The sequence below is a fragment of the Kogia breviceps genome, chromosome 19 (genome assembly GCF_026419965.1).
Source record: "Kogia breviceps isolate mKogBre1 chromosome 19, mKogBre1 haplotype 1, whole genome shotgun sequence".
In the NCBI taxonomy this organism is placed as follows: domain Eukaryota; kingdom Metazoa; phylum Chordata; class Mammalia; order Artiodactyla; family Physeteridae; genus Kogia; species Kogia breviceps.
In genome coordinates this window covers 24,629,080-24,771,355 of record NC_081328.1, presented here as the reverse complement: position 1 = coordinate 24,771,355, position 142,276 = coordinate 24,629,080, and the positions used below count along the sequence as shown (strand labels likewise).

General features: G+C 50.4%; 2 protein-coding genes across 7 annotated transcripts; both read right to left on the bottom strand.

Annotated features, from left to right (window-relative positions):
• Positions 1 to 27,667: 27,667 nt before the first annotated feature.
• Positions 27,668 to 47,393, bottom strand: MRPS23 (mitochondrial ribosomal protein S23). Of its 3 annotated transcripts, XR_010838287.1 has the most exons (7): positions 47,207 to 47,365; positions 46,037 to 46,207; positions 43,596 to 43,673; positions 43,176 to 43,302; positions 36,058 to 36,168; positions 32,708 to 32,901; positions 27,668 to 29,423 (listed from the first exon to the last, which is right to left on the bottom strand). XR_010838287.1 is itself a non-coding variant. In XM_059047782.2 (5 exons), exons 1-5 carry the CDS (start codon positions 47,248 to 47,250, stop codon positions 42,662 to 42,664), a joined length of 573 nt encoding a protein of 190 aa, XP_058903765.1. In that variant the 5' UTR covers positions 47,251 to 47,393; the 3' UTR covers positions 42,489 to 42,661. The 3 variants fall into 3 exon arrangements, 2 of the variants coding, with proteins under 2 accessions (XP_058903765.1, XP_066877967.1); XM_059047782.2 differs by lacking the exons at positions 27,668 to 29,423; positions 32,708 to 32,901; positions 36,058 to 36,168 and adding an exon at positions 42,489 to 42,814 and having other exon boundaries at positions 47,207 to 47,393; XM_067021866.1 differs by lacking the exons at positions 27,668 to 29,423; positions 32,708 to 32,901; positions 36,058 to 36,168 and adding an exon at positions 42,489 to 42,808.
• A 9,178-nt stretch (positions 47,394 to 56,571) lies between these two features.
• On the bottom strand, positions 56,572 to 132,845 carry CUEDC1 (CUE domain containing 1). Of its 4 annotated transcripts, XM_067020902.1 has the most exons (13): positions 132,771 to 132,842; positions 125,529 to 125,634; positions 76,644 to 77,210; positions 72,296 to 72,423; positions 67,012 to 67,138; positions 66,132 to 66,324; positions 65,140 to 65,223; positions 63,419 to 63,490; positions 62,471 to 62,564; positions 61,316 to 61,374; positions 60,572 to 60,717; positions 60,392 to 60,462; positions 56,572 to 58,172 (listed from the first exon to the last, which is right to left on the bottom strand). In XM_067020902.1, exons 2-12 carry the CDS (start codon positions 125,529 to 125,531, stop codon positions 60,409 to 60,411), a joined length of 1,527 nt encoding a protein of 508 aa, XP_066877003.1. In that variant the 5' UTR covers positions 125,532 to 125,634; positions 132,771 to 132,842; the 3' UTR covers positions 56,572 to 58,172; positions 60,392 to 60,408. The 4 variants fall into 4 exon arrangements, with proteins under 4 accessions (XP_066877003.1, XP_066877004.1, XP_058903722.1 ...); XM_067020903.1 differs by lacking the exon at positions 125,529 to 125,634 and having other exon boundaries at positions 132,771 to 132,845; XM_059047739.2 differs by lacking the exon at positions 60,572 to 60,717.
• Positions 132,846 to 142,276: the final 9,431 nt, after the last annotated feature.

Sequence of the window (142,276 nt, the reverse complement as noted above, 5' to 3'; positions counted from 1 at the left end):
CCATAACTATTATTATTGATTCAGCTGACACCTCTACAACGACGTGATAAGAGAATAATAGCTGACAAGATCCCATGGACAAAAGCCAGGGGATTTGAGGGGTTTTTTTTTGTTTTGTTTTTTTTCAAAGCATTTTCATCATTAAATGGATCTGATCTAGCTCCATGGGCATATTTGAGGGGAACAACTTTGCCTAAAGGGGAAATAAATGCCAGAGACATTCGCAGGAACATCAACCACAAACAATTACTAAACACATTGATCAAACCTCCAAGCTGTGCAATAAAGAAACAGGAAAAAAGTTATGTTTGGGGAGACTCTGGCCTGCATTGTCAATTTTTTCCTCCTGGCTGGATTATATCCACTAACTACAAACATGCTAAAACATTTCCCACGGAGAAAAAAAAACCTGACTCCACATCCCCCCCCGAAGCTAACGTCCCCCCCAAATTTTTCCATCCCGATATAGACAAATTTCTGGAAGTGTGCTCAGTGGCGCTACTTCCTCTCCTTCTGTTAGCTCTTGAACCCACTCAATCAGGTGTGGTGCCCACCACTCACTCCACTGTATCTGCCCTTGTCCTGGTCACCAGTGACCCTCATATGGCTCAACAAGTGGCCCATTCTCATCACTACGCCCACTAGTAACACTGCCATAGTTGATGGACCACTCCCTGCCCCTTGGAGCACTTCCTTCCTTCCACCACCCCTGGTTCTCCTACCTCCCTGGCCAGTCCTTCTCAGTTGTCTTTGGCTGGATGCTCATCTTCTCAGCCTCTAAATGCTGGGACTTCCTGGGCTCCGTGTCTTTATTTACACTTCCTCTCTAGGGGACAGCTACCAGCCCCTTGCGGTAACTACTATACACTGGTGACGCCCACCTTTAGGTTCCCTCTCCCTGAACTCCAGATCTGCACAGCCAGGGGTCTCTTCACCATCTCCACTTGGAGGTCCTGTAGTCACCTAACTTGCCATGTCCAAGTGGAACTCTTGATCGCCTCTTCTCCCTCTTCCCCATCTGAATAAATGGCAACTTCACGCTTTCAGTTGCTCAGGAGAAACACTGTGGCCATCCTTGTGGTCTCTCTTTCATCCATCAGCAAACACAGTCCGTTTCACCTCTGTATGTATCCAGATGTATCCAGAATCTGACCCCTTCTTGAATCCTCCCCTGCTACCTCCATTCCAGGCCACAATCTTCTCCTGGCTGGTCTCCCAGTCTCTACTCCAGATATTTCCACACAGCAGCGGACAGAGTCTTTTATAACAAAAGTTAAATCATGTCACTCCTTTGCTGGAAACTCTCCAAAGTTCTCCCTCCTCACTAAGAATAGAATACAATGGTCCACAGGGCTGCACGTGACCATGTCCCTGGCTTCTCTTCCGACGTCATCTCCTTCCCCGGGTCCACTTCACTTGGACCACACGGGCCTCTTGGCTGTTGCTGGGGTATGAGGAGTACGGTTCTGCCTCAAGGCCTTTACACTTACTGTTCGCTCTCCCTGGAAGGCTCTGACTCCAGGCCACCACAGAGCTCCTTCCCTCACTTCATTCAGCCCCTGCTCACCTTGGCAGAGAGGCCTTCCCCGATGACTCTGAACAAGACAGAAACCCCACCAACGCCTTCCTCCTTGCTTTGATATATTCATTGCCTTTATCACCACTTGACCTATAAATTTAATAGCTTTTTTCTGTTTCCTCCAACTAGATGCTAGCTCCATGGAGCAAGGACTTTGTTTAGTTCCCTGCTATATCCCCACTTCCTAGTTCAGTGGCTGGCACATAATAGCTGCTCATTAAATATGTGTTGACTGCAGAAATGAATTCGTCCACACCAGCTACCCCTCCCTGTGATTAGGAGGCAAAAGACCCAAGGTTAACCTCAGCCCTGATTCCGGACATAGATTCACGGCCCTGGGCTTTGTCTGTCACCAGTAACCTACTAGAGAGGCTTTTATCTAGAACGGGAGCAATAACACCTTGGTCTTCTCAGTCTCAAACATGTTGATTATGTAAGGCTCGAAGATTCTAAGACAATATGGCCTCTCTCACTTCTGGGTTGGTCAATTAGATTTCATTTTTTTCCCCTTTTTTCCATCCTAAGAACAGGGACAAACGTGTGAAATAATCCACCCCGGATTTTCTTCTGCTGTATCATGTCATCAGTCTCTGTCATTCATTGTCCCAATGATACACTCAAAGAAATGAACATTTTGGATAATGCCAACTGGCTTACCTTCTCCGGCTTCAAATCTCATTCCTCTCCTTGGCTTTGACCTTATTCTTACATTCAACAAATATGTGGCCGTATAGACAACTATATAAAAGACAATTACCATTAATGTGTGAAACACTAAATATAGAGCTTTACAAGGTGCAAGGAGGCCTAGAGGGAGATTACGGGGCGGGGGCTGGTGGGCTGGGGAAGGGGGTGATATAAAAGGTGGATCGGGATGGGGGCCGAAGTGGCTCATCAGTTGGGAAGCCAATGCAATAGTGCAGGCAAGCCATGGGCAGGGCAGGGGTGGGAGGTGGAGCTGCGGCTGCGGGATGGACCGGACGGAAGAGAGATCACAGGAGTCGCGGGAGGGGAGGCAGAGGTGCGAGTCCAGGGAGGCTTCCAGGTTTGGGGCCTGGATGACTGGACACCCAGGAAGATGGTTTGGCAGCCCTTCCTCCTTTCTCTCCCACACCTTCAGGCTCCATTTAATTGTCCTCAGCTTATGCACAGACCCAACCTATAAGCCTCATCACATACCCACTCGGTACCTCAGTTTCCTCATCCATAAATGGGGACAATAATAGTCCTTTCCACGTAAGTTTGTAGTGAGGAATAAACAGTTCATCCACGTAAAGGGTTTGGAAGCATCTGGGACATAATGAGCACAGGGAATGTTAGCGACAGTCACACCGTCGCTGGTTTCCCAACCTCGTACGCTGAACCACTGTGCTCTTTTCTATCTCAAGGAGCCCTCACTGTGTTCTTGGACCTTCTTCTCTAGACCGATGCACAGTCTAGCACCCTTTTCCAGCTTCATTTTTCTGACATTTTCAAGACGCCCAAATTTCTGTCCTGGAGAAACTTTTTGCCACAACTTTCACTCATTCTCAAAGTAAGTTGAATTAAAGTGAAGGATCCCTCCCTCAGCCCCACCGCATTCGCTTCATTCTGCAGTCACGGCCACTCTCCTTCTCCCTTGGGCAGAACGAAACAATATATAATCAGGACAGAAACTTCATACCCCGGACAGGCGGGCAGGCGGGTGCCGCCAACCACCTGACGGCTCCGGTTGAAACCTGCCTCTTTGTTTTTCTGCTGTCTAAATGCTCACAGATGTCTGTCTGCTTTCCTCTGTTATGTGCCTTCCAAAAGAGGGGGAAGGTGAGATACTTGTAAATATTTTAATCTCTCCTTTTGCTTTCTCTCTTCGTATCAAAAGAAGCAGGGGGTGGTGAGGGGACGTTTTTCTCCTTCCGGGTGGAGTTGAAGTTGGCAAAACCTGAAAACAACTTCACTTCCTATCCTTGTGGGATAGGAATGGTGAATTCGCTGACTGACGAATTAGAGTGAGCTCTTAACCCCTTCCTCCTCCTCCATAGACTCTGAGAAGCATTAGAAGAAACGCAGACTAGGGAATCACCAGCATGGACACAGACTGAAGTAAGGACCGGCCAGGGTCCAGCATGGGCAGGTGGTTTCTGAATTGCTGCAGGAACTTTAGATGAGGGAATTGCCCCCAGGAGGAAAGGGTAGAATGACCACTGGTGGCCTAAGGTGAGACTGGGAGAAGGACAAGGACGGACTACAAGCATACATGCAACACGAAGCTGCTTCACAGCATCTTTCAGAAAGAACCAGAAGGCTTAAAATAGGCAGGGATATTGTCACAGGTGTCAGAACCTTTAAAGTTTATATCTGAGCAGGAAAATATTTATTCTAGAAGGTGTGGTATATGGGACAAAGTCACTCCAGATTTAAAGACTCAAATCAGGACTCCTGTGGGAGTGTAAATTCATGCAAAAGCTTCTTGTTTTTCATGCAAAATCTTTGAAAAGCAAATTGGCTAAATGATTCAAGAGCCATAAAAATATTCAACATCTTTGACTCAGAAATCCCATTTCTGGGGTTGGATCCTAAGGAAATTGCTCCAAATACAGAAAAAAAAAAAGATGTTTGCTATGGTGTTATTTATAATAGCAAAAACAAAACAGCAGGAACAGAAGCATCCCGTCTGCCCATTTATAGGGGAGGAGTGAGAGAAATCTTCTGGAGGAACCATCTGGCAGCAGGCCTCTTATGAAAAGCACATGATAACATGGAAGCATTTTATACCAAGGTTGGAAATGACAGTTACATAGAAAATGGTGTAGACTAGACTTTCGACCATCATCACAAAATGATGGGGACTGTGGATTTAAAAAAAAAAATTAGTGGAATAAAATAGACAAAAATGTATTTATGCTTGTGATTTGGTTATGGGACCATGACTAGATTTTTTCTTTTTTTTTTTTTTGTCTGTTTTTTTTTAACCCAAGAGTTTTTAAAGGAGTGTTTCATTTTTAAAATGGAAAATAATTATTGGTCTTCAAGTGAGAAAACCCATCAAGAGTTTTTGCGCTACCATCTAAATGAAAAGCTTCACATGGAAGCCATCTTTCCAGAATTTTTTTTCATTCCATTGTTAGTGGTGTTAAATTCTGCCACTCCGGGCATATTAACGCATCTTTACTCCCTCAAAATGTCCACATTGCCTTACCTTCCACCTCCAAGCAGGGAGGATATTGGGTGGGGCAGAGCAATTATGGTGCACACAGTGAAATATAGACCTGCTTACAGAAAAAGACCCAGAAGAAGTTAAGATAAAATCTTGCACTGGGTGACCTGATTTGCCTGAAACACCTCATTCTCCTGGTCAGATCCTGCAGAAGTACCACCTTCTGTGTTTCAGGCTAGCAGCCTGCAGCTATGGGAGAAACGGCAGAAATGGAGAAGGAGGAGGGTCTGAGCATGAGAAATCATTCCCTTCAGGCCTGCGGAAACAGTCCAAGACCTGTGTACCCGGAGCAGCAGGGGGGAACCTGGGCTGGGCCCCCAACATGACTCAGAAGACCCCTCCCAGCAGCAGTTGCAGAAAAGAGAAACATAATCAGAAAAGTCTGGCACTCACCACCTTGAATCCTAAAGACACTGAGAGGCTGGCAGGGAATCACTAGGCCGTTATGAGACAGGGAGCCTCTGTCTCACGGTGCCACGTGAGCCCCTGCTCTGAGTTCCTGTTTGGAACAGGACCGAGGCTGATACCCTCGGTCAGAGAAGAATCATCAAGTCACCCAGGGACCCCGGGGTGAGTGGGCTCCTGGCAGGGGGGATTGTTGCTTAAAGGACATTTTTTTGCATCCTGCTTGAGACAGCCTGTAAGACTTGCCTCTTAATTATGACTGTCCTATTTGTGAAAGTGAAAGGAACTTGTTAATAAATGCATAAGGAAATAAACAAAAAGGGTGCCACCCTCAAAAGGCCCTCACTTTGACAGAATGACCCCTGGTTTGGCAGCTTCCACATGGCTTGGAGGGTCCTGGGTCTTTGAACCCTCTGACTTTCTTCTCCCTGCCTACATCCCTCCCATCCTGAACAACCATCCCACCTCTGTTCATGTACCTTTTGTTCAGCCAATCAAAGAGCTGGAATTTTTTAAAAAACAAACTTATAAGGAAACATTTCAGAGTATAATCAGCCTATGTACCCTTTTCCCAGATTCAATAGTTATCAACCCATGGCCAATCTTATTTCATCTGCACTCCCACCATTTCCTCCTTCTCTATCAATTATTTTGAAGCAAATTCGAAATGTGACATCATTTCATCCATAAAGAGTTCATCTCTAAAAGATAAAGTCTTTTCAAAACCATTGTCACTACACCGTGCTCAACCTAAAAATGTTAACAATAATTCCTCAAGATCATCAAATAGTCAAGGCAGTGTTTAATTTTTCCTGATTATATCATACTTTTTTTGTCTGTTTGAATCAGGATCCAAATAAGGTCCTTATAATTGTGACTGATTGTCATGTCTCAAGACAAGAGCTGAATTCTGAACTCTGAAACCACAAAATCCAAATTTGGGACAGGTGGCAGATGACGTTCTTAACGGGTGCCAGTCATCAAAGCCAAGCATTCATTCATTAACTCATTCAACAAATATTTATCAAGGACCTCAGGTGTACCAGGCCTGTGTACTCCACTAGGATATCATGGTGTCTATGATCATTTCTAGAATCTGCACCATAGAGGGAGTCTGGTGAGGAAGGCAGACCTTGGTCAAATGTGGTATTTTAAAGGTTGAGAAGTGCTATGAGGAAAGGTCCTACAGGCACCAGTAACCTGGAATTTAAATAATTCTAAAGCACAGAATTAAGATCAACAGATAAAGTGTTGGGAAACCAGATTTGGGCACAGTAGAGGGAAGAATTCAAAAATCACTGAGCATAAAAAGAAGCAAGAACATGCAATCCACAGTGAAGAGCAAAACCAAGTACCAGAAACAGATCCAGAAATGACACAGATGATAGAATTAATAGACAGGGTGCTAAAATAGCTATTACTCAATATGTTCAAGAAGGTAGATGAAAACATGATCATGATAAGGATGGACATGGAAAATTTTTTTTTTTAAAGACCCAGGTCAAACTTTGCTAACACTAAGCAAAAGAAAGCAGGAGTTGCTACAAAATATCAAAGTGTATTTCAGAGCAAGAATATTTACAGGGATAAGAGAAGCGTCATTTTATAATAATAAAGGAGTAAATTCATCAAGAGAACATAATATTCATAAAATATTGTATTGGCCAAAAAGTTCGTTCGGGCTTTTCTGGAACATGAAAAATCCGAACGAACTTTTTGACCAACCCAAGATTTATACACCAAATAACAGAGCTTCAAGACACATGAAGCATAATGTCATTATTCACAGGCAACATAATTGGGTACATAGAAAATCCAAAAATATATAGAGAAGAAGTATTAAAATTAATAAACAATTTACCAAAGTCACTGAATAAAGGATCAATATACAATCTTTTCTACTTTAGCCATTCTGATGGGTGTATAGTGGTATCCCATTGTAGTTTTAATTTGCATTTGCAGGGTGACATTTTAATATATTTATTGACTATTCAGAAATTTCCTGTACAAGTCCTGTGCCCATTTTTCTACTGGGCTGTCTGTCTTTTTTCTTTATTGATTTGTAGGAGTTCCTTATGTATATGAGTCCTTTGATAGATATACATATGGCAAATATTTTCTTCCACTCTCTGTGGTTTGCCTTTTCACTTTTGGTCCAGTTGTAAATTTACTACATCTTTTTGCTTTGCTTTGTGGTTCTGGAACTGAACTCTGAAGATGGTATTTCTCCTTTGACAGCTGGCTTGATGATATACTTTGTCAGTGGAAGAGACTGGAGGCTCATTGCAAGGCTGGAAGAAGAGGTACTTTATACCTTCTGTTCCTCTATTTTCACGTGGAGCTGCAAATGGAGCAGTGCACATGAATCCCGGCAGTTAGCCACAGCAGTGGGCTGCCCTTGTAGTTCAGGGACAAGTACTCTCCAGCCATTTCCTTTACTGCTGCTGTAGCAGACAGGGCATTCCCGTGACAGCCATGCCTCCTCCTCAGAGGTCTGGATCTCACCCTCTCAGGGCTCCCCTTCTAAGTTTTAAGCTCTTCTTTTTCACTTTTCCCTTGGACCCGGGTTAGTAGCTGCTTCCTGTAGTTACTACCTTTATTATATCTTAGCATTCTCCTTACCTTTTAAAATAGTGAACCACCCTTTTCCTTTTCTATGTATTATATTTTTATACTAAATTTTCCTGTTCATATTGTTGGTAAAATTTGTCTCCCAACTTACACTCTCTTGATAATAGCATTTGGTGAATAAAAGTTCTTAATCTTAATGTGCTTTGACAGCTTTGTTGACAATCAATTGATCCAACATGTGTTGGTCTAGTTCTGAACTTTCCATTATGTTGCATTGATCTACATAGCTGTCTTTATACCAGTACTACACTGCCTTGATTCTGGTGGCTACATACTAAGGTGTGAAATCAGATAGTATTAGTTTTACAACTTCATTCTTTTTCAGATTCGTTGTGGCTACATTAGGTCCTTTGAATTTTCATATAAATTTTAGAAACAGCTTGCCAATTTCTATGAAAATGTCTTCTGGGATTTTAATTGGGATTGTGTTGAATCTATCGATCATTCTGGGTTGAATTAACATTTTAACAATATTGAGTCTTCTGATCCATGAACTCGGGTGCCATAATAACAAAACACCATACACTGAGCGGCTTAAACAACAGAAATTTCTCACAGTTCTGGAGGCTGGGAAGCCCGAGATACCAATTAGGTAGTTTCATTCTGAGGCCTCTTCTCTTAGCTTATAGACAGCTGCCATCTGGCTATGTGCTTACATGACTTATTTCTGCATATACCAGAGAGAGAGAGAGAGAGAGAGAGAGAGAGAGTGCTCTGGTGTCTCTTCTCATATGGACACTAATCCTATCAGAACAGGGCTCTCTAAGCTTATGACCTCATTTAATCTTGACAACCTCCTAGGAGGTCCCATCTACAAATATAGTCACATTGGGGGTTAGAGCTTCAACATATGGATTTGGAGGGCGGGGGGCGGGAAACAATTTAGTCCATAGCAAACATCATATATCTTCCATTTATTTAATTCTTCTTTGATCTCTCTCAACAATTTAAAAAATTTTTCAGTGTCTGCACATCTTTCGTTAAATATATCCCTATGTATTTAATAGTTTTGATGCTATTATAGATTATGTTTTTAAAGATTTCAGTTTCCAATTGTTTGTTGCTAGTATATAAACATACAATTTGGGAATTCCCTGGCAGTCCAGTGGTTAGGACTTGACACTTTTACTGCCGTGGCCCTAGGTGCAATCCCTGGTTGGGGAACTAAAATCCTGCAAGTTGCGCACCACAGACAAAAAAAAACCCATACAATTTATAATATTTTTGTTATATAATAGACCTTGTATCCTGAAACCTTCCTAAACTCACTTATTAGTTCTCAGAGCTTTTCTTAGGATTTTCTATATAAAAAATCAGGTCGTCTGTGAGCAAAGATGGCTTTATTTCTACCTTTCCATCTGTATGCATGTTTTTCTTTTTGTTTGTTTGGTTTCCCTTATTGCACATGCTAGAACCTCCAGTACAATGTTGAACAGATGTGGTGAGAGAATTCATCCTTGCCTTTTTCCCTATATTAGGGAGAAAGTATTCAATATTTTACCATTAAGCATGATGTTAGCTATAGGTTTTTCTTAGGTGCCTTTTACCAGGTTGAGGAAGTTTCCTTCTGTTCATAGTTTTTTTTTTTCTTTCTTTTTCTTTTTAATGGTATCAATTGTTTATTGCTACAATAACGCTGTGTAACACGGAACCACAGAACCTCACTGATATACAACAATGCTCATTGCTCACATGTGTGGGGTCAGATGGAGGCCAGTTAGGCAACCCCGCTGGTCTTTAGTGAGGCTTATTCACACACTTGAGAGTAGGTGCCTGTTGGCTAATCTAGACTGGCCTTGGTTTGCTCCAGACTTTTTTTTTTTAATTGAAATATAGATGATTTACAATGTTGTGTTAGTTTCAGGTGTACAGCAAAGTGATTCACTTTTATATATAAATATATAAACTGTGTATGTGTGTGTGTATATTCTTTTTCAGTTTCTTTTCCATTATAGGTTATTACAAGATATTGAATATAGTTCCCTGTGCTATACAGTAGGTTCTTTTTGTTTATTTTATATATAGCAGTGTGTATTTGTTAATCCCAAACTCTAATTTATCCCTCCTGCCTATTCATAGTTTCTTAAGAATATCTATCATAAATGGGGAATTTCTGTCAAATGCATTTTTCTATTGAGATGATTGTATAGTTTTTCTCCTTTACTGTGTTAATAAGATTAATTAGATTAATTGATTTTAAAATATTAAACCAACCATGAGTCCCTGGTATAAACCCCAGTAGGTCATGATGTATTATCCTTTTTTTTTTTTTTTTTTTTTTTTTGTGGTATGCGGGCCTCTCACTGTTGTGGCCTCTCCCGTTGCGGGGCACAGGCTCCAGACGCGCAGGCCTAGCGGCCATGGCTCACGGACTTAGTTGCTCCGCGGCATGTGGGATCTTCCCGGACCAGGGCACGAACCCGTGTCTCCTGCATCGGCAGGCGGATTCTCAACCACTGCGCCACCAGGGAAGCCCTATCCTTTATATATGTTTCTGAATTTGATTTCTTAACGTTTTTGTTTTATTAAGAATTTTTGCATCGATATTCATGAGGGATACTGTTCTATAGTTTTCTTTCCTTGTAATGTCTTTGGTTTGGGTATCAGGTGCTATCTTTATGAGTTATGAAGTCTTCTCTATTTGGGGGGAAAATTGTATAACATTGGTATTATTTCTTCCCTACTGTTTGATATAATTCACCAATTAAGCCATGTGGGCCTTGAGTTTTCTTTATAGAAAGGCTTCTCAAATTATAACTTAGGCTTCCCTGGTGGTGCAGCGGTTGAGAATCCGCCTGCCGATGCAGGGGACACGGGTTCGTGCCCCGGTCCGGGAAGATCCCACATGCCGCTGAGCGGCTAGGCCCGTGAGCCATGGCCACTGAGCCTGCGCGTCCAGAGCCTGTGCCCCGCAACGGGAGAGGCCACACAGTGAGAGGCCTGCGTACCACAAAAAAAAAAAAAAAAAAAAAAAAAAAAATTATAACCTAAATTTCTTTAATAGAAATAAGGTTATTTGGATTTTCTATTTCTTTTTGAGTCAGTTTTGGTAATTTGTGACTTTAAAGAAGCTTGTAAATCTCTCTTTTGTTGTTGAATTTCTTGGTGTAAATCTGTTTATATTATTTCTTTTTTATCCTTTACTATCTCTAGGAGGCTGTTTAGTGATGTCCCCTCTTTCATTCTTGGTATCAGTAACTTGTGTCTTCTCAGTTTTTTTCTTGATCATTCTAGTTAGAGGTTTACCAGTTTTATTCATTATTTTTTGAAATAGCTTTTATTTCCATTCATTTTCTCTACCATTTATTTTCTATTGCATTTATTTCTTCACTCATCTTTATAATTTCTTCCTTCCACTTATTTTGAGTTTATTTTGTTTTTCTTTTTCTTTTTCTCCTTCTTAAAGTGGAGACTTAAATCATTCATTTTAAACCTTTCTTCTTTTCTAATTTAAGCCTTTAAAACTAAGTTTTTCTCTAAGCTTTGTTACAATTGCATTCCAGATATTCTATATTGCTTTCATTACCATTCACTTCAAAATATATGTGATTTCTTCTTTGATCTAAAAATTATCTAATTGTTGTTTAATTATCAAATATTGGGGTGATATTTTAGATATCTCCATATTATTGAAATCTGTTTTAATTCCACTGTGGTCGGAGAACACATTCTACATCATGTCAATCCCTTTAAGGTTATTGATTCTTATTTATGGCCCAGTATATGGTCTATCTTGGTGAAGATTCCTGTGCACCTGAAAAGATGATCCATTCTGCCATTGTTCAGGACAGTGTTCTATAAATATGAATTGACAGTGGTTGGCAGTGTTGCTCAAGTTTCTAGAGTGCTAGTGATTTTCTATTTTTTCTATCAACTACTGATCATTGCCAACTATTAGTTCTGTAAGGTTTTGGTTCATATATTTTGAAACTGTTATTAGATGCCTTCAGATTTAGAATTATTAATGTCTTCTGTTTTTAAACTATGTTTTCCCCATACAGCTAAAGAAAAAAACAAAAAACAATAACCAAAAATAGTTGTCACATTTTTTCATAAATTCCAATTTTTAAATAAATAGTCATAGAACTGAGTAAAAACAGAGAAGAATCAAAATCAAGCATAACCCCACATCTAGAGAGATAAAGCAACATGATCATTTTAGAACACCTTTCAATACATTTTCCATGAATATGATAATATCTTTTTGTGTGTGTGTGTGTGTGGTACACGGGCCTCTCACTGTTGTGGCCTCTCCCCTTGCGGAGCACAGGCTCCAGACGCGCAGGCTCAGCGGCCATGGCTCACGGGCCCAGCCGCTCCGCGGCATGTGGGATCTTCCCGGACCGGGGCATGAACCCGTGTCCCCTGCATCGGCAGGCGGATTCTCAACCACTGCACCACCAGGGAAGCCTGATAATATCTTTTTATAACCAAATAATCATGAACATTTTTCTATATCATTATTATTCTTCAATGTTATTTTTAGCAGCTGTATAATATTCCACATGGGTGACCATAATGAAATTTACTTCACATTACATTTACATTAATCTCTTTAATTTTAATCTTATAGCTATCCATTCATTGGAATCTTTCCAGCTTTTTCCCCTTTGTTCTCTTGCCTTTCCTCTTAGTTTAGGGTAATCCACAGATTTGCTTGGATGAGTTCACCATCTGCCTCTAAGATGTAGATATAAATGTTTCACAACACAGGCCCCAGGTGGAGCCCTGCGGTCTGCCCCTAGAGCTAGTCCTCCAACTAACAGCCATTCATTCCATACTCTTCTGAAATGTTTCTTCAACGAACACTGCATCCACCCAAGTGTACTATCACCTTGTTCCTCCAACACCATTCTAAATACCTTGTTGTGGGAAGCTAATTCATTTCACTGAATTTTTGTTAAGGTTGTGCCCTTAGAGAGCTGTTTGCATACCACACTTGTTGGCATCTGTTACAGACTCCATTGAAATCGATACCTTTCACCAGCTCTGCATGCCCACTGCCCCCTCTGTGTACTTTGCTGCAAACTGGCTTGCACTGATGAATTTCAGAAGATTGACCTTGGGCACTAAAGCAGCTTCATTCTGGGAATTTTACATTTTCCCCTGGGCAGCCTCTAGCCAATAGCTAACTGATCTGAGAACATAAAAGCCCAGCTCTTGGGCTTCCCTAATGGTACAGTGGTTAAGAATCCACCTGCCAATGCAGGGGACATGGGTTCAAGCCCTGGTCCAGGAAGATCCCACACACCACGGAGCAACTAAGCCAGTGCGCCACAACTACTGAGCCTGTGCTCTAGAGCCCACAAGCCACAACTACTGAACCCACGTGCCACAGCTACTGAAGCCTGTGGACCTAGAGCCTGTGCTCCGCAACAAGAGAAGCCACCGCAATGAGAAGCCTGTGCACTGCAACGAAGGGTAGCCCCCGCTCACCACAACTAGAGAAAGCCTGCACAGCAACGAAGACCCAATGCAGCCAAAAATAAATACATTTTTTTAAATTAAAAAAAAAAAAAAAAAGCCCAGCTCTTTTGATTCCAGGTGGTAAGCCCTGAGTTCCCCATGGGATCAGGCTGAGTTTGGGACCTGAAATCTGACTTTCACTTGGTTTCCTCCCCTTTCCCATTCTGCTTCTCCTGTTCCCCTAGTCTCCTGAGAGCAGTCCCTTCAAAACTCACTTGCACCCGAATCTGTGGCTCAGGGTCTTCTTTTAGTAGAACCCAACCGAAGACAGCATGCAAATGCCACCCAAAGCATTACTCAAAGTAAGTTCCCCCCAACCAGCTCTCACCCACACTACTAACCCCCACCTTACAAAACCCAAAAAACTGGTGTGCTGAACTTCAAAACAACTTGACATCTGACATCTATGCTTGTACTAAAAGAATCATAGGGGGTTTTATTCCCTTTATAGAAGGATTCACAGTGGAGTTCTAAATATAGGGAATTTCACTTGTGTGTTTAAAATAAAATTACAAAATTTTACCAAAAAAATTAACCTAGAGCAACTTTTACAGAAAAAATATATCCTATATAAAGCAGTGCCCCCGTGTAGCAACCCAATAATTGACACTGAAATCCCTCTCTGCGAAAGTGGCTTTCTCCTGGGGCCCCCTGGTAAGTTTCTGACTCTTTTTCTTAACCCTCTCCGTGGTACACTGAAGGGAGTTGCCATGGTGACCGTAGGCCAGCGACCTCCGGAGTAGCTCAGATTCACAAGAAAGGGCTTCTGCCGGCTTTCCTAAGAAGCAGGGAGCTGAGATGCAAATGGCATTCTCCTTGATCAATTGGGACAGAGATTTAACGAGTTTAGCCTCGGAGACCTGAGGAAAGTGCTCAAACAACTTCAGAGGTACCTGAGCTGACGCTGGGCTCACCCTGCTACCCAGGGGGAGAAGAGTTAGCAATACACATTGTCCAGAGCTCCGTTCAGACAGATGTGTGCGCTCAAAGGAAGGCATCCTCAGGGAAGCGGGGCTGGCACTGAATGGTTCTAATTAATTTATCATTGGAGTTCACTGGTACAAAAAGAGGGTCACCACATATGTAAATGATGCTGTTTTTAATCCCAGGATCTAAACGCACTTAACCAAGGAAATGAGAGCTATCTCACTTTTGTTAAATTAGCTCATTTGAATAGAAGAGAAGCCAAGGAGGGACAAATAGGCCCGCAGTCAGGAACCTGCCCGCATGAATCATTCCTCACCCCCTTAACAGAGACCCCGCTGAACTCTCTCCTCAGTTCTTTAAAAAAAAATGTTATTAATATTTGCAATTACAAAAAGGGTATGTGCTCATTGTAAGGAGGCTTCCATACCTTTTCTGGCGATGATTTAAACAGACACAGCCATTCCCCATTAAGTTTCCCCAACTCCCCCGCGGGCTGTAACACTGCTCCTGCCACTTAACCTTATATCAGGGTATCATGGGGATTCCTCCCGGTCAAATATATGGATCTAATTCATTCTTCAATACCTCCATAATATTCTATACTAGTCTGTCTTATAATTTTCTATAATACTATAATTTATTCAACATTCACCTATTGATGGACAATTCTGATTTTATCCAGCTTTTGTTACTATCAATACAGTAACAATCTTGTACATTTCCCCAACTACAAGTGGAGCATATTTTCAAATGTTTATCAGCCATTGGTGTTCTCTCATCTGTAAAATGCTTGCTCCTGTCCTTTGTCCATTTTTTTTTTTTTAAGTTTTGTCTTTTCCTTATCGGGTATGTATTAAGAATATTATTTATTGTCTGTCATAGGTATTATTATTAGCCTTTTGACTTAGTGAGACTTGATCATTTTTGTCCTTTCCTTGTCAGTTTCACTTGTGAATGTCAGCTTTTACCATTTTTTTCCAAGCTCATGGGCAAAGGTGTGGGACTAGGAAAAAGCATGTAATGGCTACAGACCAGAGAGGAGACTCAAGTGACCAGAGCAGTGAGCCTGTGCTGGGAGGCTGGGGAAACCAAGCTGGACAACATTTAGCATCTATAATACTCACATCTGGTAGAGACAGAGAGATGAGAAGTTCTTCCAGAATTCAATCAATTTCTGTCCTGCTTTTTTTGTTTGTTTGTTTTTTTTGGGGGGGGGGTTTGTGTGTGTGTGTGTGGTATGCGGGCCTCTCAGTGCTGTGGTCTCTCCCATTGTGGAGCACAGGCTCCGGACGCACAGGCTCAGCGGCCATGGCTCACGGGCCCAGCCGCTCCGCGGCACGTGGGATCTTCCCAGACCGGGACACGAACCCGTGTCCCCTGCATCGGCAGGCGGGCTCTCAACCACTGCACCACCAGGGAAGCCCAATTTCTGTTCTGCTTTAAATATTCCTTCTTCTCTTAGAATAGGATGCTTTCCCCAGATCCCTTTATCTAGCTCACTCCTACTCATCCTTCAAAACTCCACCCAGACATCACTTCCTCTGAAAAGCCTTCCTTGATCCACCCACAAGCTGACCCAGAAGCCCCTCCCATGTGTGATTCTGTTCCAGCTCTTGTCGGACCGCATCATAACCCGTCAATCTCCCCCTCTAGACTGAGTGCCCCTTTAGAGCAGGACTCCCTTTGGAGCTCATATCCATCCCCAGGGTCTGGTACCTTTGTGAGTGCCCCCATTTGTTCAAAGAATGGCTTGAACAAATTTAGCAAACTTTTCTTCACTACCACCATTCCAGGTGCTATGGGAGTGATAGAAGAATGATCCCTGATCTCAGAGTGACTGAAATCTAGCTGAGACATAAGAACGCACTAAAATTGAGAGAATAGCATGTGAAAGTGATCAAACTTAGGTGGAACATTGTGTAATTGAGACTATAAGTGTTTTAGAAGCCCTGGGCTGAGGTGAGAGGGTGCAGGGAAGAGTCAGGGAGGACCTGGCACTTGATCTGGATTTTGACGGGGTGGGGTGATTGGGGTACAGAATGGGAAGAAACAAGGGCAACCAGGTAGGGGCAGCAATGGGCAAAGGTGTAAACTGGGAAAGTGCCCTTGGTGATTATGAAACAGTGCAGACACTAAAGTGACCAGGGCAGAGAGTTTGTGCTGGGAGGAGGAGGAGAACAAGTAGGATAGTATCTAGCTTCCCAGAAAGGAATTTCTGGATTATTATGAATATGCATGCTGCCTCCCCCAGTCTTGCTGGCTGATTATGCCTCTCTGCCATGTACTCTAAAGATGTGGTCACGTGTCTCTCTCACTAAATGGTAAGCTCCTGGTTTCGACCGTGGTTTGCAGAATAATGGCCCCCCACCAAAAGATGTCCACGTCCTAGACCCCAAACCTGTGAATATGGTGCATTACCTGGCAAAGGCGAATTGAGGCAGCAGATGGAATTAACGTTGCTAATCAGCTGACCTTGAAACAGGGAGAATAGCCTGGATTATCACATGAGTCCTTAGAAGAGGTCCAGGGAGGCAGGAAAGGGAGGTCAGAAGGAGCTGGGACGACAGAAGGTCAGAGAGACACCAGGTGAGAAGGAGTCAGCCCACTGTTGCTGGCTTTGAAGATGGAGGAAGGAGGGCAGGCTCTCTAAGGTGGAAAAGGAAAGGAAACCAACTCTCCCTAGCACTTCCAGAAAGAAACACAACCCTACTGACATCTTGATTCTACTCAGTGAGATCCATTCCAGACTTCCGACTCCAGAACTGTAAGATTAAAAAATACGCCACTAATGATATCTGGCGTAAAAATACGCCAGATAATAAGCCACTAAGTTGGAGATAATTTGTTGCAGCAGCAATAGGAAACTAACTCGAGAGGGACCATGTCTTATCTGTATTTACATACACACATAACCTGGCTCTGTTTACTGTGACGCCCCAAAAATGCTTACTTAATGCAACTGCATAAAGAACTCCTCCTGACACCTGACTCCTGTCCCTCCCAGAAAACACAAAGCAAACTCTTATCAACAACACCCCTGGGCTCAGAGCCACTTGCTCTAAGTCCGCTTGTTCCTCAGCACAGATTTTGTTTTTGCTATTATAAATAACACCAGAGCAAACATCTTTCTTCTGTTTTGAAATAGTTTGCTTATCCTAAGCAGAATTCCTGAGTCAGATGATGGACATTTTTTATGGCTCTTGACCCATTTTTAACCAACTTACTCTCCAGAGAGTTCGAGCTAATTTACACGTCCACTTGTAATTAAACACCACCCTCTACCACAGCTGGACCCAGCGGGGCCCTCATGCACAGCCTCCTACCTGCACATTAAACTTGTTCCTGCTCTGATATCAACTGTATAAGTTCTTGCCCCAGAGACTCAAGGGGGCCTCCCGCACTGAGCAGAGATCCTGGCCATTTTGCTACGGTGGCAAGAGTGACTTCTCAGCAGCCATGAGAAACACTCCTTAGGGATAATGTTGGTCCAGGAGGGAGGAACTGGACACATCCTTAGCTTATTTTTAGTCAGCAATGACAACAAAAGATTTTTTTAAGAGTTACAAGAAATGATCTGCCTGTGTTTGGGAAGCTGGTAATTTTCCAATGTCCCCAAGTAGGTAGCCTGGGAATTGCAGCTGACTGACCCAGAGGGAGAAGCTAGTTGATTTAAAGGTCTGGTTCTCTTTTCCCCTTTGCAACTTACTGGGTGTTGTGTTTGGGGTTTGATTTTGTTTGGGGTTTGATTTTGTTTTTAACAAGCCATTGGTTGACTATGCTAATAAAAGCATCGCGGAAGCAAGGACAAGATTAGTCATTTTTCCACCCACTTCCATCCACAGGACAGGGACAGACCTGCAGGCTGCATCTTCCCTTAGGAATGACTATCTCCCAGCTTTAGGGAAGAAAAAAAAAAAATCCCGTAAACCAAACTTTGCTTGCCTCTGCTTCCTCACTCACAAAAGTCTTCCTGGGCTTGGGTGTGGGGATAAGCATTCAAGCCTGGGGAGGCCACCAGGGAGGGGCGGGGCCACCAGGAGGGGCGGGGCCACCAAGGCCTCCTAGAGAGTTTAGAATCAGAGGCTCCTGGGAAGGGGGCCATTCCTGTCTCAGGCTCTCTGAGGTGGGCAGCCCACCTCGTGGCTCTCCCCTCCCTTTTCCGTTCGCCCTCTGCTCTTTGCACCCCACTCGGCTGCTATCTCTGGTGTGTCCATGTGAAATAGGGCCCTTGAAGCCTGGCCTAGGAGGGCAGATGACTGTCCAGCTGCACCAGAGCCACAGCCTGGGACTGTGTCAGGCCCCAAAGTACCTTGGTTTTGCCTGCATGTGCTTGATCCAAAGAATGGGAAAGACCTTTGGAGTCCGGAGATCTCCGTTGTAGTCTCGGCCCCTCCCCAGACTCCCCTCGTGACTTTGGGCCTCAGGTTGCCTCTCTGTAAAATGGCCAGATAATCCTGCTTCCCAGTGAGCAAGCACATGCCCTGGGAGAAACGAGCAACAAATGTCTATAAATCCATCGCCGATGTGGCTGCTGAAACAGCTGACAGAGCAAAGCCCGGGGTCCCAGACCCTCCCCGGGGCCTCTCCCTCCTACTGCCCCCGACCTCCAGCCTCAGGTGGGCCCTAGGCCACTTCCCGGGCTGTGACTTTCCTCTGGCACTTTGAGGCTTCCCCAGGAGGATTCATGAGACCGCTGCAGGAAATGAGGAACATATTTTTAAATCAGAAGGGGAAGCAATGCCTTTGTGTCAGATAAGTGGCCTGGATCCAGGGCTGAGAGACAGTGGCGCATTTCCCCTTGCAGACAGCAGGTGCTCTTCTAGATGTGGTTATGGCAACAAAATAAATGATGGATAATTGCTTTTGTGACAACTTGCCAATTAAATTAGACTCAGCAGAATAACATAATGACAATTTGTTATGCTCCGGTGGGCACTAACATACCAATCATAATTAAATGCTATGACTGAAATAGAATATCGCTCGACGCAGGAATATATAACCCCAATTCCCTCTCGGAGAAACATTATATAGGTTGAGGCTTGATTTTAATTTCGGGAAGATAATGGCATTAGCGCATATCCGAGTGGGTGTGCGGAGAGGCCTGCGGTGAGGAGAGATGGGCCTCTCGGTGGGAAGACTGGGCCTGTGAGGAGATGCCCTGGGGGCTGCACTCCAAGGTCAAGGGGAAGAGGGGAGGGGCCCCTGCTTGTGAAAACAGTGCTTCGTGGGCTGGGGCTGTGCCTGCTTCTGTCGGCCCAGCTGGGGAAGCCCCTTCGATGACTCTGCAGTGACAGGGGCTGCGCTGCAGCATCTCCAAGCCCCACTCCAGAATGTTCCAGGGTTGGGTTCCTGAATGAGAAGCCCAAGCTCACAATGCTTCATGATAAAGGGGCGCGGAAGGCGTGCCAGGTATGGACCTGGTCCTCTTCATCCATAAGGCATTTTCTCTTTCACAATCCGTAACGAAAGTGAGGAGCCAGCCTCAGAGAAGAGGGTTTTACTCAAAATCACAGTTTGCCCATCCAAACCCAGACTGTCTGCCTTCAAAGTCCTTTCCTCTATGTCTCCACCATGCTCCTCTCTCCACACACTTGCGGGCTGCACAAGGCACTTAGGTCAAGAAACACAAGGGAAGGAAACTTGGGGGAGAAATACGAAAGCTGGCTGAGAGGAGAGGAGATGTCTGCTCAGCCCACCCACCCTGGCATGCACAGCCCCACCCTCCTAATTACAGCTGATTGGGCCACAAGGGGGCAGCTGACCCAATGTGGGCCAATCACAGTCTCCCTCTGGAAACTTTGCAATTGGACTACTTCAGTTCCATACATGTATACATCTGTCTCACTCCCTTTGAGCACTATAACAGAACACCGTAGACCAGTGGCTTATAAACAACAAAAACTTATTTCTCACAGTTTTAGAGGCTGGGAAGTCCAAGACCAAGGTGCTGGTAGATTTGGTGTCTGGTGAGACCGGCTTCCTGGTTCATTGCCATCTTCTGGATCTTCTGCCTCACACGGCAGAAGGGGCAAGGGCGCTCTCTGGGGTCTCTTTTATGAGGGTACTAATCCCATCCAGTAATCCCATCCAGGAGGGCTCTACCCTCATGACCTAGCCACCTCCCAAACTTCCTGTCTCAAAATAGCACCATTTTGGGGATTAGGATTTCAACGGATGAATTCTGGGGTACACAAACTTTTTTCAGTCTATAGCAACCTTGATTTCTTTTTTTTTTTTTTTTTGGCTGCGTTGGGTTTTCATTGATGCACGCAGGATTTCTCTAGTGGCGGTAAGCGGGGGCTACTCTTTGTTGCGGTGCATGGCCTTCTCATTGCAGTGGCTTCTCTTTGTTGTGGAGTATGGGCTCTAGGCACATGTGCTTCAGTAGTTGTGGCACATGGGCTCTAGAGCCCAGGCTCAGTAGTTTCGGCGCACGGGCTAGGTTGCTCCGCGGCATGTGGGATCTTCCCCAGCCAGGGCTCGAACCCATGTCCCCTGCATTGGCAGGCAAATTCTTAACCACTGCGCCACCAGGGAAGTCCCAGCAACCTTGATTTTTATAAGAGCTTCGCTATATTATAATATACATACAGTTCATGCAGCACTTACTCAACTATTAAAAATTTGACCTAAACTGGATATTCTGATAGTAATAAGTATTAATTATGTATTCCAATTTTAATATCTTTATTGATGCATTAATCCCAAACCATTCCATCAAAAATTGGAGGTGGCTTTTTAAAATCAAGTAACAATGATTTCATTTGCTTTCTTAACTTTTATAAGGGGGTTTTGTAGAGATAAAAAGGATGGTTGAGGTTTCTCTCTTACTCCCTTAAAAATCTTTACCGAGGTTTCTTTTACCGTAATAATGTAAAAACAAATTATACACTACTGAAATGTTAAAAATAAAAATCCACCCCCATGAAGCCTACTCCTCAAGGATGACCACTGACATCAAGTTAGTGTGTCTCCTTTCTTCCCTGCCTGCACCATCCTTTGAATGTGAACGTGGACCTGATGTACTGGGTGGACCAAAAATTTCGTTCGGGTTTAAACCCGAACGAACTTTTTTGCCCACCCAATACTTATGGATACAGTGATAGGATATTTGGGATTTCCTTCAAATAACCCGTGGGTTGGGGAGGCAAGTGAATGGGATGGAAAAAGAATAACCAAGAGTTGAAAATTGTTGCAACAATGCTTTGGGACTAGAGGGGTTCATTACACTCTACTTTTTATGTGCTTGAAAATTTCTACGGTAATAGCTTAAATTTTAAACTATTCTTTTACTTTTTAAACTATTTTAAAAATGGATTCATACTTTATATAATAATTTTCAATTTGCTTTTTCCTTTAACTAACAATTAACTAGTAATTGTTATTTAACTATTTATTTAACTAGTAATGTGGACATTACTCCAAGTCTGTACAACATAGATCAGCCCTATTCTTCTTAGTAGTTTCCCATTGTATGGATATTCCACAATTTATCTAACCTCTCTTACCCTGAAGGGTTATTTTCAGTGTTCTTCTATAACAATGCTAAGTGAACCTACTTAGCCATATATCTTGTCTCTCTTGAAGGAGGGTTTCCGTATGATAAATTTCTAAAAGTATAGTTTCTGGGTCAAAGGGCAAATGTATTTTATATTTGACTGATATTGCCAAATGCTTCTTTAAAAATGTTACATCAGCAAAAATTGACAAGTAAGACTATATCAAATGTAAGAGCTTCTGCACAGCAAAAGAAATGATCAGCAAAGGGAAAAAGCAACCTACAGAATGGGAGCAAAATTTTGCAAACCAAGGATCAGATAAGGTGTTAATATCCAAAATCTATAAAGAACTCATACTACTCAATAACACAGAAATAAACAGTCTGGGACTTCCCTGGTGGTCCAGTGGTTAAGAATCCGCCTTCCAATGCAGATGTGGGTTCGATCCCTGGTTGGGGAACTCAGATCCCACATGCCACGGGGCAACTAAGCCCACGTGCTGCAACTACTGTGCCCGCGTACTCTAGAGCCAGAGCGCCACAACTAGAGAGAAGCCCATGCGCGGCAATGAAGAGCCCACGCGTCACAACAAAAGATTCCACATTCCGAAACTAAGACCTGACAGAGCCAAGTAAATAAATACATTAAAAAAGAAATCTGGTTTTAAAATGAGCAGAGGAACTGAATAGACATTCTTCTAGAGAAGACATCCAAATGGTACAAGAAAAGGTGATCAACATCACTAATCTTCAGGGAAATACAAATCAAAACTACAATGAGATATCACCTCACATCTGTGAGAATGGTTATCTTCAAGAAGACAAAAAAAAATAACAATTGTTGGCAAGGATGTGGAGAAAAGGGAACCTTTGTACACTGTTGGTAGGAATGAAAATTGGTTCAGTCACTATGGAAAACGATAGGGATGTTCCTCAAAAAATTAAAAATAGAACTAATGTAAGATCTAGGAATCCCACCTCTGGTTATTTATCCAAAGGAAATGAAAACAGGTCATTGAAGAGACATAAGCGCTTCCATGTTTATTGCGGGGGGTGGGGGGTGGGGAGAAGTTTTAGCAAGCTTCAGTTTCAACTATGCATGCCTTTTTATCTGTATCCTGTCTTGCTAACACAGAGTGTTAGCAATCTCATTAACTTTTGCCAATTCTGACAGGGAAAATAGACCTTATTTTGCTTTGATCTGTGGTTGCTTTCATTGTTTCTGAGGTGGAGCATTTTTTCTTTATGTGCCTCATGTATTCCTTCTTCAGTGAATTGCCAGTTCACAGTGCTAGCTCATTTGTCCATGGTATTTCTCTTTCGTACTGATTTGTAGCAGCTCTTTGTATATGATAGATGTTAACCTTCTGTCTAGCATATATGTTTAAAATATTTTCTTCCATCCTTTAACTTTTGTTTGTGGTATTTTTCACCTTACAGAAGTTGTTGTCACTGTTTCTTTTATGTAGTCAGAACTGTCACTCTTTTCCTTTTGTCTGCTGAATTTCGTGTCATGTTCAAAAAGGCCCTATATTTTCTTCTAGTACTTTTATAGTTTTAATTTTTATTTTTAGATTTTTAATTCGTGTGGGATCATTTTTGGGTATGGTGCCAGATAGACAACTAAATTAAAATTTCCCCTGAAATTCACAACCTATTCCCAACACTGCCTATCTAATAATTCACCCTTTTCTCATTGATGTGAAATGCTTTGTCATATACTCAATACCCATACACAGGGTTTTTTTCTGAACTCTGTTGTACTCCCTTGGTCTAATTGCTTATTTACACCTGTATCATGCTGTTTTAATTATTGTTGCCCTATAATACATTTGATTGTTAGTAGGTATATCACATTCTTATATTTCAAATTTCATTGGCTATTCTCATGCATTTATCCTTCCTGATGAACTTTATTTTCAAGTTGTTAAGTTAATAATAAAAACTGCAATGGTATCTGATTAGAGTTGCCTTAACTATATGATTGGGAAGGATGCTCTAAGAAGCTTTGGGTAAAAAAGAAAAACAAAAACTATCCATCGATGCCCACACATTCCCAGGATGCCATGGCTGGAATCCAGCAGGTTCAGTATCAGTCCCAGAATGATCCTGCCCCATACCCATGTCCTCTTCCACTCAGCCTTCTCTGTATTCAACTCTTGCTTTTTTTTCCTGTTGGGCTCCACCTCTGATTTCTACTTGTATGTGAGTTATGTGTTTCTCTGGCCTTCCAACCACCTCTTGTTCTCCTAGCATGTTATGGTCGTTCTATAATCTGCAGTCTCTTGCAGGTGAGTGGTCCCACCCACTGAAGCTGGCCTGTAGGGTCAGGATTAGACAATACCATCAATGTCATAATAACAGAAGGAAACTGAAATGTTCTGTTCTTTCTTCCTTGACTTCGTTTCCATAATGCAGAGATCATGGGGTAATGACCATGGGCTTAAACAAACAAAGTCATAGAATAATTGGCACGTTGGAAAGGTGCTCTGAATGTTTTAGCAGTAATTACAGGTAACACCTTCTCCTAGTGTCCACCCTTCCCTGTCCCCTGCCGAGAAGTAGAAAGGAAATATTCTAGAATTATGCTGTCCAATGTTCCACCAGTTCCAGAAAGAGGCTGACTTCATGGTGACTGGGAATTTTATTCTGATCAACCTGAAATTTTTACCATTTCCTGATATTAGATTTCCATGGGTGTTTGACAGGCCAGGACTAGGGTAAGGCAAGCGCCAAATCTGCACTTGTACAATTTTGAGAGTGAGTGACTCAAGTTTGGGCCCCGTGTGCCTCACTTGCCTCACCCTAGTGCTAGTCCTGGAATTTGATTCCTGTGATGGATACTGTGGTCCTCTGCCCAGAACCCCCAGGCTCACATCCCAGCAGTTGGAGCTATCAGTTGATGAGGGTTCACAGCTGTATCCCTCACTGGGAATTCCTCTGGCCACACAGAACTGCCTTGCTCAAAATTACATCCCAGGGGATATATGTATAGCTGATATATATACGCATAGCTGATTCACTTTGCTGTACAGTAGAAACTAAGACAATATTGTAAAGCAACTATAGTCCAATAAAAATTAAAAAAAAAAAATTACATCCCTTCCAGGGGGCAGCCTGTGGCCAAGGACCAGCTGAGGCAGGGATGTGAGCCCTGCCTCCTTGCTCCTGAAGAACTATCCCAGCTGCAGAGCCTCAGTTCCCACCGCCTAGCAGGGAGCATGATGCCTGGTATGCCTCATCAGTTTCTGGAGATACCATAGCCCATGCTTCACCAGGTAACACAGAAGTCTGCCAGCTTAGAGTGGGAACTAGGGCAGGAAAGGGCTCTGATCAAGTTCAGGCAACCCTGCCTCTTACGCTGTACAACCCGGCAGGCTGCATGGAACCAGAGGATCTGCAGTAGGAAAAGATGCCACGTGGAGTTTCTGGCAAGCCCCAGGAAGAGAATAATAGTATAGTCGCCTACGGTTCTGAAGCAAGACAGGACATCTGCAGGAAGAACTACACACCAGTTCAAAAGCAGTTCCCAGATGCTCCAGAACCTGGGAGAGATGACGTTCCGACCAAGTGACACCAAGTGATCAGACAGGCAACCAAAGATGCCCGTCATGAACTTGCAGCCAGTCACAGGCGGGCCCAGCAGCGATCCATCGTAAGATGGAAGTGGTACGTTCAGGATCAGCACAAGTGAGCTTCAGGAACAGGCAGCCCAGACCCCACGTCGTGCACCAGTGTTGCCCCAGCTCCAGGCCTAAGGCTGCACGGGAGTCCTGTATGGCCAGCTGACAGAGGAGGAGAAAAGCCGAGCCAAGTTCATACATGGGATACGTTTGACACCCAGATGATCCACCGGGGCATTTCTTGGTGTTAAACCCAATTTTAATAATAAATGGCAGCCAAGGCGTGAAATGAGAGTGGCAACCAAAGCCCCTCAGAATCCTCAGGAATGAGAGTCTAGGTCATCCCACCAAGCAAGCCACTTAGACCAGCAGAGATGCTGGCCAAGAGTAAGAAGAATCTAGTACAGGTGGTGGAGAAGGGGGCATTTGAGTATCAGTTAGAGTCTTGAGATCAAATGCAGTATCAGGGGCTGCAGTTTGCCCCATTAAGCCTTCTCTTGTCAAGTTTCCCTACGAAACAACCCACAGTCCTAGAGAAACCATCAGAGATGGGGCAAACTTACTATGAAAAGCAAGTGGGTCTGAGCAGCTCAATGGATGATCTGTCACGAACACTGTCCGCCAAGATCCCCCTCTTCAGGGCCACCCGCCCATCTCCCAGCTGCTGAGAATATGGGCTGCTTATGGCTCGGAGCTTCATCCCTCACTGGAAATTGCTTCACCCAAGGTACATCCTCTCCCTGGGATGGCCCTGGCCAATGACCGGCTGATGGGGGGAAGCAAAGGCCCAGCCCCCTTCCCTAGGGACAACTCTGAAGGACCATCTCATTTGCAGAGCTCCCCATACAATTAGCTGAGGTATCTAAGGCAAGCACACTGGGGGCCTGGTCCTGCCTGCCTTGCCCCCTTTATAGGTATATCTCCTGAGAACGCGCCTAACTAAAATTCTGCATGCAGCTCTCCATCTCAGAGTCTGCTTACAGGGGACCCAGCCTAAGACATCCCCCAAGTGCATGCTGAGATATTGGAAAACTCAAATGATGCTGACTTAGCTCTTTGAAACAAGGAACCCCAACAGTTTCACAGGGACCTACTGATCAATAGTTAAGCCTTGGATCAGTCTTTAGGTTGGCTGTTTGCAACCTGTCCCCTCTCACTGGGGTTTAAGGATATTATCAAAAATAGGAGAATGCAGCCTGAACCACACTTTATTGGTGACTTCCACTGCTGTGCCCTTCTTCCTCACTTGAAATCATATGACTCGGGAAAAACTTAACTAATAATAGTAAAGCCTTCAACAAGACAAGGACAAACCCAGGGACCTCTGTCAAGGAACACAACCAAGCTTGTCCTTCCAAAGGCAAGGGAAGGGAGATTAGCATTCAGGATGTCTACAGGGGGTTCAGTGCCATACAGGGATATTTTTAGTAAATGACAGAGAAAAAGGTAGAAAACAGGATGATTGATTGACAAACAAGTCAATTTTTAATCTGGACATCTTTAATAAATTTCTGCAATGCAGGATTATCAATCGTATCTCACCTGGATTTCTACCCTTCACAAGGAGATGGCCTTGATTTTAGAGGCCAGAATAAGTGGCTTCTTTATCAAAAGGTTCCCTGTAAACGGCCAAGCCTGAGCAGCCCTGAGCCGGTCCCCAGGAGCCAAGCCTCATCAGCTTTTCATGGTAAGAGAGTTTTTCTGAGTAGTTACACATAGGGAATCAGTCTCTTTACTAATGCCTTCCTAGATTTAAATGCAAGCGAAATGCAAATGCCAGCTTCCCAGTGGTGGGGTAGTGCTATTCCAGGAAGATAAAGTCACAATGGCAAGTTTCCTGGGTCAGCAGAGTGCAAAGCTCTTTCCATCCTGGATCTCTTGACTCTTTCAACATCTTGAAGCAGATGCAGTGCTATTATCATCCCCATTTTGCAGATGAGCAAACTGAGGCTCTGGGAAATTAACTAATTTGCCCAAGATTACAAAATGTTGTTAATTGTCAGAACTGGAGCTTCAACCCAGTCTGTCTGAGGTGGAGCCCACGTTTTTAACTCTGATTCCTAAGGATTTTTAGCAATGTCATCTATACATCATAGCATCATAGCCACTTACATTTCAGATTTTAACACTTACATATCAAATTTAATAGTATATTTTCTATGATGATTTAAAAAGGTGAAGTTGTATACCCCTCTTTATTGTGGGAGAGGGCTGTGGTATATTGTTGGTTGTCTATTTTCAAGATTTTTCAGTCAATTTGCCTGTAAGTATTTCTTACTTCCAAACAAATAAAAATTCAAATTACATTTCTTTTAAGTCACAAATAAGAGCCAAATAAGGAAGTTCTATATTTGACATTCTTTATTGAAAATAAACATACTGAGAATAAGACAATGTCCTTCCTGGTTTTCCTGGTACCAAAGCTAAGTGAGATTTCCATACTGAATCTTGCTGCCCAGAATTTCTTCCTTCTTTGAGGGACAAGGGTTGAGGGTGGAATGGGTGGGGAGAACGGTGGATAGACAGCTGCATATTTGTCCTATAACAACTTCTCATTTATTGTCTTCTGTTCTCTAAGAGATCTTTCAAGCTCATGTTTTATTTATTTAAACATAGTAAGGAAGAAAAGTCATTTATTTTCTGTAGTCTGATGGTTTCAATAACTAAAGTCTTTATAGATCTGTTTCTATTGCCTGTTTTTGCTGGTTCTCACGGGGTCGAGTTCCTGGTTCTCATCGACCATAGTCCAGTATTTTTATTTATTTTTATTTTTTATTTTTTTATAAATTTATGTATTTATTTTTGGCTGTGTTGGGTCTTCGTTTCTGTGTGAGGGCTTTCTCTAATTGCGGCGAGTGGGGGCCACTCTTCATCACAGTGCACGGGCCTCTCCTGTTGCGGAGCAGAGGCTCTGGACGCACAGGCTCAGTAGTTGTGGCGCATGGGTCCAGTTGCTCCGCGACATGTGGGATCTTCCCAGACCAGGGCTCGAACCCGTGTCCCCTGCACTGGCAGGCAGATTCTCAACCACTGCACCACCAGGGAAGCCCAGTCCAGTATTTTAAAAATTATTTATAGGAGTAATATGAGGCCAGATGTCCAGAGATCTGCTTCTGTAATGTGTTGGAGCCATACCAGTCTGGGCCCACCTTTTTTTTTTTGATGTGGACCTTTTTGTTTGTTTGTTTGTTTGTTTGTTTGTCTTTACTGAATCTGTTACAATATTACTTCTGTTTTTTATGCTTTTGGTATTTTTTCTTTTGGCCACGAGGCATGTGGGATCTTAGCTCCCCGACCAGGGATTGAACCTGTACCCCCTGCATTGGAAGGCGAAGTCTTAACCCCTGGACATCCAGGGAAGTCCCAAGGGCCCACCTTAAACCACATCTAAGACTGAGATTTCCTGGACCTGGACAATCTGGGTAATTGGAACCTGGGTTGTAATTCTGCATGTAGGCTGCTCCACTTCCAGGTCACCTCCCACAGGGGTATAGCCCTGGGGCTCCCCACATACTGTGGAGAGGGCTGCCTTCTGGCCTCCATCGCCCTCTCTCTTCCAGTAGCTGTAGGGCCATCAGGAACAGTAACCCTCAGGGTGAAAGCAGCCTCTGTGCTCGTTCACCCCTCTGGTTCCTATTCTTCCATCTCTGTCAACCTAGTCATTCTTACTCTCCTATCAGCAATTTAATACTATTTAAGAATATTTCAAAAAATATTTTATGCATCTATTGTCATTGTCTCCCGGGAGAGCTGGGCCAAATAGTTTCACCTACTATTGCTAGAAGTCTCATCCTACAAGCTTTTCAAGAAATAACCAACTCAGACCAAACTGGAGGCCCGATACTAATACCGAATGTTTGATTTATGTGTCTTAAAATAAAATAATTACTTTTCCAACAAACGCATCTTGAGCTGTGCTCACTGAGGTCTGTGGTCCACAGAGCGCTGGTTTAGGGTTCTCAAAGGAAGCGGGGTGGATCTAGAGGTGGGAGGGGAGATGGTAAGAGTCACCTGCAGCACCAGGCCCACCGGCTCTGCCCCCGAGCATCTGTGCCACCTTGGCCGGTAATGCCAGCTCTTGGCTGATTTCCTCATCTGGAAAATGAGAAGAAGAAGAATGCCTGTCTCACAATGTTGCTGTATGGATTAAATGAGATTAAATAACACATGCAAAACCTTTAGCACAATGTTAAGTGTCCAATAAACATGATTATTATTATTATCCCTGAGATGCTAATGTTCTCAGACACATGCACACACATACTCGCCAGACTGCCCTCTTCCCACACGTGCACACAGATTGAGTCGAGAACCACTGCCTTAGTTAATGATGATTTGAATAAATCACTCAATTCCAACAGTCTGCTTGCTAAGAACATCTTTCTGAAGGCCTTAAAGGCAGGCCTCCTGGATTTTATCTCCCCTTAACTCACTCTGTGGCCTACAAATTGAAAGGACCACAGTAACTCAGATGTGGAAAGGGCCTGGAGATTCCCCCCAATAAAACGTACCCCAGCAGCCACATGGCAAGTTGTGCTGTTGTGATAAAGCGGAGGGCTGTTTGAAAATAATCAAAAATTCTCTCAGGAAGCCCAATTATATTTTTACATCAAGAATCAAAATGCTGGTGCTGTAGACTTCAACCTATCATTCACAAACCTTTTATCCTGTAATTAAGCCAGATCTGCTGCTGGGCTAATTCTTCCCTGAATGACACCACCCTTTGAGCCAGGCCGTATGTCGGCAGAAGACTTCACTCTGATGATCTATTACACCAATACATCACCGCAGTGAGCTGCCTCCTTAATGATTTATCTATAACACATCATCAAAGTGAGGCACGCTCATAATATATTGCTCAATAAGTCTGCAGTGGCCAAGGGGGGAAGCCACAAACAGAGGCCGAGTCCATGCCCTTACATGGCTGGTGTCAGTGCACGGGGCCCATGCTGGGCACTCCCTTCCCAAACAAATGTTTATGTAGGTGGGAGGGCTTCCACACCAACAGGCTTTTAAAACATGAAGAACCATGACCTTAAGAAAGTCCTATAAATGCAAAACAGAAAAGCCCCTCAGTGGGTAGTGAGATCTACCGTCCTAAGCCTGTCAAATAGGTAGAAAGCATTTTCCTTAAGCTCTTACGTCGTAGAAGGCCAGGGCCACTGCACTGCACAACTCCAGGGGGCGCCGTTCAGAAGGCAGTCTGTGCAAACGGTGTGCCCTGGGGTTGTGCAACGTGCAGCCTGAGCCACCCCACGCGGCAGCCCTGTTGGAGGCCTTGGTTAAGAGCAGAGACTCTGGCATCACTGCCTCCTTTGAATCAAGGTTCTGGGAATAATGGTGGTATTTCATGGGGTTGCTATGAGATTGAACAAGATAATGTAACCAGGGCACCTATTATGTAGTGAGCACTGAACATATATTAGCCACAACTGATAGCAACCTTAACAAATCCTGAGAGCCAGGACCCCTGCAGGACCAGGGCTGGGGTAGCAGGCAGCCCCTGTGCGTTGTGACCTCCATTCTGTGGGGCCCTGTCTAATTCTTATGTATTTAGATCCTGCTTCATTCAAAAGAAAAAAGGAGGGCGAATGGACAAAAGAATGCTTACAGAAAGTATACGAGGATAAAAATGAGTAGATGGGGACATTTGGACAGACGGAAAGAAAGATCAAGCAAAGTTTAGGCAAACGTAGTACACAAAACACCCCAAGAATGGGCCAGGGTGGGAGAAATGGGTACACTCGTCTACTCAGCACAACGGTTCTAGAAGAGCAATTTGGCAAGATGGTTAATGACATTCCTACAGAAAAAAGGGGGGAAGCATCATGCAATTTTGCTAGCATCCCGCAATGCGTGCCAGCGCCTCAGGTCAAAACAGGACTCAGAAGAAGCTACTCTGTGAGGACCCATCTGCATAGCGGGCGTCTGGAACCTTTCCAGAGGAACAGGTCTGTGATAAGCAAGAGGGAAGCAGGCAGACTCTGGGGGCTGGTGCCTGCAGGCACATGAGATAACATCACGTCTGGGCAGGGCCCTCCCTCACGCTCCTGCGGCGGCGGCGCTGGGACCCTCTACAGCCTTCGAGCTGGAGCAGCTATGGCCCTGGATCAGAAGCATCTGCCCTTTGCCTGGCGCAGCTCATGACCCCTCCGACTTCTCGGACCCTGGGTCCACTCAGCTGTCTGTTGAAACCTTTGGTTCTTATCCCCGTTTCACAAAGTAGAGAATCGAGGTAGTTGGCGGAACAAGAAATACAGCCATAAGCATTTTATGTAGTTGTGATTGTAATTTGTAACAAGAAATATGTATTGGTCTCTGCCCCCGGCTCCTGACACAGGGCTCCTGAAACCCCTGTAATTCCCAGGGTGATAGGAGTGTTTTTTGTTCCAATGAGGTGACTCTAGGTGGGCTCTTAGATAGCTGCTGGATGAGGGCTGGTCCCCAGAAAGACCAAGCCACGACTAGAAGCTTGGAATTTTTAGCCCCGCCCCCCCATTCTCTTGAGGAGGGAGAAGAGCTGAAAATGGAGTTGATGATTGATAATGCCTATATGATGAAGCTTCCGTAAAATCCCCAAACTATGGTGTTCTGAATGCTTCCAGGTTGGTGAACACGTGGGGGTGCTGGGAGTGTGGCGCCTTGGGGAGGGTACGGAAGCTCCACGTCCCTTCCCCATGCCTTGTCCTCGGCATCTCCTCCATCTGGCGGCTCATCTGATCCTTTGTCACATATAAACTGGTAAACCGTTAAGCAAGTGTTTCCCTGAGTTCTGTGAGTCTCCCTAGCAAATTAATGAAACCCAAGGAGGGGGTCGTTGGAAGCTCTGATCTTCAGCTGGTTGGTCCGAAGCACAGATGATGACCTGGGCTTGTGACTGGCATCCGAAGTATGTGTGTGTGTATGCGGGGTGAGGGTGGGCAGTCTTATAAGACTGGGAGGCTGGGCTCTTAACCTGTGGGATCTGATGCTATCTCGGGGTAGACAGTGTCAGAACTGAATTAAATTGTAGGATACTCAGCTGGTGTCTCAGAGAATTGCTTGTTGTAGGGGGAAACCTCCACCTGTTTGGTGACCAGAAGTGAAGTGTTTTATGTGAGTAGTGAGGGAAACTGACAAGAAGAAACACCCAGGAGGGAAGAACTGGGTTTTTCCCTACATAGGAATGTGGAAAACTGAGTTTTTCCCCTACAGTAATGCTCCAAAGATAGAGGAACCATATTAGTTTCCTAGGGCTGCCATAACAAACTGCCACAAATTGAGTGGCCTAGAACACCAGGTATTTATTCGTTCACAGTTCTGGAGACCAGAAGGCTGAGATCAAGTTGCCTGCAGGGCCATGCTCCCTCTGAGCGCTGGAAGGGAGAATCCTTCCTTACCTCTTCCGGCTCCTGGTGGTTGCCAGCAAAACTCAGCACTCTTGGGCTTGTGGTTGCATCTCTCCAATCTCTGCCTCCGTCCTCACATGGCTATCTTCCCTCTTTGTGTGTGTCTGTTTCCAAATATCCCTCTCCTTACGAGGGTGCCAATAAGGTCGCATTCACAGGCACCGGAAATTAGGACTTCAACATACCTTTTGGGGGGAGAACACAATTCAACCCAAAGTAGAACCTCAGTAGGTGTTACTATACAGAAGAACTAGGTGGAAATACACCCCAATGGAAGGAAGAGAGAATCTAAGTTAGCTCAACCCTCATCTATCATAGCAGGAAGCCCAGACACTGTGACTGCAGTTGGTAAACAAGAAGTGGTGGTATAAACTATGATTTCTGGGAATGTAGTCACCAGAGGCACTAAAACTGGAAGTAGTTAACAGTGGTTGACCCCAGGGACAGACCTGGGGTAGGAGGAGGCTAAGAGCCTGTTCAGGGAACTCTGGGGAAATCGGAATATGGACTGGGTATTAGGTGATATTAAATTAATTTTTTTGGCTGCACCGTGCAGCATGTGGGATCTTAGTTCCCTGACCAGGGATCGAACCTGCACCACCTCCAGTGGAAGCGCAGTCTTAACCACTGGACCACCAGGGAAGTCCCCAAATTACTTTTAATTACCATCTTATTAGGCTTAATGATGGTATTGCGTTGACGTAAGAAAAGGCCTTTTTTTTCAGAGAAGCAGGCTGAAGCCTTGGGGGAGGGAGGTCAAGTCTGGACTTGCTTTAAAATACTTCAGAAAAAATATAGGTGAGCAAATATGGCAAAATATTAATAAGGGTTAAGTCTACACGATGAACGTATGGAGGATCATTACACTATTTTCTCTACCTTTACGAGTGCTTCCATAATCAAAATTGAAAAAGTGAAAAGATTTTAAGTAAGTATTTAGTAAGTCTTGGAATGTGCTTGCTCGCCCCATCTTTGTGGCTCTTCTCGGACCCACAGACCCAAAGAATAGGCCTTCTGAGGTCTTGTAGTTCAGCCCCTTATTTTCCAAATGGCTGAAAAGGTTTAATGACTTTCCAAAGTCACAGCCAATTAGTGGATGAGCTGGGGCCGGGCCGGGGTCTCCAGGAGCCTCAGCCTGTGCTCCATCTACTGTCTCAAGTCTTCTCCTGCATCGGTTTTGGGCTTAAGGGAGCTATTTTTAAAGGTCAGTAAGAAGTGGCGGCACACTCAGTTCTTTTTTTTGTTTCGTCTTGTGTTGTGTTGTTAAGGCAGACACCGCCTGTGAGTTCTCATACATACGAAATTTTGACTATACCCTGAAAGTTTTATTCTCTTCAACGTGACAGTAAAGTACATTCAAGTCCTTTAGATCTTAAAGTAACCCCTTTGGGGTTTGGCAACGCATACCAGTTGGGCAGTAAGCATCTGTCATCTATCTTTCATTAATATTAATTATAAGTGGCCAACAGCTCAGGGGAACAAAGTCCTGTGGATAAGAGTTTCCTGAATTCGACCTTCCTGACTTTACAGGTATTCAAAGTGGTTCTTTTCAGAAGCCAGTCTGAATTTGACTTTGATTACTTCAGCAATCAAAAGGGAAGGAATAAACAGGTCCAACCTTAAGAACATGCTGGATTGGAGGTTAGGTTGCCCAGGCCAGGAGAGACCCGGCTGGAATGCTGTAGGACTATGGAATATTCTGGTGTCCTTTATCTGCCTGGAGCTCAGGTTACCAGACCGTTCCTACTCACCTGGCCTGTCTCCCAGGGCCCCTTCCTCTTCTCACACATCCAAAATTGGGAAAGTGAGGGATGGGGCAATGTTGCCAAAGACAAGGTTGCCTTCTTAGGATTTAATGTGGAATTTTTCTGACATTAAGCCTCTTGTTCTAACCTCAGGGGCCCCATGAGTGTGGCTGGACAGCGAAACAGGAGCCAGGGCTCAGGCACAGTCACTGAGGTAATAAGCCAGGCCCTGGGCTTGGACCCTTCCTCCGCCCGCTCTGAACTGGAGACCCTGCCTCGCTGTGAGAGGTGACAGCCCGAGGCTGGCAGCAGTGACGGCACAAGCCCATTGTTCCTTGAATTATACCCTCAGGGTGCTGGAAGGGAGCCAAAGTGACTCATATGCCACGGCAGGGGGGTGGATCCCAGCAGGAAGCCAGGCCTCGGGAAGAGGATGCGCTCCAGGAGGGCGAGAAGGCCGTGACCCCGCCGTGAGCTGGAGCAGGGCCATTTCACCTCACTTGGCAGGAGCCAGGGGAAGCTGGTGATAAAGCTCAGCATCCTCCTCTCTCCCCGTGTTTAATATTCTCGAGATAATCCTGAGCATGTCTGGAGTTTAAACTGAGCACGCCGGGAGGGGGTTTGAGGAACGGTGGGCATTTCCTGCAGAATTCTTCAGCAGGAGAGACAGGACCGTCAACCTCTCCGGAGAAGCCCAGCCCTGCGGCTCCACACCCACTTCCATCTCCCCACACCTTTATTTCGCAACTGTAGAAGGCTTGAGGTTACAAAGTTCTGCCACACCAGCATCTTGTTGGCATTCTGCCCCCCAAAGCATCCTTGGTGCCAATACGATTATCCCCACGATACAGATGGGGAAGCATTCCTTTGTTCATTCGTTCACTCAACAAATACACTTTCAAGGACCTATCAGGCTCCAGACCCTGTGCTGGGACTGAATGTGGCTTAGAAGGGTTAAGTGACCGGCCCAAAGCCGCAGTCACACAGGGAGCATCAGGATTTGAACACAGCTTTTTGACTGAGACCTCGAGAGGAGAGAAGGCAGAGAGCTCTTCCTCCCAACGCACCTGGGTGGCACCCTAAGCGCTGTGCTCCTCTGACCTAGCATCCCGGGTGACCAGAGGCACTGGGGTCCCACGACCCACCTGCAGACCAGCCAGGGTCAAATGGAGGGAGAGGGGCACTGGACAGGGGGAAGGACAATGAGCAGATCTTTCCGGCTCTCCGACCGCACTCCCATCCGACCCACCATTTCAGCCCTGGCACCCACGACGTCCTGCCCTTCACTGGGAGGAGGACCAGGGGGAGTTCCAGAAACTCCTGCCCCAATTGCTGAGCAGCCCCAGGTCCCAGAAAACAATGTCTCTGAGGTTTTCTTCTGCTGGGCCTCTAGGTTGGGAGCCTCTGGCTTCCCTCCACAATCTGGGGTGCAGGGGGGGAGAAAGAAAGGAGAAAAGTTTAGCACAAGGAGGGCAGGGGAGCAACAATGAGGAAGGAAAGGAGGCAGAGAAGGAATGCCATTAAGACATGGGTTTCTACACACACTATCTGCCTAAGAAAAAACTAAAGAAAAGCATGTTTTTCAGTGAAACCTACCAGCATTGGGTAAGTTCCAATAGCGGACAAGTTCGCAGGACGGTGTTTGGTTTCCTCCTTTGTCTTTTTTGATTGATTGATTGACTGATTGATTGATTGGGTGCTAGAAGGCTGGAAGAAGATAAAGGAGATGGTAACTATTAGCGGGGAAGGGTTGAGAAAAGATAAATGGTTAAACAAGCGTGTGGTGAAAAGGTACACGACACCATTGTTTGGTTTCTTCTGCATTTTGATCTAAAGCACATTCGTCTCCACCCAGTGGGAATCAACAGTTGCTGAGGTCTTCAAGCAGGGAGAGGGAAGACACATCTGATTTGTTCACGCTCATCTGCTCACAACTCCAAGAGGCAGATGTGAGTATTCCTGTTTTACAGATAAGGAACTTGAGGCACAAGCTATTCATTCACTCACTCCCCTAATGTCACAAGACAAAGCCATCTATCTGGGTTTCAAACCTGGGTCTGTCTCTCCAAAGGCCTGGGTTTTTTCCGCTGCTCTGCAATGCCCCCCTGCCTGCACCGTTCCTCCTCAGCAAAAGGGGCTCAGCACCAGTTAGGTCCTTCACCCCCCCCCCTTTTTTTTTTTCCCTAAATGGAGGAGGATTGTCTCAGAGCTTAGGTGTAGAAGAATTCTAACCATTTATTTATTTATTTTTGCTGTGTTGGGTCTTCGTTTCTGTGCGAGGGCAGGGGCTACTCTTCATCGCGGTGCGCGGGCCTCTCATTATCGCGGCCTCTCTTGCGGAGCACAGAGGGCTCGAACCCGTGTCCCCTGAATTAGCAGGCAGATTCTCCACCACGGTGCCACCAGGGAAGTCCACGTTCTTCCCCTTCTGCTCCTATTATGATGCAGACAGTGCTGGGTCCCCCGTCCCCTCCCCATAAGTCTTTGCCATCTGCCCTGAGGCCCATCCGCTCCCATCTCTGCCCTATCCCAGGCACCCCAGGACCTCAGCTTCCTAAATCTCAGGCAGAACACCATTTTACAAGGACACTCTCCAACCTTGAAAGGCAAGGTACCCTGAGGCAAGGAAATAAAATGATTGTGGCCGATCAGCATAAGAGTGCAGCGCCATCTAGCGGTGCTGGGGCCAAGGTCCCAGGCGGTGACATTTTCAAACAATCAATATCTCATTATTAACCATAATCACAACCTGATGTTTACTTTTGGAGAAATGTTCAGCAGCAAGGGATGCAAGTGCACTTTTCTGCATGTTTCAAGAGGTCTGCGATCCTAAATGCCACAATGACTATTAAACAGTGTCCTGCCCATGAGCAAACAGGAGGGAGCAGAGATTGATTGTATGTCTTTTCATCTAAGCTGCTCACCAAAAACAAAGCATCCATTGAAGCGACTGACCTTTCACTAACTGCTGGAAAGAAAATGCTTGATAAATAATAAATAGACCACTACTGGATGTTACTTAGAATCATCTTTTAATTAAAAGAACTGAGCAACTAGAAGGTCAGGTGACTGACATTTAAGTTCCAGTCCAGGAAAAGCATCAATCAAGGGTAAAACTATACCCCAAATGTAATTTCATTGTCAGCTAACATTTAACGAAAATCCCTTCTCTGTAATCTGCCCCGATGGTGGGGGGTAGGGGGTGAGCCATGGAGGCGGCATTTGTAGGGAACATAGCACTTAACTTCCGGCCTCCTTTGCCTTCCCCTAGCAACCTTTTCATTTTCATGCTGCAGCAATAAACACTTGTCTGGTTCAGCGTCTCCACAGAAACTGCTCCAGTGCTGGGCTTATCCAATCGGAGACCCACTTGCCACACTGAGCGCTACCCTAGGATTGACAGGAAAACCATTTCCTGCCTTTTCCACAGGAGGGCAGGTGCCCTTCCTCCATCAGCTAAGGTGACCTCAACCAAGCTGCTCACTGAACATACTCAGGCATCCAGCTCATCGAGCACCATCAAAGGCTCAAAACGCATGATTAACCCAGCCAGCCGGTCCTCCACCTTTTGGCTGTTCTGCAATAGAACGCAGGAACACAGGGACCGGGAACAAAGTAATAACCTTGCCCCCTCCCACCCCCACCCCCCAAACACACACGACTCACGTTTCCTTGTTCCTAGCTCCACAGTGCCAGCCTGCTTCCATTATCGGAGCCACACCATGTCACATGCCCCAGGTCCCAGGTAGTCAGGGAAACAGACAGCCTGGTTCTGAGCAAGGCTCGGTCAGAGCTGAGAGCCTAGAAGGATGGATAAGGCCGCACAAGGCTAGCGTGCCTCATCTGGATGCCCAAGAACAGAGGCAGGCACCAGTGCTAGCCTCAGAGAAAATCCTATCATCCCACGTGAATGACTTTGTTTAAAAAAAAGAATCTGTTGAATGTTTTCAAGTGGCAAGCCATCATTTATCTAGGGGGAAGGGTATCATTCTAACAAAATCAGGAATCCTTTGGAGGCACAGGTTTTCTGTAATACCACTTTCACTATCAGGAAAACAGGACATTAAATATTATATAGACAGTCCCCGACTTACGATGGTTTGACTGACAAGTTTTAGACTTTACAATCGTGCAAAAATACGCCTCCGGTAGACACCACACTTTGATTTTTGAATTTTGATCTTCTCCCAACCTAGCAATATGCACTGTGATACTCTTTTGTGATGCTGGGCAGGGCAGCTCCCAGTCAACCATGAAATCACGAGGGAAAACAACTGATACACTTACAACCGTTCCGTCTTTCACTTTCAGTACCGTACTTAACAAATTACATGAGCTATTTGACACTTTATACAAAAATAGGCTTTGTGTTAGATGATTTTGCCCACGTGTAGGCTAATGGAAGTGTTCTGAGCGTGTTTAAGGTAGGTTGGGCTAAGCTCTTATGTTCAGTAGCTTAAGTGTATTAAATGCATTTTTAACATACGATATTTTCAACTTACGATGTGTTTATTGGGACTTAACCGCGTCGTAAGTTGAGGAAGACTACACAAAGCTACAAAAAGACTTGTGCTTGCCTTTTAAGGACACACAAGCAAGGATCGGTTCTACCCAACAAAAACAAAAGGAGACCTCTGTAAAACCTGGTGAATCTGGGACCACTTAAACAAGCCTCTCTATTTAAATGATGGATGATGCAGGACCTCTTTCATCTGCTGACTTTGTTTCCCCGTCCTGGCTCAGTCCCCACACCCTGTGTCTCTCTACCCTCCCCCTGGAGAGCTCATTCATTCTCCTGGCTCCAACCCTTACCTGTGCTAAGGTTTCCTCCGCATCTCCCAGACACCCAACCCATCTCCGTCTGCCACTTGAACAGTGAGCCATGACCTCTAACTCAGTATGTTGAGAACTGAAGTTCTCTTCCCCACCTTGCTGTGTGTTAGTGATACCGCTATTCTTCTGGTCACTCAGGTTTGCAACCTTGAAATCCCTGCCTTCAAGTGGGATGACTACAGAGACACATCTTTCTGCCATGTCTCTTCTCCCCTCCCTCCCTGCCCACTCCCCCAACCCTGTTCTTTATGTCACATCTGGGTGAACCTTCCTCTGACCTGACAGTTTTCACTACGCGTTACTTCCTTGCTCAAACTTCCTTATACCCACTCAGGTCCTCTGTGTAGTTATGGAGGTCACCGTGACCTGATCCCATCCTATCTGCTCCAACCTGTTTTCCACTGCTCAAGAGACTAATCAAGGCACCTGTCACACATGCTACAAGTGAGTTGCGCATTCATTATCTCAAGTAATTCTCACAGTACTAACTGGAAGCCGAAGAGGCAAACGTCATCCCTATTTTGTAGTCAGAGAGACGGTGACAGGCACAAGGTCACACCAGTAAAAACTGAACAACCAGAACTAGAACCCAGACCTTCAGACTTGTCAGGTGCAAACTTCACTGTAACCTGGACTCATGCCTTCCTTGGCTTCAGCTCAGCAAACCCACATGGAGGGTCTACTCCTGATTTAATGATTTAGTGCATACAAGTAAGAATTTCTGCTGTTGTTCACACTCTCAATAGCGAGAGGATAGTTAGTTACCTCTGGCACGGAAGACCAGGGTCAACCAGGCAGGAGTATAAATAGTGGACCCAGGGTGCTGACTGCAGTGAGCGCAGCCTGGAAGTGTCTCGACAGGCACTTGAGACTCAATTTGGATGTTGGTACATCTTGCGAGCAGAGATAGCTTTTGAAAGGGCTGTGAAAGTATGGTTTCTAAAGGCTGCGGTGGCAGGGAGGTGCTCCTGGCAAAAGAAACAGCACGCACACTCCACACCCCACCTGCCCTTCCAGGCTCTCCGGGCAGTGGTCCTAAACTATTCCAGGGCTGATCCCTCTCCCTGACTCTCTACACTTCTGTAATTTAAAGGGATTCATCTTGTTTTGAAAGTCACCCTTATCTTCCCAACTAGATTTGAAGCTCCTGAAAGCCAAGAATGAGGTCACACTTCCATTCTCTCCAAACACTGTAGCGACCTGGTGATGGCTTTTGCCCACACTGACCATGGGAAGAGTTCTGAATTCCCCAAGGAAGCTTCACACCTTTGACAATGTTTTATTTTCTTCTTTTGAAAGATTTCCCATCCTGGCTTTCTCAGAAGCCTAGACTTTAGCCACCGCCCCCCCCAGCAGTGGGGAGGGGGATGGCTGTTCAGGGATCCTTCTATTTGGGGCGCTGGGGCTCCTGAGTTCTCTCTCTGGCTCAGGGTGGGGGACAGGGAAGGCGGGAGCACGCTCCCAACCCAGCCCCACAGCACGCAGACCTCCCCTCATATCGTGCAACCCAACCCGGCTCTGTGTGAACTGGCAGCCGCCACCCGGCCGCTCACAATGACTATGTTCCCTTTGACTATGTTTTGATCACTGAGGTTCAACCTAAAGGTTTGCTACGCATCCATACGAGGGATCTCTGAGGCGTTAAGTGGAAAACAAGGTACAGAACAGCATACATTGTGCCCCCCTGTACACACTCAAAATTATATCTGGAAAGAAAGGGGATATTGGTGACCGCAGGGGAGGGAAAATGGGAGGGCCAGGGGACAGGACAGGAGTGGAAAGGAGATTGACTTTTCACCTTCAAATTCTGAACCATGAGCATGTATGACATTTTCTTTAATTATGCAACAAGTAATTTTTTTAAACGTCTTCATTACTATGACAAAGAAACCACCTTTTGAATCCCAGAAAGATAAGGTTTCTGAGAATGAGGGGGCCACGATCGTTCCTCTGAGAACAGAACCAACTGCTCCACCTGCCGCAGTCTTCCTCCCAAGGCCAGGCCCGGTGTCTGGCACCCAGTGGTTGCCTAATGTCGAATGGATGTCATTTACTTCCCCATCTAAATATAAAGCATTCCCTAAACAAGAGGAATTGAACAACAGTGGTAAAGGTGGGGGGAGAAGCAGCATGGCTGAGAATGGCTTTTGCCTCATGTACTCATTGGCCTTCTATTACCTGAGCACCACGTGCAAGGCATACAGTCTGTGGGGTGTGGACCCCGCCCTTGACATGCCAGGAGACAGAAGAGACTGCACACAGGAACAGGGGGGAATAGCTACACAAGGTTTAAAGTAAGAGGCTTCTGGAGCAGCAAATTACTGATAGCTGAAAACTAATTGCTGAAGGGTGTTTTATTTATTCAGTAAAAGATAAGGAAATGAAGAAAGAGGGGAGCCGGTAAAAACTCGTAAGCAGGGCTTCCCTGGTGGCGCAGTGGTTGAGAGTCCGCCTGCCGATGCAGGGGACACGGGTTCGTGCCCCGGTCCGGGAAGATCCCACATGCCGCGGAGCGGCTGGGCCCGTGAGCCATGGCCGCTGAGCCTGCGCGTCCGGAGCCTGTGGTCCGCAATGGGAGAGGCCACAACAGTGAGAGGCCCGCGTACCACAAAAAAAAAAAAAAAACCAACTCGTAAGCACCCCCTGACACCAGGGAGGAAGGTGGATGCCGGTGAAGAGCGTCATCCCTCTTGGCAACCCAGTTCCCTACAGAGAAGTCATCTGAATTCAGTCTTCAGCGGGATGTCATCATTCATTCACTCAACAAATCTTTCCTGAGCAGCCTGCTACCTGCAGGTCTGTGCTAACCATCTCCAGCGCTCAATCCATGAGATTAAAGCTGTAGTTTTCGCCTTGGTCCACCAACGATAGATCCTCATTCTAACCGCAAAGCACAAGTCAGCCTAGGCTCTCAAGCAAAAAGTACAAAGATTAGCTGCAGACACGGTTGGCCAGGGAACCACACCTGATGTGCAAAAGAATGTGTAAAAGTCTGATGGATCAAGAGAAGAGAAACATACCAGAGTCAAATGTGAACACAAAACTCCAAGCAAACCTACTCAGAATGAGTCCCATTCAAACAATACTTACAAAGGTTTCCTCATGCTATTTACAATTTTAAAGTAAATTTACTTTATAAGCACCAAGGAATTCTTTGTTTAATACCGCCCTAACATAAAAGTTCACACAACTGCTTCTTCAAACCATGATACAGAGCTTTATGACAACCTAGAAGTGGGAACCAAAAGAAGGCAAACATGATGCCTTAGAGATCAAGAAACATTTACACAGTTCAACTGTTAAAAATGGTACAACATTCATGTAGTGAATCCGGTTTGGATGTCAGTATACACAGCACACAAGTTCTTCAGGGAGGTGAGAGGCCTGTCGACTGTTCTCCAGGTGCCCCCAAATGCTGGGCCTGTGGATCTTCTTTCAGAGACTGGTTCGCCTCCAATGCAGTCTGGGGCTCGACACCCATGGGTTCAGATTTCCAGGAAATGTGACTACCGTCCTGTTGCTTAAAAGACCAGATGTGAGCGCGCCACGCGGATGTTATGACTTTCACTCAATTAATCAGCTGAAGCTATATGACCAGCACATTCTGTCACTGTCTCAAAAATCTAACACTAATATCTCAGGTCAAATTTGATTACAACAGACAATAAACATGATAAAAGTCTCTACAGAACCACGATTTTAAAAGCCCTCATGACAACTCACTTGTTCCAAGCAGCAACCCTTACCACAAAATTCTAGTCTATTCACTCTAACAGTATTTGACCTGGAGCCACGGCTGGGGAAAGAAAACCAAGCCTTCCTTTAACCTCTGACAAACAGACAACCAATCCTAGTAACAGTTTTGCTAATAAAATACTCACAGTCCTTGCTTCTGCTACTCGACGTAAAATGACACCTTCTGCCAATAAAGCCTTCCCTGCTTCCACAAATAACTTCTCTTCATCTGTTTCTCCAAGTTTCTGTAGCTCAATGTACTTCTCCACAAACCTAGAATTCCAAGCAGTCGCATCTTCAGTCTGTATATTGAGTTGTCAAGACACGCTATTACACAGTCCCGAGTATTCCCTTAAGAGAACTTCATAGGGAGTTTGGGATTGACAGGTACACACTGCTCTATTTAAAACAGATAACCAACAAGGACCTATGGTTTAAAATTTTTTAAAAAAGAGATCTTCTTACAGGAACATCTTTGTCCTCAAGTGGAATGCAACAAAACCCCTCAAATTGACAACTAAATCCTAAAAAAAGAAAGGTAACCAAAGACTTGTGGAATGGCTTACCGTTGACAGGTAGACTTGAAGTTTGGATTGAACAGATCAAAAGCTTTTTGACCAGATCCATAGGTTGAATAAAATTTCCTAGAAAGTACAAAACAACACAATATAAATCTCCAGTTATAGATCATGGCCAAGAATGGAGGAAAGAATAACTGCTGGGCCCTGAGAAATTGAGTATAAGGCGACTTACAGACCTTTTTTGTTCGTTTTAAATAAGCAATGCATGCACATGGTAAATACATCAAATGTTACAGAAAGGTATCCAGTGAAAAGTAACACTCCTCCTCACCTCTGTACCCTAAACTCCCAGTTCAACTCCCCTTAAGCAACACTAAGCCGTTTCCTGTGTATCCACCCAGGAATGTTCTATCACTATACAACCATACATGCATCTATCATTCCCTTTCCTCAGCCACACTGTTTAACCCCAAGGATAGTAAACACATCTTTCCTTTTTACTTAATATTTCTCAGAGATCATTTCAAATCAGGGCACGTAGATTGTTTCTAGTCCTTTGCTACTTTAGACAGTGTTGCAATGATTACCTTTATCTATATTTCTTAGTGTACCATGCAAATAAGCCTGTGGAATAATTTCATAAAAATGGTATTGCTGGGTCAAGGTATGTGCCTTTGTAATTTGGCCTTGCAAATTGCCAGAATGCTTGCCAAAGGGGCTGTGTCAACTTATACCCACACCGGGAAGGCAGGAGACCGCCTATTTCTATAGAAACACCCGCACCTAATTATATCTTCTGACTTTTTATCTTTGTCCATTTGACAGGTGAAATATTATAATTCATTGTAGTTTTGCTTTTCTTATGAAACAGGCTGAACATCTTTTCATGTTTAAAAGCAAATGAATTTCCTTTTCTGTGACCTGTCCACGTTCTTTGCCTATTTTTCCTTTTGGTCTTTCTCTTATTGACTCATAAGCAAACTTTATAGCAATATAAACAGGAAATTAGCCCTCTGTCATACATGTTGCAAAATTTTTTCCCAGTATGTCACCTGACTTTTGCTTATGGTAGTTTTTTTTTTTTTTTTTTAATTTATTTATTTACTTATTTATTTTAGGCTGTGTTGGGTCTTCGTTTCTGTGCGAGGGCTTTCTCTTGTTGCAGCGAGTGGGAGCCACTCTTCATCGCGGTGCGCGGGCCTCTCACTGTCGCGGCCTCTCTTGTTGCGGAGCACAGGCTCCAGACGTGCAAGCTCAGTAGTTGTGGCTCACAGGCCTAGTTGCTCCGCGGCATGTGGGATCTTCCTAGACCACGGCTCGAACCCGTGTACCCTGCATTGGCAGGCAGATTCTCAACCACTGCGCCACCAGGGAAGCCCTTTATGGTAGTTTTTGTGTGCAGAAACTTTAGTATTTTCATCTATGGCTTCTGGGTTTTTATATCATGCTTAGGTAGGCTTTTATCACTTAGATTATTTTTTAAATTATCCCATAGTTTCTTCTAGAACTTTTACGACTTCACTTTTTACATTTAGGTTTTGATAAACCTGAAATTTATTTTGTTGTTGTAAGTTCTTAAAAATATCAAAAACACCAAAAAAAAAAAAGGCCAAAAAGATAAAGGTTCAAAAAACTATTTAAGTATAAGGTGTTATTATTTTGGCCTTAACAGCAATAAAAGAGGAAGCAGTAGAAGAAATTGAAGCACAAATGACTTTAATGTGTAAATGACCTTGAAAGCATCCTGACCGAGAGCATGCAATAGACCTGAGCAGAAAAGTACTGAAGAAGTATTTAATGCCCCAAAGATCTCTGAAAATTTAAAAGCAGAGCCAGAACATACTTGTTCTCCTGCGTCAAAGGAGTGTTGTGGGAGAAAAAAAAAAAAAAAGATTCCACAAGTAAAGGTTCCTGGACCTCAATAGTGAAAATGACTTCATAAATTCTTTTCTTACATCCGGGAATAGGGGTAAGAATAAGGGTATATGTATTAATTTCAATTAGGCACAATCTCTGATCTTAACATTTAAAGAGAAAAGAAACTGTACACACTCTGGATACTAAAAACTAACTGACATCCGTATTTGAGGGAAAGGGCTTTGTCAGTGAATTCCCAGTAAGTTGACCTTGAGCCTCACTGTTCTCATGACTAAAATGGAGACGAGGATACTGACCTTGCAGGGTTGAAGTAAGACCTCAATGAGATAACGTTGGTTAAGGGCTTAGCACGGTGCCAGCCACCAAACAGATGTGCAGAAACAGGTAACTGTGCAATGATCAGTCAGTTGCTGGACTCCAGATTCTACTTCTCCGAACTTCTGCTTCTCTCACCTGGGGGAGGGGCTCTGATTCCCTAATCCGGCTAGATAGACAAGACCGGCTCCACAGAGCAAGCCCTGACTCAATTCCTATTTAAGTTGCCAGACTGCTGGCTAAACCTATCCTTCTAAAGTTCTGCAGCCATACCATACAGGCCCAGCACTCACGCTCTAATCCGATCCTCGTGGTAGAAGATGTCCTGGATGTGAGCTTTAGCTTTGCCGTATCGCAAGCGGGGCCTTCGGAAGACCGGCTCTCTCAGTGGGGGGAAGGCATTATATATGTCAAACCAGAGGGGCTTCTCCTTCAACACACCAGCCCGAATCAGGTCCCGCGTCCTGAAGGAAGGGTAAAGAACGAAGGTCAGAGGGCTTCCCTGGTGGCACAGTGGTTAAGAATATGCCTGCCAACGCAGGAGACACGGGTTCGAGCCCTGGTCTGGGAAGATCCCACATGCCACGGAGCAACTAAACCCGTGTGCCACAACTACTGAGCCTGCGAGCCACAACTACTGAGCCCACGTGCCACACTACTGAAGCCCGGGCGCCTCGCCGCAACTAGAAAAAAGCCAGCGCACAGCAAGAAAACCCACTGCAGCCAAAAACTAATTAATTAATTAATTTTTAAAAAGAACCAAGGTAGGGCTTCCCTGGTGGCACAGTGGGTGGGGGTCCGCCTGCCGATGCAGGGGACGCGGGTTCGTGTCCCGGTCCGGGAAGATCCCACGTGCCGCGGAGCGGCTGGGCCCGTGAGCCATGGCCGCTGGGCCTGCGCGTCCGGAGCCTGTGCTCTGCAGCGGGAGAGGCCACAGCGGTGAGAGGCCCGCGTACCGCAAAACAAAAACAAAACCAAAAAAAAAAAAAAAAAAGAACCAAGGTCAGTCAGTGAATCAGTGTAGCCGCACCCTGCGACACCGGCGGGGTGACAGAGTCCGAAAGACAACCGGAAGGAGGGCAGAGCAGGAGGTCCCCTACCTACAGGTAAGATGTTTCCATATTCCATACCAACCTAACAGTGCTCGGGAGTTAATCTTCCACCTTCTTATGTGCGTCCCACCCCCCTCGCCCCATCCCCGTCCCATTACGGAAAATGCAAAGACGGTACCGCCAGGCCCCTCAGCCCCTTCCTCCCTTCCTCTTCCTAGAGACCTCCACTCCGGGAGCGGAGAGGTGCGCTCTTGAACGTGAGAGCTAAGAAATTTAAGGGGTGAGGTGGTCAAGCACAATTCTTGAGAAACAGGAGAGAGCACAAGAGAGGCCTGGCCGGACTCAGACCCACCCAAGAAAGGGCGTAAAAAGGGGAGGCGACCTCGGCCCACCCCGGCTCCGAGCACGCACCGAGAGAAAATGCTCCCCACGGTCTCCAGGCGGCTCCCCGCCATGCCTGGAGCCTCGAATCCCGTGCGGCTCCTCGTACCGGAACCGGAAGCGCCCGCAGCAGGCAAAGTGACTGTAAGTCGCGGGCCGAGCCGCGGATCTCTGGGCTACCGCCCCGGCCCCAACGGGAGGGCGGAGCCAGGCAGAAGCAAAGGATGGCCGCATCGGCACGCCATCGGCTACACGCCAGGTTCAGACAGGAGCACTCGATAGCCGAGCCGCCAGGGAGGGAGCGAGCCAAAGTCCGGCAGAAGCAATAAATGACCGATCCAGGGGAGGGGTTAATTGTGGTGGTTGCTTTACCCTTTCTGGCCTTACTGAGCTAACTCCGCCCGAGAAGACCGGGCCGTGCGGAGGGAAGATGATGGGCAGGGAGGAGGGAGGCGCAGCCTAGGTCCTGGGAGAGCCAACTAGTCTAGGAATTCGTAAGGCAGAGATAAGAGGTCACCAGCTCTAGGTACGGGCTGCACCTAATTTTGGTTGGAGTCAAAGACTGCGCGGAAGGAAACCGAGGCCAGGGGAGGAACGTCACCTGCCCAGGGTCACCCTAGAGCCCAAGCCTCCGTCCTCCGTCTCCTACTATTTAGCGCTCCCCACTAAACCCTTTGGCCCTGGAGCGCCACCTGCAAGCGCTCTAAAAGGGATGCTGCGGGCAGCTAGTGTTTTATCCCCGGGAGGCGTCGCTAGCTAGCTGTTCCTTAGAGCTTGAAAAGTGAAAGTGTCCGGGACAAACAAATTCCGAGGAGGAAACTCAAAAATCTGGGGAAGTATCCTCTCAGGATACCCTTTTGGCCCAACAGTCATACTTTGGGTAAAGTACCCCATAGAAATTAAAACACAATTTCACGAGGATATTTGTGCAGAGATCGTCATTGCAGCATTGTTTATAATGCACCCTCCCATCCATCGAATGGAAGATGGCTGGAAAATTATGCTTCATATAATCTATGGAGTCCTATGCAGCTATTGAAATGAACGAGCTAGATCCATACGTATTGACCCAGATGAATGCCCACGACTTATTGTTAAATGAAAAAGGAAATTGCAGAGAAGCGTCCTTAATCAAAAGAAAAAAAGAAATCTTTTAGACGTGTTTGTATGAGGAAAAAAGTACTTGGAAGGGCACCCACGGCTGTGAACACTGATTATCTCCAGTGAGATTGCAGGAGGGGAAGGGAGAACTTTTTTTCTTTATGTATCCCTCAGAGTTTGACCTGTGAAGAGTTTGTATTCATTTTTGAACTTTTTAATCCAGTGAAATGTTCTGAGTCACATACACACACAATATCTCCCGGGAGCCCATCATCTTTGTCATCAAGAAAGAGTGTCAAGTCATCCCAGAGTCCTCCCTGTTCTGTGGGAGGCTGGTGAGGTGGAGGGGGATGTCTGATGAGCAGTTAATGCTTGCTTGTGTTCTCTCACGGAATCCACACACCTACCCACAACCGGCTGTTGTTATCCCCATTATAGATGAGAATGTGAGGCCACAGGGGGTTAAGTAACTTGTCGGATAGGTAACTGACAGAGCCAGGCTTCCAGCCCCACCTGGGTACTTTCTAGGACCCCACAATGCCTCCTTAGCCATGCCACAGGCTGGAGACTGACGGGCTGAGGAAGTCAGGCAAAACTGGTCCCAGGGGAAGGGGACAGGGTGATCTGAGGCCGAGGGCCGAGAGGTGGGTTTCACTGCTGCCTCAGGACCCTCTGGAGCAGGGAAGAGAGAGCACAGCTCTGGCTGCTGGGCCCAGCGTGGAGTCCTAGGCAGGGCTACCAGACTTTGCTCTAAGGAGAGCAAACATACTCGCAGCTAAATATAGTCTTCCCAGGCTTCAAAAGAAGTTTCTAATTCCGTCCAAGTAAGAACTAGCTGCCAGCCCAGACCACAGACACACTTCCCTTCTCCCACTCGGGACTGCCCTGTAGGCCACTGCTGTTACCCAGTTACTGCTGCTAAAGAATTAGAAGGGCTTATTCCAAGTTCAGGGAGGGGAGCCAAAGACCCAAACGCTCGCTGGGGGAGGAATTGCAAGGTGGCAGTTTTCTCTCTAGATCTTCTTGGGGAACTCCCTTCCTCTTCTGAGCCTTTCAAGTTTCCCCTCCAGCATCCTATTTCATGCTTCTGTGACTGAGAACGGAATGTTGGTGGGTAGTGTAAGGAACCATGGAGATGTGGGAGCAAAGATGGACTGGGAACCCTCTGAACCTGCGGCAGGAAGTTGCATCCCAGGGAGCATTCATTCATCACGTAGGAGGGAGCTGGGGGCCGGCAGGATGGACAGGAGAGGTTTTCTGTCTTCTCACCCCAGCCTCTCAAAGCTGCAAGAAGCTGATGCACTCGTGCCATGCACCACACCAGGGACCTGGATTATCTCCTTCAATAGTTCAACTACCTGAGGCCATAGCTCATGTCCTGATGATCTTACAGATAAAGGAATAGAGCTTGTAAACTCTCCAGAAGGTCATATTCCTTCCACAATACCGCTTGGCCCCATTTTGTCCCACTGCATCACACTGTAGATGTGCCCACTAATCCTGTCATCTTGGGCACTTACGTAACTTTTCAAGCCTCTCTTTCCCCATGTAACATCTGGCGGTGTCTGCTCACAGCCAGAGTAAAAGCGATCATTCATGTAAAGCACGCATCACAGTGCCTGTACATAGCAAGTGCTTGTAACAGACAAGTCTAGTGGCTGTTACAGCATCACGTCTGCTGTTGTGTCCTGTAATCCACTGATTGCCACCTGAGACTGCAACATTTTGATGATATTTCATAGACCGCCTTAATGTTTTACTTTCTTGTTAAATGATCCATTCATCCCACAAACATTTTGGTGCCCACCTGACCCTGTGCTGAGTGCTGGAGAAGCTGGCTGTCCAGAGGCGGAGACAGAGAGGCAAATGCATAATTGATGTTACGTGCTGAATAGCTTATTGGCTATTGGGTAGCTAGGGCTGCCATAACAGAATACCACAGACTGAATGGCTTAAACAACAGAAATCTATTGTCTCACAGTTCTGGAGGCTGGAAGTCAGACAGGGATCAAGGTGCTGGCAGGGCTAGTTTCTTCAGAGGCCTCTCTTCTGCGGTTTGGAGATGGCTGGCTTCTCCCTGTGTCTTCACACCATCTTCCATCTGTGTGTGACCAGGTCCTCTTCTTATGACTCCAGTCATATTGGATTCGGGCCCAAACTAATGACCTCATTTTTATTTAAATACCTCTTTAAAGATGCTATCTCCAAACACAGTCACATCCTGAGGTACTGGGGGTTAGGACCTCAATGTATGAATTTTGGAGGGACACCGTTCAGCCCACAACGTTGATCGATAAGGACTGGCACTGAATAGCTTCCATTTGCCTGCCCAGAGCCACACCCACTCTGTGCCCTTTTTCACCCAGCTCTGCTTCCGGCCCCCGGAGGCTGACTTCTAGGACTGCATCCTCCAGCGCCTTGCCCTCTGTTTCACCAGTGGGAGGCATTGGCCGGGGACTAGGAAGAAGGAGGAGACAGAAGTCATTCCCACCCCTCCTCCCTATACAATCCAGGACCCTAAAGTCTTAGATCCGTGGGGCGGCCTCTTCACGCCCAGCTCTCTCCCCAGGTTCCAGTCTCCTCCCTTCTCTTCAGGCCTAGAGACGGCCGACTGTGCCCCTCTGTACCACCCGTAAGGTCTAGGCCATCCCTCCCTTGCGGCTTCCCTACGGCCTGCCCACATCTCTGTAATTAGTGCCCAGGAGTTTGTCTGACAAAAAGAACAAGAACGTCTCCAATAGCAGAAGAGCTTTGGCAAGTGAACACCCCCCCAGCATGCTGATGAAATCATGAATACTGCTACTCATCTTTGGCAGAGAGCCTGGACCCGAGAACAGTTAGATGTTGCTTTAAAAGGGGAGGAAAGCAGTAATAGATATTCAGTCCACAGGACAGGGCCCAGGAAGAGGAAGGGCACGGAGGTGGGGGGGTCTTCAAGGAAGAGGCAGGAGTGCCCCCTCTCACCTCCATGCTGTTTGTCTCCTGGGCCAGACCCTCCCTCCTTGGAGGCCCACACCTCCACTTCCTTTCAACAGTCAATCAGCAAGGCGCTTCAGCCCCAGCACACACTCAGCCAGACTGCATGGTCTCCCCCCACCCCGCGCCGGGACCTGCCCGCTTGCTCAGCTTCTCTCTCTCACTTTGCGGGCCTGGTGTTGTAACTGTCTGCTTGTCTGAGTCTGTCTAGCTGGGCCTCTGCCTCCTGGCAGCAACCAGGACTCTTATCTCTGCCTCCCCACACCCAGCCTGGTGCTTGGCCCAGAGCTGGCTCATAGAAAGAATTTTCTAGTTGAACAGCACAGAGAAATAAAACCAAGTTAGAGCAAATGAGGATGCAGTGACCTCAGCCCTCCTTTGCTGCCTTCCTTCCTGGAGGGCTTCCCTGCATACACCCATAGGGAGAAAGCTGTGGCCGAATGGAAGCAATCCTCCACCCCATCAGGCCCCTGGTCACTTCCCGTTCTGGCTGTCCTCTGTGCCTCACTGATAGGATAGATCCCTTTTATAAACCTCTGAGGATCAGCTTGTCTTCTGTGAAATGGGCATCATCATAGCACCCACCACATAGCCTTGTTAATACCTATAGTTAACCAGTGGATTAACCAGTGTAGTTAATACCAGTGGGTTAATACTTGTAGAGTGCTCAAAACCGTGCCTGGTGTATAGTAATTGCTCAATAAATAGGAGTAATGATGATAACAATTTCTGACCATTCCATGCTTAAGAGCAACAGATCACAATGTATTCAATCACACCTACAATTAAATCTCATCTAACAATTTTCAAGGCATTTTCTTTCTTTCTTTCTCTCTCTCTCTCTCTCTCTCTCTCTCTCTCTCTCTCTCTCTTTTCTTTCTTTTTTTCAGGGATTGAGCACAGGCCCTCAGCAGCGAAAATGTGGAGACCTATCCACTGGACCACCAGGGAATTCCCTCAAGGCATGTTCATGTGGCTGCCCATTCATTTCTTCAGCAAACAGCAGCCTTGCCCCCAAGGAGAATCCAGTTCAGGCAGAGGATAGAGAAGCATTTTGTGCCTACCTGCCCTGGGTGGTCTGTATCACTGTGGCTCTTGTTGTAGCCAAGGAAACAGGAGCCAGCTAGGTCTGGCCTTTTGTTATCAGAATTAAAGTCCAGTGGGAACCACGCTGTGGAGTTTTCCCAGCAGAAGATGAGACACTTGCAGGCACACATTTCAGGGCTGGGATAGGCCCTTCTTTTCTTGGGGGAGGCAGAGCCCTCCATCTTTAATGTGTACCTGAAGGGCATGGGGTTCTTGGAAAATGCAGATTCTGACCCAGTAGTTCTGGGGTGAGGCCTGAAACTGCATTTCTAAAAAAACTTCCAGGCTGACGCCAATACTGCTGGTCTGCAGATAGAGTCATCGACTCACCCAAGTTTGCCGCAGACTTTCCTGGTTTTAGCATTGAAAGTTCCACATCTGAGGAAACCACTCAGTCCTGGAAAACCAGAACAGTTGGTCACCGTATCCACAGACCATGCTTTGAATGGAAAGGTCAGAGCAAGGCAGGCTCGTGCTGAGTTTGTACTGAGCTTCACAAGTCCTCCCTGCAGAGTCCCTGGAATAATCCTCCTGGCCTGATAAAGAACTGTGACTCTTTATAGAAACGACAGGCCAGGTAGATGCTGGTTTTGTGGGGCCTGAAGCTTATGTAATCTCAGTGGCCCTTTTAAGAAAATGGTACAAAAATATCCTTGCTTTGCAAATTTTACCAAACAGAAGACCATGTGAACAGAGTAAACTTCCTCTGTCTGGCTTCAGGCCACGCAGGTGCTCGGGTCTTCCTTCTGGGAACGTGGTGTTTGGGCCTCCCGGTGACCAGCAACTGCCGCTTCTGAGAGATCACCACCAGGCGGCAGTAGATCTACACAGCCCCCTTCAACACCCCTACTCCCCCCTCACCCCACCATCAACTCCAGAAACTTCCAAATCTTTCTCCAGCTGGTCTAGCCAACTAATCCAATGAATATTAATCTATGCTGTGATAATGGGCAAAAGGGGTTCATGTGCGTCTCTCAGCAGCATATTTGCCATTTAATGGCAATGCTAAGAGATTGTTTTTAAAATCAGATAAAGAATGCTAATTGGTGACTTCCGGGCATGCTGTTGAAGATGTTTTTAAGCAGCTGGACCTTTCCGTGCTCTACAAATTGCATTTACGCAGGAGTTCTAAGTCTTATCACCTGTTCCCCCCACCCCAATATGTAGCTTAGTGTTTAGGCACCAGCTCTGGGGTTCAGCTGCCTGGGTTCAAATTCAGGTACTACCACTTACTGACGGTGATACTGAGTCAGGACCTTAACATCTCTGGGCCTCGGTTTCCTGATCTGGGAAATGGGAGTATAAATACTGATTTCATATAATAGTTGTGGGATAAAGTAACGTTTGTAAAGCACCCCAGAAAAGTGACTGACATACAGTAAGCACTGAAAAGCAGCTCTCAGCATCATCGTCCCACACCTTACCTGCCTGCTTCAAACCAAGTTCTCCTGTGTTTCCTCCAACCTCAACCCCTTACCAGTTGCTTCAGGAGAACAGAGGGAGGGTTGAGACCCCAGCATGGTAATAACCAGGCCAGTTCTTCTGGGCACAGCATTCCCCGGCCCCATGAGCTCCTCGCAAGCTGGGACTGAGCCCCGAGGACAACAAAGCATACAAAGGGGGAGGGGCATTGGCTGGACCAGACTCCAGATAGCCCAGCTCAGCATTTTTTGCAGAAGATAAATCTGCAAGTATCACGTTGTGGATACCAAGAGCCCAGGACTTGCAGATGAGCATGGTGTGAGAGTGGGTGGCTGAGGCAGTCACCTGACCCAGCCCGGCTCCTTCCTGGGTCCTCTACACACTGTTCAACTGGGAGGGACTCATCATGGAGCAGGGGCTTCAGCTTCTGCACTCCTGTTGGACCTGGTAGGCCTTCTTTGCCTTCTTTCCCCACACCCCCCTCTCTGGTTCCAATCACCTTCAGCCTCACCTACACTAATAGGCATAATAGTGAGTGGTGCTCAAACTTTGCCGCATATTAGAATCACCTGAGGAGCTTTTACAATCTGATTCCCAGGCTAAATCCCAAATCAGTTAAACCAGAATCTCTGGGAATGGGACCCAAGCAACAGAGATGATTCCGGTGTGCTGCAAGTTTGAGAACCAGTGTTTCTCAAGACTTACTGTGCATAGAAGACAACTGAGGAGTTTTAAAAAATGCACATTCTGGTTCAGTAGGTCTGGAGCAGAGCCGTTAATTCTGTTTCTAACAAGCTCCCGGATGATGCAGACGCTGCTGTTCCACAGACCAAACTGAGTAGCAAGGTAGTAGAACTGTGGTTCTCAAACGTATCAGAATCATCTGGAAGGCTTGTTCAAATACACCCCAGGTTCAGATTCAGCAGGTCTGGAGTAGGGCCTGATAACATTCATTTCTAATAAACTCACGAGTGATGTCAATTCTGCTGGTCCATAGAGCACACTTTGAGCAGCAGGGGTATAGAGGATGGAGCACAGGTTTGTTTGTTTGTTTGTTTTTTTGCGGTACGCGGGCCTCTCACTGTTGTGGCCTCTCCCGTCGAGGAGCACAGGCTCCAGACGCGCAGGCCCAGTGGCCATGGCTCACGGGCCCAGCCGCTCCGCAGCATGTGGGATCCTCCCGGACTGGGGCACGAACCCGTGTCCCCTGCATCGGCAGGCGGACTCCCAACCACTGCGCCACCAGGGAAGCCCGGAGCACAGGTTTTGAAGCCAGGCAGGCCTGGCCCCTTTTCTGACTTCACACCCTGCTAGCTCTTAGGTAAGTTACTTAACCTTTCTGAATTGTCATTTTGTCATTTCGTCATCTGTAAAGTGGCCATTATTGGGCAAGATTAACTGGGCTAATATGAAACACCTAACAGACTGCTTAGCGTGCTGGTCCTCAAACTTGATTGCAAACTTGAGTGTGAACTTGAATTACCTGAGGCGCTTTCAAGGAAACCAACCTATAGCTGCTGATTTAATTGGTGAAGGGTACTGAGCATCCAAGATTTTTTAAACTACTCTGGGAATTCTACTCTGCAGCCAGTACTAGATACTGACATAACACCACGGCTCCCAAACTTTAGTGCATATCAGAAGCACAGACTGCTGGGCTGCACCCCCAGAGTTTCTGACTCAGTTTGGGGTGGGGTTGAGAATGGGCATTTCTAACAAGGTCCCAGGTGCTGGTGCTACGCTGGTGGTGGGGGCATTTACACTGATCAACAGCGATCAGTAAAGAATGCACAGGGCAGGGATGAGAGGACAATCTTGGGTTGCTGAGGTCCAAACACTAGGTCTGGAGCATCACCAGCTGTCCAGGTACGTCAATTTACAAGCCCACCTCAGTCTACCTGGGCTGGGGGCAGGGAAGGGGTGGGGGCAGAACATTTTTGTAGGGGAGGCAGGAAGAACCTGCATTGTTTATCCAGAAGGAGAAAGGCCACTGAACTCAAACATGGCATGGGGAGTGGGGGACTTCCCTGGCTGTCCGGTGAATAAGACTCCATGCTCCCAATGCAAGGGGCCCAGCTTCGATCCCTGGTCAGGGAACTAGATCCCACATGCTGCAACTAAAGATCCCACGTGCCGTGACTAAGACCCAGTGCAGCCGAATAAATGATAAAATAAATAAATAAATATTAAAAACAAAAACAAAAAAACATGGCATCAGGGGGAGAGCAGTGACTTGGCCTGGGTGACTCGGAGCCCAGAAATAAGTTGTGTGGGTTGAAGCCACAAGGAGGCCCACAGCTCAACACCAGGAAGAACTTTTTAACCGTGAAAACCGCCCTGTCTGAAAAGGGCACCAGCCTCCTCCTTTGGCAGTGAGTGAGCTCCCTGGCGCGGGAGGTAGTTCACCGAAGCCCGGGAGTAGGGAAAGCGAGAGAGGTCTGAACTGGAAGATGTCTGCGGGCCCTTTGAAGCCAGAGACTACACATCCCCGCAGCTCCAGGCGAGATGTTATTCCGGCAACTTTCTGTTTATTTAGGAAGGTGACCGTCTGGAGCTCTCGCAACAGACTGGTGTTTCCCTGGCCTGTCAGCAAGCGGTTTACTTACTTTCCCAGGCAAACAGGAAGGAGGACAGCGCCAGCAGGTTGGCGAGGCTGCGGTGCGGCACAGGGCCCACCTGAGGGGCGCTGCGGGGATGCCGAGCCCCGGGGCCCCGCGTGCACTGCGGGTGGGCCAGGCAGGCGGCCCACGGGCGCGGGGTGCCGGCGGGAGGGGGAGGAGAAGAGGAGGGTCAGCTCACGCGCCGCCACGTCAGAGCACCAAGAGAACACCAAGTCTTTATTACACGAATTCCTATGAAACTGATCCAAGAAAAAACCCACACGTAGGAGAAAAAACAAAAACAAAAAAAACTGACAAAGCCACACACACGGACGGGGGTCGGGTGGGGGGGCGACTGGCGCTCCCCCTCTTCTGTGCCCGGTCATCAGGGGCCCTTGCGGGGCGGTGGGGATTGGAGGGCGGCAGCACTTCCGCACTCGCTCGGGATGCTGAGCCGGGCCAGGGTCCCCCTCCGGCACCCCGCGGGGAGCCCGCCGCGCCCTCATTATCTCGAGGTGGCTTATGGCCACCAAGCCCCCGCCAGGCTTGGCGCCGGCTCCCAATGCCCCACCGCCGTGCCGCTGGGCTGGCCCCCCGCTCGGGCCCTAGCCTCGTGGCTGCCCAGGCTCCCCGGTTCTCCGGAGGTCGGCGCCTTCCCGTCTCCAGCTGGGCCACAGAAGCCGGGCTGCCCCTCCCTCCCTCCCGTTGGCAGTGGTTGGTGCCGGGTCAGGTTCGTAGGACCCTTGTTTTCCTCCTGGCCATTTGCCTTCTCACTCTCGGCAAGGGGCACCCAGCAAGCCCTTCCGCCCCAGGGGCTCTGGCCTGCCTGGCAGCCTCTCCTTCTTGCCCCTCAGTCCTGCACCTTCTCAGGGTTACTACAGAACTGGCCGCTGCCCATCCTTAACGACAGCAGAACTTCTGGTCCAACTGGGGAGTCAGAGCCCCTGGAGCCCCCACTGTCGTGGGACTGCAGGATCCCACCCAGAACTGACTTTAGATTTCTGCCAGAGTAAAGACTACCCCTGCCTATAGCTAGAATCCGCCAGCTCCGGGGTGGCCAGCCCCCCCATCCCTGCTGGGGGCCCTTGCCAGCTGCTAACAGAGGCAGCCCGAGGGGCCCAGGCAGGGTACTCAGCAGATACCTCTCTGCGGTGGCCCGTCACTCCTCAGAGAGGGCCCGAGTCACTGCCCGGGGCTCTCTCACCCAGAGCTCTGTGCAGGGGTGTGCCAAGGACCAGCAGCCCTGGGGAAAGACTGAGATGCAGAAGGCCATGGGAATAAAGGACCCTAGGTGCCCAGAAGGGAGCTGGGGATGGGGGTAGGGGATCAGGCAGTGTCTATGGCCCGACAGGAGAGACCAGGACAAGAGTGGGGCAGGGGCTCCACCTCAGGCCAACGAGCCTCTGGTAGGATCATCCTCCCCTTTTGGGTACTCCAACCTTTGCCAGTTTTCTGGGTGTTTTTTGTTTGTTTGTTTGTTTGTTTGTTTTGTTTTTTTTAAGAAGAGGGGTTAGATCCTACATTTCCACTCGTTCCCCATAGAACAGCCTGGCTACAAAAGGGACTGTGGTTGGCTGTTGCCTCCACCCTCAGGCCCTTCCTCCAATCACAGCATGCGACTCCGAAGTTCTAAGTCCCTTGGGAAGTGGCAGTGGCGGTGGCTGGGCTGGACTGTGGCCGGAGAACCAGTGGGCCTCAGAACTCAAGCACCATCCGTCTGGCTGCAGCTGGGCTCTTCAGCGGAGGGCCAGTTTGCTCTCTGGCTGCCTCTACCGGGTCAGATGGTCTCCGGCGAGGAGAAACTGCTGCATCTGGCAGGAAAAAGGGATGGGAGAAGTCTTTTTCAGTGGAGCCCAGGGGTCTTTCCTCACCACTGGTTCCTGGAGAGATGGTTCTGGGCAGAAGCTTCTAAAGACAGGAGCCTTCTCCTCCCCCCAGGGACTCTATGTCAGCCTTGGAACTCTGCCTGCGGTCACACCCACCAATCTAAGCTCCTAGGAACATTCCAACTTGCAAAACAACAGGGACTCTGGCAGCTAGAGATGGAGTGGGGGCCAGGGCGGGAGGCGGTGGCTGTCTGTGAAGGGCTGAGAGGTGTGCCTGGGTGCCTGGCCTGTTCTGTGATACAGCGGTAGCCCAGCTGAGCTACACCAAGGGCACCTGTAGGGGCAGAAAAGTAAAATGGGATCCGAATTTGGTGGGATCCCCACACCAAGCTGAGGAGCCTTCACTTGGAAGACCCATTCAGAGAGCAAGGGAGAAATGGAACTAAAGTGGTGTCCTGGTGATGGGTGAACAGAGCAGGGGCAGTGAAGAGACCAGCAGCTGTTAACCAGGTGATGAGAGTCTGCCAGGGCAGTGATGGGAGGAATAAGGAAGAGAAATGAACTGGGGAAATCAGCAATGGGCCCGTCTAGCTTTCAGTGAGTTGACAGCCAGGGCTAGAAAGATCATCGTGGGCGCAGCCGGGGCTGTGGAGTGGATTTGGAGAACTAAGATGGAGATTCAGATTTGGGCGCCAACTGCACAAAAGTATCGCTGATGCTGTAAGAGAGGCTGGTGGCACCGCTAGGCAGAGGGAGTAAGGAGACTTTGAAGAGGGTCAAGCCCAGAGCTACGGGGAGAGCTGGGATTGAGGGGGTGGAAGGAGCAACGGGAGCCCAAAAGCGCACGGAGAATCAACGGCAGAGAGAAAGGGGATCCAGGATTCCTGGGGGCCACAGGAGCCAAGGGAGGGCAGTTTCAGGGGAGGCGACGGGCATGGCGTGCAGAGACAGCACCAGAGGATGCGGAACAGGAAAAGGCCCAGGACCTGGCAGGTGATCCTGAGTCAGTCTGGGGGTGGGGGTGGGGGTGCAGCCAGCTGGCAATGGGTGGAGGAGGATGCACTTTTCTGCGAACTGGGTGATGATGGAAAATATTGAGGACTCTTGGTTTTTAAGATGGGACGAGGAGGATGTAGACTTGAGGAAGGAAAGGGAAAAGCTGGAAGATTCAGGAAAGAAAGAAATGACGAGGAAGGTCCTGATAAGGGGTGGCTTTGGGCCAGCACCTTTCCCGGGGGACCAGTGGGAAGGAGGTGGCAGTGACACCGCATGGGAGGTGGGGGTCCTCCCCCAGGCTGGCTTTATTTCAGCATTCCGGATGCCTGGGAAGCGTGGGTGCAGCAACATGGGTGAGGAGAGCCTGAGAGAACAGAAGAGGTCTGGAAGGGCCTGGTGGAGGGTGGCGAGTCAACTAGAGGTGACATGAAGGCCAGCCGCCCAGGCTGAGGGGAGAGGGCACCTGTACTCCTCCTGGCTGGGTCCTCCTCACCCTGGTTTCTCCCCTCCGCTACAGCTACCCTGAGGCTAGCAAGTATTTCTCCGTAGCCTGAAACAGGGCCATACCTGCCACACCGTGAGCTCAAGAAAGCCCTGTAGATAGCTGACCAGTGGGACCAGGACAGCGGCTGGGGGCAGGGTGGGCAGGCAGCTTCCTGATGGGGGAGGGGCTGGAAGAGGGACAGGTTCCCCCTGAGCCCTGGAGGAGGTGTTGACCTTCCCTGTTTCTTCCCCAGGGATGCACTGGGAAAGAGGAGGAAAAGCAGCCTGGAGGCCCACGGCTCCAGCCAGAAACAGAGCTGTCTTGAGAGGGGCCGTTCCGTCATCTTTCCCACCACCAAAACCCAAGAGGCAATGGCAGAGCTCTGTGTGGACATGGCCGGGTGAGGCCATCTCAGTGTTTCTTAAATTGTTCGTCGTGTGCTGTGGGTATCCTGGACTCTCTTCTCAACTGTGCTGTAAACTATTCAAGGTCAAAGCTGATTTTTCTCTTCCTGTTCCTAGCATCTGGCATAGGCAGGCGTGATTATCTTTCGTCAAATGAATAAATAATGCAAAACACTAGTTCCCCCATGCACACGTCCCCCGCCGTAACAACAAGGGAAAAAGCCCCGCACCTGCGCCATCTAGTTGCCTGAGCCTCGTGCCCCTGGACCACGGGGACGACCACATTCCGGGGTGTGGGGCAGGGCAGTCCTGCGTCTTACCTCTTACTGTCCTTCCCTTAGCGCTTCCTCCACCTTGGGCACCTCCTGCCGCCTTCCCCGGAAGTCTTCGTCTGAAAAGCAGAGGAAAGCACCTCACCCGCCGCCCTGCAGGGCCTCACTCAGGCACGTCCCCCAGGCTGGGCAAGACAGCTGACCCAACTCTCTCCACCCTTTGCTTGCCGGGGAACACGCTGATCCCCGGGAGCGATGCGTGGGTCTGGTGAGGGGCAGCCGGGCACGGTGCGGGGTTAGGACCCCTGGCTGCTGCTCTGTGTCTATCGATGAGCTCTGAGGCCTTGGACAAGTTCTTCCCTCAGTTTCCTCATCTATAAAAATGAGATGGGGAAGTTGGACTGTCCAGATGACCTCCAAGGCCCTTCTAACCCTTGTTTCTGGATGTCTCCTGACCACATCAAAGGGCTCCTCTGCTCTGAGACCTGAGGATCAGGGTTCAGCTGTGGGCCTAGGAAGGTCTAAGGCAGTGTCTTGCTGGCCCACATGCCTTTGGGAGGGACTGAATGAACGCTGAAAGGCCTCTGGGCCCCAGACACTGAAACTGCCCAGCGCCTGGTTCTCAAGGGGAGGCCCTTCCACGTGGGTGGGCCTGTCTGTCCCCTCTCACCCCAGAGAATATTCCCCAGAAACAGCACTGGGCGCTTTGTGCTCCAGGTAAAGATTTAGGTGGAGATGTGGCTGGGCCCCTTTTCAGGAGTGGAAGGGAGAGGCAATATGGACCAAGTCGCGGGGGCTGGGGGACACCCATTTCCTTGGGTCACCTGCCCGCCAACCCTGATATGTCCCCCAGGTTGGGTGTCCCCTCCTTTACAGCCTGGGTTCACCTGTGAAACACCCAGGCCCTCCTCTTGGAGGACCACCCATCACAGGCAACTCAGAGCCCCAACTTCCCGGCCCTCCCCGCCTCACCACAAGTGTGGCCCTCCACGTCATCCAGGAGATTGGCTGTTGATGCCGCAGCCCCCAGTCTGCCAGGCCATTCAGGAAAACTGTCCCATGCATGGGTGGGCACTCCCTGTCCCTAGACTTCTACCCCGGCTCCCAAGTTCAGGAGGCCTTCACTGCACCAGTCTTATCCCCCCAAACTCCCCAATACCTCCCGCAGGCTCCTTTTCTTGGGGTCAACTGAGCAGCCAGGTGCTGACTCTCTCACCCGGCTCCCATCTCTGGGGACAGAGAAGGAACTTTCTCCCTGTTCTCCTTTGGCTGCTCAGCTTCCAAAATAATATCCTGGGCCCTGTTTGACAAGCGTGGATGGAAGTCTGGGTAAAATTATGGAAAACCATATTTTTACTGGAGGAACTAAGAGTGAGAAGGCAGGGCCAACACGTGAAATGAGGAGGTGGAAGGGTCTGTGGATCAATTCAACTTAAGAAATTAGTGGGGGGGCTTCCCTGGTGGCACAGTGGGTTAAGAATCCGCCTGCCCATGCAGGGGACACGGGTTCGGGCCCTGGTCCAGGAAGATCCCACATGCCGTGGGCCAGCTAAGCCCGCGCGCCATAACTGCTGAGCCTGCGCTCTGGAGCCCGTGAGCCACAGCTACTGAAGCCCGTGCGCCTAGAGCCCGTGCTCCGCAACGAGAGAAGCCACCACAGTGAGAAGCCCGCGCACCGCAAGGAAGAGTGGCCCCCGCTCTCCGCAACTAGAGAGAAACCTGCATGCATCAACGAAGACCCGACGCAGCCAAAGATGAATAAAATAAAATAAATAAATTTATATTAAAAGAAAAAAAGAAATTAGGAAAAGGTTTGCTGATTTCCATGGAAGGACGAAGTTTTCTCTCAAGATGCAGATTACCCCAGACAAAAAGTTAAAAAGTGGTGGGACAACTTCTGAGCCTACAGGGGGCCTACACTGGCCTGTTCCCCATGCCTGGTGATGGGGGTCAACATTGGCGTCAAGAGATAGGACAGCGCCAGGCTGGCAGCAGGGCCCACGGCGGGAGAGGGGAGAGTCACACGGCCCGGTCCGGGGGAGGGTGCAGCCTCGGGGAGTCCAGCCGAGGGCTTTCAGCACCCTTAGCATCCGCTGCTGCCACCCAGTGCCAGGCTAGAAAGGATACGACTGATGCTTCAACAAGTGTTTCCTCTTTGACTTCCTCATCTTGGTCTTCTCCGAGAAGGCCCTGGCCAGTTCAAACAGCTTCCTCCGGGTGGCTAGGGGCAGAGAGACCTGTGAGCCGGCAGCCAGAGCAGCAGGTAGCTGCCCCCCAGGACTGGGGCAGGTGGGCAGGCTGGTGGGGGAGGGGAGGAGGTGCCAGCAATCGCAGACCGGGGTCAGGCTGGTGCCCTGGCGGAGTGAGGCTGCCATCCTGGGTCTGCCGGCAGAGGCAGCACAGGCCACAGAGAGCCTGGCCAGGGACCGCAGCCAGCCGCCGAGAGATCCGGGTATTCCTCCTTCCCCAGCTGTGACAGACAGTTTTGCATCTTGGCTTTCTTCCTGCCACCTCCCTTCTCCCCTCTCCACCTCCAGGGTTGGTGCTGGGGTTTCCATGACTAATCCGAGATTTTCTCTGAAATGGAGCCTGAAAGGATCGCAGCCTCATTTACGCATGGTTGTGTGTCTGGGGGGTGGGGTGGAGGGGAAGGTGGGACCCGGCTGGCAGGACTTTGTGGGAAGGGGCCACTGACCCAGTGGACCGACCACCCACCCGCAGAATATGGACTTAGCTTGGGCCTCCCCACTCAGGCCCGGCCCAGCCAAGCCCCCTCAAGCCACAGAGAATGTGAACTCTAAAATGGCAGGGGGCAGGGGGGGGCGCGGTGTCCAGCACATTATTATTTTTCTGCAGACAGATGGCTCAAGAGGATTTAAAACTTAATTTGTATCCAGACTCAGTTGCACAGGGAAGTGAGGCAGGAAAGCTGAGGGAGCCAGCCCGTGATTAAAATGTCACTTTGGTTCGCCAAGAGTCAGCAGCATTAAAATTCCGGGTGGCTGGCTCCCTCCCTCCCAGGGGGCCACAGGCCTGTCTTAGAAGAGCTGGGAAGGGGGCGTGGGCTGGACTCACATTTTCCCATGTGTTTCAACTTGTCCCTGAATAAGGCATCTTCGGACACGGCGGGGTTGTTGTCGCTGGTTCCTGGAAGAGGGAAGACACCTCTGAGGGCCAGTGGCTGCCCAAGGCCCGGGGAGGTGGGTCAAGGCTGTCCCCACAGGACAGGGGCTCAGCCCCACCCTTCCACTTGAGGAAGGGAGCAAAGAGCAGGCTTCTGCCCTAACCAGGAGGGAGCTTAAAGCAAGGAGGACACCGGGGTTCAAGGAGCATTTCTTTCCCCACCCAAGCCTCACTCTCCCCTTTTCTGTAAAAAGGGTCAGTGGTCTGGTCTGTATGTGTGGAGGGCCGGCTCCTGCAGGCTCCCAACTGTCTGTTCCTCTGACCACTCTGCATTCCGTGAAGGCCCTTCGGTAGCCTGAAATCAGCCATGATGGACGTGTTTACACCATGGAAGCTACCCGATGCTAAGCACTGGGGCTTCCCCTGCCCCGCCCCCCCCCACCGCAGGCTGTTACACATTCACCAGCACGTGGCCAGCCTGCCTGCATCCTGACGTGGCGCGCCGAGTCTGTCCGTTCACTCAGCACCCACTCGGGTCCCTCACTGCCCTTCTAAAGCTCCCATGCTAATCCCGAGTCACCTTGCCTGCTAAGTCCCTGTGAGTCATCCTGATCCACCTCAGCGGGTCCCCGGTGTCTCCAGTTAATTTGGGATCAAGGACAAGAGGCTGCTGTTAAACCCCCAGATGCATATCTGGTGGGACCTAAGCTCCCAGCCTGTCGCTTAGGAATCAGTTCGACAGGATTTTCTCTCTTCAAGCTGGGATCAGCTGAGCTCCCCATACTGCTGTCCCCCTCCCCCATTCTACCACGCGATGTTAAGATCTGTTTCGGGCAAGAGCTGCGGATTCTTCCTCTGAGGCGGGCAGCCTGTGTGTGTGTGTGTGGTGGGCACTGGTGGGCCAGGGGCCACTGTGCACACACACAGGCAGAGTCCAGATGTCGAGTATGGAACCGGGGACAGCCCTTCAGGGTGTCCCCAGCTCCAGCTTGACCCTTGTCCGTGCAGCCCAGCAGCCTGCTGTCCACCCCTGGCCCTCCTTCAGCCCCTGAGGCAACTCTTGCTTCTCACCACCTTGGACATGAAGCTTCCAATTCTATTCCTCCAACACTAAGGCAGAGCCTGGCCCGGGGCAGATGTTCCCCAGCTACTGAATGAATGAATGAATGAATGAATGAATGAATGAACTCTTCCCAGATTGACCCTGCCCTTCCCCGCCAACATGTTTCTGCCATAATTAACAAGCGTGTCCTCAGCCTTGCTGCTTCGTTCTACCTGTTTCTTGGATGCATCTCCAGTGTTTCGTTCCCAGTAAAACCATAAACTCCCCCGGGGCAGTGCTCTGAGTCCCTTGCCACCCCACCTCCGACACCCCGTGGGACGTTACGTGCTGTGGTGTGTCCCCTTGTTGCCCGTGCTCCAGGCACCTCCAAGGAGTTCAGCCAGTCCGTTGGCCAATCCCGGGTGTGGGTTGCAGCAGCCGCTGGGTTGGTAAGAACCCAGGGCTGCTGAGTGGAGGGGCCATCACCCTCTCGGCGAGTACGGAGAAGAGGGAGAAACCTCCCCACCGGCCTGTTTCCTCAGCCTACCCCCAAACTCCAAATATGCAAACCACAAGTGGGGTGTGAGCCCCCTACACCCTCCAGGCCTCTCTCTTAGGAAGGCAAGGTTACCTGGGACAGGAGCGGGAAAGTCAAAGTCATTTCCCACAGCTACGCTGCTGGATGTAGATTTCTGGGACTCGTATTTCAATCGATCTGGAAAAGGACCACATTCTGGTCAGGGAAGTTAGCTCCCACCCAGGGGCAGCCTGCGCTGAGATGCAGGAGGTTGTTAGAGGCCAAACCCCCAGAATCCCCCACACACACACACATGCACTCACGAAATATGTGCGCACGCGACGCCTACGGGTTCTCAAAGAACCAGAACTCTCAAAGATACAGAAACTACTGCCCTGACAACCACCTGCGGTGTCAGAATGTCAAAATTAGAAGGACCCTGGGAAGTCAGATAGTCCAGCCCTTCATTTAAAAGGAAAGACCCCGAGACCCCCAGCACCTTTAATGCAGAGCTGGGACCAGCCTTGGGCCTCCTCTGTCTCAGGCCAGACTTCTCCCTGCACATCGTGCTCCTTCCCCCAAAACACAGTCAGATACACACATGCGCGCGCGCGCGCACACACACACATACACACACACACCCCTCTCCCGCAGGCCCCTCGCTGTACCCCCATCAAACACTCCCACCCTGAAGCGGGAAGGCAGCCAGGCTGGGGGCAGTAGAGTGCCGGGCCCAAGGACAACTCAAACACCCAAAAAACTCAAGAGCCCCTGCTCTAATGTCCTCTGCTCAGGGAGGCACCCTCTCTGGCACCCACGGACCCAATCACTCTATTCCTGGAGCTCCAGACACATGGTGCCGAAGCCAGTGCCTGGCACACGGCAGACAGGCAGGGGAGCAAGGGAAGGGCACCCCTCTCTCTCTCTCCGAGTTCCAGGGGAGGGAAGCGGTGGCTGGTGACTCAGGTCCCTGTTGGCAGAATTCGGGGGCTCCCAGCGGAATAACTCAACAGCACAGAGGCCACCCCGAGCCCCAAGGCTAAAGCCAACATCAGCCCCTCCTTAGCCATGGAGCGGCGGCCGCAGCGCCCCACCCGGGGCACCACCTCTCTCCAGGGCAAGGAGGAAGTCGCGGTTGCGCTGCAGCTCCTTCATGAACTCCTCGTTCTGCAGGAAGAGCGCGATCCTCTCGTCCTCCAGGTATTGCTTCCAGCGGTTCTCCTGGTCCCGGGGTCCGGGCCCGGCCATGAGGGGCCGGCCTCCCTCTGTGCTCGCCGGCTTCGAGCCCCCGGAGTTAGCCTGAGGAGGGGATCGAGCATGTGGCCCGCCTACTCACAAGGACGCACGCTGCACAGACATCCACGCGCACCTGGGGGTACATGTGTCCTTCCCAGGATGCTGTTGGCCGCACCCTGCGGCCAGCACCTCCTATGTAACTTAACAGGCCAGGGCCCTCTCTGCTGAGGAAGCAGCAAGGGCTTAAAAACTACTCCCCACCTCCTCCACCTTGGACACCCCCGCTTCCTTCATCCAAACCTCAATAGTCCTGAAGAGTGATCTGTGAACTGCTCAGGGTCCCCAAACTCAACGCTCTCCCTGTCTAAGCTGTCTCAGGGGAGACCCCTTGGCAAAGGGCCAGCCTCTGTGGAGAAGCACCCTGGCCCTTTCCCAGGGGAGGGAAGGGAGGGGCTCTGGTCCTCTGCCGTTGACAGCTCCCCACCCCCCCGCCCCTGCCCACCTCCCTCCAGCCTCGGGTGCCGGCTGCAGCCAGGGAGCGTCCTCAGGGCTGTCACCTGGCTGCGTGGAAGAGGAAACCTCCAGGCCCAGACAGGAAATGAGGCTTTTGGTTCAGTGTTCTTTCCCTACAAACCCAGGGCAACAGAAATAGCTCAGGCTGGGCTTCAACAGCAGGGAGTGAGACTGGCATGAACGGTGTGGGCAAGCAGAGCTGCTGCAAAGGCCAGGGGCGGGGGAATCCTCCGTTACCTGTACGCTGTCCAGCTGCTGGGGCAGGATGCGGAGAAAGTCTTCCGGGAGGTTGCCTAGCAGCGGGGGGTTCCAGTTCCGATAGCGCCTCTGGCCGGAAGGGGGCGCGGAGCCCAGCACATCGATGCTGCAGGGTGAGAGGTGACGATGAGGAGGGAACAGTCAGGCCCAAACACGGGTGTCCCTGGCCCATCACAGCAAGATTCTGCTCAGACTGGCACTCCTGCTCCAGAGCCTCCCGTGGCCTCCGCTGCCTCTGGCACAAAGCCCCAGCACGCTAGCTCCCCTTCTCAACCAGGCTTAGGCTGACCCCCAGCCTCTGGACCTGGGCTCCACTGCCCTGGATGTTCAACTACTCAGCGCCTTCAAGGTCTCTGGGCCTAGAGAGCTCTGTGTTGCCGGCGCTCATATTGAGCGTTGTGGATTTTGACGTGGATGTGGCAGTCACGGCCCTTCATGTGCTTCTATCCCTAGCACCTAGAGTGACGCGGGCTCCTCCTGGCTCCTGAGTGCCAGGCGCGCTCCGAGTGAACAGACACAGAGCTGCCGGCAGCCCAGCCCGCCCCAGTGCTGGTTTGCTAGGGCCGGGGGACATGGGGACACCGGGATCCCTAGAGGGTAAGCGGATCTAGGCTCCAGTTCTGGCGCAGCCACAAGCCAGCCACGTGGTCCTGGGTGAGACCCTGTCCCCTCTGGGGCTCAGTCTCCTACAAGCTTCTGTCGCCCTGCCCAGGTGCGTGGGAGTCCCTCGGGAGGCTGTCTTGAACGACGTGCTGAAAAGGCACGTGGAGGTGTGGGATCGGAAGGGTCCTTGTTCCAAGTGGCGCTGGGGAACCGCTCTCGTGGGCCAAGGCAGAGGCCAACAGCGAGGCGGAGAGGAGAGGAAGGAGACCATGGCACATGGCCTCCCTGACCCCCAGCCTCCCGCCCTGCCGTCCTGGCCTGAGGGCGGCCTGGGGCCTGGCCAGGAGCTCCCCACGGCTCCTCGGCAGCCTGCAGCGTGGCAACCGCAGGACACGTGTTCTGCTGAATCAGGGAAATGACACACAGAGAAGGCAGCCGAGAGGGCCGGCAGCCACTCTCTCTCCGGCCTGGCTCTGATTTGGTCTCAAGCTCCAGGAATCACGCCCGCCCCCTCACTGGAGGGGAGCTTTTCCGGGCTGCCCCTGACTATGGAAATAACTTCCTTTCCTTTTCTATTTTGGGCGGGTGGCCTGGCGGCCGAGGGGGAAGGGTGGGGGCGGCAGCAGACAGGATAACAAGCCGCTAAATGCCTGGTGGGAGCTCAGCACTCAGACAGGAGCCAAAGAACCCCGGGGCCCCTCTCACTGTACAGATGCGATGCAGGAATGGTCCAGAGGAAGAGGCTGCGTTACAGCTCGGGGCTCCCTGGTCGCCTTTCCTTCTCCATCACTCATCCACCTCCTATCACTGTTGGCGGCTTCATTTTTCTCCAAGGGCCAGAGAGTCAAGGGGGTGGATACCCCATCCCTCTGGGACTCAAGGACCGTCCTTGGTCGACCCTGGCACCCTTCCTCCAGCTTCAGGGTCTTCATCTGGGACGTGGGTGCCCACCCCAACTCAATCACACCCACAGCTACCCAGGAAAGCCATCGAGAGAGAGCCCTGGAGTTGCAGCTGGACCCCTCTAGCCACTTGCTACTGAGAACCCACGTCGGGAGGGGGACGAGGAGCAGGAGGCTGAGTGTCCCTCGCTGCTGGGCCCGCGGTCCTGGAGGAGGGGCAGGCCCAGCCCCCTGCCCTGGCACCGGCTGAGATGAGGTCAGCCCCACAGCTGTGAGAGCCAGGGGGGTCCTGAGCACAGGCGGCCCAGGCAACTCCACTGTGGTCAGAAAGGAATGTCAGAAATGAGCTGAGAGGCAAATAAAAAACTTCCAAGGCTGTAATTTCAATGGAAGAACAGCAGGTGGCCTGTGAGGAGGGGTGCCTCTGGGCTTCAGAGCCTGTCTTTCATTCAGGGAAGGACAGGTTGGGCGAGGGGAAGGAGAGAGAAGGCTGTGGGCGGGCGGGGGGGGGCCTCTCTGGACCCCAGAACTAGAACTGCATGCCCCATCAGACCCCCAGGCTTACCCAAAGATATCAGAGCCCAGAAGGATTTCAGCAACAAGCCTTCCAGGCAAGAGTTTTGGTAAAGACTAGATACTGAGGCCCAGATGGGGTCAGGCCTGTCCTGGAATGCACAGATCATCTTGCTAAAACCTGGGCCCAGGAATCCTGGCATTCCAGGCGCGCTGTCCTGGGATCAGCCTGCCTCTCCGTGCCCCAGCAGGGCCAGCTCCCAAACCCTCTTCCATCTTCACTCTCAAAGGCACCCCAGGGACTGGAGGTGGCAGAAGGGAGCCAGGCCATTCCTGCCCCCAACCCCCCCACTCAAATCTGATTGGCCCCAGCAGCCAGAGAGAGATTCCTAAAACACTAACCTCACCCCGCCACTCTCCAGCTTAAACCCCTGGCTGGACGATAAGGTCAAAGCTCCTTGGAGGACCCTCAAGGGCTTCTTCCATGATCTTCTCGCCCCTCCAGCCTCACCCAGCCATTCCATACTTCCTGGAGTTCCCTCAGATGGTGCCCTCTTTCCTGCCTCCAGGCCCTTGCACATGCTGTTTACTTTGCCCGGAACGCCCTACTGTCCTCCGCTTTACCAGCTCACTGCTGGACATCAGTCCCTCTAGGCTGCCTTCCCTGTACCCTGCCGCACGTCTGTGCCTCCCCCAGACCCTGAGCTCCTTGGGAGGTCAAGGCGGGGCTGTATTCATCTCTGTATCACACATGGTTCAGCACCTGCACGCTTCAGGTGACTCCATAAACGCTGGAAATGCATGTCCTGGATGGAGAGACTGAATGAGGCCCTGGAAATGGGCTGGGGGTGGATCTGGGCCTAGCAGAGCCATCCCGGGGCAGAGGGGCACATGCTCAGAGGCTGGCCCTGCCTCTTCTGAGCGCTGGCCTCTGAGGGCAGCCTTACCCCCTGGTCTCAATGTTCACTGTCAGAGCTGACCTCAGAGGCCCACTGTGCAGCCAGGGGCAGGAGGGAGCAGTAAAGCACCGGTGACAGGTCTGGCTCATAGCCGGCACCGTGCTAAGGGCCCCCCCAACACACAATACCTCATTCAACCCTCACAAGAGTGCTGAGGCGGGGACTAGCATTCTCATTTCACAGATGAGGCAAATGAAGCTCAGAGAAGTTAAGCACCTCAAGAATCAGAAGTTAGGCAGCTAAAGGAGGCAAGGTGGGGAGAACATCTGCCTCTGTCCGACTGCACAACTGAGTTCTCTTCCCTGTATCCACCCCCAGGTCAGCAAAGCCTTCATTTCCGGGTCAGGCCCCTGAACCTGAGGCAAGGGCAGTAACTTGTCCAAAGGTATGAGCAAGACCTCCTGAGCCTTGGTCTAGTGCTGAGGTCATTTTGCCCCCAACTGGGGGTCCCATCACTGGGCTACACTGCCCCTGCCCTACTTCACCCCACCATACACAGAGGAGGGGAGGGAGGATGCGGCCAGGATATCCATGCCAGGTTTACAATGGGATTCTGTCTCTCATGGGCTCAGTTTTCCCTTCTGAAAAATAGGTAGAACTATTCTGCCTAATAGAAACTGAACTTTTTGCAAAAGCATCTTGGGATATTAAAAAAATGTCAGAGGAAGATCATTTAGCCCAGGGCATCATGACCCATCCTGGGCTGCAAGTCCTGCCAAGACCTCAGCCAGACCTATCCACTTACCCCCTGCTTTGCCCCATTACAGCCTCTGGTATCACTTATGATGGAGGACCTCAGCTCTGCTCCTGTCCCTGACTCGAAACAATGCTTCCTCCTCCCCCCCATAACCTTCTAGGCCTCCATCAGCTCCCTGAGCTGCAATCACAGAGGTTTTTCTCATTAGGGGGGTGACAGGACACAGCAGGGAAGAGCATTTGTTGGCTTTGGAGTCAGAAATGACCTGGGTTCAAATCCCAGCTCTGTAGTCTTAGGGAAGTTATGAAACCTCTCTGAGGCTCAGTTTCCTTATCTGTAAAATGAGGATGACAACAGTGCCTACCTCACAAATTGTTAGATGGTTTGAATGTGAGGGCATAGGTAAAGAACCTTGTCAGTTTCAGGCATTCGAAGGGCACTTAGTAAATGGTAGGTGTTATTATTATCTATACCTGTATGATCACAGAGTTCTCCACCACCACTGTCTGGGGCTCCCAAGATCCCCAGAAGGGAAGATCCACTGGAACAAGTTCCCTGTCCTATCATGTCCCCCCAACCCCTCCCCACCCCAGGCCTACGTTATTCTCAGGACCAGCAGCTCCAGGACAAAGAGGCACGTGGGCTCCAACGGCCCTCCTCAAACACAGAGCCCAGAAAAACAAGCACTTCAGAGACCCAGGGACCCAGCTGGCAACCAGCTTCATTTTAAACTTTCAAATGACAGAGTCCCTGCGCTGGACGAAGTCTCCAGGGACCTAACTCTTCTGCTTCCAATTATCGAATTACCCCAGAAAAAGAGACTTACTTGCTCCCATTGCTTACAAATCCCCACAACAGGGCTTCCCTGGTGGCGCAGTGGTTGAGAGTCCGCCTGCCGACGCGGGGGACGTGGGTTCGTGCCCCGGTCCGGGAACATCCCACATGCGGCGGAGCGGCTGGGCCCGTGAGCCGTGGCCGCTGGGCCTGCGCGTCCGGAGCCCGTGCTCCGCAACGGGAGAGGCCACAACAGTGAGAGGCCCGCGTATCGCCAAAAAAAAAAAAAAAAAAAAAATCCCCACAACATCCCTAGAACAGGGATAGCAAATAGATATCCATTCCATCAATTACTGATGACCGTCTGGGAGTGCTGTTTTGAGGAGGATTCTGAGGTTCTGTCTCAACTTAGCAGGAAAGAGGACAGTGATCTATCAGTAATGCATGCCATGGGCTCAGGAGCGGAAGTGTCAGTGCACATTCCATGTGCTTGTCATCTCCACTCTGCATCTCCCTGGACTATAAACTTCCAGAAAGCAACGGCTGAGCGGCGTTGATCTCTATGTCCTGTCCAGTGTTCAGCATAGCACCTAGTCTGGAGCAGGAATTTAGTGGGCGTCTGCTCTTGCAATCCTTACAGTTTGAAAGTTCTCCTTGGTATCTAGCTAAAAGGCCTCTTGCTGCAGTAGAAGCCTGTTCTTGGTGGAATAGTATACTGAAGGGTCCAGTCAACTCTCCCACTGTGTTTGTACTCAATCCCAACCCCTGATCCCCTTCCCCATTGCCTTGCGTTCTGAGAGGAGACGGATTCTTACCGGGGAGGTGGAGTGGGGGGAGCCAGAGGGTAAGGCCTGTCGAACATGTGCATGTGGTAGGCTGGAGGGGAGTACACAGGCGGGGGCTCCTCATCAGAGCTGTCAGGTTCCAAGGTCCTTTCCAAAATCTGTATCAGAGATGACAAAGAAAGAAATAGTAACAATCCTTCCTTGAATTTACATAACATTTAGACAAAATCAAGTGTGGGCGAGGATGTGTAGTAAGGGAACTCTGCTGCTGCTGGTGGGAGTATAAAGTGATATAACCAGCACTCTGCAAAACCGTTTGGCTTCCTGTACTAACGCTCAGCACATGGGCCACTTCTGAGCCCACGATTCCAACATACACAGCAGACGTGAAAGCACTTCTCCCCAGAGGAATGCTCCATGCAGCATTAGCCATCCAAGTAAGGTTCAAAACCAGGCGAAACATGGGGCTTCCCTGGTGGCACAGCGGTCAGGACTCCACGCTCCCAGTGCAGGGGGCCTGGGTTCGATCTAGATCCCACATGCATGCCACAACTAAGAGCTCGCAGGCAACAACTAAGGAGCCCTAGTGTCTCAACTAAGGAGCCGGAGAGCCGCAACTAAGGAGCCCGCCTGTCGTGACTAAGACCCGGCGCGACCAAATAAATAAATAAACATGTAGGGGTGAAAAACAGGCAAAACAAATTCACAGGGATTGCAGTTGGAGCAGTGTGACCTCTGGGGGTGGGGAAGGCTGAGAAGGGGCACAAGGGGGATTCCAGGCTCTGTTGATGTTTCTTGATCCAGGTGCTGATGAATCTTCACCGAGCTGCGTTATTTGTGGACTCCCTTGTCCCTGTGTTACTTTTGATAAATAACTTTAACATCATTCCTACCCTCTCTCAAAGTACTTCCACATCGATTATCTCACCTTAAGCTCAAACAACTTGGCAAAGTAGGCTATGGATCATTACCCCCATTTTACAGATGAGGAAACTGAGGCCCAGGCTGACTGATTAACATGGCAAGAGCCACACACTGTTTCTAGAACTGAGTCTTTAACTTAGATGTGGTCTCTACAGCAAGAGTGCCTCCTTCAGACACAATGCCTGCACACCCAGGTTGGATTCTCAGGGCAGACAGCAGCAAAGGGAGAGCCCAGGCTCTTTCTTGGCCTCCTTTCCTCATCCAGGAGCCAGAGAAAGGGGCAGGAGAGGCCAAGGCTGGGCAAAGGCCAGGCTTCCTGCCATATGGACTGACCTCAACCCTTCTGCAAAGGAGTCTGGAGCAGGAGGAAGCCATCAACCTGGAGAACCCAGGTCACACAACCCCACCCCCACGCCCTCCTCTCCAGCTCTTTGCCCATCTCCTCCAAGACCAAAGAACGTGGGAAGGGCTCAGAGGCTGTCGATTGGCCCAAAATTTGAACCCCAAGTGAATTTGCAGCACATCTCTGCCCGAGCCCAGCCATGCCCAGGCACCCAGGCTCAAAGGGACACCACGGCGGGCGGGCAGGTGGGTGAGTGGGTGCACACGCACGCGTGCACGCGCGCACGCACACACACACACACACACACACACTGCCACGCTTTGTACACACACAGCCAGTCTGACCCAAGGAGGCCTCCTGCTCTGGAATGCACTAACGTTCTTTCCTTTGAGGCAGAAAGTACTTAAACAGATGCTTTTGCAGAAAAAGAAGAATGCAGCTGCTTTTCGGGCCACTGCTCTCCTTACCCCAAATTTCCACAAGAAAAAGAGAGAGAGAACACTGTCAACTCCAGCCCTGCTCACTGGCACACACTTGCACAACCTCCGCTGCCCGGCACACAACTGCTCTAAGGGACAGGGTTCCACGCTGGGGCCTGTAGGCCGAGCCCCCCGCTCCCAGTGGCGGGCCTGGACTGACCCCCGAAGACGGTCTGCGCGCGCGAGTCGGGCGAGGAGGGGAAGGCTCAGTAGGAATTGCTCCCAGAAGGAAGCCGCTTGGGGTTCCTCTGACTGGGGCCCATAGAAGCCGCCCCTCGGGCTCAGAGAGATCGGGCCTCCACAGCCGCGCAGGGGGGCTTCCTCCCCTCCCAGCTGCTCCTGCCTCAGCGCGGCCTCCTGGGGCTACAAGAGCCAGACGCTCATCAGAGGCTCCTGGAGCAGAATGAGGAAACACCAAGGAGGCAGACAGCAGGCCAGGCACGCTCCAGAAAGGCTGATCCCCAGTCTCCAGGGAGAAGTAACCCCAGCCATGTCTCTGGTCTGCCCCCACCCCGCCCCGCCCCCTCCCCCACCAGCCACAGTGAGGCTGTTCTTCTGGCTCTAAAGGTGCTGAAGTTTTTGGTTCTGTGGCTTCCTGGCTTAACTCCATGTGGGTGATGGATGCCTGCCAAGTGCTCTGGGGGCCAAGGTCTGGGCTATTTATCTGACAGGAGATATTTCTCTGTGGCAAGGATACCCCTCGGGCCAGCCCACCATCCATCAGCCCCCAGAGAGGGGGCTTTTTCCAGTCAGCAGTTATTGTCATCCCAGCTGCTGCTCATAAATTTTCCGCAGCACTTTCCGCTGGCTCAGGAACCGCCTGCCGATGGGCCCACGCAGAGCTCCAAAGATGGGGTGTTGGGGAAACAGCCAAGGAGGGGTGCTGAGAAGGGGCTCGATCTGGAAGGCAAGATTCTCGGGAAAACAGAAGCGCACACAGTGCAGGCCCATCTAGGGCATCAGGCAAGCTTTGCGGAGGGTCACGGGGCTGTGGGTGCCCTGAACAGAGAAGGAAATGTGATCCTGCCTACCAGACTGTCAGAACAAATGAGACTGTGGAAGGGGTCAGCGTTTGCAGGGAACTTTCCTTCCAGCTCCCGCTTAAAGGATGTATCTGCACACACATACACACGCCTCCCTTTCACAAAGAAGATCTGGTTTTTCCAAAACTCCCTCCACTGGCTAATCCAGGCAGAGCCAAGGAGCGCTCTCCCAGGGAAAGAGACTAGAGAAAGCTGTGCAAAGACCGCAGCGACATTCATTCATTCAACAAATACCCCCCGAGTGCCTGCTATGTGCAGTGACTGTCCTGGGCGCTGCACGTGACACAGGGATGAGCCAGATGCCATTGCCCACAGAGCTTCTCCTCCATCCGGAGAGAGAACTCCCGGGCAGCAGCCCTATAGGAGGAAGAGCAAGCAGGCTTTGCCCTACGGGATGGCTCTGATGAACGGAGAATGGCCACCTGCAGGGCTGTGTTGCAAAGGACTCTGAGGCCACATCTGGGTCTAGGTTTCCCACTGTAAAAGGGGGTAGTAATAACGCCACCTCACAAAATTTACGAAGAGTCGAAGAGATGATACACCTAAAGCACGTAGGATGGTGCCTGGCCCAGGCTGGGACTCAGTGAAGAGCAGAGCTGAATCCGATCTGCTGGGTCCTTCCGTCCTGTCCATGGCTGCATGTCCCAGATGCCCCCGGTGGGCAGTGACCCTCTCACTGAAAGACTCTGAGCGCCCCTTCTGCACCCAGCACTGCACGTCCTGCTGGGGCTCAGACATCTACTGAGCTCTTGGAGGGGCCGAGGAGGCCTGGCCACACCCAGCGAGTGGGCCTTGATGCAGTGGGGCTGTCCCTTTGCCCTCAGCCACTTTCCTGGAGAGAGGCGGGAACTGCTTGGGTGTCGCTCGCGCCTCGGTCAGAGGAACTGAACTCGCAAGCTCTCTTCCACTGGTCCCTCCGCTCCAGAACACACCACGCTTTTTCTCAGCCGCAAGGCCTCCTGGTCTCTGCTCACTCTAGGATCCTGACAGAGGGTCCTGCTGCCAGTTCCCTAACGACTCCTGCTCTGTTTCACCTCTGAGCCTTTGCACAAGCTGTTCCCTCTACCCACACACCTTTCCCTCACTCTTCACTCTTCCCCTGGGAAGCCATCCCTTCCTCTCTGCTGCTTCCATCCCTCCCATCCTAGCACTCACCCCTCCGGGCTGCCATTGTCTGACACCCGCCTCTAGTCCTCCCTGGACTGTGAACTCTGTGAGGACAGAAACTCTGACTTGGCCTCAGCGGGTACCTGGAGGTTCAGAAAATACAGACCAGACAGCTCCAGCCCGGGAGTGGGGCTCGGGACGTTGGGGTGGGGGCCATTTTGAACAGGCTCCATCATTCTGATGACCCCTGACCCCGGGTCTAGTACCGTACCTGGCACAGCCCCGGAGTAGTGCTCAGTGTTTGTTTAGTGACCGCATGATTTTTGCCCATAAAATAAGGCCACGGGCTGACTTGGGTACGTTTCCCTAGGAGAAATAAGGCTGCTTGCGAGGTAGAACCCAGACAGGAGTATAACCCAAGTCCTCTAAGAGGTTCAAACAGTTGTTGGAGCTCCTGGGAATTATCGGGGCCGTGCCCCTACCTCCGGGGGGATGCTGTCCTCCGAGTCCGAGCTGTCCTCGTAGACGCTGCCGCCACCCGCCTCCAGGTTCATCTGCAGCAGCTGGTCGATGGTGGCGTCCACGGCGCCGCTGTTGGCACGCAGCACGCACTCGATGATGTCGTAATCCATGTTGGGGAACATGGTCTTGAAGTCGTCCATGGCCTGGTTGAACTCGAGGCGGCGCACCTGGCGGGCGGGCCGGCTGTTGTTGAGCTCCTGCGAGGCGGCCGCGCTGCCCCCAGCCCCGCGCGCCGCCGCCGAGCCGCCGCCGCCCCCGCCGCCGCCGCCGGCGCTCCGGCGGAACAGACTGGTCATCTTGCCGAGCCGCTGGGGGAAAATGTTTCCCGCCGGCGCCAAGCCCCTTCCCGCGGGTCCCTGCGCCGTCGCCGCTCGCTCGGCGGCTTCGGGAAGCTCAGTCCCGCGACGGGAGGGGTCCCCGGGTCCGGAGACAAGGGCGCGGCATCCGGGCCTGGGCCGTGCGGGGTTGGGCCGCTGGTCATCCACACCCCGGGAGCATCCTGGGTCCGGCTCCACGGACCGTCCCACCTGAAACCGAGGGAGACAAGAGTCAGGGGCAGAATGCGACGAACTCGGGCGACCCCCGCCAAGCCCACGGGAGAACAGCTTCTTTGTGCTTTCTCTCCAGCTGCGGTAAACAGCCACAGCTCTTTACCGGTTAGCAAGGGCTTACATCCTGACACCACTATGAGGTAGGTGCTATTATCCCCCTTACGCAGAGGCACAGACCTGAGAAAGTGGAGGAGGCGGGGATTCGAACCCAGCGCTGTGGCCCCTGAGCCACTGGTCTCAACCACTACACACACTGCCAAGGACTCCTAGAGACTTGACTGGGGCAGGAGGGGCTCTGTATAGGCAATGTCCTCCCGCTCTGGTCTCCGGCCGCATCCAGTCTCTGCTTTCCTTAGCTCCCTCACCTCAGGGCCCCATCATGGCATCCACTTGTGCAGAGCTCCAGTAAATCTGCAACGGAACGCAGTGCAGCCCACTCAGAACCAGGCCTGTAAATCACTTACAAGGTAGCACTTCTGCTAGTGCAGGTAACTGAGAGTTGAATGTGTCTAAAAACATCAAGTTCTGACTTTCTCATGCTTATCCCAGGATGTACGGTAATTTTGCTAATTGTAGAAAAGTGGCAGCTTTATTTTAAGGGACTGTTCCAGCAAAGGATATTCTTAAGTCCTTTTCTAGTACTTGGGGTCATCATCTTAACAGATGAGAGAGAAAAGCTGGTGTGAGCAAATCAGCATGATGACCTTCCTTGCCATGATGTCCACAGTTAACTGATGATGAAAGGAAGACCAGACCAGAGGGTGTGGCAGGTGCAGTGGAAGCACCCTCCCTCACCCTGAGGCCAGAAGACACGTCACTACCACTGATTCCTTCTGTCCCTAAAGGTTAGTCCCCTCACAGGTAAAACTGGGGCTTCATACTTTCCCCCAGTGCCTTCCAGTGCCACCATGCTGAGCTTCTTATCTCCTTCAAACCTCCACCTCCTTCGAGGGACGTGGAAATTGTCCGGGGCTCATGCTCTGGGGCTTGCTGGGTGGGTGTCTGCCTAGTTCCAGGGAGGCGGGCTGTGTTCAAGAGCAGGAAACTAGAAGCACATGGGCCCCACGCAGCCTCCGGACACTGATGTTACAGAACTATAATCCCCTCCCACCCCCAGAGAAAACCTCTTAACACTGGAATATCTACATGCAGATACATTTTTCTATGCACATACTACCATATGTATGAATTCATTTTACTGAAATGTGATCAGACCATAAATTCTACTATGCAACTTCCTTTTTTCCACTTAATGATTGATTGTAGCCATCTTCTCATGTCAGAACATGGAGAACTCCTTCACGGTCTTTAATGCCTGAGTAGTATTCTGATGCCTGGGTGAAGTAGGATTTATTATACAACTTCCTCCACCCCATCGCTTCCCAGATGAGCGAGTCACAGCTCAGAGAGGCCAAAGCCAGTGCACGGGAAGCACAGAGGAGTGACCCCAAAGGGTCAGTCCAAGAAATGTGTCATGAAGATGAACACAGGAGCGGAGGCAAGTGTGACGTGGCCTCCCACAGCTGGCTTTAGACACCCCAACTCCCCTCACCCACACCTTCCACCCGCCCTGACACACTGTAAGGTCAGAGGATGCTGCCAAAACACCCTCCAAAGTGGGGCTCCACCCTGGTGTCTGCCTTTGTCCTGCGTTCTGGAAACTTGCCCTGAGCCTTCTAACAAGGACCTCAGGGCCAGGAGGCCCCAGAAGCCGTGCCCTGGGCTGCAATCTGCTGTCCTGGTGTCACCACACATGGGGGTCCGTGCCTTGTGCTAACACCTCTGGAGTTGGCCACCTTCACCACCTTCGCCCTCCCATCTCGAGTGATTTCGTAAGAGAGACTGAGGGACCTGGCTCTCACTTTGCCAAGGGCAGCCCCCTGGAGAGAGAGGCCAGGACCTGATCCACCCCTGACAGAGGAAGAAGATGGGGGTCCACGTTTTCCCCATGAACAGACCTCTTTACAGGTCCCTCGGACTCCAGGCCTGCGTGTCGGGAAGCCCCCAAGAAACCTTCTTGCCCTCCTACCATTGAAGTAGGTAGGGCAAGATTCAGCCGCAGGCTGCAACTCGTGCTCTGCTGCTCCAGCTGTGGGACCTGGTACCCGTCCCCTGTCCTCTGTGTGCCCAATCCCTCACCTATACGAATGGGGCTTCCATTAGAATGAAACAGGATAACCCTCAGCCCAGTGCCTGGAACGTGGTTAGCTGTGTGACTGTTGTTGCCACTGCCCCACAAGGCCGGCAGAGAGCCAGGGGCAGTAGGTATGCCAGCCAAGCTGCCCCTGGAGTGGCTGGGGCGGGGGATTCTAGGCGATCCTTCCCCAGCGTCTGGATATCAACCCCCGAAATTCTGTCAGCCCTCGGGAAGGACACACTGATCCCCACAGCCCCGGGGGAGGCTGGGCCGCAGCAGCTGCTTCCATTTACCCCAGGTGCAAAGCCTTGAAAAAGAGCACGTTGTGTGTCGGCCGCGACATGAAAACGGCCGACAACTCTACAGCCTGCTCCACATTACAGATGAAGAGACGAGACCCAGGACCAGAGGAGATGCCCAGGAGAGCGGGAGTGGTAAAGCCTTGACTTTTCCATCAGAGAGCGTTTCTGTGGATGAGGAGAAAGTGGCTCAGAAACAGTAATGGGAAACAGGATTCAGTGTAGAGAAAGGCCATTTTCATAGGACTCTGCAAGGACCCACAGACTCCAAAAGCCAGGCTGCCTACAATTAACACCAGGAGGGGCCGCTGTGAGGGCCCCCACTTCTCAGAGGACCGTCTCCCCCAGCTCTCGCTGAGCTCAAGTGCAGAGGCTGAGGCCAGGGCTGAGGTTTGGCCAGCGTGGCTGGGAGCGGGGAGAAGGACTGTCCTCAGGGTCAGAGTCATCCGTGCCAGGCTGCCTTCTACAACCGGCACAGCTCAAATGAAAAAAAATTTAAAACACATGAAAATATGAAGTAGGCAGCTTAGGTGTACGAGCTCGTGCCAGGAGCTTTCACATTTAATCTTTTTTTTTTACAACTCCAGAGACAGATGTTATTGTCCCCACTTTATAGCTGTGGAAACCAGTTCAGAGAAGTTAGGTAACTTGTACAAAGTCACACAGCCAGTGTGTAGAGAAGCCAGAATTAGGAACCTATTTCCTAAGAGCCAAAAATGCCAAGTCAGGCTTGCAGGGCTAGGAGCAGAGGAACCTCAGGAAGGCTCAGGAGACGGCACAGCCTGGCTGACATTCCGGCAGAGGAAATGTGACCCAGACGGCACTGGCGGAGGGAGGGCAGGGAGGGGGTCTGTTGGCTCTGCCCCAGAACTGGCTCTGTGACCTTGGGGAAATCACTCCTCCGCCTCTCTGAACCCTGGCTGCTGGGCACTGGCAGGGAAACAGAGGGAGATAGATAACCCCTGACTTCTGAAAAAGGAAGTGAATCTAACCTGCTGAGCCCATTAGATATCTTGGAGGCAGACTCAAGAGGCTCTCCTGAACTCACAGGTTGTGAGCAACTTGGGGACTGGGAAGCAGAAACCTCACACCTGTCCTCCCCCAGGTCCCAGGGAGCCAGGCCTTCCGCCTCCCCAGAAAGGAATCCAGGCCTGGCAGGGGCGGCAGACAGCCAAGCTGCCCTCCAAGCGTGTGTAGACAGCCAAGGCCTGAGTCACTCCCGGCCTGGCCCAGGGAGGTGGGCCAGCTGCCCGAGAGTCGGAGAGTCATTCTCCCGACTTTGCCCAAGGTCATCTAGGCCAGTCTCCTGCAGGGCCAGGTAGGGCCCACATGGGGGATGTGAGAGCCCAGGAGCCAGAACGGATTCCCATTCTGCCTGGGCCTGGTAAGGCTGTGTGACTTGGAGAAATTATTTCACTTCTCTGAACCTCAGCTTCCTCGTCTGTCAAAGTTGGGATCATACCTACGTGGAAAGGGTGTTGTGATAGAATTTATACGGGTGCCTCAGCATAGGCAGCACCCAACGAGACAGGTTGGTGCGATCTCCGGCCCAGCTCTTGGCCCTTTTCCTGAGCTATACTCAAACCTTGAGTGATCTTATCCAGTCCCACGGCTTTAATACTGTCTACACGCCAGATATTGGCTCCCACATGTCTCTTGCCCTGAGGTCTCCCGGGAACACGCCCTTCAACTCCACACTTGCACAGCCGACCTGCTGCCTCCACGTGGATGTCCAACAGCTGCTCCAAGGTAACTTATCAGGCGGATAAGTAAAGAAGGGAAGGAAAGAAGTTGGAGCGCAGCAACCGTGGGTTCCCTTCCCCTCTTTTCCTTCTCCGGTTCACATCAACGGTGGGGACGGGGTGCTTTCTTCATTTCCAAAGCCCTGTCTTCTCTGCATTCTCATTTAGTCCTCACAACAAACCTATCATTTATACAGGGTGTGCATTATTACCCCACTTCACAGACGAAGCGACCAAGGCCAAGGCTGCTCAGTGACGCGGTTAAGGTGCCTGAGCCCTCTGCCACCTGGCCTGAGGGCCTCCTCCCTGGCACACAAGGCTGGCCTGCTGGTCTTCTTTCCAAGCCAGCGACAGCTCCAGCGGGCAGGAGGTCGACCCCCTCCAACACCTGAATTGCTGCTCTGCTGCCTCCCAGGAGGACCAGGACTCAACCCCAAAAGGTGGGGATTAGAAGAGGAGACCTCAGGAGGAGGTATGGGGCTGGGAGGCCAGAGGTCCCAATTGTCAGGACTTTTCTGCACTCCCCCCACCTCCCCATTCTTCTGGAGTGACTACCCGAGGCCAGCTCTGTCCCTGCACACCCCTGGCTCCCTCCTCTGAAAACTCCCAGGGACAGGGACAGACCGGATCTTGTGATCTATCTGTAACTGCTGTGATCACAGACTGCAGAGGGACTCGCTGTCCCTTCTTGCGTAAGATCTGGGCCCAGCCCAATGGCACTACCATTCCAGGCCACTAGGTGGTGTCCCAGGTCTCAGGCCGCCCCTGCTCCCAGGAAAGGGCATACAGATCAGCTTCTCTCCAAGAACTCAAAAATCAGTCCCACCCCTACTCTCGGGCTGACTAAAAGGAAGAGGAGCCACCCAGCCACTCCAGGGATCTTAGAATCCAAGACTGGAAGAGTTTCAAAATAATTTATTCCCAAGGTGCGAAATACAAGGCACACACGCCACTAATTTATATCCTGTGTCCTTGGCAGACATCACTAATCCATCTAGGTATTGTCCTGTGGAACCCACACAGCCTCAGAAACCTTTTCAACTCAGCGCTCTGGGCAAGCCACTACCAAGTGATTAGGACTGGCAAGCAAGATACACCCTGCTTGCCAGCCCTTTCATTTCCCGTATGAGAAGACCAGGCCCAGGCTTATTTTGTCTCATTAGGAATCCGGGCTGCAAAAGCCAGCAGGGCCAGAATGAGGTCATATGACCCCTGGGATGCTTGTGTAACCATGGTTAAGTCCTGGGGAAACCTCAAGTGGGTAATGGCAGTGTTAATGGAGAGGCTGCTGGGCCTGGGGCAGCTGCATCCTTGTCCAATTGTCACCTCAGACGCGATGGGGGCAGGGCACAGGGAAGTCTGCCTGAGCTTCTTGGCTTCTGAGCTGGAGAGGCCCCAAAAGGGGAGAAAGGAGGGCGGGACAAGAGACAGAGAGAGGCTGTCAGGGTCTGTGTGTGTGTGTGTGTCCGAGTGTGTAAGTGTGTGTGTATGCGCGTGAGCACCCAGCGGGGGACGGGGGGGGGGCGGGGGGCGGCCCTGACAGAGGCGCCTTGTCCTCTGGTCCCTGCACAGTCTTGTTTTCTTCCCAAGCTATTAATGTCACTGCAGCTTCAAAAGCCGGGTGACCTTTAAATGCCGAGCCTCCTGCTCCAGACCAAGGCGCGGAAACGGCTTAATGGAAACTCAAACGGCCAGAGATGCTGGGGCTGCAACAAAGCCAGCCTCATTCCTGAGGCACCAGGAGCTGCTGGGCAGCCACACCTGTGCCCACTCCCGGGGAAGGGGGTGTCAGGAAGGGCAGAGAGGACCCTCGGGCACGGCCATTGGGAAAAGGAGGCCTTATTGGACCTAAGAGAAGAGGAGGAGAAAGAGAGGGAGAGGCAGACAGACTCAGTTCTGCCATGCCTGGCTGTGTGGCCTCGGGTTAGCCACATTACCTCTCTGGGCCATCCCCCATCAATTAGTCCATCAATCTAAGGCTGGGGCAGAAAAGAAATCCACCTACCCCAGTAAAATCTTTAAAAAATCTATAGAAGAAAAAAACCGAAAAAAGATATTTTCTTTCCTAATTTTTCTCTCGCTTCAACTTCTGTGGGCAGGTCTATAGCTGATGGGGGCTGTTGGGTATGGACTAGGGCAAGGGGTTTTAAAGGAAGTTAATAAGGTCCCTACCCTATGAAAGGACTGGCCCCAGAGCTTCAGTTCTAAGGACACCATTGCTCATCTTTGTTCCTGAGGCCCAGACATTGGGCTTGGCTGCTGTAAAAGGGCTGAGAAGTCAACTCTGCCTTCCAGTTGAAAAGATCCAAGATGAAGCTCCTCAGGCATGCGTAACATGTCATTTGTTCGGCTCATCTTGGTAGAATGATGGTAATAATAGCAATAATGATAACACTTATCGCCTGCTTCTTTATGTACCAGCCACTGTTCCAAGTGCCTTATGCATGTTAATAACTCTTGTCATCCTCTCTACAGCCCTATGAGGTACATATTACCAATGCTATTTTCCACTTTACAGATAGAAACATGAGGCACAGAGGAGTCGAGGAATTTGTTCAAGCTCACACAGCTAAGCGGCCAAACTGATCTGACTCCAGATCTGACACTCTTAATCCGTCAGGCCTGACCCCCTTTCTGCATTCCCGAAGCTGAGCACAGAGTCAGGCACACAGCAAGAACTCAGTAACTGTGAACTGAATTGACTCCTAATGGGGCAGAGTTGCCCCTGGAGAGGCTGGGGGTGCCTGGTGCTCATGTCCAGGGAAGAAGGGAGGAGGAAGGAGTCTAGGCAAAGCCTACCAGAAGGAAAGACAGAACCATGGCAGTTTCCTTACAGATACCTTTTCTCTACTCCACCAAGGTTGTCAGTTGCCTGGGCAACCAGCTGGTTTCCATCTCTACCTGAACTGGTTGGGACTATTTCCACAACAATCCCTCTCTCCCTCAACAAGCATTACCAGCTCGGCCAAGACACTCAACCCAGGCGCCTGGGAGGAGATCAGACCTCAGTTGACAGAGGGCAAGCTGCTCCCCGCTGCCCCACCCAGGGGCTGCAGCCTTGGGGAGCCCCTCTGGGCTGGCAGGAATGTGTTTGTACCTGGGACCAAGTGCAATGGCCCAAACTGGGAGAAGGGGGCATTGGCAGCTCAGGTGCAACGCAGTGAAGCTGGGCTGGCTCCAGGCATGAGCTCTTGGCGGCCCAGGTCCAGCTCCTTGGGAAAGAGGGGCCAGCTGCCCCTCCCCAGGCATGTCCTTCAGGCAGTTAAGCTGAAGGCCCCTCCACAGGCTGGGCCTGCATGGTCTGGTGCTGAGCCCTGAAGTCTGGGCAGAAACAGGACATGTCTCTGGGCCCCTGGGACAGGTGGTCAGTCAGCGATGCCACATAATTCAGTATCTGAGCATGCCCAGGGAGTCCAGGCCAAGGAACCAAGATTAGGGAGGGGTGCTCAGAGCAGAGGAGGGTCCTGGGAACCGAAGTCCAACTCCTGTCCCCTTACCCCACACTAGCTAACACATTTTGCACCCACCCACTGATCCATGAATTCCACTTCTATGGAATTCATATAACATATTTAATGGAACACTATACAGTGGTAAACAAAAACGAGGCATCTCTGTATGTCTCTATGCCCAAGACCTATTGCTTAGGGGAACAATGCAAGGCACAGAAAAGTAAGTATAGACTCTATACTATAGTGCATTATGTTATGTGTATGTCTACATATGGAGAGGGTGAGGGAAAGGGCTCTGAAAGGATTCATAAGAAACTGATAATATAGGCGTCCACTGGGGAGAATTAGGTAATAAGAGACAGATCAAGGAAACTTTTCTTTGTAAATCCTTTTGTACCTTTAAAATTTTGATTCATGTTCATTAATTTAAAAATTATAAAGTTAGCAGATAACCTATAAAGAATATCAAAATGATAGCTCTGCCAGTGATTTTCTATGTTCTCTTTGCATATGCATCTTATCTACAATTGCCATGAATTACTTTTTAATAATAGTCATAGCAAATATCTATGAGCACATACTATGTGCCACACACTTTCTAAGCACATGGCATGCATTATCTTATCAAAGCCCCACAGTAAAGCAACTATCATAGTCATTTTACAGATGAGGAAACTAAGGCCCAGAGAGTTTAAATCACTTATGTAGGGTCACACAGTCAGTGACAAAGCCAAAATGTGAATCCAAACAATCTGTCCCCAGAGTCCATGCTCTTCTTAACCTCTGTCTTATACTGTTCTCTGCTTTTAAAAAACCAAATCAAACCAAACCAAAAAAAAACTGAATGATGATAGAAAAAAACCTTAAAAGCACAGAGCCTCCAGGGCTTTAAGACTTTTGTAATCCTAATGGAATTCCAACTCCATCCTTCCTACCCGGACTATCTGGGCAAGCCCTCCCCCGTCCTGCCTCGCGCACGTGAGCTTCCAGAGCCTCAGCCTCAGGGCCAGGGCCCCGCCTATCTCCTGGTAGGGTTGCAGGGTACACAAAGGTTCCCGGTGGGCAAGGTGATGGCTGATGCCACAGCTGTTTCAGAGGCCAGACCACGGTGTGGAGGGCCCATCGGAGCAGCGCAGTGGGGCGGGGTCTAGCCAGGAAGCTCCCCATGGAGGGGAAACCACAAGTTGGTTTTTACCTGCGCTGTGTCTGGGGTTAAGAGCACAGCGGTTAAGGATGGGCTTGAGCTCCGGGCTAACCCCGGCCTCCATCCTGATCACTGCTGCTTGGGTGAGTGGAACATCTCTGAGTGCGTTTCCTCGTGTGTAGAACAGGGACACCTGTATCTCCTCAGACAGGTTCCTGAGAGGGATCACGTTCTCTCAGTCGGGGCAGCTGTCAGTAAAACTGTCTGTGTCTAGAGTCAGGCCTGGGGTTATGATCTTTTTTTTTTTTGCCTGCGTTGGGTCTTTGTTGCTGCGCGTGGGCTTTGCGGGGGCTACTCTTTGTTGTGGTGCACGGGCTTCTCATTGCGGGGGCTTGCTTCTCTTGTTGCGGAGCACGGGCTCTAGGTGCGCGGGCTTCAGTAGCTGTGGCGCACGGGCTTAGTTGCTCTGTGGCATGTGGGATCTTCCGGGACCAGGGCTCGAACCCGTGTCCCCTGCATTGGCAGGCGGATTCTTAACCACTGCGCCTCCAGGGAAGCCCCTGGGGTTATGATCTTGAATCCGGCCCTGAGCGGGGAGAGTGTGCAGCATGAAGGCTCTTCTCAGGGGCCTCCAGGACCTCAGGCCGGGGTGCTCTGGGACCCCTGCGTGGAGCTCCCGCTGCTGCTGGGGGCTGGGCTGGTTTGACAGGGGCCTGCCCCTGGGGAGGGGCCCCCGGGCTGGGCAGCAGGAGCACAGGCGCACAGAGTGCCCTCCTCAGAAGTGCCTCCTAGAGCAGCTGGGCAATGCAGGTCCCAGGCTGGGGAGCAGGGGCTTGGGGAGGGGCCCAGCGTCCAACAGCAGGAGGCAGCTGCAGCCCGAGGGCCATCACCCCCCTCAGGCAGGCAGCCGGGACACCATCAGAAATTCCACCCGGCCCAGACAGCAGATGGGATTGTTTAGAGCCACTTACCAGGCCTGCGCTACTCTCCCCAACCTCAGGCTGCTCCCTCCCCTGCGCCCGCGCCCCTCCTCCGCCACCGCTGGGCTAGGCATCCCTCCCCACCTGTGGCCCTCCCTCACCCACACCGCTCAACTCCAGTACCCACGTGCCCACACATGCCCTCAGGAAGAAACCCCATGCTCTCCCTGCCAGATGGTGTGTGTTGCCTGAGGTCAGAGCTCAGTGGCCACAGAGCTGGGACCTGAACCCAGACTGTGGCTTCCTGGGCCAGCGCCCTGTCCCCGTGTGTGGGCGTGCACCCCAGCGCAGCAACACACAGCTCACGCGCCTGCGTGTGACACATACACCAGCTCCCTCAAAGCCTTCACTGAACAGCGGCGGGTGCCACACATGCCTCAGGCCCTCACAGCCAGGGGCCACGCTCCCCTCCTTTAGAGTTTCCTGAACCCTCCCGCCCAGCCCAGGCACTCAGTCCACTCCTCTCTTCACCCAAGTTGGAAGCTGTGTTGTTCCAGCCAGACTGTCCTACACACACACACACACACACACACACACACACACACACACACACGCACGCACGCACGCGAGCTAACGTGCACTGATCACACCCTCAGCCTTCCCACCGACCCTGCGAGCCCCTCCCTTCGCTAGGCTGACAGCAGGGCCAGATGAGGCCCTGATCCCTCTCTCTCTTCCCCAAATGTGCCCAGCATGGTTTTTACGGCGTCAGGTGCATCAGTGGTGAGGGGTGAGGTCAGGCTGGCCTGATTTGCAGCAAACCTGGCCAGAACCAGAACCGGGAAGTGGCCCACCCTGATGCCAACCAGGCATCAGTTTCCTGGTTCCCTGCAAAACCAACTCCCAGATGGGAGTGCAAGGAGGGCTGCAGGCCCGCTGGGGCTGGTAGCCTTGGCCCTCAAATCTGACAGTCAGGGGAAGGGGCAGGAGCTCCTGGAGGTCCCAGAACCAGCCTTCTTTGCCTCCAGGGGGCCTCAGTCTCCATCCCTAGAAAATGGAGAGAAAGAGTCCCTATTCAGTCTGACCTTCCCCATCACTGAAACCTCGCAGAGATGCAAAGAGGGGAGTTGGGGTGGGGGATGGATCAGAGCCAGAGAGAGGCACCACCAAGCTAGGTACAAACCATGATGACATCTCTGCAGAAGGGGTTGGCTGCATCCCAGTCCCCCAGGGCTGGAAGGACCTGTACCGTTTCTTTAGCTACAGAACCAGAACCCTTGTCCTCAGATGACATCCTCAGCAGAAATCCATTCCATAAAGACATTAAGCAGAGGCCTGCCCTCCCCTCCCTCCCCCAGCAATTAGTAATCAGAGAACCTGCCATTTACTGAGTGCTGGGCTGTGTTTCCCGTGCATTGTGTTAATCCTCACGATAATCTAGTACTGCAGGTTATTACCTTCTACCATTATCAGAGCCATTTTACAGATAGGGACAAGGAGTTGTCCTGTGTGACCTAAAGGTCTCGTCCAGGGCTGCACCGCATCCAAATTGCATGGCCTCACAGGAAAGAAACCAGTGTGCTGTCAAGTCTTCTGACACACCAGTTTCTTGCAACCTGCTTTAAAGCCTAGGTTTAACCAGAGCTGTTTGCATCTCTGCCTGTTCCCCGCACTGCTACCCGCCTGCTCACGTGGCTTTGGGAAGTGCAGATGTGCTTTTCTATCAGTCTAAAAGCAAATGCCCTTTGCATTACAGCAATGTATCTGAGAGGATGGGGGAGACCATCTTCACCAGACTCCTCTGAGGGGTTTGCTAGGGACACATATTCTTCACCCCACTGTGAAATCAGAATTTCTGGGGATACAGCCTGGGAATCTGTATGTTAACAAGTTCCCCAGATCATTCGAATGTCCAGTAAAGTGTGAGGACCACTACCTTACAGAGTGATGCAGTTTGGAGCCCCAGATTCTGACTTTAGCTCCATCACTGACCAGCCGAGTGAACCTCAGCAAGTCATTTTGCTGCCTGAGCCTTCAGGTACCCATCTGAAAAATGGGCAAGGAGGACTAAATGATCTTCAAGATCCCTTTCATTCTTGGCAAACTCTGTGTCTGCCCTGAGTCCCCAGATGGTTCACAGCTGTCTGAGCTGAGTTTCATGGACTGTTCAGTCCCTGGAGCAGCCGATGTACACTGTAGGCACACATTAAAAAGAATTCCTATCTGGCTGATTTAGGGAGATCTGCAAAAATACCTTATCTCTGGCTCCAAGCCCTGAACAAATGGCTTTTGGATTATCCATGCCACCTCCCTACTCCCCTGAATATCCATTTTTTTCATTCCAGCCTGAGCCAATCAGGATTCTGTAAACATTAGGCCCACACACCTGGGCTTAATCAACAGTCATCGAACAAATGTTCTGCCAAATCACCCCACAAGCCCAAACTCTGTAGCCTCTCTGTCCCTCCCGGGAAACCGCCAGCTGGGGATGTGTGGACCCTGCACTCCCTTCCTTCCGGTGTGGGATGGGCACGAGGGCTGGGTCGGAGAGAGGGTGTAGCTGGAATGGCCCCAGCCTACAAGTGGGTTGCAAGTCTCCCAGACTTAAGGGGTATGAGGCGACGATGGGGACAGTCCAGCAATTGTTGGGACCCTTCCAAAGCAGCTGGACACTCCTTAGTCCCATGGCTCCTTGACGAGCACTGTTAAAACGCGAGGTATTCAGCTAGTGCTCAAGCACTTCTTGCTGGTGGCAAACAGGACTGGCTCATCCTTCAAGGTTTATGAATCTTTGACAGAGGAGCCGCGGTGGTTTTCAGACCCACAGCCCACAGACACGGGGTGAATTCGGATTCAATGCTCCCTTTGTGTGGCACAAAGTGGGGAACCCGTGTGCGTGTGCAAAATAACCAGAGAGGAAAGACCGACAGGAAAGGCAGGAGTGAAAACCCAGCTTCCACAGTGGGAAACATCTGTGAATTGTAGCCAAGGTCTGCTGATCCCAGCCGTTTAAAAGTCCTGAAATAGATCATTCTCTCACTCTGAACTGTGATGACTGCCTCCAAATGATTGTGCTTTCCATGTGCACAGCACTTGACAGTTTCCAGTGCTGGGGGCGAGTTCCACAAGCCAGGCTCTAGGCTGGGCCTGTTCCCTGAGAGCAGGGGCTCAGCTGGCACCATGCTGCGTACTTCACCTCCATGGAATCCTAGCAGCAACCCTACGAGGTAGGAGGTGTTACCTTGCAGATGGAGAAACTGAGGCACAGAGGAATTAAATAACAAGCGGCTAAGTCAGGATTCTACCCCAAAGCCCATGTTCCCAACCACTCACTGCACTGCCACCCCACTTATAACGGGGAGCCTCTGATCTCCGCATGGGGCACAGAGGGAAACGGGCTCCAGAAGGGTTGGGAACGTGGGGTCACCCTGGGGCAGGAGAGAAGTGGCTGCATGGATTGGCCAGGAGCAGGGAGATGGAAAAGAAGGGGGTGCACCCCGGCTCAGAGCTGAGCAGGCCGGTCCTGCCATACGCCTCCTCTGACACAGGGGTCCCAGGGCCAACAGGACCCTGCCAGGCTCCGGCTCCCACCCCCAGCAGGGCCCCCCTTGTCCGTCCCTGGGCTCTTCAAGTTGGGTTTCCATCCCAACCACAGCCGGCAACAGCTGAGTGAGTCAGGCCCGGCAGGAGGAAGTGGCCACACTTGAAAATCATTAACATGCAGGGCTGAGCTCAAGCCTTTGTTCTTGAGCAAGACTGTAGCATTTCACTTTCAGGAAGGAGCTGGGAGGGTGGGGGCAGGATCAGAAATGCACAACCAAATGTAGGGCTCAGACACACAGAGGTCCCACGGGGAAAGTCTGCTTAGACGGCCCCTGCGGAAAAGTACAAGCAGACCCACGACCCTCACATACGGCAGGTCCACACAGAGAGCACAGGCCAACTCATCCCCTCGGCTTTTTAAATGAGCGAGGCCTTTCAACAGGGGTAGATCAGGGCTGTGTGGTCAACTGGCTTCTAAGTCAGGGACGCCAAGCAAAGGGAGGATGCAGTCAGGCAACAGAGGGAGGGTGGGAACTCAGGCCTCCGACCCTGGCCTGGCCACGGCGGGAGCCCCAGGTTGGAGGGGACAGGTCGCCCCACATCTGACTGGCAGGGGCAGCCCCAGCTCCGGGCGACTGCCTTCCTACATATAGATGCAAGGAAAGCACAGCAAGCAGCCCTCACGGCACCCCCAGCCGTGAGTGTCCAGGTGAACGTTTCAGGGCTGTAGCTCTTCCCTGAAAGAGTCACATCTCAGCCACCGGCAGTGGTGGGAAAGGCTGTGAAGTGAATTAGTTAATTCTGGGACAGGGGGGATGAAGGTTGGGGAGGTGAGAGGAAGGGAAGGGAGAAAAGTCAGTCAACAAGTAGAAACCTGTTTTTAAAAAATGTAATACAGGGGGGCTTCCCTGGTGGCACAGTGGTTGAGAGTCTGCCTGCCGATGCAGGGGACACAGGTTCGTGCCCCGGTCCGGGAGGATCCCACATGCCGCGGAGCAACTAAGCCCGTGCGCCACAACTACTGAGCCTGTGCTCTAGAACCCGCGTGCCACAGCTACTGAAGCCCGCGCGCCTAGAGCCCGTGCTCCTCGACAAGAGAAGCCACCGCAATGAGAAGCCCGCGCACCGCAATGAAGGGTAGCCCCTGCTCGCCGCAACTAGAGGAAGCCCATGCGCAGCAACGAAGATCCAACGCAGCCAAAAATAAATAAATAAAAAATAAATTTATTTAAAAAAAATGTAATACAGGGAATTTCCTGGTGGTCCAGTGGTTAGGGCTCTGAACTCTCACTGCCGAGGACGCGGGTTCAGTTGCTGGTGGGGAACTAAGATCCCGCAAGTAACACAGCATGGCCAAAAAGAAAATAAATGTAATACAAACAAGAATAAAACAGCTTTGAGCGAGTCCCACGGCCCTTGCAACAGGACCATCCCTAGATCCCAGGGAACAGACACTCTGCTCCCCTCCCCACCTCACAGGTTTCAGTCAGAGGCTAAGGTTTTACCCTGCTCCCCTCCTGCACCTCATTAGAGCTTAACCTCCAGGCCTTCAAGGAAATTGGTAGAAATGAGACCCTTGTCCTTTGTCAATTAGGGCCCTCTCACACTCTTGGACAACCCCGTTCCCTTTGGGGGTGGTAGAGGGAAGTGGAAAGGAAAGTGGACTTGTTTAGGGAAGATGCCGGCTCCCAGAGTTGTGGGACGTCTGGCAGGGGCAGGCCACCCACCAGGTCCAGCTCCCCCCCCTCAAAGCCCCTCTGTTTGTAAAGGGCTTTCGGGGACAGGAAGCAATAAACAGAGTCAAGCGTCCAAGATGCAGGGGCTGATTATGCAGTTTGTGGATTTTCCAGGCCTCTTTGTACTCTCCCACCAGCTGCCTGGGGCTCTGCAGAAAAAGGTGCTGGCAAAAGATAGGCTGGTCCTTGGCTTGAAAGGTGGCCTTTTGCCAGGCCTAAGCTGGGTCTTTCCAAGTGTGTGAGGGCACGGCACGCCTTGATGGCCCCACAGGCTCCTTCTCAGAGCCCCATGCTGTGAGAGTCTGGACTCTCTCTCTCCCCAGCCCCAGCTCACCTCTCTGCCCAGCTCTAAGTTACCTCCTCACTTCAAAGGAGGCTGACTCCCAGAATTCCCAGAGGGGAGGGTGTACCGCGCCAGGCTGCAGCTCCATAAGGCCAGGTGGGTGGCCCTCCTTCACAAAACACAGCTCAGCTAGTTTAGCTGCGTAGAGCGACTTGGGAAAAGCTGAGACTAACGGGGAAGGTGGTTCTGGGCCGCATGGCCTCCCCAGCGCCAAGGTCAGCTCTGGCAGCCGACGTGTGCAAAGCTGTGAGTGCATAGGGTTTGTGAGAATTGTCTCTCACTACCCGGGAACCGATACAGGACACAAGGTGCACCCACAGAACGGAGAGGCACACAGCCAAGAACTTCAGGTGCAACATGGGATGACATGGAAAAAAACCAAGTGGCAGGGCCAGGTGTCCCGTGCACTACTTTTGTTGAAATGTCTGAGCGTATGGCTTGTATATTTGGAGATGTACAGGGAGGGGTCCAAGTGGATACACACCAAACACTAAGTAGCAGTTGTCTAAAAGGGAGGGTTGCATCGTTACTTCATGTACCTCTGCATCCTTTGAAGTTTTTATAGCAAACATGCATTGTTTTTGTAGTTAAAAAATTAAGAATTATTTTAAAAGGTACACTGCGACATAAAATGTACCGCTGCTGTGGAAAACAGTTTGGTGGTTCCTCGAAAAGTTAAACACAGAATTACCATACGATCCAGCAGTTCCACTCCCAGGTATATTCCCAAAAGAAGGGAAGGCAAAAAAAAAAAAAAAAAAAGAAGGGAAGGCAGAGATGCAGATATTTGAACACCAGTGTTCATAGCAACATTATCACTATAGCCCAAAGGTAGAAACCACCCGAGTGTCTGTCACCGGATGAATGGATGAACAAAATGTAGTCTATACATATGGAACCATGGAATGTTATTCAGCCCCCAAAAGGAATGAGATTCTGATACATGGATGAACCCTGAAAACATGCTAAGTGATAGAAGCCGGACACAAAAGGACAGACACTGTATGATTCCACTTTTATGAGGTACCTAGAATAGGCAAATTCTTAGAGACAGAAACTAGAGCAGAGTTTCCCAGGGACTGAGGGGACAGGGGAATGGAGAGAGATTGTTTAATGGGCACAGAGTTCCTAGTTGGGATGATGGACAAGTTCTGGAAATGGACAGTGGTAATGACTGCACAATATTGTGTGTGTACTTAATGTCACTGAATTACCACTTAAAAATAGCTAAAATGGGGCTTCCCTGGTGGCGCAGTGGTTGAGAATCCGCCTGCCGATGCAGGGGACACGGGTTCGTGCCCCGGTCCGGGAAGATCCCACATGCCGCGGAGCAACTAAGCCCGTGAGCCATGGCCGCTAGGCCTGCGCGTCCGGAGCCTGTGCTCCGCAACGGGAGAGGCCACAACAGTGAGAGGCCCGCATACCGAAAAAAAAAAAAAAAAAAAAAAAAAAAAAAAGCTAAAATGGTATGTTATGCTCATTTTATCACAATGAAAATAAATAGAGACACAAATCAGGCAGGGTGAGGCACTGGGTTGTAGCAGAGCCTGCGACTCACCGGGCAGAAGGGGGCTCTCCTTGGGCTGTGCAGAGAGACGGCCAACAGCACACAGGAAATGCTGCCTGCAGAGGGGCTCTTTCCCCATCTGCGTGGAGCAGGCCAGGGGACAATGACAGCCCTGTTGGTGAGGAATGTTCATATGGTCTGCAGAGTCACACATGCCACGGGGATGGCCGTGCAGGGAGACTCATTTGTAACGGTTGAGTTATGATACACTAGGAAACAGCTATTAGAAAAGGTTAGTGTGCCAGAACATGCAGCGTACATCTTGAGAGCCTTGGATAGAAGGAGCCGGGAGAGGAGAGATGGCTGGCCTGCACTGCAGGGCGAAAGGAAGAGGAGGAGAGAGAGGAGATGGGCAGAGGTCTGTCCTGGAGGGTGCTCCGGCAGGCAGAAACCACTTCTTCATTCATTCATTCAATAAACAGCACAGAGCACCCCCAGGTGCTAGCCAGCGGGAAAGTGAGGGCGAGAGGGGGATAAGAGGACCAACTCAGCTGGTGAAGACCTTCAGGCACCTTCACCCCACCACCCACCTTGCTCAAAAAATATACCCATATATAAAACAAGAAATGAAAAGCTGTTGCTCATCACCACCTTCTTGAAAAAGGCAAAAATCCCTCTTACTTGAGTTGTTCAATCCAGAACAGGAAAAAAGATCAAAACTGCCAGCGTGGGCTCCCCCCCAAACCCCCCACCGCCCCCAGGGCCTGGGCCTTATTCACAGGAGAGGGCCTGTCCGCCAGTTACCAGGCGTCCACCCTTACCGGATTCTTTCTTCCTAAAGGGGAGGAGCAGAGAGGAGCACAGGCACGCCAGGGCGGGAGAACAGAGTTTGCGTCCTGTGACCGATGAATACAGACTCACATGCACGGTTTCCTGAGGTCTCACACCCCTTACCTCCACGTGTGCAAGGACGCAGAGAAGGCACACATGGAGGCACGTTTACGGTCAATGACAGCTCTGCCTCACTCGAGATAAGAATGTTTAAACAGCGGACTTTGTTATAAAAGGACATTGGGACTTCCCTGGTGGCACAGTGGTTAAGAACCCGCCTGCCAATGCAGGGGACGCAGGTTCGAGTCCTGGTCCGGGAAGATCCCACAAGCCGCGGAGCTACTAAGCCTGTGCGCCACAACTACTGAGCCCACGAGCCACAACAACTGAAGCCCGTGCGCCTAGAGCCCGTGCTCCGCAACAAGAGAAGCCACCACAATGAGAAGCCCGCGCACCGCAGCAAAGAGTAGCCCCCGCTCGCCGCAACTAGAGAAAGCCCAGGGCCTTCCTGAAATGTGTAATGTGTGTATGTCTGCGCAGAGGCAAGAGGGGAGCAGGCAGTATAGCCTCAGACACCCGCTCCTTCCAAAACGGTACTGCCCAGGAAGGTAGCCACTAGTCACGTGTGACCAGATAAATGTAAATTATTTAAAATTAAATAAAATTTAAAATCGGTTCCTCGGTCACGCGACCACACTTCAAGTGTTCAATGGCCGTCACGTTGAACAGCACATATATTAGAACATTTCCAACATCACAGGAAGTTCTATCGGACAGTGCTGTTCCAGAACCTAAGGGGAGCCCTCCTCCTCAGCAGCATGAAGTCCTGGTGTACCATAACTGGGGGGCTTCATTACAATGATCTGGGGGGGACCCAGGACTGTGGACAATTGATCCCCAACAGAAAAACCCTTCCACAACCTTCTGGGAAGGGCAGGTAAGTGCAAAGACCCCCTTCTCCTGGGCAGGCAGAGCTGGGGCGGGTACTAGGCCCACTCCCCACTGGTGTCCTTGGCCTCATCCAAGATCAAAGCTTTGGCCCGGTTCCCATGGTGACACTTGACACCCAGGCAGGGAGAAGCAGGAATCCAGCTAGGAGCCCAAGTCTGGTTTCAGAACCTGCAGGGCCCTGGGCTCAAGGACCTGATTCAGAAAAGTCTCTCCCGCTCGCCCTGCCAGGACGAAGGGGGTGCTTAGCATCGGCAGGGCTCATCCATTGTCCCCTCTCCTGGGTGTGCCCCATGGTGGCCCTTGCATTGCCTCCTTGGGCTTCTGGGAAGGAGTCAGAGGAAGAGGGCAGCTGAGGCAGGGTGTGTGGTGATGGGGTATGGGAGGGATAGTGCTTATTAAAGAAAAAAAAAAAAAACATTTGTTTCCAGGAACCCAATGCGCCAGGCTAAGGAAATGAATGAAAAGGGAGTCTGAAAGCACACAGAAGCCTGGGTGCTTGAGCCTGTATCTCAAGAAATTGTCACGGCAACTCCTGCCCCCTGCAACACACACACCACACACAATGATAGAAATGGCTGAGACAGCTTCACTCCAGACTTAACTGATCTCCTCAAGAATTTCCCCATTTGAGTCAAAGGGGAATCCCTGTTCTCCCCCCACGCTGTCTCAGCTTGGCCCTGAAAGTCAACCAAAATGAGCTGTAAATCTGCAGTTTTTCCTGAAAGCTGCAGATTGGGGGCTAGGGGCTGGGAGGTGGGTGGGCAGACAACCCACAAAGGGAGGGAACAGCTGGAAATGAAGCCCAAGGGAGGACCGGTGAACAGAGGTTCTGGTCCTGACTCTGCCACACAGATCCTTGAGCAAGCTCCTTTTTCCTTTCAACCTTTTTTTAAAAAATAAAACAGATACAGAAAACTGCACAAAATACATGTTAAGTTTAATGAGTTATCATAAGGCAAACGCCTTTCAACCACTCGTGTCAAGCAATGAAACTCTGCCAGGTGCGCCAAAACCCTCTCCACGTGCCCCAAACTGTTTGCATGGTAATCACTTCCTTGCGTTTCTTAACCCTCAAATGTGCATGCCTGAACACTATCCTTAAGTCTTGCACATTGTCTTTAAAGTCTATTTTAATCTACAGGTTCCCCCTTCATCCCTTTTGTTCCTTGTAATTTATGAGCTGAACAACCCAGGCTGTTTAACTTCAGACTTCCCTACTATCTGAAGTTCATGGAACAAGTTTCCTCTTCTCCCTGAGCCTTAGTTACTGCTTCCTTACCAGTGCCACCCTGCCCATCTTATGGCGCTCCTGTCAACAACAAAAAAGAGACAGCCTCAAACAAAGCACATCAGGAAATGCTTATGATATTTTGTTAAACAAAGGATGCAGGATGCAAACTGATACATATGGTATGCTTTTAACTACATAAAGGAAAGATGCATAGGAAAAAGGAGCGCAAGGAAATACTCCAATATATCAATAGTTGTCCTGGATGGTGGTGGAATTCTGTACCCCCTTTTTCTTTCTTGTATTTTCCACAATTAGCATATCACAATGTGATAGGGGACAAATCACTTTTAAACATTTTCAAGAAAAGAGTGCTCTGAAAGCGTGGCACGAGATCAAATGTGTCACCAGGCTTGTCTACTCTCCTGTCATAGGACCACTTGGCTTTGCTCTCTGCTCCCACGGCCACCACCAGTCCAGCTGGGCTCCTCAGCATCCCAAGTCTGCTTCCCTTGATGCCTCCTGGCTGGTCAGCCTGTCTCCTTCCTGTCTCTTCTCTGTGCTGCCAACAGAACTCATCTAAAACACGCCAGGTCGCTTCCCAGCTCCTCAGTCTCTTGTGTAAAGATCAGACCCCTTCCTTTTTCTGCATCAGCTGTCACCACACTCAGTGAGCATCAGGGTCACCTGAAGGGCTTGTCAAACACACACTGCTGGGCCCTACCCGCAATGCCACTGGTTCAGGGACCACAGAGCACAGCCATCTGCACCTCTCCTCTGCCCTCATAAACAAGGCCTGTCCAGCTTTCAGGACCCTCTCAGGTTCCCCTTTTCCATGAGGCAGTCTTTGGAAACGTCGGCCAATATTGATCCGCCTCTGCTCTTCCAGATCAGCCACAGCACTCAGAGCGGTCTGGTGGCCTCGAAGAGGGGAGAGAGCACTGAGTGGCCGTCACGATGGGCAAGGTGGCACGTCATCGTTTGCTGTCTCCCTCTATCAGAGCAGCTCCTCAGGCAGACTCGGGGAGGGACACTTCTTCAGCGCCCCCATGCCACCCAGGGGCTGTTCTGCATGTACCAGGTAAACTGGGTCTGTTTCATTCACAGACACCCCAGTGACATTCACACACGGGCTTCTAATTGTTCACTCATTCATTCACTGGCAGGCAAAAAAACACTTAGGGAGGACCTACTGTATGCCAGGATACACAAGATAAAAATCTCTTTTCACAAAGAACAAGAATTACAATAGCGTGGCTTACAGCAGAAAGGGCTCCGTGAGGAGCCCTTCCAACTGCAGCCCCGGAGACCGCTGTGTACGCACAACCGTGGCCTGAGAGGCAGGGGTTGGTGCCGCCGGTAAGCGCACACAGGTGTGGACGCGCCCTTGTGCAGCCATGGGAAAGGCTTGGCTGCCGGTCACAAGCTTCGTTGTCCCCCAGCTAAGCCACCCTGGAGTCGGGGACAGGATTTATGGGTAGATACTGTTAGGAGAACAGATGTCCAGGCAGGCGGGCAGAGCAACTGGGAACAGTGGTCGTTATTGTGCCAGCCTGGAACCCAGCGGAGGGAGGCAAGAAGACACTACAGTGTCTGAGGAGCAGACCCCTACCCCGCTTCTTCGAACACCTGGGGCTCGGGACCCTTTGGCTCTCTGCCCAGCAAGACATTCAGCAAGCTGAAGACGCCGTGGACTCTGTAAGGCAGGTTCTGGCTTCTCCATGACCTTGGACAACGTTTACTTCCTTGTGCCCCAGTTTCACTATCTAATCATACCTTTTTAAAAAGTAGTAAAGCCGAACAACGAGATGATAGAGATCACCATCGGAAGAATAAAAGGAGAGACTTAAAGCAAACAACAGCCATGCCACTTTGTGAAAGTAAGAGGAAGTGCAAAGAGATTGGGCAGGGAAGATCCATCAGCGCCTCAGTGTGGAAACCCTAAAGGTACTCGGGCATCCCTGAAGCCAGGATTCTCAGGTGGAGGGGTGCAGCAGGTTCTCAGGGAGCTTCTGAAAGGCAAAGGTCCAGGGCCCTGTACTGAACCAGAATCTCCTGAGGTGCATACAATCCTCATCCCCCAAACCCCAAGCAAGTCAAAGAGGCTCAGGGGTATTCTGGGCTGCTCCCAGTGTATCTGGGATAGATACGCTATCTCAGAGGTGAGTGGCAAATCATTATCTAAAAGAGGGGGAGGGAGGGACAGTGGCTGCAGGGAAAACATCAAGGGAGCTCAGAGACAAGCTGGAGGCGAGAAGGAATGTCAATATTGAGGTGCCCTTCCTTTCTGCTCCCCACTCCAGAAATCTGGTCCTGGAGAGGAGATAACCTCCTCTTCGCACAGGTTGACCAGGCCTCCAGGGACCTGCTGCTTCAGCCACGCGTGGCCAAGTCCTGGGCTGCTCCTTCCTCTGGCCACCATACCATCTCAGCACTTTTCCCTAGTCCTGCGCTCTTAACGTCTCAGCCCTAACAGCCTCACCCTGACCGACTGCAATTTTAGGATTCAGAACACAGACCTCCTCCTCCAGGAAGCCTTCCCAGAAGCACTCCTTGGCTCTCCCCCACATGGCCTGGGCCTCTTAGATTCTTGCTGCACCATCAAAATGGCAACACTAGTCACATGATATCAAAGTTACCAATGTGCCAGCTGGTGGCCCTGACAGAGCAGGCATGTTTTGGTCTCATTCAGCTCTCTGTCCCCAACACCTAGTTCAGTGCCCAGCATAAAGCAGGTAAGCAATATGTACAGGCAGACCTCGTTTCATTGCCATTCACGTTATTGCACTTCACAGATGCTGAGTTTTTTACAAATTGAAGGTTTGTGGCAACCCTGCATCGAGCAAGTCTATTGGTGCCATTTTTCCAACAGCACTTGCTCAGTTTGTGTCTCGGTGTCACATTTTGGTAATTCTCACCATATTTCAAACTTTTTCATTATTATTATATTTGAGATGGTGATCTGTGATCAGTGATCTTTGATGTTACTACTGAGACTGGCTGAAGGCTCAGATGATGGTTAGCATTTTTTCCTCAGTGAAGTATTTTTTAATTAAGGCATGTACATTGTTTTTTTAAAGACATAATGCTATTACACACTTAATAGACCACAGTATAAACATAATTTTTATATGCACTAGGAAACCAAAAACCGTGTGTGGCTCACTTTGCTGCGATATTCACTTTATTGCGGTGGTCTGGAGCCGAACCTACAACATTTCTGAGGTCTGCCTGTATATTTATGCTGATCAGGAGAAAGGAAGGGGAGGTAATTTTAAATCAAACAATGGCACACTTTTCAAAACTCTAGGGAAATTATAGCAAATATTTTCTTTAGCGCTGCCTATGTGCCACAGAGAAGCCTGAGACACTGGGAGGGAAGCGCGGCCACGGTGGCAGAGCTGGGTGAGAACCCAGGCAGTTTGGCTCCAGAGTTGCTGCTCTCAACCACTCTGCCGTGGTACCTGTGGTTCAAAGGGAAAAGAAAAAAAGAGTAAAACCTGGAAAAAATAGTTCCCTCTGCAGTCCTTGCTCCTGTGGCTTGGGGCTCACCCTTCAGGCAAAGCAGAGATTCAGGCTGCAGTCCACGGGAGCAGGGCCAATTGGTGAAGGCCTCTTTCAGTGAGGTACCAGGGACCCTGCTGCAGCCCATGGGAGAGCCCGGGAGTTAGCAGTCCCAACTGGGAGCTCCCGGAGGTCAGTTGAGAAACAGGGACAGGGATGGTGCCATCCAGGGCCTTCTTGCTCTGGGCCAGTGAGAGGATGTCCCACCAGCCCGGGGGGCTTCATTCAGGAGAGGCTATGAGGGAAAGCAAGCAGGGACCCTGGGTGGCATAAAAGTAGGCAGGAAAGAAAATGCATTCAGAGTTCACCGGAATGATTGAAAATGGACCATACGCCAGGCACTCGGTGACGTGCGTCCCCACGGGATTTAATTTTCACACCAACCCAGTGAGGCAGCTGCCAGTCTCCTTGTCTTACCAACAGGAAACTCGGGCATTGTTCTGCTGGAACAAGAGAGAGCAGGGAGGCAACCCTCCCACATCAGGTGTGTTTGGCCAAGGCTGAGTAGAGATGTAAGGGTCTTTGGGTAAAGCGTTAAGGCTACTTGCTCTTTGTTCTCTTTCTTAAAGACAGACCAAATAAAATGGGATTTAGGTGAGACTCCAGAAGAAACTTTCTTGCCTGTAAAGAGGTGTTAGAAAGAGCACTTCCCAGGAGAGACCCCGGAACTGTGCAGCAGGGGGCTGGACCGCCTGACCTCTGTCACCACGAGGGCATCACCTGACACACTCGGAGTTCCCCTCAGACATCTTGACTCCAGCTCCAGTCTCAAGGGAGGCTTTTGGACAACACAAATCTGAGGCTAAACACATCCTTTTCTAAATCTGACAAGCAGATGGGTGGAGAGGTCCGATACTGAAATGAAGCGTGGAGCTGGCGTATTTGATCAGTGAGTGAAGCTGGCACGAGCGTGGTACCGAGTGATAAAAGCCTACTGTTTCGCCTGTTGGATATCATAGCTTGTCCAGCCAGCAGTGACCGAGATGACCACAGGAAGTGTGGCAGGCAAGCCGCTCAGCCAGAAAACTGCTCAGGGAGCCCGGTCCTGCATGGGCCACCCTCGCCTGCTCGCTACTCAGCTGCTGGGAGGTCCGTGAGGACACAGAGCAGATCTGCTGTTGCCCTGGGCTGCTCGGGCCAACACTTTTGCCTTGGCCTGGAACAGCAGTCTCCCTGCCGTGATCAGCCCGGGAATGCAGGACACCCTGGGCAGGAGGAGGGGGCACCTGGGGGCCTGGGTCACATGCAAAATGCTCAGTCTAGTCTAAAGAGAGGCTCCCAATTCTGAAGTTTCATTTCAAACCAGGCGACTCACTGGTTTGAGTCAGACACAGAATTTACTATTTACCCTAGAACAATCCTATGACAATGATTTTGCAGTTTACCCAGATGTGGGGCTTCCTTAAGGTAAAAGGGGTCACAGTATCAAAGAGGTTCAAAACCTCTCCACCCTCCCCGGAGAAACCAAGGCCTGGAGAGGTTAAAGGCCTCGTGCAAAGTTCCTGCCAGAAGATCAGCAGGTGCCAGCTCTCCCACCAGCTTCCCGCCCCAAGTGGCCGGCAGCTGCTTCTGTGAGTACGGGGTGGGGGCCGAGGGGGCTGAGTGTCTATAAACCATGGCGCACTCGCTCCACCCATGGCCTCATGACACACGAGGCTCCACCACACAGGCCAGGCCCAGGCCATGGGTCCCCAGCTGGAGGACTGACTATGGCTCCCCCAACCTGGGAGCTCCAGGCCACTGCAAGTCTTCCTGTGCGGTCCCCACCTTCCCCTTTGATCCCGAAGAAGGGAAGAGGGTGGAGAGCAAAGAAAAATCCCCAGTCGGCGGCAGGCATCAATTTGCCCAAAGCAAAGGCAGCATAAAGGCTGCGCCTGTCTCCATAGAGACGCGATGGGCGAAGCAAGGGAACAAAACAGTGCGAGAAACACAAACCGTCACCACCTTCTGGGCCAGTGTGATCCACGTTGTCAGGCCAGAGCCCTGACAGAAAGACATAGGAAGGATTACAGGTAATCAGAAGAGCAGCAGCCAAACCGGGAGCCCTTTCAGAAGGTAGAGAGGGAGGCAGCGCCCACCCCCCCCCCCAGCCCCCAGGCCTACAAATGAGCCTGGCCCCCACTCTTGAGGAAGACCCTGAACAAAAAAAAAAAAAACCCAAACCGAAGTCCAAAGTGAATCATGATTCACTTGACAAAAGGATTCTTTGCTTGACAAAGGGATTCCTTGAAAGGGCCAGAGCCCAAGGTCGACTGGAGCTTTGCTTTGTTTCATTATTTACTTCTGTGGGCCAGAGGAGGAGGAGGAGAAGGGAGTAACTTCCAGCTGAAAGTTTGTTAGAAAAGATGACAAAATCCCTAAGGGGAAGGGATAGAGGGGTGGAGACAAGACTGTGCTTCTAAAATATTTGCCAGGAGAGGCCCTCGAGAAATCGAGCCAGGGCAGCTTTCAAACAGAAGGCAAGAGAGCCGAGTGCCTGTGGCCCGTCCCCCAGGAAGGGCACAGCACAGGAGGTGGGCAGCAGAGTTTCCAACAGGTCCCCACGGGGTGGACCCCAGAGCCACAGGCTGCGAGGAAAAGCAGGGAGAAGCAGCAAGGGGCAGCCTTGTACCCTGGGGCAGCAGGAAGGCGGGAGGCCAGCAGCAGGCTCAGCAGGTGGCGGGGGTGTCCCCCTTTATCAGGTGACATTTATGAAGCATCTCTTTGCATGTGCTTGCCATCCTGGGGAGGGATGCCCTGCCCTTGGAGAGTCTCAACCAGGCCTTGACTCCACTCGGTCATTTTCATAATTCCTACGAGGAACAAGAAACAAGCGTAGCAACAGCAAGAATATTTCCTGAGCGTGCTAACTAGCCATTGTCTCCTGTATCCCCTCAACCGCCCCAGGAGGGAGACATTATTCTTATTCCCATTTACCCATGTGGAGGCAGGCACAGAGAGGTAAGGAAACTTGCCCAAGTCATGCAGCTAGTAAGTAGCGAAGCCAGGATTCAGATACAAGTCGGCCCAACTTCAACGCCTGTGAACGCCAGGCTAAATGGCTGCCCCGTCAGCCCATTTCACGGACAGAGATGCTGAGGAGGAGAGAATGCAAGCGAGTTGCACTGAAGCAGGGGATGGACTCTGAGGACCAGCTCTGCTGACACACCCAAGGCTTGTTTGACTTGTGATACCTCCCCTGGGAAGGCCAGCCAGCTTTCTTGGTGGGGTGCGTGGACCGCTCTGTGGCCATGAAGTCACTCACCGGCTCTGGGCCTCAGTTTACCTCTCTGCCATTCATCAGTATAGTGGGAGTCCCCCACGACCTCACTGAGAGACAGGAACTGGGAAGAAACGTGGGGCAAGGTGCGGGGTTGTCACCAGGGAGCCCACGGGAGGAACGGGCTCAGTCCCAGCTCCAAAGATTCACAGAGATCCACAGGCTCTGGGTGGAGCAAGGTCACGTTCACAGAGCAAAAGCCTAGGCAGCATCTCCAGGAGGCATCTGGTTCAACAGTCTGCCCACCAAGGTACACCTGGGAAACGGGGGGACTTCCTGACATGGCTGGCCTTCAGGGAATCAATTTCCAAAACCTCTACTTCCCCGTGGTGTCCTTCCACGTCCCAATGTGCTGAGAACCATCAGAGCCCACCGGTTCTCTTTCGAGGTGGTCCTCCTCAACACTTCCCCGAAGAAAGGCCCATTCCCCCAGCCACCCCAACTTTCCCCCGGTGCTTTGCCCTGGTAAAAGCCACCAAACAAAGGGCCAACTCAAGAATGCAGCACTCCTGGGAGGAGTCTGCTGATGGGCATTGAGAAGGGAGCTGGCCTTATTTTACCAAGACCTTCTGTAGCTTATCTACCCATCTGTTTATTTTAGAATTAGGAAGGAAGGAAGCTGACACAGGGACACCTGTTTAACACATTTATTTGAATCAAAAAATGGAGTCGAGAGTTTTTCCAACGCAGAGCATGATTTGGCTGATGGTCTAACAACGAGGTCCAGCTTTGCCAGTTAGGAATTACGGCAGACATTTTCCATAACTGTGTGGGCTGAGTCTGCCGATCTGGGCTTTGACAAAATAAGCCTGGAAATACGCTCTGCTTAAAGTTATGAGAAAAAAATTTTATATGTGAATTTTTAAATGTGTAAGGGAGATAACAGTTTTTCAAAATTCTTTTGGAAGGTGTGGGAGCAAAAAAAATGTTTGAAGCCTGTGTCTTTACTTCCCTGGAGCCACACTCAGAGGCTGTAGCTTCCACACCACCCACTGGGCCATGACAGCAACAGGTTCTCAAAAGAAGGCAGCTGCAGTGCAGATGACAAGCATTTGACCTGGACCCAGGGTATAAGTTTATCTCTGCTACTTCTTAGCTGTGTGGATCTGGTTAAGTCACCCAAACTCCCTGAGACTCAGCTTCCCCATAAGCAAATGGGAATAATACCATATGAGACATATTAAAAATCCTGATGTGGGGCTTCCCTGGTGGCGCAGTGGTTAAGAATCCACCTGCCAATGCAGGGGGCATGGGTTCGAGCCCCGGTCCGGGAAGATCCCACATGCTGCAGAGCAACAAAGCCCGTGCGCCACAACTACTGAGCCTGCGCTCTAGAGCCTGCGAGCCACAACTACTGAAGCCCTCACGCCTAGACCCCGTGCTCTGTAACAAGAGAAGCCACCGCAATGAGAAGCCCGCGCACCACAATGAAGAGTAGCCCCCGCTCGCTGCAACTAATGAAAAGCTCACGCGCAGCAACGAAGACCCAACACAGCCAAAAAAAAGAAAAAATCCTGATGTGATGATGATAACATTAAATGAGTAACAGAGAAGTGCACGGCACGAACAGCACCAAATAGTAGCCAACCAGCAAGTGTTTTCTGTTTGGCTTGGACAATTTGATGGTCTCTGTCTCCAGATGATACTATGAACTGACACTTACTGCCAGGCACTGGACTAGGTGCTTCACAGGCCCCAGTTCATTTTGTCTTCACATCAATCCTATTGGTAAGGTGTCATTCTTATCTCTCGATTTATAAGCACAGAAGGCTGACACACTTGCCCAGCTCAGTCAGCTAGAGATTAAAGGCCCAGTGGGTCTGTTCAATTCCAGAGCCCTTGCTCTAAACCCTGCCTATTCAAAGTGAGGCCTCTGACTGGCAGCATCTGCACCAACTGGGACCTTATTAGAAATGCAGGATCCCAGGGCCTACTCCATACCTACTGAATCAGAATCTGCATTCTAGCAAAATCTACGGTTGATTCCCATGCACATCCCCGTTGGAGAATCCCTGCTCTAGATCACCAGTCCAGCTGATTTACAACCTGGTTTTATCTTGCTAAAGGTAATGTTAGAATGTTTGCTTTCTCCACACGTGCACACACACAGCTGGCAAGTAAAGCAAGCAAGGTGTTTAGGGGTTACAATAATCCATCAGTGACACATGCAAAAGGCATATTTTTTTTTTTTTTTTTTTTTTTTTTTTTTTGCGGTACGCGGGCCTCTCACTGTTGTGGCCTCTCCCGTTGCGGAGCACAGGCTCCGGACGCGCAGGCCTAGCGGCCATGGCTCATGGGCTTAGTTGCTCCGCGGCATGTGGGATCTTCCCGGACCAGGGCACGAACCCGTGTCTCCTGCATCGGCAGGCGGATTCTCAACCACTGCGCCACCAGGGAAGCCCCAAAAGGCATATTTTAAAAAGGGCTGGGAGGACTCACGTCAAACACTCATCAGTGGTTACCTCTAAGGAGTGGTATGGGATGGGGATAAGGGGTGGTGGAAGGGGGGGGCCATTTGTTTTATCTGTTTATTTTTTTCGTTTTTAATATTTATTTATTTATTTGGCGGCACCGGGTCTTAGTTGCGGCAAGCGGGATCTTTAGTTATGGCACGCAGACTCTTAGTTGCTGCATGCGGAATCTAGTTCCCTGACCAGGGATCGAACCCAGGCCCCCTGCCTTGGGAGCATGGAGTCTTAGCCTCTGGACCACCAGTGAAGTCCCAGGCCATTTGTATTATTTGAAATTTTTAATAAAAAGAATGGAGTTGTTTATTGGTTACATAATTTTTCAAAAAAAGCATGACAGTTCCCCGGAAGGCCAGGAAGGGGGTCCCTAGGGAAGTGTTGGTAGAAGAGAAGGGTTGCCGGGCTTGTAGTCATAAGACCTGAATTCAAGGCCAGGCTCTGTCCCTAATTTGCCTTGGGACAGCAGGGCTCTCACTTGGCATCTGTGGGCCTGTGTTTCCCGCACTATAAAGGGCGGTCGCCCCACGCACCCTTCCAAGCCCCGCAACATGGGTGCAGGGACCAACCGTGCAGCGAAATGCACCAGAGGCCCGTGTGAAGGGCAGGGTGCTGTGTTTCTTGAAAGGAAAAGCGACGAAAGAAAGCAGTGAAACATTCCCCCTCACTCATTCCATTCCCCAAACACAGACAGTTCATGACTTTATAAGGAAGACACACACGGCAACCTGGATTTAGAGTCCGTGGGAGCCCCAGGCTGATTTTCAAATCCTTATTCGAACTTAAGTTAGGTTTGGATGTGGTTCAAAACACAGAAAGAAAGGGCTGTTTCTCAGCATCTTGCCCATTCTCTTTGCTCCTCGCCGGGTTCCTCTGCAGGCTCAGGACTCGGGGATGCTGTGTTGGGGCACAGATGCTCCCCTCTGCTGTGCTTTCCAGGCCTCCCCACACACGGCCCCAGCCCCGGCGCTGCCTCCTAGTTGCTCTGAGGGTCCACAGTTTGGCTCACTCTGGCTGGTGCCTTAGTTTCCCCACTTTTATCTTAGAAGTGGAAAGAGCAGCAAGTCCTCCTCTAGCTTGTCTCGGGGGAGGGGTGGAGTCTGGTTCCACAGGGATAAAGGCACTCGCTCAAACCCACAAAGCTAGCTTAAAATAAATAGAGCTGGGTCGGGTTCTCTACGACCTCTGGAAATACCTCCTTTTCCTTAAGATTTTTCCATCATTCCTTTGCAACTTGTCCCCTTCATTCTGAGAGACGCACAAAGCTGAAGACTAAAAGCTGCTGTGCTTTTTCCTCGAACTGAATGATCCTAAAACCACACAGTCTGAAGGTATCACTGAAACTGAGCCAGAAAAGAATCCCCTGTCAGATTTTCCAATGAGAACCAGGCCCTTCGAAACCATTATGAGCTTCAGCTACAGTGAAGTAATGGCAAAAGAAGCCTCCACGCAGGCAGTTCCAGCCCCAATATACTTATGTGGCCTTAGGCACCTAACTTCGCCTCTCGGAGCCTCAGTTTTTCTCATATGCAAGACAGTGAGAGAACCGGCACCTTTCTGAGTTTAAAAAGAAGATTCTAGATAAGGATAAAGCCTTTCATGCAGAGTAGGAGCTCAGTAAATAGCAACTATCACCATCATGATCATCTCATTCAGGACCATCCATCCCAAAGACAGGGGTCTGTCTAAATCAGTTCTCCACTCCTGTCACACGTTAGAATCACCTAAGGAAAGTTTTTTCCTTTTTAAAAAATACCAGTGCCCAGATCTTATCCCCAGCGACTCTGATTCGGTGGTGTGGATTAGGCCCGAGGGAATCAGTACATTTTTTACAGCTGTCCAGGTGATTCTAACGTGCACCTGTGATTGAGAACTGTGCTCTAAACCCTTGCTTCTCAGCCGTCAATGTGCACATGAATCTCCTAGGGGTCTTTTTAAAATGCAAGTTCTGACTCAGTAGGGTTGGTGTGAGGCCTGAGATTCTGCATTTTCAACTAGCCCCCAGGTGATGCCAGTGCTACAGCTTCATGGCCTCAGGAGGAATGGCACCCAAAACTCAAGGTCTTGGGCAGATGGCTGGCAAGTTTATAAGATTCTTCTCTGCAAGTCTCAGAGGCCGGCTCTGTCTAGCCAGGCTAGAGCTCACAGCCTCCTGGAAGTAGACAGCCAGCCAACTATATGCCCTCAGACTGGGGCACAAGGACCCAGAACCAGAGCTTGTCCTCAGATGACTCTCTCTTTGGCTTCATGTTGTTGTTTTTTGGCGGTGGTGGGTGAGGCGGGGACGGGTGGTCTAGCAAGAGCCTGCAGACAAGCGTGGCCACAAAGGCACACTAGCAAGTTAATCATGACACCGCACCCTGCATTCCCGTGGAGTTGCCTTCTCAACACCGTCTAAGACAAAAGCCAGAAGGAAAGGGTCCTAGTTACTTTCACTCAGATTGGCAGGGTGTAGGAGGGCACGGCCCGACCTGGCACCATGTCCCATCCAGAAGGAGCTGAAAACAACTGCACCTCTGGTCAGCCAAGCAGGAAAGCTTCCTGCCTGGAGCTGGCTAGGTAAGTGCACAGTTGAAGGGATTCCAGGGAAACATGAGCTGGGAAGGGGCTGGACGGGCAAGTCCCTCCGGCTTTGAGGGTGGTGCATTTTGTGACCCTTAACAACATCAACAACCCAACACTGACTGGGCACCTATTACGTGCCAGAGCATTTTACAGAAATACTCTAATTTGATCCTCACGTCAACTTTGCAAGTCAGGCATCACTGCTTTCGTTGTACAGATGAGGAGACTGAGGCTCCGTGGATAAGTAATGGAACTTACAGAGGACAGAGTCAGGATCGGAAGCCAAGCTCAAAACTCTTAAATCTCTCGATGCCTCAACTTACCCTTTCACAAGAAAGAGAAAAGGGTATAAATCAAAAGAACTGAAAGTGGCTTTGGGTCTCCAAGAACAAAGGCTGCTGCTTGTTAGCATTGTTATTAATCATTATCCTCATCAGAAGTGTAGTTAAGAGATACTGGGAGAGGGCTTCCCTGGTGGCGCAGTGGTTGGGAGTCCGCCTGCCGATGCAGGGGACACGGGTTCGTGCCCCGGTCCGGGAAGATCCCACATGCCGTGGAGCGGCTGAGCCCGTGAGCCATGGCCGCTGGGCCTGCGCGTCCGGAGCCTGTGCCCCGCAATGGGAGAGGCCGCAACAGTGAGAGGCCCGCGTACCCCCCCCCCCCCAAAAAAAAAAGAGATACTGGGAGAAAAGGTTGGTGTCTGTCCTGATGTTCAGGGGACTAAGCCCAGACCCCTGCGGTCCCCAGGCGCTCGAGGGGAGGGTGAAATGCACCTGATGACTCCAGGGTGAGTACAAGAGCCTTCAGGGGAAGGCCTGGCTGTGGGACACAGCTAGGGTCCAAAAACCCAACAGCTCAAGGAAGGAGACAGAGCTGAGTCACAGCTGCATGTTCCCGGCACCTGGGCCACCACGCCAGGCCGAAGGCTGGAAATGAAACTCAACTTATGCGCCCATGGGTCCTGAGGGCCAACCTGAACCTGTGCCCCATCGCCTCACCCCTGCGTAAGTCACGGAGGCTTCCTGAAACAGCCAGGGGCCGTTCAAGGACTATGGCACCAAGGGCCAAAGAGGCCATGCTGGGAGCCTCTGTCCCGTCGGGCCCCAGGCCGCTCCTCCCAGCACCCTGGCAGCTCTGGATTCATATTACACCCAAACAACCACGACAGTGGCTCCTGACCATCCAGCTCCGTGAAGTTCTGAGACTTAAAATAAAGACGAGCTGGAGGTGGGGGGAAACAACAACAGGGGATGCACAAGGAAGCAACAGTGTAGCCACTGAAAATGTTTTAAAACCACACCATTTCATTAAGAATGCTCATTCTACAGTGTTACATGAAAAAGCTCCATACAGAAGTATGTAATTAGTAAGATTACAACTAATTGTTTTAAGAATCTATGCATATTAAAATAAAGAACAGAGGGAAATACAATCAAATGTTATTGGTGGCACCATCTAAATGATCAGAATGATCATTTTTGTTGGAAATTAAGCATTTTCCAGTTTTTCTGGAATGTAATATAGAATGTAAACTACACAGGGGCCAAAGTCCTGTGTCTGAGGAGTCAGGATGAAGACTTGCAGAGAGGGCACAGCCCAGGCGAGGCAGCTCACAGCAATGAGATGGGACAGGCACGCCTGCAGTCCAAGGCCACGGGGCTATGGTGCTCAGACCTGGGCCAGTGGGGGACCCTCCCAAGGGGCTGGAATCCTCCAGGGAACAGAACAAAAAGCCCCTTAACCCTTAAAGTGCTCTAAAGGACTCTGGTGAAAGGCGCCTACTGAAAGAGTGCAGTCAGGTGCTCTGCCCCAGGCTGGGGGCAGCAGACAGCTGCCACTGCAGGCTCCAGTGTCCCTCGAGGCTCCCAGCCGGGGAGGATTCCTGCCTGTGCTGCAAAGCCCCACCAGCACAAGGACAGAAGAGAGCCGAGCTTCACCATATGGGGCTCAGGAGCCTCCTGGGAATGCCAGCGGGAGGGGGAATGGCAGGTCCCTAATCCCTGTGCAAATGTGAAGGAGGGAAGAGCTTTAAAGTGAAGGAACAGCACCAGCTGTCGCCAAAACAACACTAATTACAGGGGCTGTGCCGCCTGAACCAGGCCGGGTTCTGCAAGCAGAGATCCTCCCAGGGGCCCGGCAGTCACCCAGCCGCCTGTGCTTTGCTGCCTTGTGGATGGGCTGCAGGCCTGTCACCCAACTGGGCAGGGAAGCCCAGGTCCAGAAAGCGGCTTCCACAGGTCCTGCTTACTGAGACATCCCCATCACAGGGTCAGTTGCCTGGGCTGTGGGCCAGGGCCAGGAGACACTGGAATGTGGACAGGACTAGAGAAGCTCCTTCTCTGGAGATTTTTTTTTTTTTTTTTTTAATTTTTGGCTGCGTTGGGTCTTCGTTGCTGCTCGCAGGCTTTCTCTAGTTGCAGCGAGCAGGGGTTACTCTTCATTGCAGTGCGTGGGCTTCTCACTGCGGTGGCTTCTCTTGTTGCAGAGCACGGGCTCTAGGCACACAGGCTTCAGTAGTTGTGGCTTGCGGACTCAGTAGCTGTGGCGTGCGGGCTTTAGAGTGCAGGCTCAGTAGTTGTGGCATGCGGGCTTCAGTAGTTATGGCTCGCAGGCTCTACAGTGCAGGCTCAGTAGCTGTGGCACACGGGCTTAGCTGCTCCGTGGCATGTGGGATCTTCCCGGACCTGGGCTCGAACCCATGTCCCCTGCATTGGCAGGAGGATTCTCAACCACTGCGCCACCAGGGAAGCCCTCTGGAGCTTTTAAAGACCTAAGTATCTGGAATGGCAACAGTAAAATAGGAAAAAAAATTGATGTCCTTGTCCCTTGAAGCTGGAGAAGGGGCAGAGTCAAATGGAGAGACCAGAAATGTCAGTTCTCAGGGGCCCCTCACTCACAGCTCACAGCTCATCATGGCAAGGAGCTCAAGTTCACCATCACTGACAGGGCGTCGGGGTGGGGTGTGGGGGCCGTGGACGTTCTCCTGCCCAAGGCGTTTCTGCTGAGACCCTGGGGTGGACTGAAAAAGGCCCACACTCAGGAAGTCAAGGAGGTAGGAAGGGCCCGGGTCCAGACCCGGGTTTTGTCCCTGTTCTGTGGCTTCCTAGCCATGGGGCTGCTGCCAAGGCGCTTCACTCCCCTAAGTTAGGTGTAAGCGGTACCCCTCCTCGCTACTGCATCAAAATGTGTGCGGATCCATGAGGAATGCATGCGATGGTATTTCTAAGACTATCAAATTCGAAACAAATGGAAGGTGTCATTGTGACTAGTGGGGCATCATTATAAAGCGTGGGCATTTTGCTTCTCTCTCATGACAACATGCAAATTAGAAGCAAAAACAGACACATGCCTCTTTTTCAAGCCCTTCACCCACACACTCTAAAACAGGACTGGATGGGGCTGCCTCAGGAACATAGGATGGGGCTCCTGAACCAGAGGGGAAAGGGAAAGGGAGAAAGGAGTAAACAAAACCAGCGAGACTAGGGAAGAAGTAAGAAGGTTAGAACCCAGATTCTGGCCTCCTGGGAATGAGCCCCACGTCCCTGGGAAAGAGGCCGAGATGAAAGAGAGGTGCAGCTGGGGGAAAACAGGCCGTGAGAACAGGATGCGATTGTTCACCAGGACAGGCTGAGCAGCCACCCCGGCTTTGTGCGTTGATGTAATTAAGGCCTGGTAGGTGGGGGCCGAGGTTTGGAATCCTTTAGCTCCTCGCTATTCTCCCAGAACAGCTGAGCCTGAACTTGGGGCTGGAACTGGGGGTGGCTCAGCTAAAAGGGGGCAGCGGCCCAGGCAGCCAGAGAGAGGCGAAGCCCTCATTCCTGCCTGAGAGGCACTTCCTTCTCCCCAGTACTGTCCCTGGGAGTTCCCTGAAGGCCGGCCTCTGCCCTGACCCCAGTTAACACTCCCACTAATTGCTGGGGCTGCCAGAGCCCAAAAGCCCAGGGAGCAAAAGAGCCAGAGTTAATTAAGGAGAGAAAAAAACGTCTGCTTCTCTGTTCTTCCTTCTCCTCCTCCCTGCTCCTCTGGGTCGGGCGTCTAGTTTCAGGGAAGCTCCAGAGGCAGGGATCTTCAGCTTGGAGCCAAAACCAACAATGGCACATGGAAATTACTGAACGGGAGCAGCTGGGCCGCGAGGGCTTCTAGAAGCCTTGCTCCAAAGCTGTCCAACTTTCCAAATTTCCCAGAGGTATGTCAGGGGGCCACTCCCCACCCATCCAAAGGAAAGCCTCATGGTCTCAGTCCAAATACTGTTTGCTCTCAAATAACACAGCACAAGTTCTTGCTACCAAGGTGGGATTCCTCCAGAGGGCAATGGGGCATTCTGTAAGCTAAACAGTAATAACGCAACATAGGCATTTGACAAATATTACCTCATCTAATTTCACAACTACCCTATGAGGTAAGTACTATCCTTCTCCTGACTTTATAGATGGGGAAACTGAGACTTAGAGGAGAGAATTAATTTACCCAAGTTCAACAAGCCAGCAAGCAGCAGAGGAACGATTCAGACCCCTGCACTCTGACTCCAAAACCTGCCACTTGGATATTCTAGTACACTAGTAACAAGCCTTGTGGAGCTTCTTAGCCAAGGGTCCTTGAGGTTTCGATGAGGTCCAGGGATCTCCCTCCAAAGACCTCAAATGCACAATTTAATGTGTCTGGGTGTGCACACACCCTTCAGGGTGAAGGAGGGTGTCAAAGTTCTCTCTAGATTATCAGGGAGGCCTGGAACCCAAAAAGAGGTTAACAAACACGGGCCAGTGAGGTGATGCCCCCAATCAATGCTTGCTAAGTTGACTCCAGAACACAGATCTTCTAACTTGAGTCCTCTACTTTTTCACTTCACCTCCTTGTTCTGAAGAAACATCCAAGCGGGAAGCTCAATTTCTCTGCAAAGAGACGATGCACTGGCAGTTCAGAATTAGGCAATTTAGCACTGAAAATCCACCCGGCCTGCTTGGGAGAGGGTATCCAAGAGATACACTGTGGGGGAGGAGAGGGAAGAGTTAACAGTCCGGCCCTGCGGGTGAAAGGGATTTCCTACCCACTGCTTATTACTTCTTTCCACCTCTGCAAAACAAGTTCCAACATTGTCCCAATTCTGATCCTTGGTTTTGCTTGGATTCACAGAGAGGAAAATGCATTACCAGCAGCCCCAAACTATCAGAAATTCGCAGGCAGAAGAAAGTTTCTGTTCCAAACTAATTTTCTACACTTTTAGAGACAGCTGTCTAACTAAAAGCAATGGTATTCCTTAACTGGAGCCACTGTCCTCATTTTAAGATGCTCCAAGGCAGCAAACAGTAAGAATGCTGCTGCTGCCCACAACTGACAGCCAGTATTATCAAGCACGCATTCTGTGCTTTACCCACGCTTACCTCATTTAACCCTAACTCCAACCCTATGAGGCAGAGGTATTATTATCTCTGACTTACAGATGACAAAATTAAGACTCAGAGAGGCTAAACAGCTGCCCAAGAACACACAGCAAGTTAAGTGACAGAGCCAGGATTCAAACCCAAGTCTATCTGACCCAAAGATGGGGCCCTAGACCAGGGCCACTTAAAGCAGGTCTGCAGACCATTCAGAAACTGTTAGTCGTGGGTCCTTGGCAAGATAAGCACAGGAAAAGAGAGTAAGTAAGGATTTAGAGACGTTTCTAGCAATTTGATATTGCTACCACATTCAAGCATGCGACGGCAGACTTGCCTCTTTGAATAGGGAAAGCATAGAGACCAGTTAAGACTTGTGCAGAGGGTCATGCTCATCGGGCCACATATCCATCCCCAAAAGAATGAAATAAACCACCTGTCCTTCACCTCAGAGTCTGAGAAGCGCTGTCCTAAAGCGCTCTGCAAAGACGGGCATCTATGCCACTCAAGTGAGGCCACCCCCTCAGTTGCCCCCCCTCAGCAAGCAGTCTTCTAGCAAGGCACTCCTCAGGCTCTTATGTGCCCACAAACCACCTGGGCATCTTGTTAAAATGCAGACTGACTTGGGCAGCCCGAGGTGGGGCCCAAGACTCTCCATTTCTAACCGGGTGGCGTGGGTGCTGCTGGTCTGGGGACCCAACTTCGAGGAGCAAGTTTCTAGTGGCACATCACACAGGGGCAGAGAAGGCTGGTTCCAGAAACTCCACCAGACAAAGCCAGCCAGAGCGAGCCCAGCAAAGGGCCCAAGAACAGGCTCTCGCCCCGGGACTGGCTGTGAGGGGGCAGAGGCCCTGCATGGGACCGGTTCCTATCGCAGGCAGCCCTAGCAACACACCTTTCCCACCCCAACCTGAGCCTGGGACACCAGGGGCCCTTTTTTTTCCTGAGTTGCAGAAACAAGGCCTTAAGGGCAGAGAAGAGCGGCTCTGAAGCATTTGCTACCTATAACCAGACCCTAGGAGAGCAGGTATTCTGATTAAACCATGCTTCCTGCCTCAGCTCTGCTCATGCCACCCTGTAGCTGGATCTCGGACAGTGATGCCCTGGGAGGATTACCACACGTGTGCTTGGGTCATCCCTGGAGGGCAGAAATGGCTCCTCAGCGGCCACTCCTGTGACCAGAAAGGGCCACGAGCAGGGGAACTCCAAGGGGAAATGGTTCCCACTTCCTTCAGGTTACCTGTCCTATTCCCTGGAAGTTCTTGACCGTAGAGACTTTCCTCCTGATTACCAATCTGTCTCTCCTAATTCAACTTATGGCCCAAGGACTGAAGGACTATGTACTTATTAAAGGGGCAATTCACAGTAAAAGGCTCAGACCTCCCACTCATTCAGGGATTCACTCTTTCATTCAAAAATATTTATGGGGCAACTGCCACGTGTCAGGTACCATGATGGACTCGAAAGACGAGGGATACTTCCTCACTCTTCTCTAAGAAGTAGGGAATAAATGACTGAAGGGGCCATGAAACGAAGCCATTAACTAAGGCAGGGGGCACTGCGTCTTCCTGGAGCCAGAGGGAAGGCGAGCTTCTGCACAGTACCTTTCACATATGCATGGACTTAGGGAAAGTCAGTCCGAGGGTGGGGCTGGGCACTTGAGGCTGATGGTACCTGACAGGAGCTCCTTGACTTGACTCACAACAGGGTGCAGAAAGGCCTGAGAGTTACTGACACACACAGCAAACACAGAGGGGCGTGACGTCCAAACCAAAATTGTCTGGACAAGACACAGACCCAACTCTGGGGAAAATCAGGCTGAAAAACCAACTCCGGATCTCAGCTGACTCTCATGAAACCACGAGGCTCTTTCTTCTTTGCAAAAGCAAACCACATTCTCCTACCTCCAAACCCTGCCATGTGCTATTTCCCTACAAGATGCTCTCTCATCAATGTCAGTAGTACTATCGCCCCTAATTGTGATAGCCAAAAACATCCCCAGACACTGCCAATGTCTCCCAAGGGGACAAAATCATCCCCTATTTGCGAACCCTGCACTGGAGGGATGGCCGGAAACCCTGGCTGTGCATGAGAAACACCTGGGGAGCTTCTAAAACTCACCCATGCCTGGGTCCCACCCCACACACATTCTGATTCTGGTCTAACATTCTATACATAAACAAGAATGTCTGTCACTTTACAGGCCCTTAATGTTGCTTTAATGTGCTGGTTGACTCATCCATTAGACGGACTCTCTCCAGAAGCATGAACTCCATCTTTTTTTACCCTCTCTCCACAAAGCTCCAGACAATGCTCCATGCAGTGCCTATTTTATGCTAATCAGAAGAGTCTGGAAAGTTCTTGAGCCCTCTCCACTCCCACTTCAAATGAAGAAGCCACTTCAAATGGCACCATCTCCCCCAGATGCAATAGTAGATGACAAGAAGAATCTACAACCTCCAAACCTCAAAAGCAGGAGGGGACAGAGGAGATGGGGGCCGATGAGAACGCAGCCACCTGATTTTGGTCTCAGTGTCCAACCTCTGAATGAGTCCCCCTTCATGCTCTCCTGTGGGCGTGAGGACCATTTGCTAAATGGCCAAGACGCCCACCTATGTATACTCAAGTTTACTGATCAAGTTTGCTGATCCCCCACTTTCTTTGACCAGAATGGGGGCAGCAGCAGCTGCAGAAACTCCAGTCTACCTGATTGAACGCTGTTTTCCTCAGGCTGATGGTGACTTGAAAATAAATGCAGGCCCAGAATCAGCTCCTTTCTGAGCTGGAAAGGTTAGGATCTTTCCCCACACCTCGCTCAAGGATCCCCAGGGGGATCTGGAGAGCTGATTGACAGAAGCCTGGCCAGTGTTAACAGGTAACTGATGTAGTCAAGTTCATGTCCTGATTTCCCATCTCCCCACACCTGAGGCTGCCCCTGCTGGTCACCTCTTGGGACAAGGCCAAAGAGGGATGGAGTGTCAAGGGAGAAGATCTGGCTATTAACCCCTATAGCCGCTCTAAGTGGAAATGCATTCATCATTCACACATTCATTAACAAATGCATGGAGAATACCTTTAAAGTGATATAGGTGCTTAGAGAGCAGACATGCCATTCTTCCCAATTTTTATACTTGAGTTAAAGACAAAATGAAGGGAGGGAAATCCAGCGGCCAAGCTCCCTCAAAGACAGTAAAGGCTATTCAAGCTCCCAAGATCAGCTTTCTCACTAAAATTCACTGGCTAATACATAAGAATGTAAATTGCCATTTGGTTACATTACACTGAATGAATGACTTAGTATTTTCTCTGACATTTTCTCATTTGCTATTCATTGCCCAAAGGATGAGTGAGTCTTAAAGATCTGCTTCAGGTGGCCCCGGCTAGCTTGCTAAAATCCATCTAGGGCAGGGGTCCGCAACCCCTGAGTCTCGGATCGGTAGCCATCCGCGCGGCCAGTTAGGCACCAGGCGGCACAGCAGGAGGTGAGCGGCGGGCGAGACAGCGGAGCTTCATCTGCGGCTCCCCATCGCTCGCACAACCGCCTGAACCATGCCCCAAACCCCCCAACCGTCTGTGGAAAAACTGCCTTCCACGAAACCGGTCCCTGGTACCAAAAGGGTTGGGGACCGCTGGTCTAGGACATCGAGGCTTTCCATTGTAGGAGGCCAGAAGGATAGTGATTTTTTTTTTTTTTCCAAGCTTCCTCCCCTCCCCTCAATTACACACAGACACACACACCCTGTTGCCTGGAGACGGAACACATTCCTCATGCTTACGTTTCTTTTCATTCTCCAGAAGCAGGAGCTGTGGAAACTGGGGCCTCCAGGAAACAAGCCTGGGGCGGGGGAGGGGGGGACCCAGAGTGACACTTCCTCACCAACAGGCCACCCCCTCCCCGCTGCCCCCCTTTCCTCCCCGGGTCTGAAAAGCCCGCTGGCTGGAACTGAAGGGCTCCCACAGGGAACAAGGCCCCCTTTGAAAGCCGGTGTTGACCGCAGCCCGCCCGGGGTTGCCATGGCCACGGTCCTCCTGGCAGCCCGGAGCCGGCGCAGCGCCGGGACACCCGTCCTGACCCCCTCCCCGGGGCCCCGCGGGCCCCCGACACCCCTCTCCTGCACCCCGCAGCTGCTGGAAGCGCCGATTTTCCTCAAATCAGAAAACATCCTCCTACAGGGGACGAAAGGGGATTAAGGCTCCCCCCCGGAGCAGGCCGGCGGCGCCTCCCTCCGGGCCCTGCCTCCCCGCCCGGCCATCCGCTCACGGGGACAGGGACCCGCACGACCTCTTTCTGTCATTCATTCTCGCCGTGCCCGGGGCCCAGTGGCCGGGGAGGTCGGGAGGGGCCGGCTCGGCCTCGGCCTCGGCCTGAAGCCGCGGGCCGCCGGGACCCCGGGCCTGACGGCGGCAGCCGGGCAGCTCCAGCCTCTCCAGGCCCACGTTCCTCCCGGTCCCTCCCACCACCACCCCCACCCCGCTCCGAGAAGCCAGAGGGAGCTGGGCCTCTGAATAATTCAGCCTTCAAATTGCTCTGTGGTCGGAAGGGTTTCTTCATTTATTTTTTAACTCTACAGGATCTGCAGTTTCACCACGGGAAGCACTTTAATCCCAAACCTGTATCTGGTTTGAGACCCAGGGCCTCCCAGGACTGCAGGGAAGGGGTCACTGAACTTCCAGAATCCAGCCAACCGCCCACCCAGCACCAGGGCTGGGAAGCGGCTGCAGGTCGGGAGGAGGGCGCAGGCCTCCAGGGAGGAACTGAATTACTAGAAAGCCCTGAGCATCAGCCCCCTAGACTGCCTCTAGGGAGCGATCCCCAGCCACCTCCAGCCCCCCACCCTCCCAGCCCACAGTCCTCAGGTTCACTGTGACCCAAGAGGCCTGGAGCACACAGTGTTACCACACGGCCGCAGGTCCCTGGCATCGGCCAGCTTTGGCTTCCGTTAATCATATCAGCTAATATTTTACTGAGCTTCCATATTTCATATAACCCTCACAATAACCTAATGAGGTAGGTACTATCCTCATTTCACAAGTGAGGAAACAGACTGGAGGAGGTTAGGAAATGTCCCCAGGTCACAGAGCTAGCAAGTGAAGAAGGAGGATTCACACCCAGCTGTCTCATTCTAGATGCCAAGCCTTAATCCCCATGTTACATGGCCTATGTATACGCTGCGCACAGCATCCTCAAAGAGCAGAGCTAACTCAGCCCAAAGAGGTGAAGAGCCTTGCTTGTAGTCACACAGCCCACTGGGGCAGTGTCGGAGGGGGACTGAAATGCCATAATCTGGGCTAATATCCTTTCCACAATCACAGTTTCAACTACCGAGGCATCCATATGTACACAGGTGAAGGCACACTCAAAGTACTCCCTCTTTTACAATGTTACAGTCTAATGGCCTATAAACGTAGCTTGAGCCCTGGCAATGCCCCATGCTAGGCCTGTCCACTCCCTCCAGTCTCTGCTCCATGACCTTCCAACAGACATCTCCCCTGCCTCCACCAAAACTTAAATCCCCTCCCACAGCATTATAATCTCTCCCATCCCCCTTCAGGGCAGTGCGATCTCCAAGATCCCGAAGGAGAAACCCCACACCACCCTGCCAGCTCATGTTTATGCAGCACTTTATAGTTCTCAAAGCTCTCTTACAGACATTATCCAATCAACTCGACAACCTCTGAACTAGGTAAGCACCAGCACCTTTCTGAGGACTGCCCCACCCCCATTCACAGGGGAAAGCCCCCCGAGCCAGGTGGTACTATATGACCATGTGTTCCTAATCATCACTGCTTGGAGCAGCAGGAGACAGCTGACACAAAGGAACAATCAGATTCTTTCCTCAGGAATCTGAATCAAGGTTCTGAGAGGGCTTCCCTGGTGGCGCAGTGGTTGAGAATCCGCCTGCCGATGCAGGGGACACGGGTTCGTGCCCCGGTCCGGGAAGATCCCACATGCCGCAGAGCGGCTGAGCCCGTGAGCCATGGCCGCTGAGCCTGCGCGTCCGGAGCCTGCGCTCCTCAATGGGAGAGGCCACAACAGTGAGAGGCCCGCGTACCACACAAAAAAAAAAAAAAAAAAAAAAGGTTCTGAGATACAATTCAGTCTGATGGTTACTGGAAGGAGGATGGGTATATTTGGGGGCTGAGGACCCATGACATCTGGCACACATGCACAGATGCAGTGGCATCCTGCAGTTCCAAGCACTTGGGAGGCCAGCCGTATTTCCTGCCCTTGATGCCTCCATTCCCCTGTGGCTTCACATAGCTCAAGCTGGCTTCTGTTACTTGCAGTCAGTAGAGTCTGAACTTACAGATGGGTGGATAATTATCCTCCTTTTGCAGATGAGGAAAGAAGCTCACAAAGGTGGAGTGACTAAATGAGTATCACATGACCAAAATGTAGTAAAGGAGAGGTTAAAATCCCTGCGATGTGACTCTCCTTCAGTGCCATCTCTTGCCTGCTTCCCTGGATTAAAGAGAGTGGCAGGTGCTCCCTTCTTGTTAGTGTTAAAAAAAAAAAATTATAACTGAGGATAAGTGATTAGGCTGGAGGCACTCCAGTGGATTAAAGCCAGAGACAAGAAATACAAAATCCTCTCCTTTGAAACCACGAAGACAACCCTTTGCTCCTCTACATTTCCCAGCCTCCTCTGCAGTTAGGTTGGAGCCATGTGACCAGTTCTGGACAAATTAAATGCACACAGAAGTAACAGGTGTCAGTTCCTTGCTAAGGCAGTTAAAAGCCAGGGACTGGGGAACTGTGATGGCCCCATATTCCAGATGGTGTGGCTACAGGTGGGGGAGGGCTGTCTCACCCACGTCAGACTTTCCATGAGCACAAGTGAACCCTACATGGTGTCAAGCCACTGGGATGTCAGGGTTTGATTATTACTGCAGCACAGTCTAGCTTCTCTACTGGCTGAAACACACAAATCATTCAACCGGGGCCCTTCAGCACATTTCTCTGGTCTGCAGGATGCTCTATTTGTTTGTCTAACATTCATTTGTTCAACAAATATTTCTAGAACATCAAGACTAGATGCTGTAACATGTACATACAGCCAAGAGCACAGCAGTGAAAAAGACCCAATCCCTCTCCTCAAGATGCTTCCTATCTGGTGACCCACAGGCCCTACATTGGAACCAAAAGGAGCAGTCTTACAGGTGTGAAAGCAGGACCTCCCACCCAGCCACTGGCTAAACTGAACCCCAAGAAAAGGTAAGCTTCCAGGAGGCAAAGACGGCTTGTCCCAGCGACTCCAGGAGGGTAGCAGCCAAGACTGAGTCCGCACCACGTTTTCATACCCTGGGCTCTACCAGCTCCCCTCCTGCCAGCCATGCGGCCACACACAAGTGCCTCCCTTGCCCTGGGCACAGAACAGAGGGGAGAAGGCATCAAGGAGGAGTCATCAAGAGAGCAGGTGGCTGGTAGAAAACAGGAGCAGCAAAAGACATGGCTCATCTGCCCTCAGCCTCTTCTGCAGCAAGAGTTATCTCCTCTGGGAATTACACCCCTGCTTAATTTATTTTAGCCCCCAAAGTCCCCAACGGCTGAGCTTTTTCCCCCTGACCCCATGTAGTTGAGGGCCAACCAGAGAAATCATCACTCTGTCTCTTTCTGCCAAACGCTAGATGAGGAGAGAAGTGAGGCAGGTAGGGCCACCGCATACAGTTGTGCGGGCTGTTCACTGCACAAGGTGCCCATCCAAAGGGGCAAATGGGGCTGGAATCCAGCCTGTGCTCTGCTTACCAAGATACACACCCCGGAGAAAGGGTCCCTTCTTCTAATTCACACAAAGGTGTCTGCTCTATGCTGTGGCCCCAGAAGCACTGGAGCAGAGGCTTCTCCACAAGGAGCGAAGAAGTTCGGTGATGGGTCCATGAGAATGTACTGTACTAGCCTCTCTCAGTTTGGGGTATATTTGAAAATTTTTACAATAAAGTTTAAAAAGAAACCACATCCCACTCAGTAAGCAGCTGTATTACTTAGACATGTTACTTTACCCCTTAGCCCTCAGCCTTGGTTCCCACATCTAAAAAGACAATAATCCCTGGCTCATAGTTTGGTACAGGACTAAATGAAATGACTGAAGTGAAATGCTTGAAACGAGTGAGTCCTCTTAAACATGGGAGCTGTTAACAGTAGCCACTGCTGATGGCTGGGGCAAGAAGGAAAACGAGGCAAGATGGGGGCAGCGGGGCCTTGCGGAGAAAAGCAACCGCTCTGGGGAAAGTTCGCCATGAAGCCAGAGGGTGTCTGAAAACACAGCCGTATTACCATTCCTAAATTGGGTTTCCAGGGGGGCTGATCTGAGGGAGTTTACTTGCAATCCCTCCCTCCCAGGTGGACTTCGAATTCCTCTGGGGACTTCAGCCTCAGCTCACAATCCAAATGACAGTCCACAGAAAGGTCACAAAGAGTGGCTCAGAAAAGGATGTGACCCCCAGCTTCCTCGCCAACTCAGAGACAAACAGGGCGGCTTCTGGGTGAGGCGGGGCAGGCAGGGAGTACTCACACCTGGGAGGCTCCTATCTGAGTTCTAAAGAGAACAAGAGGTCCCCAAAGACGTCCCAGGGGACTCGGGCGTTAGCACAGGGAGGGCCCCACCCCCTTCATGGGGTGGAGTCCAAGTGGCCATTCATGTCCCTCAAGGTCAAAAACTATGTTTGCAGTGTCTACTTGTATATGATGAATTGTTATATTATTATCTTCAAAATTATCACTGCTATGCATGAATTTCCCCAGTGGTTTGCCATTTTAAAATGACACACACCCCAATTTATTTCCCCTTAAGGCCTGTTCCTTCCCCAGAGCCTCACGGGGATGGAGAGGGCTGGAGGTGGCAGTGGCACAAAGCTGGGAGCCCTTCCCAAAGCCCCTGGGGGGGATCTCACCCTTGGCTCGAGCTACCAAGACCCTCTGTGTCGGGCCCGGCCTCTACCTTGGGATACCCACACAGAAGGCCTCTGGTTTCAGTCAAATGCCATCTCACTCACTCATGCTTTCTTTTCTTTCTTCTTTTCCAAGATGAAAGCTAATAGGATGATTCATTCTCTTAAGTCAACTCATGAGAAGAAAGGAAGTCACCCAAGTTCCCAATTCTCTCTCCTTTGAGCACCAGCCACTCCATCGCTCACCCGCATATGCATTTCATAGAAATGCAATAACAAAGAAGAATTTCCACTAAAAAGCCCATTCTTCACCTTGCCTTTCATGTCTCGAGAATTTGCTATCTGTATCCACGGCAGTTAGTTCTAAGTTTCTGAAGCTGTCACAGCTGAGGGCTGAGCTGGGATGTAAAGACAGGCTTCCGAATAAAATGTGATAGGAGAGCAAAGAGACACATGGCGCTTAAATCCACAGGGCAGCCCCTCACGGCAGAGAGTAAAAATCCACCCAGAAAATGTCCTTCTCTGTCCCTGTCGGCTCTCTTCAGCTCTGTCCCAAACTTAGAAACAGCTGTTTCCCTATAACTCCAAAAAAAGCTCTCATATGCTCCATCTCCTCATTCTTTCCAACACTGTGATCTGCACACTTAATCTACCTCCAGGCTCAGCTTATCCCTCCCTCAGCTTGTCAAATAAGAAGAGGAACAGTCAAGGAGTAAGAAGTACAACAGGACAACAAAGCCCTCTTGGAAACATCATCTACAGACTCAGCAGCCTGGCTTTCTGAGTTCAGATCCCAGCTCTTCAGTTACCTAACTGTTGTGACCTTGGGCACGTTGACTTAAGCCTCTGAGCCTCCGTCTCCTCATATGGAAAGTGGTAAATAATACTGTACTCATACAGGGCTGAGTAAATAAATGTATACTCTTAACATGTATAGGAAGGTGACTGGCATGCAATAAATAAGTAATAAAAATGTTATCATTATTAGACCACCACAACCATCTAGTGCAACAGGGATTATTATTACCAGCTCTAGTTAACAGATATGTTCAAAAGCCATTTGTTGCCGGGGTACAATAATAGATTAACCTCAAGAAAAGTACAAATTAAGAAATTAAGTGATCTGCTCAGAACAACACAGATGACACAGTCCATACGTGGCAGAGCTCAGCCTGGATCTCTCATCTTGGACTCCAAATCGCACACTCAGAAATTTCACACTTTAACACGCTCCCTTCCTCAGGCATGGAAATTTGAGAAGTCCCATGGATCAGCATCAAAAACAGATTTCAATTCTATAAGCCCCAGAGAGTGGCAGTATCTCAAGAGAATGTTGCAGGATTTGCCAAACAAAATTAATTTCCATTTGTTTTCATATTCCAAGAAAATATACCAAAACGGCCTTATACCACCTCACCAAAGGTGTCAAAAGACCCCTCAAGGCCAAGGATCACACCCACCTCAACAATAGTTCAGGCTCCCTCGGGAGGCTCCCAGGCTGTCAGCAATTTGCAAAAAGGGTCAGTGCAAATCATTTGGGAAGGCATTTGTGCAGGCCTGGCCTAAGACATGTAGACTTCCACCAAGCCCGTAGTTTTTAAAACCATGCACTCTCTTCACCCTTGATAAATAGCAGCCAGCCTACAGAAATATTTCCATTACACCCAAAAGCCTGCTTGCCACCACAACTCGTTGACATGGATGTTTCCAATTTGAGGAGAGCTCAACAAAGATATCGAGAAACACCCCAACCTTTCCAGCAGAGGTAACCATTCTGACATTTAGGAAACCTCTGGACACTAGTAAAGGATGTTTGTGGACACAGATTATTTGGGAAACATATGCCCTCATGCCCAAAGTCTAACTATATCTAATACATGGATTGAGCCCATTTCTTCCAGCTCTGTTATGAACGTTCATTCATTAGAAGGTTTCTACATGAGTACTTTCATCAGTGCTCTTTGTGTATTTCAAGACTGTGATGAAATCATCTTATGGCCATGCTGGAGAGAACTAGGAATAAAAAGAGTTTAGCACTGTAGCCCTGGCTCTACCACTAACTAGCCACGTGATTTCATGAAATGATGATAATAACAATAATAATAACAACAACAGCAGCAGTAGCAGCAGCTAACATTTATTGAGAACTTATGATTTGCCAAGCACGTGCTAAGGGCTTAATAAGTGATCCTCATTAGCAACCATTAGGGGATATTATTACTCCCATCGTATGGGTCAGGAAACTAAGACTCAGAGAGCTTGAGTAACTTGTCCCAAGAACACAGCAGCAACATGCAAGCGTAGATTCAAACACAGGCAGTCTGACTTGCAGTTCTTAACTACATACCATAGTTCTTTTCAAGGTGCTTAATAACCCAGGACCACAAATTCCTCTAGGAGCCGTCTGGATGATCTTCGAAATCCTTTCTGGCTTTGAAATTCAGTGATTCTCTCTTTTAGAAATAAAATGAATTTATGATTTCGAGGAATAAAATGCAATGATGCTCTAGCACTGCTAAGGTGGGACGAAACATCTGTGTCTGCCACACCCAGATCCGGTCAGGGGAGGAAAAGTGCTGATTTTCTAGGATAATGATGCCCTGTGAAACCACCAGACTGGCCCCAAACCATCTCAGGAAAAATGACAAGCTTGAAGACAGCATCTTAGAAGATGCTCCAACTTGCAAACGTCTGCAAGTTCTCAACTATCAGCTCTCAAACCTTCATTTGTCTTTTTTTTTTTTTTTTTTTTAAGGAAACTCAAACGCAAGAAGACGCAAGTTTTAAGGATACTGGTACAAGGTGTGGGTAGGCCTCGTGGCACATTTACACCTGGCTTTCCTCTCAGCTCTGCACCCGCTCATGCAAAACCCACCTCATCCAGGTAATCGGTGTTTTACAGCTTCCCTACAACCTCCCAGCTCAGTAGTCCTGTAATCATGCGGGGTTTTGCCCTGTGCACACCTGCTGATATCTTCCTTCATACGCTGCCTCCCAGCCCATAGACACACACATGCTCAATGGCCGCCTTCCCCGACTCCAGCTCTGATTCCTCTTCCTCCTTTCCCTGCTCAGCACAGGAGTTCCCTGCCCACCCACCTTGCCACTAGTGGCAGCCAATGGTGAGACTTCTCCCAGCTCACTTCTCTCACTCGCCCTAGCTCCCGCGCGTGCTCTCTCTTCTCTCTCACTGAGCTCCTGGTACAGCCTGAAACCGAAACTAATCTCAGACCTGAACGAAGGGAAATCGCTTCCTACGCCTGATCACCCTATGCGACCACAAAGAATCTTCTCCTCAGAGCTCCAGATCTAGCGTGTCGGTCGCCGGGAAAAACAGAGTTCTGCAGGTGCCTGCTAAAACTCGATGCTTCCTTAATGAATCGGCAGGAGGAAGCAAGAGATCCTCCACAGGGTTTTCTGTTGCTGCTGCTTTTCTTTAATTTGCACAAGTTAATTTAAATTCACCCCAGGAAGTAAAGTTCACCACTCCGTATTTTAAATTCATTTTCCAGCATCGGTTCATGTTTGGCTCATTTTTAAGCAGATTCTCTTCGGAGAGCAAGCCTTGCTCCCTTTGGAGATCTCTGCAGCCATCTTGCTTGCTACGCAGCTTAGATGGCTAGACCACATGCTTTTCCTAAATTTGAAAAATGCAGCCTTTACTTTCATGCTGGGAACAAAAACAACAACTACAACAATAAATGAACATAATGTCTGCCCTTGAAACCCTTTCAAAGAATTATTATACATTTGGGGAAAAATCCCAAACTGTTCTGTTCATCATTCTTGCCCCCAGCATGCTTTTGGATGCCTTTCTCTGCTGCTGGGGGCACCGTGTAATGATTCAGTTGTTGGCTTGGGCAAAACAGAATTGAAATGGTAAATGTACTGGCCCAACAAGTGTTTGGTAAAAGAGTAATAACTTGTGGATCGTCTGCTATTTACTCTTCATTCAACAAAGTTTACTGAAGGCCCTGTAGGTATGCCTGAAGCTCATCTAGGTGCTCGGCCAGGAGGGTGAATCAGATGACCGCTAGCTCCGACTGGGCCATTCTCAGAAACATCTTGTGAGTAGGAGGTGAAGCTTTTCTCTAGTGCCAACAGCCAGACAAGCGGTCAACTACTTGCAGGTCTCCTGCAGCCCTCTTCACGAGGCGTGGACTCCATCCAGTTGGGCTGTGGAGTGCCCCCAGAATGCATCCCCTCTGACACAGGGCAGCACAGAGCTGTTGGGCAGATGTGGTTTGTGTCTTGGCTCATTAATTAATGAATGAGCCACTTACAGTGATGGGCATTCTTCAGTCACTTCAATGGTAAAAGGAGGGGTTGGGCCAGATTTGAGCAACATTCTAGCTCAAAAATTCCAGCTCCTTTTCCCCTCCCGTTGCTGAGCTGACACAGATCTCGAGGGGTCTCTACTTCATCTGCCTGCCTCCAAATGAAACCTCTTAAATCACAAAGACAAATGGAACTTCTCCCCATTTCTAAAGACCTTCGGGGAGGGCCACCCCCCTCCGCTCCTGTGAATCACTTGTTCTCACATCTCACATCCCATCTGCAACACTGTCCTCAGACCTTACTCGAATCCTTCCTCTGCAGTTTACATTCATTTGCCTCTGGTTCTGCTTCTAAGTACGGAGAGACAAGAGTGAATCACTGTGTTCTGAGCAAAAACTCTTACAAGATTTTTATTTCTTCTTCATCATGTTCACTGCAGGCAGTATAGGAGGTGACTTTAAAAACCACAAAAGCATCAAGGTAGCCAAATAAGGCAAGGGCGTTGCAGGATCCAGAAAATTCGACCCTCGGTTCTACTCAGAACTCACAGAGTGGGAGAGCGATATACTCTGTGGTCAGATCAAAAGCCCATGGGGCAGCAGCCACCTTTACCCTCACACAGCTCAAGTGCCCCCTCCTGCAGGAAGCCCTCCCCGTCCCAGTTCCTCTTCTGGCTGGAAAAGCATCCCCTTCTTTAGCGCTTCGCCTCAGTGCAGCATTTGCCATGGCAGCTGGAGTTCTAGGCCGACATGTTTATCCCTCCAACTAGACTATAGCCATCTCTCAGGCAGGGGTCATGTCTTAGTGATCTTTGTACTCAGGGTCAGGCCCCAGGAGAGTGTCTGGCACTTAGCCAGTGGTTCTCAGTAGGCTGTGCTAGGCTGAGCCCTCCAGGCACGTCCCAGTGATGTCTGAATTTTGCATTATCATCCTTTCACCCAGAGTACGCAACCCCTCCAATCCCCCCACCCAGCATCCCCGCCTCTCAGCCCTTGGCTCAGTAAGGATCTCTCTGAGACTTTCTCTAAAGATGTAAGCTCTATAGCCAGGCCCCTTGGGTTAAAATCCTGGCTCTGCCAGTCTCTAGCCATGTGACCTTGGTCAAGTTATTTAACCTCTTTATATCTCCATTTCTTCACTGAAAAATAGATATAATATCTCATAGGATCTTGTGAGGATGAAATGAGCTGATCCACGAGAAGCACTTGGAACAGGGTCTGACCCACAGCAAGTGCTCAGTGAGAGATGGAATTATTATTTCCCAAGCCTATTGCTTCACAGAACCCCTGACCTGCCCCTGGCAGCTTCCACTCTTGACTGACATTGGGCCTACCCTCCCCCCACTAGACCCCCTTCCTCCAGGCCCCTTCTGCCCGTTCCTCCAGGACCAATATTAGCATTAGTAAAAAAAAATAATAGAAAACCATTCAACCCTTTTTACTGGTTATGGTCCTCCCCCCACCTCCCCCCACCCACCAGCTTAGAGGGCAAATTCTCCAAAGAGAAGGGAGAAGAGTTGGGTCCATAGCAGGGCTGCGAACGCCGGGTCATTCTGCCCCCAACTACGTTTCTCTGTCATCCCTTGACATTTCAGCTCGTCATCTCCCCTCCGCTCAAAATTTAAGCCTCACCCTACCCCATCCCACCCCTTCAAAAGCCAGCCTCAGCCTCTAGTTTTTACCAAAGATCTTCCTTAGCAATAAGAAGCCTCAGAACATTAGCACCCAAGTGAAGAAATAATAATAATAATAGCAGCTTCTGTCTGGCATAGATCTCCTTTCATTTTTTCTAAAGCTGAGAAACTGAAGCATCTACAAAGTCATAGAGTAAGACGGAGAGCTGGAATTGCAACTGGGAATATGTATGTAACTTCAGATCCTGCATTCTAAACCACTAAGCTATTATGGAAATGGGCACAGAGGGGCCAGTTTGCCTCCTAGGGCTGGAGGTGAGAGGGATTTGGAAAGTTTTCAGCCCACCAATCATTCCTCAGTGCATTTCACATTTTATGAAAAGGGAGTTTATGTTGACAGGCGTTGTTCCTCTATTTATTATTCATGATCTGTTTTAAAGATAAGAGCTATAGCTGCATTATTAGGAGTCCGTTATATTACTCTGACACACCAAAGATGCCTACTGGGAGGTTAAAAGCAGAGAGCCTCAGAGCAGAACTGAGTGAGCCGACATAACCAGCATTCTAAACTCACCAACCTGTGGCAGCTGGTGTAGCGGCCGACAGACAAGTCCTGGCCACCGATGAATGTGAATCTCTAGTCACCACAACGGGACCCTTACATCCCACCAACACAGCTTCCAAGTTCCAAGTCAGGGACCAACTGCACCACAGTGTCTCCAAGGCCCGTTATGGTTGTCACTTCCTGTAAGTCTAAGAGCCAACAAAACAGAGACATCACCTCCTCCAGGCCACCTTGTATAGTCAGAGGTGATCCCTGTCTGACTCCCAGCTTCTTTCCCCCCAAGGCTCCAGGATACACCTGCCTACGTTGCTTATTGCCAGGATTGGGGGAATCCATCAGGGCAAAGTAAACGTAGGAAGCTCTGAAGGAACAAACTAGTCTGACTGCTACTACATGCTCAACACTGCTTGCTAGGCAAAGAAAAATCTCCATGAACTACCACTGTCTGGGGGCACTTGAGCCTAAGAAGGGCTTCTCAATACCAAGCAGAGAAGTCACAGACAGCAGACCCTACTAAAGGCTCTTCCAGATCCCCAACAAGTATAAATGCCACCAACACCTGAGCAGCAGCCCAGGGCCCAGTGAGCTTTGGCTAAGAAAGGAAAGGCAGGCCAGGTCTCCTTGGGGGTGCACTGGGGATGGTGACAGCCATTCCCTCTGGCCCCGACTTGCCTAGTCCAGAAGGATCTAAGGAACCTACAATACCTCGATCCTGGCCTTGAACAACTCTGCCCAAAGACCTCCTCAAAAGGAGGAGTGTCTTTCACACTTACACTCTCCACTGAAGCACCTTCTCCTACCTCAACCCCATGGCCCCAAGAATGAGCTGGGGCTATTAAAGCACCTGGCTCCTATTCTGTTGAAACACCAGAATATCCATCCCTCAGCCTAGTCCCTGTATTTACCTCTAATTCAACAGTTCTGTGGCCCTGGCCCAGTTAGTGCCCAGAGCCTCCTCACCACATAGACAGCAAAATTAGCCCCTGGAGAAGGGCCACCACATCGGCCCCCATCCTCTGGCTAGCTGTAGGGAGCTGGGATCTGGTCCAAAGTTTCCAGGTCTCCATGGCCACAGCCCAAAGTTGCATCGGAAGGTCATGAGAAAAGCCCTCTTGAGAGGTCTGCTCTCCGCACCCTGGGACTATTCACTGACCCGACACAAAGGAGGGAACTGTTCTGAATGGCCTAGGCTGGATCACAGACTCTAGATCAGGGGTCTCAACAGGGGCCCCAGTTCCAAGGGGCACAGTGACCTTCTGATACTGCATACAAAATGTGTCCTGGGCTTCCCTGGTGGCGCAGTGGTTGAGAATCCGCCTGCCGATGCAGGAGACACGGGTTCGTGCCCTGGTCCGGGAAGATCCCACATGCCGCGGAGCAACTAAGCCCGTGAGCCATGGCCGCTAGGCCCGCGCGTCCGGAGCCTGTGCTCCGCAACGGGAGAGGTCACAACAGTGAGAGGCCCGCATACCGCAAAAAAAAAAAAAAAAAAAAAAAAAAAATGTGTCCTTACACACATGCACGTGTCAGAGGGAGGGAGGGGGGAGTTAGAGTTGTCACCAGATTCTCAAAGGGACCCATAACCCCAACTCTGGCCCCAAGCCCCTCCCCGCCACCCCGTCATACCATCATCCCTAGACCATCCTAGCTGCCCAAGGTCTCTCTCCTATTTAAGTATGTGCCCAGGCCCCGAGGCCCCACTCCTGATCCCCTGTCTCCTGCTCCTTCCAGCTGCAGAAAGTGAACTGGGGTGGGGTCCCACACACACCCTCCAGCTTCCTGGTGACCTGAGCCAGGTTTCTCCCTCCAGCCCAGGGATGCCATCCTCCATTCAAACTGAGGTTCCAAAGGCCTTGACTGCCAACAACAGAGAAGGACCCATTTCACACTTGATCCCAGGGGGGCCAAATCTCATGGTGAGACAACTCCCTTCATGAGAGAATTCCTGGTGTCCCTCACCTCCTTCAGGCACACCTGGCCAGCTCCACCCAGGCTGTTAAGATGAGCATGCCTGGCAAAGAAAAGGAATTAGAGGCCCAAGCACCTCCCAGAGTCCCTTCTCCCGAGCCGGGTGGCTCAGGGTGCTGCAGGATAACTAACAGGAAGGCTTCCTCCCCGTGCTCAGCGATGCTCCTGCCTGAGGCTCAGGTGGGGAGTGAGAAGGTCTTGTATCCTATATCACCTCTAGGACAACTGAATAAATTCCCAGTCACCCTCCACTCTCACCACAAAAAGGAAAATCTAAAACCTCCCTCCGCTTAAATCAAATTCCTCTCCAGGAATTCCACTTCAGTATAAATTTCTTGGAACTAAAACTTCTTTTAACGGGAAAAGAAAAGGGCAAGCCCGTGCCAGGTGTAAGACAACAATGCAACCAGAAAATGAAGAGGAAAGAAAGAATTAGCGCCGACACCAACCCCCTGGAGCTTAGAGCCCCGGGCACTTAGGGCCGGAGTCGGGGGGGGGGGGCCGGGGGAGCAGGGGCGGGGACAGTGCCTGGTGAACTTTCCCTGGCCGAGCTACGAGAGATGCAGCTCCCAGGGGACAGGGTGGAACGAGAAAAAGCTGAGCCGACCTGTGACATCGGCGGGGACAGGAAGCGAACCTCCCCTTTTCCTAAAAGGAGCTCTGGCCCCGGCAGGCGCCCCCCGCCCCCCCCACCCCACCGCCAGCCGTCGCCAAACAGCCAGCGCCCCCCCACACCCGGCCCGGGCCAAGCGGGGAGGGGCGCCCACACACACAAGGGGGAGCGGCCGGGGAAGGGGCTCCGGGCGGCGCCGGCTCGCCGAGGCCTCGCTCGCTTTCCCCGCGCTGCCCGCCCGCGACCACCCCTCTCCCCGCGCGCCCCGCTCCCAGCCCCCAGGTGCCCGCTCGCCCCGCGCGCCCGTGGCCCGGGAGGAGGCGGCGGCTCGGAAAGGATGCGGGGCCGGACCCGCCGCACGAGGCTGGGGCGGCGTGGGCTCCCGGCAGCCGCGGCGGCCGCCCAGGGAATCAAACTCGCGCCCGCCCGGCCCTCCCGGCGGCGCCTCGGAGACCGGGCCCGGGAAGGTGGGGCCGGGTTGGGGCCGCGCGCGGGCCGGGCGGCGCCGGCGGGGAGCGAAGGGAGGTCTTACCGAGCAGCCGCGCGCGCGTCCGCTCCCCGCGGGCCGGAGGGGCCGGGGGCTGGGGGAGGGGCGCGATCCCGCGGCGGCGGCGGCGGCGGCGGCGGGCCGGGCGCGGCGGCGCGGCTGAGGCGCGGGAGGCGGGGAAAGCGAGGCGCGGCCGGCTTCCTAGCGGCGGGAGGCGCGAAATGCAGCTGTCCCTGCGCGGCCGCCGCGGGGCCACAAGTAGGGCTGCGCGGAGAGGAGCGGGACTGCGGGCCGAGCGCCGGCCGGGCGGCGGTCCCCAGACCCTCTCCGATGCAGACCCCTCGGAGAGAAGAGGGAAGCGGTATCGGGGTCCGCCAGTAACGCAGTCGCGGGGGCCGGGGGCTGCCAGGCCAAGACGAGGAGGATCCCTGCCGGACCCCCGCAACAGCCGCGGGGACTCCCGGCTAGCGGGCCGGAGGGCGTGAGCGGGGAGTCTCGGTCCCGGGCAGAGTGGGTGCTGGGCATCCTGCCCCACCCTGCTCGGGGAGCGACGCCGGGAGGGAGACCGGAGACCTCGGCTGGGGGCGGGGGAGACCTAAGAGCTGGACTGCCCGAGAGGGTGCAGAATGTGGACGCGCATCTGGGACCTGGGACAGCTGTAGTGGAGGGGAGGGAGGCCCCCCGGGAGTAAGGGCTCAGGAAAGTAAACAAAATAAAAGGCTGAGGTCAAAGGAGATGGTGGGGAGGAGGTCAAGAAATCAACGTAGTACCCATTCACACCATCAGATGCCACCTGCCAGCTCCCCATCTCCTCTCAAACATACCAGGTCACTTCAGGGCCGTCTGAGCCCTGAGATCTCCCACAGAAGAACTTGTTTAATAAATGGGAAATCAACTTTGGCTCTTCTTTTCCACATGGTTTAGTTTCAGACTCCAGCTAGGGGGTGGGTAAGGTGGGGCAGGTGGTGGGTGACCTGTCAATCATCCAGCTTTGAAGAGGAGCTACCTAAGGAAGGGATCTGAGGCTGATGAAGGCCAGAATGCAGTTCCAGCACTATCCCCAGAGAGCTTGCCAAGGCCCGCACCCTCCTGCTGGATAAGCGTGACTTAGAGACCCACTTGCCCATCTGAGTACAGATCTTAGGGTACAGCTCCCTCTCCCCTCCTCCCCTGAGGGTTTGCAGTCCCCGCCTGAGACAAATCAACGTGCTCAGCCACAGAGACATCTAAAGGTAAAAACCACAAACCAGAGTGCCCCAGACGCCCATGTGTTTCCATCATTTGCATGTCGAGGATAAATTTCTTCAGCAGGTTGGGACCCTGGGAGAGGGAGAAACCTCAGAACCACGCCTTCTGGGGAGGCCCAGCAGTAACTAGCGTGTGGAGTTGAGCTCCAGGGCCAGTTTCCCAACCCCCTCCCGGGGATCTCCTCTCTCCCACCCACCTGTCCCCACGCCCCTTCACTTGGTGGAACATTCAGTTTTGGGGGCCCTTGAAACTCCAGGAGGTGATCCCTAGACCCCAGGTTAAAGACCCTTAATCTGGAGGGACTGACCCATGCCTCCGTGCTGACTCCTGTCTCCTTTCCCAAAGTGGTAACCGAGAGCTCAGGATTTATCCTCCTCACTAGATGATGTTATACTTGCTCACAGTGCAGTTCATCTGTCACTTTTCTGCTTACTTGCAAGGTCCCTCTGCAGTTCCTCTCCCTGTCACCTTTTGGCATTTTGGAGCTGGGAAAATGTACCCGCAAACTTGGAGATTTTGCTGTTTACACTGGGAGCCCAGTGCTCACAAAACCTTTTCATCTATTACTCATATAGTCATCAAATGAAACTGATCACCGTAATGGACGCTCTTCCTTGAAGAACACTTCTTAGGCGTTGGTAACATACTCTTCCTCTCCGGGCTGTCTTCCTGGAAGCTTTTCCTCAGACTCCTTCCCTGCCTCTCACACCCCACTGGGTAACCTCGCTTGCTCCCACCACAGCATCTGAGCTGAATGTTCCCCAGTACCCCGGGCCAGCCCACCCTCCTGGGCTCAAGCCCCTCACACCCAGCTGCCTACAGAGGCTTTCCACCTGCAGGTCCCCTGGACACCCCAAATGCAAGGAGGCAAGAGGTCTGGAGCATTTTCTTCCCAAGCCTCCCCGACCCCAACCCTGGCTTCACAGCTGGAAACCTCAGTCCGAAGTGTCCCTTTCCCCCCGCAGTCTATTGGTTATGGAGTCCTGTTCCTTCCTCCTCACTCTCCCCATTCTTTGTTTCCCTGGCTCTACCCTGGTTTGGGCCCCTCTTGTCTCTGCTCATCTCAGAGCTTGAGATGTCCCTTTGCTTTCAAGCCCAACGCTCCTGCCTGCCTCAGGAAACTCTACCAGTTCTTTCTCTCCTCCCCGCCCCCCTCGCCTGCCCTGCTTCATACCCACAAGCACTACAGAATGTGCCCTGGTAAGACACCCGTACCCCAACCCTGCCCTACCCTCAGGCCATTGCCCTATTTCTCTCTTGCCCACTCATCAGGAGACTTCCCCTAAGAAGAAACCAACCTTACATCCTCTCTCTGCTTCCTCAGTCCCCATTCAATCCTCGAAATCCAGCTTTCTTCCCCATCATAACAGAGACACCTTTCCATAGGAGGCACCAGCCGCTCCCAGTTATTTCAACCCACTGGCCTCCTCCCCACCTCACCCTTGGGCCCGCTTGTCACCTGGGATGCCCTTAACTCCTCCTTGAGGGGACTCTCACCCCCAAGGCCTCCTATCCTCTTGATTTCCCTACCGACTCCTTCATTTTTTTCTCCTTTTGGCCATGCCACATGACTTGTGGGAGTTTAGTTCCCTGACCAGGGATTGAACCCGGGCCCTCGGCAGTGAGAGCGCCGAGTCCTAACCACTGGACCGCCAGGGAATTCCCACCAACTCCTTCATTACTTTAGCTCTGCCTGCCTCAGGAACTTTGCCAGGGCACAGTCCTCTTCACTTTTCCATAAATCCTGCAATTCCCGGGGTGCTCTCACAGAGGGAAGAGAGCAGAGTGGGTACCAAGCCCTGACCGTGCCACCTGCTGCTGCATGACTCTGGGCAGGTTACTTATCTCCCTCTGTGCCTGTTTCCTGATTTGTATTTGGGGCTCACAACAGTGCCTACCTCAAAAGATTGTGCTGACAATTAAATTCACACGCAAAGTGCACAGAACAGTGCCTTGCACCTTAAATGTTCAATAAGTGCTGGTATTGGTATTATAAAGAGTGTGTTGATGGCCCATTCCTGCACCTGCCCCATCTCTTGAACTCCTGATTGGACAGGCCGCACCACAACTGCCTCACCTTCAGCATGGCTGGTCTGGAACCCTTCATCTCTGCATCTCCTGTGCCAGAATTCTCTGTCCCGGGAGGGGGCACGTCCCATTCGCTCAAGCCACCAACTTCACACACTGCCTTTCTCCTCTCCACGTTCACACCCCTAAGTAAACTTGGGCTTACTACTGCCTGAATTTCTCTGGACTCTTTCCCCTCTGCATTACCACTGCTCAGGCCACAAGGTCCCCCTGCCTTTCAATCCGTCCTCCTCAATGCTTGCAGTTATTTTCTAAAGCATAGACTGGTGATGTCTCTGCCTCGTTGAAAAGATGTGGGTGACTCCCCAGGGCTGGGAGAATGAAATTTAAATGCCTTAGGGAGGCCCTTCCCCCAACAGGACGTTTCCCTTGGGGAGTTCCCCAGCCCAGGACAAATGGCAGGCCTGAATGGTGACAAGAGGGGTGTGGCTGAGGTTTTGGAAGCAACCACATGGTCCCAGCCATCAGGGGACCCCCTCCCCTCCTCGAACCACTAAAGGCACCTTAACAAGGCCCAAAGTGGGAAAGGAAGCGGGGTAAGTAAGCATCCAGATAATCCGCGTCATCCTATCCCTTTGTCCATCTTCACTGATTTGACTGAGAAACTCAGAGAAAACGTTTAAAGAATTGGTAATTTCACTTCAGGGCTTTGAAAGAACACATGGGTGAAATATGGAAACAGTGGCCCCCCAAAATGAGTAAATAACGCCCTTCTAGGACAATAACTAAATGGATGCCTGTGGGATTGCCAGTCTGACTCCCACCTGAGAGAAGGATTCCCTGGGACTCTTACCCTTTCCTAGAGTGCCCCTGCCAATGTCACGCCTGTGGCACTTCCTGTGAACCCTCTTGCCCTTGCGTAACTAACTGTTCCCATGCCGTCCCTTTGTCCATCCTGCCAGCCTGTATAAAGCACATGGTATTGTAGTTGGTCTCTAAATGAGCTCCTGGGAGGTAGGGGGTGTCTCCTGTCTCAGTGCCCGCACCTCCCAGCCCAAGGCCTGGCTGACCCAAGAGTGAGTAAATATTTGCCAAATAACTGACTTCTGACAGGTGGTGAGACACGCCTGGTTTGCCCTTACAAAAACCATGTGTCTTCCCTTCATTGGTAACTGTTTGTAAGGCTCCAGGGGTCCTGCCTTTCTGTTCAGAGGCTGTCAGCTTGTCCTGTACATGGTGGTGGGGTGGAGATTAGGTGTAGATAAATGGAACTCTGTGCCACCATTAAAGTTGTTTTTAAAGAATATTAAATGTCTATTAAAATATTCAAAATATGTTATGGGAAAGGAAGGCTACAAAACAGTATATGCAATGTGAGGCTATTTAGTAATTTTTATTTAGTTAGTTATAAACCTAGAAAAAAACATGCCAACATGTTAACAACTGTTGGGTGAGCGTTTTATAGATAACTTTTACTGTTAGTGTTTTTCATATTTTCCCAGATTTTCCAAACTTCCTACACTGAACATACATTCCTTTATAATCATATATATATACACACACACACATATATATATATAGCTTTCAAGATCGTTATGTATGGGGACTTCCCTGGCAGTCCAGTGGTTAAGACTCCACGCTTCCAACTGCAGCGGGCACAGGTTTGATCCCTGGCAGAACCCTGGTGGAGGAACTCAGATCCCACGTGCTGAGCAGTGTGGCCCCCCCCCAAAAAAGTCATTATATATGACTGCAAAGAGGAAAGTTAAATATAAGTAACTTTCCTCCATAATTGTGTCTAACTTAGACTATTTCAATCCAGTTGCATGACCATTTTTGTTGACTTCCTGTGTACTCATACTGAGACCCCAAAGAGGAACAGTATGTAGCCCCTCTTCACCCCCCCCTCCAGATCTAAGGGCAAGGTGGATATGGAGCAGCTAGCAAAATAATACAAGACAGAGTGTGACACTTACTAAAATCAAGGTGTAAGCAGAGAGTTCTGGGGCTGCCCAGGAAGGAAAAGGTTAATTCTCTTGGAGGACCGGTCAGAAAGAGCACCTTTGAAGAGTTGGCTTTTGCGCTGTGCAAAAGAGGCAGGAGATGAAAAAGATTTTAATTGGGGATAAGGGCATTCCCATCTGGGGGCACAGCATAAGCAAAGGCACAGAGGAGGGAATGTTGAGGCATATTTGGATGTGGGTAAATATCCACTGTGGCCAGAGTGCAGGGTGGGTAGTGGGTAACGTAGCAAAACGAAGCTGGAAAGGTGAGGAGGGAGTGACAGGGGATCGCCCGGAACACCACACTAAAGAATCTGCGGAGAAGGCACAAGCTTGAATTTAAAAATAGAATATTAACATTTACTTTTATTTTCTTGACAATACCAAGAGTTTGAGGCAGTGAGGTCCCCTGGTCCTGCACCAGACCAGCTCCTGGGGAAAGCCAGCCTGGAGTTAACCATTCACAGAGGTTAAATGTTCAATCCCAGCTTGAAGCAGCAGATTCCTTCTTCCTCCTAAACTCCCTCTAAACCCCCTAAGTATAGCGTAGTGGCTAAGCGCCCAGACCTTCGTGCCAGTCAGACCAGGGTACAAATAAATCTCAGCTGTATCCGTTTACAAGCTGGGTGACCTTGGGTGAATTACTTAACCTCTCTGAGTCCCTCATCTCTAAAATGATGATAAGAATATCACCTTTCTCCCCACTAGGTTAAAAATAATAATAATTAAAAATGATAAATTTTCTTGAATGTTTACAATGTCTAGCCCTGTTTTAAGTATTTTTGCACATTTTAGCTCATTTAGCCTTCAGAAAAACACCAAGGGGCAGGCGTTATTACCATTTCTATTTTACAGATGTGGAAACTGAGACACAGGGAGGTCAAAAAGTTCCCAAGTTCCAGCAATAAGTGATAGAACCAAGACACAGACCCAGCCTGTGACTCCAGAGCCCATGCACTTCACTATACCCCTGGAGATAACAATTATAATAATTATAAATTAAACCTATAATACCAGTTAACATTTACGTTGTTAACTCATTTACTCCTCAACGGCCCTGTGCTAGGTACTACCATTAGGCCCTGTTTACAGACTAGGAAACTGAGGCACAGAGAGATTAAGGAACTTGCCCAAGTTTCTTCGCAGAGGCAGGAGAGGAACTCAGGTGGTCTGGCTGCAAAGTCTGTTCCTCGTCACTCTAATACACTTAATGAATGATGCCTGTTTTACTTATTGTCATTCCTTTAATTCCAAGAAAGTCTGCCTGCAATCAGTTTCATCCAGATGTTCAGATCTGACTCTCTCCAGTGAAGAAGATCCATGGAAGAGGTTGGGGATGGGGCAGGACGCATATTCCTGGGGGACTTAGGAAGCAGGGCCACGGGTGGAGAAGGAACCTTTGGACCTTGCAGTTCTGGGGAGGGCTCCTTCGTGCTTCGGGCGAGGGAACCTCTGTTGCACCAGTAAGTGGCCAGGAAAGGAAGGAGAGGGATCTGGCACTACTTCCTCAGCCCCTGATCCGGGCTCTGGGCACTAGGAGAAATGGCAAAAGTGTCTTATTCTTCAGCGGAAGAGCCTCCCTGGGGTTATACCGCAGCTAGTTCCAGGGTGGTGGGTGGAGGACCCTCAAGGGCTGAGCGACATCTTGGAGGGAGATTTCACTCACCAGGTGTCTCTTTAAAAAGGAAGATAGAAACCTCTCCCCAAGGGGCAGGACTGAGCCCCTCGTGCCAAGACAACCCTGACAGGACTGGGTTCCTAGGGTCCAGACCTTCAGCCCAGGTCCCACACTTGAGGCTGCAGGGCCTGCTCCCTTTGAGGCAGGGGGAGGTAGAGCCCAGGGCTCAGTTCAGCTCCATTCCCTAGTCTGGGAACTGTCACCTGATGGTGGCTGGTCAAAGGAGCAGCACAGCTGGTGTGACAGCATAAAGGGGCACAGCTGCCACTGCAGGGCTGCTTCCCCAGAAAGCGCAACTGCGAATTAAAGGAGCAGCAGGATACACTAATTCATTTACTTATGTCTTCATGGATTCTTCCCTTCCTTCAAGAGCTTATAATTTTTTTTTTTTTTTTTTTTTGGCTGTGCTGCACAGCTTGCAGGATCTTAGTTCCCAGACCAGGGGTTGAACCCGGGCCATGGCAGTGAAAGCGCCAAGTCCTAGCCACTGGACCACCAGGGAATTCCCAAGAGCTTATAATTTATTATTAGCATTATTTACTTTGATGCTTAGATTGTTCCGGATTTGGCCATTTGCTGGCTCCTGTGTTCTTCTGATACATTCCCATCTTCTTTGATACATTCCCATCCTGACTTTCTTGTGCAGAGATGTTTCCACCATCACCATAAAGACTGCATCAGACCTTCAATAGATGCTAAATCTAGAGGGAAATTTTGATGATGAGGAGGATATTTGAATGGTCTTAAAGTGTTTCCCCACAGACTTCTTATTAGTTGCAAGGGGGAAAAGAATAATTATATGATGGAGAAACTAGGCAATGTCTTGACTGAGTGATCTAAAGTAACATCACCTATGAGGCACAGAGGGCTGTCATGTGCCTCTAGATATGATATCCTGAGGACACATTGCCTCAGCAGTATTCCAGCTGAGAATGCATAATCTCAATTTAATCACGGAGAACATCAGACAAACACAAAATGAAGAATGTTATATTTTTTTTAAAAAGCAGGGGTCTGTAATTTTTTTTTAAAAGCCAGCTATATAAATGGTCCAGATTTAGGGAGACTAAAGAAACACAGCAACTAAACGCAACACCTGACCCTAGAGTAGGCCTTGTCCGGGGAGTGAAGATGCTCTCAAGGACATAATCAGATCATAATTGGAATATGGATGATAAATTAAATAAAAGTATTATATAAGTGTAAACGTAGAAAGTTAATAACTCGACTGTGGTGTAAGAGCTTATCTTTATTTTTAGGAAATATACACAGAAGTACTTAGGGGTAAGGTCCATTATGTATAAAACCATGGAATGGTTCAGAAAAAAAATTATATAGAAAGAGAGAGCCCATATGTGATTAAGCAAGGGATAAAACGTTAACAGTAGGTGAATGTGGGTAAAGAGTATACGGTTGTCTCTTGCACTCTTTTCATTTTTGCAACTTTTTGGAAGTTTGAAATTATTTCCCAATAAAAAGTTTTTCAGAACTCTTCCAGGTTCACTTTGTGTTTTCCCTGCCCAAGCCCTGCAATCAGCTTTTTCTCCAGAGGAGCTAGTGAGCAGGAATATTTAACCACATTAAAAAAAAAAAAAAAGTGAATGAGAAGGAAAAGCATTCCTACCATATGGAACAGCATGACAGAAGGCAAGGAAATGTGAAATATAAGTGTAGATGATAAAAGAATCAGTGCTGGGAAAATGGCTCCTCTGAAAAGCTAACCCAGCAAACGGCATCCCGGGATAAGCCGTAGCCTCACCCTGGAGAGGCAAAACCCAGCCCTCCTGCAGCTTCTGTCCATTCACCGGCACATGTATGATTTGGAAATGGAATACAATAAACTGACAGAATCCGCTATCCTTCAGGGGGCCAACACTATATTGGGAGGCACATCATAGAACTTAATTTTATCTATTTACATAGAATGTGCACAACTATTGTGCAGAGTGTAGAACGTGAAGCAGCATTGGAGTAAACTTCAACGGGAGTGGAGCAATGCTCCCTGCGAATGAGCACCTTCACCCGACCAATCAGAACGCAGGAGACATCAACCAATCCCGGCTCCTCAATGCTCTAGTCGGGGCGGGGCTGACACGCCCAGAGTTGTTTGTTTGCCTCCTCTCTAACCCTAGTCTACCCTGGGCGGGGTCGGGGGCGCGGACCGCGGAGACGAGGCAGGCGAAGTAGATTTGGCCAAACGGTGGAGGGCATCGGATGTTAGGCCTGGCAGGTTGGGCACCATAGTAGGTTGACTGACCCAGCCCTGACAAAACCCACATTTGCCGCGCTCTCTGCGGGGCTCCTCTCTCAGAGCGCCGAGTCCAGGACGCCTTCGGGAAAACAGGTTGGAGCTGGTGAGGGCTGATTTTAGGAGCGAGCAAGTATGAGAAGTATGTCAGGCTTCTCTCCCACATCCTTCCTGGGTAGGTGGTGGCGCTTCCTTTCCTCTTGGGAAGGAAGGAGGTCAGGCCCGTGCCAGGCTAGCAGCGAGCTATAAGAACTAACTCTGTCAGGATAGTGAGATTGTAGAGGGAAACTGTACAGGCGACTTCTCTGGATATAGTGCATGTTGGGGAATGACGTGAGATGGAACG

Excerpts from the sequence above, each read along its gene's own strand:
- MRPS23 (XM_059047782.2), bottom strand. The coding sequence starts at position 47,250 with ATGGCGGGGAGCCGCCTGGAGACCGTGGGGAGCATTTTCTCTCG. Across the intron at positions 46,208-47,206 it reads GTGGGGAGCATTTTCTCTCG|GACGCGGGACCTGATTCGGG; the intron begins GTGCGTGCTCGG and ends CCCTTCCTTCAG. Across the intron at positions 42,815-43,175 it reads GAGTAGCAGAAGCAAGGACT|CAACAGGACGGTAGTCACAT; the intron begins GTGAGTATTTTA and ends TGGTCTTTTAAG.
- CUEDC1 (XM_067020902.1), bottom strand. Across the intron at positions 72,424-76,643 it reads AGGACAGCATCCCCCCGGAG|ATTTTGGAAAGGACCTTGGA; the intron begins GTAGGGGCACGG and ends TCTCTGATACAG. Across the intron at positions 61,375-62,470 it reads CACTTGTTGAAGCATCAGTC|ACTGGGGGCTGCGGCATCAA; the intron begins GTATCCTTTCTA and ends ATGGCCTGGCAG.